Genomic DNA, 144,179 nt, shown 5'->3' with positions numbered 1-144,179 from the left:
CACCTTCTTAATATGTCCAGAGTGTGGTCTTTGTACTTACACATCTCTATACAGTAGTAGAGAGAACAAAAAAAGAAAGAGGCATAAGAAAAAGAGGTGAACAATCTCTTAGGAGAAAAGGGGACCCAACATTTTTTTCAATGTTCAGTTTGAAGAAAATGTATACCTTGCTTCTTGGATCTGCTGAGTGAGTCCATCAAAAAATTTCTTCTTCTAGCATATGGCTTGAACTAACCCATCGACTTTCCAACAAACGAATGTCTCCACCCAGCTACTCATTCCAGAGTTATAGTTACTGAGTCCAATGCCTTGGCCATTCTAAGAAAATTCCACAAGTAACAATTACTGTACTTGGCAGGAAGCCTGGTAATACCCGGCTAGAACTTTATTATTTTGTTGGTTTAAAAATACATTTCTAAAATATTTTCAGATTTATTATTACTTAGGAAAGTATATGATCAATTTATAAAGTGAGGAAAGAGGTAAAAGAAGCAGTTTGGGTTAATAAATAGATAATAATATTCCAAATCAGTATACTATTGGATTATAATCTAAATATAATTGAGTCCCTGTCCCCAAATGGCCTATTTCTGAATAGTAAATAAAAGCAATTGGAATCTTTACTAAGTCTCTTGGTGGAGAAAGATGCTTAAAAACAAATATTACATTCTTAATATAAGCCACATGACTTAAATTCTTTTTTTTTAAAATAGTCTTCTTATTCCTCATCTCCTTACAATACTCAACTTAGTCCCTAGATATGCTCCTCCCACAGCTATTTTCTCTCGTCTACCTCCTTCCAGAAGAGGGACCCTTGCCCAGTCCTGTACCAGCAGCTCCTGCTGCCTGCAGACACTCTCCAAGCTGCATGCAGCCCTCTGTCAAGTGTATTCTTCTCACGTTGTGCTTTGACTACTTTTCTTGTAAAAATTACCCCATCACCCAAAATCTGCATAGCAAATGAGATCCAACCCGCAAGAATTTTCTTCTCCTTGGAAGAAAACAGAGGGGTGAAGGGAGCTATGGATATTTGCAAAGTAATTCTACCGTCTGTATTACCTGTGCCCCACTAGGTCTTTAAGAACCACTACCAAGAGGAGAATGCCATATATGTTTGTACAATCACCCCCACCACTCATCACACCACTTTTCTTCTTCACTTGGGCTAGACAGGCTTCCCACCAGGCTCTCTAGAAAGTGTGCCATGTTTATGTCCACCTAAATTTCTCCTAGAAAATTAGAAAGAAAATGCACCAGCAGTAGGGTTTAAGGCTCCCCCGCCCACCTACAGTCCTTGCTTTCATAACATGAGAATGAAAGTAATTTCACAGAATCCTTTCTATCACATAGGCACTTGAGCACTAGATGACCAGCATCAATGCAACTGAGGCAGTATGGAACCAAGCTGTGTAGAACTGACCCGGAAAAATTTTCCTCCTGGGTTCTATAAAATATAGGCAGTTGAGTAGCTGAAAAATCATACTGAAGTCAAATAAGGGGGAACATTCCCCACCTTGAAACTCCCCTGGCAAGTCAGGGGCTCCTTGGGGTCAGAAACTTCACTTAAAAGCATCAGCCTTCAAGAAGTTGAGTCAGCTTTGCCTCATCCCTTCCTCAAGTCTACTCCAGATCTGGGGTTTAGGCTCCTTCATCAGCAATGCTGGGCACCTACATTCATCTCTTGGTCCACTTCAGCCTGTTTAGGTTTACTAATGACAAAAATTTAGGGGGATTCTGGGGACTAGAATGAAGTTGGAGACTATTTAATGTTTTTCTAAGATTTTCTAATAGTTATTTGTGATCCATCTTTCCCTAAGGAACTTGATCCAGTCAATTCTGAGTCTATATCATACTCTATTGCCCCCTAGAGGATGACTCATCTCAGTGGTTTTCTGCAGGAATGCAAAGGCAGAATTTTTACCACCTTACCGTTATGAACTTGACATATGAGTTCCAGTAACTCTCCATCCTGCCATATAGTCATTCTAAAGTGGTGAGGAAGTCCACTATGGAAAGGAAAGTATTGTGTGGCTTTGAGCCCTCTGGAACTATAGAGAACATTTTCCATCTCCAAAGAGGTCTACTAAGGCAGATTTAAGTCATTCACTAACCACACCTAAAATTCCATTTCTTGAGTTCCTGGTGAGACATCTCCCTTGAATTTCTCAAATTCCTACAAGTAGCCTGTATCTGTCAATCCAGAAACTGACTTCAAGTCTCCTGGTAGAAACCACTTTCTCAGGACATGAGGTTTGTGGAAGGGAAGTAGAGACATTAAACATATAAGAGTATGTCTATTACTGTCTTCTTTCCTTTTAGGAGTTATTGAAGAAATTGAGAGTCTGTTGAGAATGAATTAAAAACCAGGTTTCTAGATACCTAACTATGATGCAGACACTGGACTGCAGTGTCCACGTCATTATGGATGAAATGAAACATTCACACAGACTACCCAGTCTGGTGGAGGAAAAGGGACAGCATGGCTTTTCTCTCAAGGGGAGCAAAAGCTTTGGCCTCCACCATGACAGGCCTTTATTTCTATCTCTGGGCACATTACATGATGGTCCTCATTTACTATGCACAGGCTCACTTTAGGTGGTTACCTTTTACAGAAAACAAAGGAGCCAATGCTGCAAATCACATCACAAAAGAGGGATATTTGCAAATGAAAAGGCAAAAGTGGTTGAACCAGTTACACTCATCCTTGGAAGGTTTAGCCTGGATTTTAGGAAGTTACTTTGCAGTAAATGTCCTCAATTCAGGGTGAGGGAGTTTTTTAGCAAGAGGAAGACTCAAAGCGGCCTAGGCACATTGCAGGCCTGATTTCCCACAGGAGAACCTATCTGTGGGCGTGGGTCCTGTGCATCTCCAAGTGGGAGCAGGCCCACACCACAGAGAACAGTCTCCAACACAACTACAATGCTGCATAAACCTGGTTCTACATTTAGAGCATCCTGTCCCCCCAGGAACATCTCCCGAACACATCACTGGCTTTAGTATTACTCTAAAACCATTGGCACTTGTTCTGGGACCATTTCCTCCTTTTTAACTATTTTCTTAATAGTTCTTTCAAGCATGGGGTAACTGTTTAGTTATAGTCATTATTATACACTAGGCTCAAAATTCCATAAAGCAATCCCTAATGAGTAATTCAAATGGAACCTAAGTTCCATACTAACTTGGCAGGATGCTAATTTACTAAACAATAGTCAATTACCCTAATTGTCATATGGCAATTAGGAACTTGACTCAGCCTCCAAGGAAAATGTGAAAATAGAGAGTACATACTTAAAACATAGCCAGTTTTCTTTAAAAATCTCTTAAGACATCATGCTCAGTCTCAATCTCCAGCCAATGTGAAATAACAATGGAATATTTAGGACATCTCCATTCTCTGTTACAAAGTGTTATGGCATAGCCTCTCATAGATGAATTTGGAGGATCGTCAAGACAGACATGTCTTTTTGCTAAAAACGATTAAGTATAATGTAGTATATTATAGCAGTATTTTATTTAGTGGTCCCTTAGTATCATGAGGAATATGTATTATTTACTTCCAGAAATGATCAACTTGATAATAATGCATTTACTTATAAGGAAATGAGGAAACTGTCAATTTGTTCTCACTCATCACTTGTTTATATAACTGATTATTAGTACAGAGTTATAGCATAGTATATGTGCATTGATAAATAAGACAATAACTTTTGTCTATGTTTATTCTTCGTTTCTATAATCAATTGTAGGAAAAATAGACAATTTTTTAAAGCAAGCCTTTAATGGAGACACTTAGAGAAAAGCCTATTTGATTGTGTACATAAATGTCAACACAAATAAAGTCTGCTGTAGTAATTTGCGGATTTCCTCTGTGGTTTGCCTGAAAGATCTCTAAATGATCATTTAGCATTTTACATATGAAAATATCACCATTTGGGTTGCAGCTGGAGGCGCTTAGCAGGGGCTCTGTGATTTCCCAGAACAAGTCACAGAATTTTTAAAAGCCCTATCTCAACGCTCATGCATGCATTCTGCCACATAAACTTTGCAGTTCAGTGTCAGTTCATCTTAAATTATTTCTTTTTCTCATCTTTCTCACAATTTACCATGAATTCATTGTTGAGCTGCCCAAACACCATTCTTAACAAAACACAGCTCATAAAATAACCAGTCCTAAGATGTGAATAATTGCTCCATTAAATGAATTATTCAGTTTACAAATAAAATTTTAAACAGAATAACTCTGAAACTATTTAGTCTACCATAAAACTGCTTTGTTTACAATTAAGACTGCTTTGTCTACCCTTACCTTTTCAAATTAATAAACATGTAGATTTTGGTACATGTAAATGTGAGGGCTTGACTGAAGCCAGTTCAGTGTGGTCAAGTGTTGGGCAAGATTCCCCATTCACCTCTGCCAAGACCCTGTTATTTTGGAGAGATTAAGGTTCCAATTGCTTCAGCCCAAGACCTCTCTGGAGCAGACACTCTGCTATTCTGGTTAAATTATGCCCATTTCTTTCCCAAATGAGTAAATACGTAAGTTCTCATGCTGAGACAGCTGAAGTGACTTTTCATTTGGCACACCAGCTCTGGGAGTGTGATACATGTTTGCTGAAACTATGCTGCGCTGGACAAAGTATTTTTATGATTCTGACTTATCAACATGTATTGAGAACAGATAGTGTATTTGGTCTATACACGATACATAAAGGAAATCATCATTCCTACAGATGGATGAATATTTATTCATATATTATTGATGAAATTTATATCCTTATGGAAATAGAATTCAGTCGAGAAGACAAACATTGAACACATTGTTACAGGGTAGGCCAGCTTTACACAGAAGCGCAGTAGACATGTATGTGCAAAGAGATGAAAAGTTTCTGCACTGGACATTACAAAATATTGCTGAAAGAAATTAATGAAGACCTGAATAAGTGAAGTCATATACCATGTTTATGGATTGGAAGATTCATGTTGTTAAAATATAAATTATCTTCAAATTGATATATAGCTTCAATGCAGCCTCAATTAGAATCCCAGCAGTTTTTTAGGTAGAAATTGACAGGCTGTTTCTAAATTGCATATGAAAATGCAAAGAATCTAAAACAGTCAAATACTCTTGTAAAATATTATAAAATGAGAGGACTTTCATTACTTGATTTCAAGACTTACTATAAACGTACAATTAAGACAATGGTATTGGCATAAGTAAGCAGATCTGTGGAAAAGGACAGGAAGTCCAGAAACAGACCAGCACATAGAAGGTGAATCGATTTTTGACAAAGGTGCCGAGGGGCATACTGGAAAAAATTCTTTTCAACAAATAGTGCTAAATCAACTAGACATCCCTGTGGAAACAAATCACCCTCAACTCCTACCTTATACTACACCCAAAAGTATTTTTAAATGGACCATAGACCTAAACATAAAGCTGAAATTATAAAACTTCTAGCAGAAAACATGGAAGAAAATATTGTGGACTAGAGCTAGAAAAATGATTTTTTAGACAGGATATAATAAATACTAACCATAAAGGAAGACAAATTGATAAAGTGGATTTTATCAAAATTACAAATGCCTGTTTTTCACAAGTCATCATTAAAAAAGTAAAAAGGTAAGCCCACAGAGAAAATATTTATTGTCTCATATAAATCTTGTATCTGGAATATATAGCAAACTCCTACACCTCAATAAGAGTATAAAAAACTAAACATTGGGTAAACATTGGGCAAAAGATTGAAATATATTTCACAAATGTATAGCACATGAAAGAAAAGCTCAAATCATTAGTAATTAAGGAACTACAGATTAAACAATAATAAGATACCACTTCATACCCAGTAGTTGGCAAGGATATGGAACAATGGGAATGCTCTAAGGTGGTTGATATAAATGTAAAATAATACAAGTTCTTATAAAAATATTTGTAAGTTTTTCATAAAATTAAATATGTACCTCTTTTAAATGTACAACAATTATTCCTCTAAGTATTTACCAAAAAAAAAAAAAATACATCCATGGAAAAATTTGTAGATAATGCGCAACCGCCTCAATCTGGAAAACAAACAAATAAACGTATGTTCATAGCATAAAATACTACTTATTAAGAAAAACAAATAAACTGCTTATTGAGTGACAGAATGGATGAATCTCATAGACATGCTGGGCAAAAGAAGAGACACAAATGGTTATCTGCTGTTTGAAGTTCTAGAGTAGACAAAACTAATTCACAGGACCAAAAAAAAAAAATCGGAACTGTGGTTTCCTGGGGCAGGGTTGGTGGAGAGGGTTCATGGGAACTTCATGGAAAGATGGAATTATTCTATATCTTGATTATGGTGGCATTTACAAAAACATACACACTTGTTAAAATGTCACACCATACACTTGAAAGTTGTGCATATAAGGATGACTTTTATATAAATTATATCCCAAGAAAATTGACTTATTTTTTCAAAAGATCTTCCTACCTCAAAGTAACATAACAGGCATCTAAAAAGTAAAAAATGTGCTTGCTTTGACAGCACATGTACTAAAATTGGAATGGTACAGAGAAGATTAGCATGGTTCCTGTGAGAGGATGACATGCAAATTCGTGAAGCGTTCTATATTTTTCTGAACATGTAAAGAGTAAAAAATGTTGCCCTGACCAGACGGCCTGGTTGATTGGAATGCCCTCTGCACACCAAACATCGTGGATTCAATCCCTGCTGATTGGGGCATGTGTGGGAGGCAACTGATTCGATGTTTCTCTCTGTCTCTCTCTCCATTCTTCTCTTTCCAAAATCGATAAACATATCCTCAGGTGAGGATTAAAAAGATAAAGTAGAAAATTCCCCCTTTTCCATTATTATGCAATAGAAAATGCCATTCTGCATACTTGTCTATCACAAATAGTCCTTGTTGACTTATAAATTCTAATGTCCAAGTAACAAGCAGTAACAGCAGTTACCTTGTCCTTTACTGCCTAATATAAGCTCCATTCTCTGCCATATGCTTACAAACATTTCATTCTCACAACCATGCAATAGGTCTTATTATCTTCATTGTTGCTTGAGAAATTTAAGTCTCAGAATAACTGAGTAATTTGTCCAAGAACACCCTGATAGTATATAGTAGCAGTTACCCAAGGACTGACTCCATCATCCACGTTCTTTCTACTACTTGTCACCATCCAGTTAATTCATATTTCACACTTATCCCAAAGCCATTTACCCATGGGTACTAAGTGAATAGACATTACCAGTCTATTCACTTAATTGGCCTGGCAACAATCTCCTTGTCATGTTACCTTTAATGAGTCACTTGTTTAATAATTATTCCAATAATTAAAACAAAGAAAGAAAATCAAAGAAACAAATACTTTCTTTCTCCTTCACATGGCAAGAGTTTAATATGGTGTTTATAACAGGATAGACCTGGGTTCATGATCTAACTTTGCCAATTTTTAAGTAAGCATATTGCTTAATCTTTCTAAGCTTCTATTTCTTATCCATAAAATGAAAATATTAATAAGCACCTCATAGGGTTGTTGTGAGGACAAACTGAGGTAATAATCTAAGCACTTTGCATCATGCCAGGAGCACAGTAAATGACAAGAAATACAAATGCTTGTTATTAATGACAGGACAGGTATTGTCCTGTTGGGGAGGCTGATTAATTGCTTATTTTTCTTATTATTGCATATTTCCTTATTATTTCCTTCTTCGACTAGGGATCCAATTCGCAAGTTTGAAAAGGCCCTGTGTATTCAACTCAATTACTTGGATTCTTTAGCCAAAAATCATTCTGAGGTTGTATACATTCATTTTCACTTGATATTTATTTAATATTTGCACTCAAAGACATTATTTAATATTTTCCATATGCCATTGTAATACAGGCCCTTGTATTACTTGCATAAACATACATAGGCCATTGAGAGTAAATTGTAAAAGATGTGACACTCTTTCTTGTTCTTGACGTCTTGTTCTTACGACACTCGTTCTTGTTCTTGCAAGGAGCCCAGAATAACAGTCACCCTGTCCAGTGCCATTGTGTGGCTCGTAGGAGACACAAATCCCATAGACTATGAGCTTCAGCTTTTTCCTTTTTATTTTCCACCCTCTAAAGAGACCCATGAAATAGTTGAAGTGTAAGAAAATAGTTAGGAGCCAAAAAAAAACAATGTTTATAACAGTGTACTAATATCTAATATCTAACAGTGTACTTATATCTAATTGGACCTGCTTTAAAAGACTCCTAGCTTTAAAATCCATTATATAAAATTATTTGATTCTTTGTTTAGGGTGTTGTACAACTGAGAGGTAGTAAGATGATAAAATGAGTAGTATTCTAATAATAACACAAAGAGAAAGTATGATTCTCAAAACTGACCTTAAATGCAATTAGGGAACAAACAGGTTTTCTTCTTCACAGCCCCATCAAAATCTTCCTTCCACTTTGTCTCTATTTCAAACATACATAACACCATCAAATGTTCTGAAAATCACCATTTCTATAGGGAAGAAAAAAAACTGCACATAATCTGCATTAGTATGTTAGTAACTTGGTTTTTTGCTCCTCCTGGGCCCCCAAAGAATGCAGTGAACCTTGGGTGAAGTTAAAGCAGAAGGATGACTCCGGGAGACTGCAATTATTGCATGTGACAGGCAGATAAGAAAGACGCCTTAGTTAAGCAAAAATGTCCTCCTCACTTCTATCCTACCATGTCAGAGGATCGTGCCCAGGTTATATTGAATTAAATAGCTTTTAGCATTCTAGGACAGTGAAGCCAAATCCAGGAAGAGTTGAGGAGTAGCAAATAGGCTAGGATGTAGGCCCAGAGCATACTGTATTCTATCAATTAAAAACAGAAATGACCTAGTACACCCCATAACATGAAGAACAGTTGCCTCATTGTCATTGGGTAGTCTGTCAGGCCCAATCACATCACTTGGACTTCACTTGTAGGCAGTTCTGCCAACTGGCTGATCCCTTATTTTTGTGGTCAATATAACCAAGTTAGTTTGAACACCAATTCACTGAATTTCAAAGACCCATTCTTCTATCATAACTTTACCTCTTCTCATTTTTACCATTTTGTTATAGTTACTAACATTATTTACTTAATCACATATGAATATGCATTAAAGGCACCAGAATGAAATACTTTTCCATTCTCTAGCTTATGTTCCACTTTTCCATTCAAGGGGATAGGTAACCAAACAAGATATATTTAAAATTCATTATTTCTGGAATTCTCCTACCCAGTCTGTTTACAGATTTTTTTTTCCAGTTCAGTCCTGACACACAGACAAGTGTGTACCAACTGTCTACTTTTTATATTTGGGTGAGCACCTGGAAGTGGGATGTGGCAGAAGACAAGAATGAGGAGAAGGGAACACAAGCACACTGTTAACTTCCAGACGAACTTACTCCTCTCCTTCATTTTACTCCAAGTAAAAAGATGTCTGGTTCTTTATTTCACTGTTACCATTTCTGAATTACCTTTGAAAAATGTGCCCCTGTCCTCATGCACCCCTCAATGCACCCCCCTTTTGGTGGATGTCATAACTACCTCTTTTTCTCAATCTCCCCCTTACAGACCCCTAAATTCGCACTTACTTTACTTTACTCTCTGCGATGTCATAGAACTACATGGCATTGAAGCACATATGAGCATTTGTCTATATCAAAGAACATGATTTGTGTGAGCTTTCTGAGCCCCAAACAAAAGAATTTATGTTCAACCCAGAGTCCTTTGACTATGGCATTTGTGTTCTGGGACTGGTCATTCGGTAACACTACTATATGGTTTGGGCTTTCTGTGTAACACTAATGTCCGTTTATATGAATTATCCTCCTAATATAAATACAGTTAAGTATCAGAAACATAGCCCTATGACAACTTTCCCTTTTTTGGTCAATGGGCAATACATTGCAGTTTATGTCCTTAACAGCAATAGCCTAGAATCTATATATATAAAAACAGTAACTACCAAAGCTAAAGATTTCTTGACATAGCTGCAGTTATTCTTATTACTGTTTCAGTGCTGAGTAGAAGCAATTGTGGTTTCTCCAATAGTGTGAATAATAGTTTTGTCACTGAACAGAGAGTACAATGTGTGTCTAGACTGTCTCCCATAGGACTCACAAACACTTTCAATTGTCCCCAATGTGGTAGCCACATGTTTGTTTTCCGCTGGCTGAGTCTTAAGCCAGAAATTAGAGACAGTGGAAGAGAGAAAATGAACTGAGTGTCTCTTTAGAATGTGTCGCAAATGGCAATGTGTTCACCCCAAAGTAGTGTGTTTAAAAGAAAATAAATATTGCACAATACTACTGTTCTCATTAGTTATTTATACTCTGATAAGACATTCTTCTGTCTGTTGGGGCAAATTAAAAAAATTGGTGAATCTCATTCAGCTCTAAATTGTGCAAATGAGTGAATCCACGGACATTCATTGAGTGCTCACGTGTGCCAGTCACCACTGTGGTTACTACACTTCAGAGCATAAATGTGTTTCAGAAGTATTTTAAAATAAATAAATGTACATTAAATTTCACTGATGGGAAATAAGTAAAAGGGGAAAATGACTGTCTGTAAACTCTAGCTCACACATAAAATACATCCAATGTTTTAAAGTCCAACCGAAGTAGTTACTTAATTAAATATCAGTAATCATAATGAAACAGTATAGTGAATGAATTGAAAGTAGTTGGAATGACTTGGACATTCACAAAAATCAGAGATTTTAAAGCTAGGAAAACTACTTTAGAAAAGATTTGGATTAATTCTTGATTCCTACAGATAACTAAGAGCCAGGGAAAGTATCTCAGCTTTCCAAAGATACACAGCTTTTTTGTGCAAGCACCAGGATTGGAAACAAGGCTATTTTATCTGAGATCCAGCATAAACTTTCTTCTCTCCCATTAGGAGCTGCTGTGGTCAGCTACTCTGACAATGTGACCTCCATAGCAGAGGTCTTCCCTCAGGAACATGTGGTCAAACACCAGCAGTTACAGGCTTCTCTCTTCTGGGGAATACACTGTTGATGGGTGCATGCAGAATCTTTTTCAGCTGAGAGATAATTATACTCTACCCCTTCCTGCCTCTCCTATAATTTGGTCTATCCATTCAAATTATATACACCTGCTTCTTTTCACTCTATCTTCTCTTTGTGGGTTTGAAGAAATTGAGTAGTTTAATTTTAACCATGGCATCAAGTCTGTAAAATGACAGCTGGAGATGTCTCTGACCTTCACAGAAAGGAATGACACAGTTGACCTGCAATCAGTGGAATTTGCACTTGAATTTTTATCTCCATCTTATAAGCAATAGATTTGCCAATACATTGGCAAGCTTCCACTCATACCTCTTTGCGACCAAAGACACTATGTGGTCATGGGCAGAGAAAATCTAATTTGACACAAAAAGAGCCAAACCCATCAGCTTGGACTAAAAATTGTGTGATCTGATTAGGTGAGAGGGGCAGCCACAGCTCCCTCAGTGTGAGTCAGGGATCTTTAGTTGGCAAACGCCAGAAATTGACTCTGACCATGTTATGCCACAAAGGACCACATTGGAAAAATGGAAGGCAAAGCTTAGGAACCAGGTGTTGGGAAGATACTGTGGTAACTCAGCTCAAGGGGAATCTGTGTAGCAAGAGCCCACAGACACTTTCTTCAGTAGTGCGAAGAGTGGACTCCAACATTTTTGACTCTCGATGTCCTTCTGTTCAAGATTCAAATCCTAGGGAGACAGTTTGATGAGCCAGACTTGGATCTCACGACCACTACCGGAAGTGGGGGAAGTCCCACGAATGCGCAGTCAGTCCCACAGTTCAGCAGGGTAGGGGAAGTTTCCCAAAGGAAAATACAGGCGTTCTGACAAGAAAAAGTGGAAAATGGATGGTGAACAGTCCAATCAGCAGATGTCCACGACCCCACCAAAATGTGGTCATTAAATGTGGAGAGTCGGGGACTGGCGGAGATAGCTAACTATTGAAGTACGCTTAGACAACAGCTCAATGATAACACCAAAATAAAAAAAAAGGTTAGTAAAATCTGGTTTTGAGTTGTAGTTTTAAATCAGTCTTTTTAGCAGCAATTTTTCTTTTAAGTGTTTTCAGCACAGCAGAAACCCTGCGTGGTATGTGAATAACTGGACCATTAAGCATCTCTTTCCAGTCAGCATTACCCACCTCCCACCTTACCCTCCTACCAGTTCTCCTCTGGCCACTCCTACTCCCTCCTCTTTACCGAAAGCTGAATCCCAAGGCGGTTTAGTTTCTTTAGCAACCTCTTTGTTTAATGTGGAATCAATCAAACATCATGACTTTTCAACATTTAACAAACGGTGACTTAAGTTTTTAAAATCCAAAGTCAAATCTAATTATTAGATGTAGAAAGAGAAAAACAAAGTCGCATAAAATGCTGATTTGAAGCTAGCTAGCTGTCTTCCGAGTGCTGGAGTAGCCAGACTTGCTCTAGCCCCCCTTCAATGAAACTTCCTGGTAGACACTTGAAAAATGGTTCTTCACTTCCACACAAAGTACAAATCAGGCCAGCATTCGGAAAAAGAGACAGGTTTATTCATCGCTTTCAGTGTTATAGCTGGAATTTGTTCCCTGCAAAATTTCACTTTTGGTTATTAAAATATTCACTGTAGGAAACAAATTTGTAACCCATTTCTCATATTACCTGCACACACACAAAAAACAAAATTTGAGATCCTGGGTTTATTTGCTGAGAGCACTTCCCACAAAAACGAGGGAGTATGCATTGGGAAATTTGTCTGGTTAACTCCTTATGGATAAGTTAGTCACAATCTTTCGCCTCTGCCTCCAACTCTCGTCCCCGGCACCCTCCCCACCTCCTGACTTCCCGCCTCTCTGGGGCTGGTGACCTAATAGCATTTTTCTTCATGCATATTTTGGCGTCGCCCCATGGCCTGGCTGCCTTCGCTTGTCTGAGTCTTTTGAAATTCCTGCATGTTCGCCCCAGATTAAGCCTAGTGTGTCTCAGGATGTGTGTTCCGTTTTTGTTCTTTCCCCTTAACGCTCCCTGTGCAACGTGTCTGGGGGGAGGAGGGCAGGACTGAGAGCGGAGGGAGGGGCAGAGGCGAGGAGCTGTCCCCCTTGCACGTTTCCAATCGTATTACGTGAACAAATAGCGGAGGGGTGGCCGGCCGAACGGGGCTTGTGTAACTTTGCAAACGTGCCAGAAAGTTTAAAATCTCTCCTCCTTGCTTCACTCCAGACACTGCCGGCTCGCAGAGCCGCCCGCACCGCTCCCCATCGCCTTCCAGAGCACTGGGAAAGAGGAAAGAGGCGGGTGCCACGTCCCAGCAGCTGCCTTGACTGGAGGAGGGTCTGCAGCCCACCCTCGGCACTGCTTGGTGGGGCTAAGATACTCGCGCTCCACTGCCTGCCGGGTTGAAGATTTCTCCCTCTCTCACGTGACTTGAACCCCGTTTTTCTTTTCTCTGAGCTACGTCCTCCTGGAGTGGGGGCTATCGGGGAAAGGGAATGATGCACTTCGCCTGGACCACGCTCCTGCTGGGGCCCCTGCAGCTCTGCTCGCTCGTGCGTTGCGCCCCGCCGGCCACGGGCCAGCAGCAGCCCCCTCGCGAACCTCCGGCGGCTCCTGGAGCCTGGAGCCAGAGGATCCAATGGGAGAACAACGGGCAGGTGTTCAGTTTGCTGAGCCAGGGCTCACAATACCAGCCGCAGCGCCGACGGGACCCAGGCGCCACCGCCCAGGGCGCCGCCAACGCGGCTGCCTTGCAGCCGCGCACGCCGATCCTGCTGCTCCGCAACAACCGCACCGCAGCGACTCGGGCGCGGACAGCTGCCTCTTCGGGAGCCGCTGCTGGCCTCCCCGGGCCCGCAGCCCGCCACTGGTTCCAAGCTGGCTACTCGTCGTCCGGGACCCACGACGCTGGTGCCTTGCGCACGAGGAACCGGACTGCACCAGCAGAGCGCCCAGCGCTCAGTAACTTGAGGCCCCCTAGTCGAGTGGACGGCATGGTGGGTGATGACCCATACAACCCTTACAAGTACTCCGACGACAACCCCTATTACAACTACTACGACACGTACGAAAGGCCCCGGCCTGGGAGCAGGTACCGGCCAGGGTATGGCACAGGCTACTTCCAGTACGGTAAGCACAAGTCGTGGAAACCACCGCGCACCCCTTCCCCTAAGTAGCTGGTGGCCCCCCGACGTGGCTGCCAGGGCGCGGCAGGCCCTAGTTCCCGCAGATCTGATCCCTCCCCCTGCGCCTGCACAAGCAGCCCTGGAATCTGGTGCAAACCACGCGCCTGGCCCCTCCTGCTTCCTTTCTACATTGCTTTGTAGCCTGGGGCATCCCCTTTCTCCTGCTACCCGCAGCCACTCACAGACAAGCAGTCCGGTTGGGCAAAGGATGAGGAGCAAGGGGTAGGGAGATACCAGTTGCCAGGGTAGGGGGCGCAGGGTTGTCTCACTGCTGTGCCCATCGTCTGCTCTCCTTTAGGTCTCCCGGACCTGGTGCCAGATCCCTACTATATCCAGGCTTCCACATACGTGCAAAAGGTGTCCATGTACAACCTGAGATGCGCTGCGGAGGAAAACTGCTTGGCCAGGTACTAGCTGGGATATCAGCGGCCTGGCTGCCTGGTCTGGGTTCCAGGGGCAGATCAGGTGCCTGATTCTAACCACTCTTGTTCCTGCGGACAAGAGTTAGGAAGTGGTACAAGAGCGGGGAAGTAGGACTTCATCTCCTGGGCATGCTGACCTGGATGGAGAGTTAAAATTTTGAAGATTTCCATGGGTTCTCTGTGGGTTCTCTTTCAAACTGAAGCACAAAATTCAAGATCCTTCAGCTTTGGAGCTAGCTGTTTCCTATAACTTTCTATTAAACTGTACAAAACGTGAAAAATTTTTGTAATTGAAGAGTTTGTCAATATTCCCTCAAAAGACTGGGGAGCTAATTTGCCATTGTGGAAAGCTTTCTTTCTTTCTTTCTTTCTTTTTTTTTTCCATCAGTCCTAAAATAAAATCATAGCAATTCTGGGAGTGGATTTCCCTGAGTATACTGTTGGGAAGCCAGCAGAGGGAGCAAAAGAACGTTTTGATAGGTCTCAACAATTTTTTACAGTGTGAAATAAGGTCATCAATAGTATTTGAATGTATTTTCATACAAAATATATTATAAGAAACATAGTAATATTTATTTGTATATTTCTCTCGCTTTGACCCTTTATAACTCTTAGGCTAAAGGAAGAGAAGAAATTGAAGCTCATCATTTTCATTCTTGAGTCTTGCATCACTCACACCATTGCACTCCCAATATTATTATAGTAATGCTGTTGTTTTGAAGATGGTGAAGTTAAAAAATTATCTATCTAATGTGGGTGTATTGTTTTAGAATTATTTCCCCACTTTACATCTTAGTTAATTATTCAAGAAATATATTGTTAGATTAAAAATTATTAACAAGTAAATATGATTTTTAAAAAATCTGGGCTAATTACCACCTCAGTTTTTCACTCATTCATGTGGTTAAACTTGAAATGATTATAAAGTTTACATTATCATATGTAAATTTTTTTATAGTCTGTGAGCACTTTTTTAGGATTTTATTTATTTTTAGAGAGAGGAAGGGAGGGAGAAAGAGAGGGAAAGAAACATCAAGGTGTGGTTGCCTCTTGTGAGCCCCCTACTGGGGACCTGGCCCACAACCCAGGCATGTGCCCTGACTGGGAATCCAACTGGCAACCCTTTGGTCCACAGGCTGGCACTCTGTCCACTGAGCCACACTAGCCAAGGCTCACACGTAAATTTTAATGCTAATTCTATTATCTTTTTACATTTAAACTGAGGATTTCCATAGTTGTCATTCATTTTACCCATTCATTCAACACATATTCACAGAGCTCTACTTGCCAGGCATTGTTCTAGGATCTGGAGATTCAGCAATAGTTAAAATAAGCAAAATGCCCTGGTCTCTTGGATTGATAGTCTAGTATGGGGAGTAAGGGAGTCAGCATTATATATTGAAAAAGGTTTTGTTTGTTCCTTTGTCTTTAGTTAATAGTTTGTGAAAATGTTTCTTTTTTCAAAATGACAGCTCAGCATACAGGGTGGATGTCAGAGATTATGATCACAGGGTGCTGCTAAGATTTCCCCAAAGAGTGAAAAATCAAGGGACATCAGATTTCTTACCAAGCCGACCAAGATATTCCTGGGAATGGCACAGCTGTCACCAGTAAGTAGGTGGGCCTCCTGGGTACTTTTGAGTTGCTTTATCATTTTTCAAATGATTCTTATACAAACCAAAGGGAGAAAACTGCTGTTATTTACATCTAAAATTTTTCTGTGTATTGACATAATCAGTAGAGTGTGTCTTTAAGATAAAATGTCAATTACTACATCCTGTTATCTTTCAAATCAGAAACTCTAAATCCAGCTTATTAAAACTGTTGGTAGTATACAGCAGTTGGCTTTGCTGGAATCTTACTCCAATATATTGCAAGTGAGATTGATTTTTTAAAAAAAGCCCTCTGCAGCCAAGATATCAACCTATAGTTGGTTTGCCTCTGACAGCATATAATAAAGACCATAAATTGTTATCAAAAGTGTTCAAACACCTTCTCAAGGAAAGGTGTCCAGGGGTGTCCAACCCACGGACTGCAGGCCACATGCAGCCCACAATGGCCATGAATGCAGCCCAACACAAAATTGTAAATTTTCTTAAAACCTTATTTTTGCTTGTCAGTTTTCATTAGTGTTTGTGTAATTAATTTGTGGCCAAAGACAACTCTTCTTCCAGTGTGGCCCCGAGACACCAAAAGGTTGGACACCCCTGAATCTACTCCATGAGCTGAGAGGGACCTTTCTCCGTCTTTTAAAAGACCTGAATCAGCACAACTGCTTGTTCTGTCCTAACTTTAAAAGATTTTCACATTAGGTTATTCTATAATTCACCTTGATAAATTGCCCAGGTGTTTATTGCCAGGCTATCCTGATGTGTGCCCTTGAACTTCCTGCAGTTCGAGCCATTTCCTCTACTCTCCTTAATGTGCGAAGAGGAAACTCAGCACCTGCTCTTTAATGAAATGATAGCAGTAGATAATGAGTGCTTAATCTGCTAATAGAACAGAATTATTTTATTTCCAAATAAAAGTTTATACTAGTTTAACAATAATGGTGAAAAAAACATGCCATTTTTTCTCTTTTGCATTTTAGTGGTGATTTTAAATCTATAAAAACTCAGTGTTTAAAAATCTCACAGAAACCTTCCAATAGTCATGTACTCTTCTTTTTTGGAATGAAACATGAGTAGTGGCAGCCAAGACAAATATACTAGAGAACATATGGCAAGTGTCACGTAAACACAGATAATTTATTGTCTATTTCTATTTAATATTTGAAGGTAAAACAGGGTATAATAGAAAAGCAAGATACTCCAAATAAGTCTACCCCCACCAAGTTGCAAAGTTAGAAGCTTAGCATTTTGATAGATTTCTAGATTTCTGACCCTGGGTTGGGATGGGAGGGAATCTAGCATGAATCTGGCTTTAAGATAAACTTCATTGCAATCTTAATGTGCAAACAAATGTGTGAGGCAGCCAGAGTCATCTCCAATTCTCACCACTTTTCCTCTATGTGTCACTGACCACTCTCTCTGTGTTGTGTGGAATGTCAGACATTACCACAGCATGGATGAGTTCAGCCACTATGACCTGCTCGATGCGAACACCCAGAGGAGAGTGGCCGAAGGCCACAAAGCAAGTTTCTGTCTTGAGGACACGTCCTGTGACTACGGCTACCACAGGCGATTTGCATGCACTGCACACACACAGGTAGGTTGGCATCATCGGATCAGGAATCTTCAGGCTTCGGAGAGAAAACAGAGTGGTCTTCATTTTCTTTCCTCCTCCCTGTCATTTACAAACTGTTTCATTTTGGGGGTCATCTAGTCAAGATGGAAAATAACTGGGAAAGGACAAGTGATGGCTTGATGATCCAAGTTATTTTGAAAGTATTTCATCATCACAGAAGGTCCCTGCATGCTCATTGTGTTCCACAATCGAAAGCAACCCTTTACCCTCTGAAAAAATCTGAATGGTTTCCAATATCTGCACTTACTCTGTATTCCTTAGCAGGCTTAGTAAATAACTATAGAAAAGATACGTGTTTTCTCACCTGCAAAACAATTCCTTCCTCCACCTATTAAGCTAAAAAATAGGATACCCAGTGCTGGTGGTTGCAGAAGGAGAGAAAATAGGTTTCTAAAAAAGCACTTTTGAAAACTGTCTCTTTTAATCATGCAAATAAAAGCAGAAGGATACAATTTCTTTCTTCATGCATATATATTTAAACCTACAGTATAATTGATGTCAGATGTTCCTGGGATGGATTTTTAAAAATCATGCTGAACTAAGCAGTTTGCATGTCTTATAATGGGAAAATCTGTGTCAGTTAAAAACCATGCCAGTATTTCCATAAGAAACTCTAATTTGTAAAAGGACATTATAATTTTACTCCAGCCAAACTCCTGGCAAGGAGTAGTGAATGTATATAACTCAGGGCACACGGGAATCAGCTGCTGGCACCTGGGGAAGCAGATTGCAGGGCTGTAGCAGGAAGCTTTTTGGTGACCTAAATGTTCACTGTTGCTTCTTTCTCTGGGCTTAGAACATCAGCATAATTGGAAGGAGGGGGGAAGGTTCAATAAGTGCCCTGAAGCAGCACTTACTCTTCAGGTAAAAGAAGATGTAATCTACCCACATAGGACACACATGTGCATATAGAAATTCCCTTTTTCACTCAGTGATCTCCAAGTCCCACAGCCACTGTCTGTGCAGGGACTGGGAGTTTATGCCCGTCATTCAGAACGAGGTATTCTGGACAGCTCACTGCTGACGCTCTTGAACACAGGGCTACAGGTATCTACAGCACTTCTAGTCCCTGATTCTCAGAGTAACCCCACTTCATTTTATATGGTAGCTTTCCTGTTTATCACCCTCCATTTATGTCCTATTTAACTATTTTTCACCAGGCCTTATATTACAAGTGATTGGTGTTTTTGTGTTTTTCACTTTGCTGCTTCATTCAAAGAAAACAGTAATTCGCCCAGAGACCCAATGCTCAGATTAGTTGTTTTACAATGATTAAATGTATCTAAATATGAAACTAGATATAACTTATATTTATACCTTCATACAACTCTTAGGTAACAAATTTACATATTAAACATACACAAAACTAGAAACTGTCATATTAACCTTATTAATTTAATGTAACAAATGGTTGTGTTTTGCTAAAACTAAATAGCTAATTTTGACAGCCTCAGGTAGGTTCTACATTTAATCTGTTTTTAAAGTATGACTCTGAATATATGAAATACCTGTTTGCTTAATGGCCTTAAAAAACACCCATTTGTGTCTGCTAGTGCAGATAATCAAAGCTCATACATAACTTCTGCTGCTGAATTATCCTGGGGTGCCAATTTCAGCATGCTTTGAAGCCCTTTTGCTCACTTAAAAGTAAGACCCACACTGTGGTGCTATTTAAACCTGTATTAAAGAGGCGTCTAATCCAGTGAATCCTTATAATGCCACAAATTTAGTAGTAGTGGTAGCAACAGTAACAATGACCTAACAGTGATTATTTATTATGTGCCAGAATCAGAATTACATGCTGAAATCAGAAGCCAAAAATTATTCATTACATATTTACTCCTCAACATAGTGTTAATGTGTTGGTACAAAGGAAGGTGGGGATATGGTTCCCAATGCTGTGGCACAGGTAGTTTGGGTGTGACCTGTGTGTGCCATATTGTGTGCCATCTGAGAGCACGATTCTCCCTGTTTCTCCCTGAATCAGGTTATACCCAAACCAGCATTGTTTAGAACATGCTTAGATGATTTTGCCATCTTAAGCACCAAAGCAGACTTGGATGCTGAAATTAAATGGCAGTATTGAGTTAAAATGATTCTAGCATATGCTTTTTAATTTACTTGAGATTACCATTAGAATGAAAATACAACAGTAGAACTAATGGAATTGAGAAGATATCTACAGGCTTCAATTTGAACAAACTTCTCCAGACTAAAGCTTTCCTGAGAGCAAGGACCGTATCTCATTGGTATTCTTCTCTCAGCCTGTAGGAGTCAATCATTTACTTAGTGAAGTGAACAGCAAGTGCAGTGAGGTGGGATTCAAACACTGAGACATACATTCATCCCTTTAATTCAACAAAATAATTCAGTGACAATATGAGAGAGAGTACAGTGTTGTGGTTGAGATCAGAGACTCGATCTGATTGCCTAAGAGCAAAAGCAACTCAGCCACTTACAAGCTGTGTAACCTTCCATGAGTTATTTGACCCCACGGTGCCTCAGACCCCTTATTTGTAAAACAAGGATAATAACAGCACCTACCTCATGTAGTTCTGGGAACTGAATTCAGGTATGTGACATGTTTAAAGTTATTCCTGGCACATAACACATAGTTACTGTTAGCTACATAGTTAGATATATAGTATGATGACACTTCAGAGAAGAAAAGGATAATGCTATAAAAGCTATACCCACAAAAAAGTATCACGGGCAGAGTACAGGAAGGTAATTTCCCAAAGGGGAAGTTGGGGAAGGTTGTATGTACTGAGAAGATGACACTTGAGCTGAATTGATTATTACGTGGCCTTTATTCTTGAACTGCCGATAGTTTAGAATTTTTGTGGAGGCCTACTTTGTCCCTTGAGATTGATTTGTGACACTTAAAAGGCTAGATGTACTACTACTTATATTAGTCCTGTATTTTTTTTAGCTGGAGGTGCTATAAGGCTGAGTAACATATACTTCTCAAGGGAGATGCAATATAAGTATAGTTTTTTGTCAGACTCTTGTAAGTACTAACTTAAAATTTAATTTGCAAATAATAAGCATATTCTTTAGCATGCTCTAACAATATACCATCTTTTTAAACTTTTTATTTTATTTGTTCTAGGGGTTGAGTCCTGGCTGTTATGATACATATAATGCAGACATAGACTGCCAGTGGATTGATATTACAGATGTAGCACCTGGAAACTACATTCTCAAGGTAGAAACCTTTGAAAATATGTACCTGTAATTTATTTTGATTGCAATTCAACAGAACTCTTCCTCCTGGCTCAAATGTTAAATAATCATGGACCTGAAAGCAATTATATATCCTCTAGAATGATTTCTAAATGATCCTAGATGTATGAAAAAAATTCTTATTTTAAAGAACTTGAGGAAAAAATATACAGCCTCTCTCCAACACCTTTCCAAAGTGTAAGCACTTGCCTAACTTGACCCTCCCCGCACAGAGAGTTGAAGCGTGCTAGCCCTGTGAAAACAGGAAGACACTAACTAGTAAACACTGCTGATGGAGTCTGAAATGTGGATGATGTTTGCATTGCCTAGGTCAGTGTGAACCCCAGCTACCTGGTGCCTGAGTCGGACTATTCCAACAACGTCGTGCGCTGTGACATTCGCTACACGGGACATCATGCGTATGCCTCAGGCTGCACGATTTCACCGTGAGTCTTATTTGCCTAGCTAAGTGATCCTCTTTCACAGAGTGTTCAGTTCATCAACAGGCATTACACAGGATGTGTCTGTTTCTACTACTACTGTAGCCTCTTTACAGTAGGCTGCTACTGTAAACTAGGCCAAAGGAAGAGAATGGTAGAGTCTGCACTACTGTACACTTAGAGCTGATCTGTTTTTGGTACTGCTAAGGAAAGGAAATATATTCAGGTTTTTAGCATCCTAAAGCTTAGTTTTGAAGACAAGACATACACACAGAACACATTGTTTACCCAAAAAGCCCGTGTGGAGGCCGAATATGTAAAATATGCAATCTGCAGTGTGGGTGACCCTGTGGGAGCCCAAACAGTGGGTTTCCTGCTCCTGCCAAACAGTCCACGAAGGAGCGCTGAAGAAATTCCTAGAGTTCTTCAGAGTCCATTCTGAAAAATCACTGCCTTAAAGTATGCAACTTAAGAGATCAGACTGCCTGTTCTGTAGAAATCAGGAGTTCACATATTCAAGTTCTAGAACAAGTACTAGGGAAATATTCCTCAAAAGGAGGGAATGTGTGGAGGTGCCTTCATAATTTTCCTAGTCCTGAAACCCTTCTGTGAATGAAATCTTAGATAGAATCCCAGCACATTAATATTCACAGGGGAGGTGTGTTGATGTAAATACTTAAAAGAAAGCTGAGTAGGTTTCCTGCTTGTCTGTCTGTTCCACCTCGATCCCTCAGCACTGCCTGCTCTAGTATTGCTGGGTTATATGTTTCAACTACATCTGCCCCCTGGGAATCACACCTTCCAAACAATGGGAACGCCATTGCAGTGATGCTGACCACAGTCAGCTTGGTTTGATGTTAGAGAGGCACCAATGCCTCTGCAGCATGCATAACAGGTACACTAGCAAGTCATACTTAATAGCAGTTTCTCCCTAATATACAAACCAGGGATCAGTTTGGCTGCACATAAACCTGTAGTTTGTAGGTTGCCCCAAGACCACTTACACCTAGTTGTTCAGGTTCTACCTTTCCCCTGGGCTGCTGGCTGAGGGAAATGGGCTTAAAGCAGCCCGTGGTCCATTCAGAGAGCCATGTAGTGTGGCCTGGGCTGCATTCACCTCTCAGGGGTGCCTTTTCCTTATTCCCATAAATGCCTGTGCTCTACAAGCATCATCACAGCATTAAAGATAAATGAAGCTTTTAATTGCAAAGGAACAGCATAGGGAAAAAGAGGTAATTATTCTCTGAACATGCCCACAATACAGAAAACCTGGATGGGTTTATGACCCATATTGTATAGAGTTGATCATAGTATAACTGTAAACTCCCAGAACATCAGTGTAATTCGGGCTACAATAAATAAAAAATAAATGGATTAATTTCTCTTAATTTTTATAGTTCCTTAATTTCTTCACTCATTATTTATTCACTGGTACTCACATTTGTACTGTGTGTTTATTGAGGTCCTACACTACATATTAGAGAGTAATGCAAAGATAAATGATTCCTGACCCTGGAATGCTCCCTTGTAGCCTTATTACAATAATTCCAATTAATTGCCTGTGACTCTCTGTGTTTAATGTCTGTCTCCTGCTGTATCCCATCATGGCTGGGACCTAGCCTTCTGTCTGCCATGTAGCCATTGCCAGGTGTAGGTCTGCCACCGTGTAATTTAGCCTCTTCTTCAATACCTGATTAATAGATAAATTACCTTGTCTTTAGGAATTTAGAATTGAAAGGGTGAGAGGGGTAAGATAAAATGCAGTGGGACCAGGGCCTCTGTTATAATAAGTTAGGTGACTCCCAGGTACGACTGCTGACCTTGCTCTAGGACTAAGTCTAGAAAACTGGCTCTGTGGGCACAGTCTGTCTCACTTTAATCAGTAGAACCTATTGAATTGGATGTTGCCAGATATTTTGAGCAAATAAAAATTGTTATATTGCTCTAGCCTAGAGTTGACTTTTTTTTTTAACCAGTTGCCACTGAGTGTAATTGAACTGCAAGAGTGGTTGAGGTAGAATTTTAATAAATATTGATCAGATGAAAATATGAAAAAGTTTAATGACCCATAGTTAGTGGTTTGTAATAAACTAAGATCACACTTATCTATGAGCAGGAAGTAATGGGAGAAGTGCAGAAACCTGGACTTGAGAAAGAAACTATCATGTTCAGGGTGACTGTCTTTTATGTTTGGACTTTCACTTCTTGTCTCCCTTGCTAGGGCTCAGAGTTCCCTGGCTGAGGGTCAGGAGTAGCTTTAGCACAGCACTTGAAGTGGGTCTTGAAGGCTGAGGAGGATTGCACTGGGGAGAGTTAAGCAAGAGCATGCTGGAAGGAATCAACATCACTGACACCTATGTGGCAGGAAGAAATTGCAGGACGTGTTTAGAAAAACAAGTGTTCTAGTTTGGCTGAAACATGTTTCGTGGAGTTAAGATTTAGGCAAAAAAGATGGAGAAGTAAGCTGGGACCAGATCAAAGAGCACTGAGGAGCAAGTTAAAAAGCTGGAACTTCATTTTGGAGGTGATGCAGTCTTTACAGTTTCTTGGATGGGGAGTGTACCTTGCCTAAAGTTATATGGTCAGTCTGGTGACTCTGTAAGCAAGAGCACGTGTGACTCCCTCCATAATGTTATTGTTGTTTTTTTTTTTTAATCTTAAAGACATATCACCTCTCAGTTCACTGATATTTTTCATGTTAAGGAAATATCTGAGAGTATTCTCTGGGTGTGAACACACCATCCAGTGAGAAAGTGTGTGCCTTTATTTCTCTTCTCCCTCATTCTCCTCCCTGTAAATAAGACATAAGGACCAGCTGACTCTGTGGCCCAGTTCAGCTCCACGATGCTACAAATACATTCTTTTCTCACAGAAATTAGTGTTTGGAAGTTTATGGTTTATGATTTGGACTAAGTATATTCTTACTTCCTTTACATAGGGATCTATGATCATAATATAAATACACTAATATTTGATTTATTGGTTTTGATCCTGTCCATAAAGTCTTGCCCATTAATGCCTCACAGTATATCCCAAATCATGCTGGGAACAGACTAATGAAGCCGCCATGACCCTGCTCCTTGGCACACACGCCACACTTGCTCCATGGAGTGAACTTACCCAGGCAGGGCTGCGGATCTGATGAGTTCTGCTGTGTTCCTGATTATTTCAGTGGATGTTTCTTTTAACGATAGACATCAAGTCTGTAGGCATCAGGGATACACTTTCTGCTACTGACACAGTTACTTTCTTTAAATCAGTATTAAGATCACCCTGATTGGTGTGGCTTAGTAGGTTGGGCATTGTCCCACAAACCCAGACGTTGCCAGTTTGATTCCTGATCAGGGCACATGCCTGGGTTGTGGGCACCAGGTCCCTGGTTGGGGGTGTGCAAGGGGCAACTGATCAATGTTTCTCTCTCTGTATTTCTCCCTTCATTCTCTTCTCTTTAAAAATAAATAAAATCTTTAAATCAGTACTAAAGTCAAGTATTAATGGTAAATTTCAGAAGGTGACCATTGCTTAGGTGGAGGGAAATGACATCTCAATTTTTTAAAAGGTTGACTTCAAACTTGTCTACTGTGTTCATTTATAAAATATCAGGTTAATAATTTCTCTTATTTTGTTTTTTAATATAGGTATTAAAAAGCAAGCCAAGACTCCCAATGGATAAATCAGTGCCTGGTGTTCTGAAGTGGGAAAAAATAGATAAACTTCAGTAGGATTTATGTATTTTGGAAAAAGGGAACTTTCTGTTCAACAAAGGAATTTTTGTTTGTTTTATAATAGTACATAACTGGATTTTGAACATTTAAATTGGCATTATTTGGAAACATTTTAATATGATTCACATTATTTTGTGAATTAACATAATGTTTCAATTATGTAGTTGCACACTTGGCTCTTTCAAAGAAATCCAAATTTCTTATGCTCTTTTTGAAATTATAATACAGAAAGGAAAATAATATTTCGATGAATGAGCCAAAATTACTTTGAACTGGTAATTTTCTAAAGTACTGAAATTTCAGTGAACCACAATAATAACTGGCTTATATATGTCCTGGCATAGAACAATTAGAAATGAGGCTCCTACTGTTTAAATAGATATGGACACATTTGGTGCTGAGAAAGGAACAAACACATTACCATTGGTATCAAGAAGTATTACTATATAGCAGAGAAATGGCAATATATGTATTCAGATAGTTACATCCCTATATAAAATTTATGTTTACAGTTTTAAATTAGTAGACACACTCCTTTCTTTCTGTCAAGTGTACAATTTCATTCTGACTTAAGTCAGCCTTTGTTTCGGAACAAATTAAGTAATTGAGCTGCCAAGCTCCTCTCTGCCATTTGTTGATGCTCCCTCTACTCTCTAGTTTTCCTATGGGCAGAGAACTTTTAAGTGGCATCCTTGAAATTACCATTCTGGGGGACTGGTAGACATAGCACAACTGTGTCAAAGGGAAGTCATTCTGCTAACAAATGTAATACATCCAAAGATGCACAATTAAGTATATTGAAATATTAGCCAAAATTCTTTCCTTATTGACATAAAATAAAAATCATACAAACAAGTCCCTCAAACCACAACTGTCTGTCAAATACTTTTTAAAAATTAATGAAAAACATCTTTAAAAATTAATGAAAAATTTTCAAATTTTCTACATTTTTTAATGTTTAGGTTTAAGAAGATGAATGCTAGAAAATGTTAAGTTATCCAGAATGCAAGACATAATATGTGTGGATTCAGGAAGGTTATCCTAGGTCTGCCAGGAGTCAGTCATACATGTTTGTGTATGTGTCTGAAATACAATCCAAATTAGGAAAGCACACAGCATTACACACTTGAGGAGTTGGTGAATAAGGGAAAAAATTCTGCAAAACCAAGGACTGTGCTGCATAATGAGACAGCTGTGATTTTATTTTAAACTGTGAAACCATGTGCTACAACAGAATTTGGAGAATTTCTCTTTTTCCTAAATTCAAAAAGTACAGAAAAAAACCAAATCACATGTTTAAGTTAGTGGTGCTTAAGAAGTTTTCCTACATTAACAAGTATTAAAATCTTAAGGAAGGTACTTCAAGTGCAAGGACACATGAGGTAGAACTTTAAAAATGAGTTGGCATCCCTGTACTATATATATGTCATGGAATTGTAAAGTCAACAAGGTTCCACACTCACTTGGTGCCCAGCAGGGGGAGAGGAGCTAGAAACGGACAGTCACTGAGGGGTGGATAACAGAGGACCACATAACCCACATGCGCCAGGGCACACACTTACCAACAGAGAATACAGACAGCTTAATAGAGACCCAGAACTTTCACTGAGCTCTTATCTGAGCTATGGGATAGCTTCTTTGATGTACCTCTTTGCCTTAAGTTTCTTTTTAGTTTTAAGATGGTAGAATGATCCTTTCTTTTAAATTGTAATCTTTTCAAATATTTTAATATGCTTAAAAAAACAACAGAAAACTACTGTCAGTATTAATGCTGAGCCACAATGGCATCTACAGATTTAAGATCTATAGTTTCATCAAGATTCTTACCCCTTATATTACAAACTAGCCAATACCATGGCCTTTGGATACATATGAGATGACACATTTATCATTCATTGAGCTCTCCATCTGTCCATCCATCATCATTTGAGGGCCTAATATATGTCAGGCACTCACGTGCTAGGCATTAGGATATAAAAAGGATTATTCCTAACCTCAAGTATTAAAAATGTCATTATTACCCTTTAGGTTCACTTTATTTCATTTTAACAACTATAAGTACATGTCTAAAAAATTTTATTTTAAGCACTATTGTTTTTCATGACCATATTTTATTTTAAAAATAAGTTAATAATTAATGGTTATATGCATGTATGTTACTAATAATTAAAAATATTTCCAATCCCTGAAATGTCTGCCTTTTAAATATAACATGTCCTACTTGGTTGATTTTGAAAAAAAGTTTCAATTAGGAAGCTAAAGATTCTCACTTATTCCTTATGTAAACATTCTTCCCCCTCAATCACCCCTAAACACTCCCAAATTACTCACAAGTATTGATTTAACACTTAGTATGTTTGAACTTCAAAGGATTGCTTCTCTGAATAACCACAAAAACTCACAGAAAATGACTAGGTGGTAAAACTTATCCATTAATAAAATAAACAATCCAAGCTTACCAAACTCTAAAAAAGAAATAGCAGAAAAGATACAAAGAATGTTGAGTACTAGCTTTGAAACTAATAAAGACTGTGAAAAAGATGGGCTAAATAGGAAAGTAATTTAGTGAGTCTTCTACATGCCATATTAGTGGCCTCATAATTATCCAGACCACAGTCTGGATTTAAAGATATCTTGACCTCGGAGACTAGGATTCAGTCTCTCAACAGTACCATAGCATATGAATCTACATCTTGACTATATCCAGGAAATCTATATTTTTGCATAATTTTATTCACAATTTCAATCGCTAGGCAATATTTGTAATAATGAACATAAATTTTTCTCTTTGAAACCTCATAGAATAACCACATTCATAAACATTTCCAATATTGAGATTCTAGAGGAATTGCAGTTTATTAAAATTATCATGGCACTGAGAATTTATCTTTAGCAAATTGTGTAAAAATATAGAATTTCTGGTCAGAAGATATTTTATTTTAAAAGTAACTTGTTCTGATACTAACAGTATAGTAACTGATAAGTAAAAATCACCCCTTTTCTATATATTTTTTATATTTAGAATTCATATTCACAGTTAATATATTCAAACAACAGCTATATTTCATTTTCAGCTGCCAAAAGTACTGGGCCACTTCTAAAACTTCCAGCATTTCATTTATCCATGAAGCCAAAATGGTGCTGAATTATTTCAACTTGAATGTAAAAGTGCTGTCTTAGTTCACAGGACTTAAACATTTAATTAATATATAACTGCTGGCTACTAACTACATGGCATGTCGTTTGGTATTGCAATACTTTTAATGAAGTTTTAGTCTCTTCCAAATTTTTCAGGAATCTTACTTGTAAAACATCTGTAACTTTTTTAAGAGCTCTTACTCTAAAATGCCCAGACACTGGCTTTATATTCTTTACACTCTCACGTTCTCTTTTGTATGCTTATACTATGAGTGCAAAATTATGAAAATACCTTGAATAAATGATTTCAAGTATCCTAAGTGGTCATTTGTTGTTACATATAAGTCCATGACATGAATTTCACTTTAGGGTAACATCTTAAAGCCATGTATGTGGTTGGTGGTTTTGCTTAGTTGCCTTTTGTATTAATGCATTATTTAATAAGCTCATATGACTTAAAACTTGTGTATGATGGATTAAAAAAAATCTAGCTGATGTTTTAAAAAAGAAACTACCTGAATGTATCCTAAGTTTTATCACCATCACCAGCCAGTTCAAGGACACAGAGCAGGCAGGCATTGTGAGAACAACCACACTCTGTTTTAATTAGGATTTATAAGAGATATGCATAAACATATATATACTGAGGGGGCACATCCATCTCAGGCTACTAACTATTTATACAAAGAGAAGTACTGCTGTCACAGTACTCCTTATTTAAACGTGTATCAGATTAGCCTGGAAGTTGGTAACCTGAGAGAACAAACCAGGCCCAAACTGTGGACAAGTGTTTTTTGGGGGGAGTGGGGCAGGGGGACACCTCACAAAATTAACCCACAAAACAATGCACCTTTAAAGAGCTCTTGCAGGTAAAATAGATGTAAGGCTTGTGGCTGGCAGCTTGCAGATTTGAGTAGAACAGCAAGCAGTGCATGCAGTGATACTTGAAACCACCGATTCCTGCTTCCTTACCTGCTTGGGGCAAAGTATCTGACTCTGCTTTCCTTATTAATGCAAACAACAATTTCTTTAGTCCCACAAGTGTTCAAGCACTGTTCATTATTAGCTTATTAACCAAAGATGGGGAGGGCAGGTCATTCTTTCCCATCAGAAAACTTAACTGCCTATGTTATTCACTTATTAATATTTCTAATCCTTGTCACAGATATTAGTAGAAGACTATTAACACACAGGTTGAATAAACCATTTTCATTTTAGTAATTTTCAGCCTAAACAAAACTCTTGCGCCATACCTCTTTTTGACTTGAATAAGTAAAATATTTACACAGAATTAGGAGAATATTTATTTCTTCCAGTATGTGCTGAGGAATTCTAGTTTCAAAAACAGTAAAAAAAAAAAAAATCCCGTATTAAGGCCCTGGCCAGTGTGGCTCAGTTGGTTAGAGCATCGTCCCATGGACCAAAATGTCACAGTTTTGATTCCTGGTCAGGGCACATACCCAGGATGTGGAATCAACCTCTGTCTGGGGTGCATATGAACAGGAAACCAATCAAGGTCTCTCTCACATTGATGTCTCTGTCCCCCCACCTGCCTCCCCGCCCCCTGCCCCACTTCCTCTCTCTCTAAAGCAATGGAAGAAAAAATGTCCTTGGCAGAGGATTAAAAAAAAGAATCCCATATTAAATTAAGTATGGGAAATGTTATCTCTATGGCAGATACTCACAATATATATTACCATGTTAGAACATTCTGAGAAGACCTGTAGTAAAGAAACCACTTTATCTTTGTTATCTAGTGTTTCTCAGATTTGTTTTGCCATAAATAACTTTTTAATAGCACTCACTAAACTGCTTTTTTTCATAGAAAGCTCCGGGATATGTCATATTAAGTAATTATCAATTCATAAATGAGATTATTTGAAGATTACTTAAGACAAATGTATAACAGTGGCAGCATTTGAGTGGGAGGAGACAGATACCTGAATCCAACCAACTTACTGTCTGCTGTGCTTCCTAAAAACTACAAGATTAAATAGGTAGAACAGGTGTAGAATGATCCCTTAAGGGACTTTTCAGTCTCTCAACCATGTTTTGTTTTAGAAGGAAATACAGACTTTTCTTATTTGTTAGATAACTTGAATGCTTTTAGGTACCTCTTATTAAAATCTCTCCTGTTCAAACATTACTCATTGATAACACTGAGGATCAACCCATTATTTTTTTCCATGGTTCCTTCATTTCATATATTTGAAATTATTTTGTTATACCTAATAGTATAATTTAGGTAAGTGTGAAATAAATCTTAGCACTTCTCAGAAGGGGCAGGAAAAAACTTGGATTGTGTACAAATGACTTGGAAGGATATATGTGTGTATTTACAATTTGTTGCCAATAATTTGCTGCTTAACCATGGGTTATAGGCACCAACTTGAGAGAGAGAGAGAGAGAGAGAGAGCGTGAGCGAACACACGAGAGCGTGCCTGTGTGCCCCACAAAACCAAAGGTCGAACCAGTGATACAATACCCCAGAATATGCCAAGTCACTGCTAGATATACAATATTGCTGGTTCCCAATTTCTTTACATACGAAGGCAAACCAGAGTTCATGACACACTGTACATAATAGGGGTTAAGGACAAATGTAATGATAGCTCCTGATAAGAGACAACTCCTTTTTTCTAAATAAATCAAATGTTGGACCTTCATTGCCCATATTTTCCTGAACTAATGTATAAATTTGAAGCCTGAAGAATTTGGAACAAATATCCATCAGTCATTTGCACACTAATGAATTATATCATTGTCATAGAGCAAATATTAGAGTCAAACATTTTTAATTATCTCAATACCATGATATTAGGGGGAAAACTTTTATAACAATCTATAGCTGGGCTGCTGCTGGGCCTAAGATTCATGAAGAAATAATCTGTTAGTTGTGATCACTTCACTTTTGTTTCAGGGCTCTCTGGTTTCTGGTAATAGGAATGTCCTTAAACTCATTTAGGCTGAAGAGGAATTTATAGGTTCACGCAATCTAACAGAGGAAAAGCAAAGGTAGGGTTGCCCCAGGAGCAGATGGTACCAGGAAATCAAACACTACCGACGTTCTCGCTGTCATTTCTCTGTGTCAACTTCATTCTTTTGGTTTAGTTTCTCCACGAGGATGGAACCTTTTTGCGTGCAGATCTCAGTACACATTCACACAGCTTGTTGACCAGAAAGAAAATGGCATTATTTTGGGGCTTAAGTCTGGAAAATCTAAGGGGAGTCATTTCATAGGTTCAGGCTGAGTCATGTGTCACTGTGAACACCATGAAAGGTCCAGAATGAGTCAAGTGCTCCTCCTTATTCAATCAGAGAAGTCAAGGACACGGGCTCAAGTGGAGGAGACATGGTCAAGCAAGAGAATGGCTGCTCTCAGCCAAATCACATGACTGCATCTTGGCTTTATGTGTAGGTGTCAGGGGAAGGTAGGGGGAAGAAAAACGATTCTCCAGAGGCAGGGGGTGAGTTATTACAGATATTTTCAATGAGAAGATTACTGGGAACCAATAATCTACCTAGTTATGTCTAGCAAAAAGATTAATAAAATCAACATCTATATAATCCAACTCAGAACCTTCCCTTCCAAGTTGCTCATCCACCTGATTTTTAAGAGAACCCCATATTCTTGGTATCTGAGGGCTGACTTCTCCACAAGAAACATGTAATGCCACCTTCCTCTTACTTTCCACCCTATTCCCCTCCCCTGCTGGCAGGTCTAAGCAGCCTTCTCCCTCCAGTCCCACCTTCAGTGTTTCATGAAATTTCACAGGGCATTTCACAAGAGAAGCTCATCCTTATGGGTGAGAGAAGATCCCAGTTCCTTCTAATTCAACCAGTCACTTTGCAGTTACAAAAAGGAGGGTTAATTCAAAAAGAAAAAAGGAAAGAACATGAGAAAGAGCCACCCTTTTAAGGTTTTGTTCCTCCAATTGCTACCCATTCCCACTTATCCCCTCTACCATTCATCTGCCCTGTTGTTTGTCTTTGACCATCAGTGAGGGACTCCCTTTAGAAGAGGAACCCTAGGAAGGCGGCATTGCACTCTTTATTTCTATTAGTTACCTTGTGCTTTTAACACATTACAGTCCCCTTAGAGTGGGTGCAGTTCAATGGTGGAGTAAGGGGGCAGGGAAAATCTCAGAGAAAAGCACAGCAAAATAATAATGTTCTGGAAGAACTGCAGTGATAAATGAGAGTCAAGGGTTAGAATAACAAATAGTCAGTATATCCCCTCCTAATATACTCTCTTGGTATTCCCACTATTTCTTTCTCTTTTTTCCTAGGGTATAGAAAAATGTGCATTGTGGTATAGTAGGGTAAGATGAGAATGCTATACAGGTATGATAATATATCCCAGAGGTTTTTCAACCTGAATCTGACAGCATCAGTAACTGTTACATTTGCTTAGCAGAGAGAGATCTAAGGGCATGGGGTCAGAGGGATGAGAAGGAAAACATACTCATGATGCAACTTCTTCACTAATCTCAGCAACCTGCTGTCTGAGAACTGACCAATTAAGCCAAGAGGCTGACCAGAGGTGCCTTTTAGTCCACAGGGAGTTAGTTATCCTGTTGTTATTTCAGAGTTTGAGAAGGCTTATCAGGAGCTGGGCGCACACAACCTTATTCCCTGATCCCTTCTCTTCAATTTCCTCAGGGGAATACTTCTTGATATTAGAGACATGGAAAAAAAATGACATATTCTCCTTTTCTCTCCCCTCATGGAGGGATTTCACAATTTAGTTTCAGGGGGCCTCTGGAATTTTTCCTCTCTCAATGATCAACAAGAGGCCAATGTGAGTGCTTTAACCTCAAACACTGGTCTCATTTGAATCTGCCAAGAAAAAAAAATCTAAGAGGGAATCTGCCCTACCACAATATTTTGGATCCTCACTCTGAACCAATACTTCCATGCTAGTGACACTAAAATCATTTACATTGGTTGCCATCAATGTATAATGCTCATTTCACTGAGGTAACTGCTAAGGTAGAACGCTGTTCCTTAATATCATCAATATCTAGTTGGCATTCAAATTTCACCAATTGTCTTAAAATCTCTTTCCCTTTTTTAAGTTGTTTGTTTGAATCAGGATCAAACAAGGACCATACATTAAATTTTGTTATTATGTTTTAAGTATTTTAAAAATATACACATATATTTACTTTTCATCATTTTTTGTCTTGCTATTAATGTATGTGAAAAATAGATATTTTTATAGAATACCTATTATCATACAGAATTTTTAATATTCTGAATTTGCAAATATTATCTTGGTTATATTATTTAATACATTCTTCTGTTCCTTGTATTTCCTTTAAAAAACAGATCTAGATATGTGACCAGATATAAGTTAGGTTTGACTTAAAGGAGCAAGAAGACTTGATAAGTGGTAGCATGTCTTTCATAACTGTATCACATGAAAGGTCCATATTTCTAGCTGGCTTTTGGTGGTATTAAGAATGAACAGTGGGGATCCAAGATGGCAGAGGAGTTAAGTGGAAGCTGCACAAATGTCCTCCCAAGACCAAACTGGAATTATAACTAAATTGTAGAGAAATTATCCAGAATAACTAATTGAACGCTAGCTGGAGAGAAGCCTTATGACCACAGACACACAGAAGAAACCACTTCACTGCAATGTGACTGGTAGGGAGTGCAGATGAGTCACGAGAGGGCTGGCTGGACGCCCATGGGTGGCAACTGAAGTTCCGGAGGAATATTAAAGTGGCCGGTGGGTTCCCTCTGAGAAGTGCGGGGTCTAAACCCCAAGCTGGACTCCCTGGCCTATCACACCAGAGCCAGGATAGGAACCCACATAACATCCAGTTGTGATAGAAGCAGGGTTTCTGTCTGCCAAGGAGAGATAGCTGGAGACCCAGAGAGCCTCTTAAAGGGCCAACACACAAAATCCGTTTGCAGCCACTTACCCTGGGCTCCGGGGGAGGAAGAGCAGCTAGAGACATGTAAGGAGAGTCTAAGGCTGATGGCTTTAGACAGAGAACTGAAGAAACAGCTGCCAGTATCCCTGTGCTGGGTCATTCCCCATACTGCAGTGGCCATCTTTCTCAGGCAGAGCACTCTTCTTCAAATGACATCAGCCAGAGGTAAACCAATAGGTCCACCCACAGGAATTACTCTGCCCCAACCTGTGGAGCTTAACTTGTGGGCTGCTGAGTACAGCTAGAGGCTACCTAAGTGATTAAGTTTAACAACTAAGGCCAACCTCTGAGAGCTCAGACACTTTAGCTGACCCTCCCCCGAGCCAGTGCTAGTAAAAGATGGCCTTGGTGCATAGCCTGGTTCCTTCTCCATGAAAACAGGCACAGAAGCAGGAGCAAAATGCTGTATATCACTGATAGCGTTAATCAGGTTGCCTAGGACCAGTCATAGGCAGCACCTGACATAAGTCTGCACCAGAGTCTTGCAGACCTTCCTAATACATAGACACAGACACAAAGAGGCAACCAAAATGGAAGACAAAGAAATAGGCCCCAAATGAAAGAACAAGAAAATCCTCTAGTAAAATAACTAAATGAAAGGGAGGTAAGCAATTTATCAGATAGAGAGTTTAGTGTAATGATTATAAGGAGGCTCAACAACATGAAAGAAGAAATAGAAACCATTAAAAAGGACTAGTCAAAAATAAAGAATGCAACATCTGAAATAAATAGTACACTGGAAGGAATAAACAGTAGGTTAGATTAAGAAGAGGACTGAATTAGCAATTTGGAAGACAAGGTTTAAAAAAACACCAAGCAGAGCAGCAAAAAGAAAAAGAATTTAAAGAATACAGTCATTGTAGGGGATTTTAATGCCTCATTGACTTCAATGGACAGAACTTCCAGACAAAAAATCAAAAAGGAGACAGCCTTAAATGACACACAAGATCAAATGTATTTAATTGATATCTGCAAAGCATTTCACTGCAAAACAGCAGAATATCCATTTCAAGTGAACATGGAACATTTTCTAGGATAGACCACATATTAGGACATAAACAATTCCCAATAAACTTAAAAAGATTAAAATCATAGCAAGCATTTTCTCAGACCACAATGCTATGAAACTAGAAATCAATCACAAGAAGAACACTGAAAAATACACAGACATGGAATTTAAATAACATGTTTTTAAACAATGAATGGGTAAGCAATGAGATCAAGGAAAAAAATCAAAAGATACCTTCGAACAAATGAAAATGAGAAGAAAGTCCAATATCTGTGAGATACAGGGAAGACATTCCTAAGAGGGAAATTTATAGCATTACAGGTCTGTCTCAGAACAGAAGGAAAAGGTCAAATAAACAATCTAACTTTTACTTAAAGGAACTTGAAAAAAACAACAAACAAAGCATAAAGTGAGCAGGAGGAAGGAAATAATGAAGATCAGAACAAAGATAAATAAAATTGAGACTAAAAAAATGATATAAACGATCAATGAATCCAAGTGCTGATTTTTTGAAAAGATAAACAAAATTGACAAACCTTTAACCAGACTCATCAAGAAAAATGAAAAAGGACCCAAATAAGTAAAATCAGAAGTGAAAGAGGAGAAATAACTGATGCCAAAGAAATACAAAGGATTGTAAGAATATTTTATGTACAGTTATATGCTAACAAACTGGACTATCTGGATGAAATGGATAAATTCCTAGAAACATATAATTTTCCAAAATTGAATCAGGAAGAAGCAGATAACCTGAACAGACCAATAACAACTAGTGAAATTGAAGCAGTAATTTAAAAACACCCAATAAACAAAAGCCCTGGACTGGATGGCTTCATAGGTGAATTTTACCAAATATTATGGGAAGAACTAACACCACTCCTTCTCAAACTATTTCAAAAAATCCAAGAGGAGGGAAAGCTCTCAAGCCTATTTTATGAGGCCAGCATTATCCTAATTCAAAAACCAGATAAAGACACTACAAAAAAGAGAAAATTATACTCCAATATCCCTGATGAATATAGATGCTAAAATCCTTAACAAAATTTTCACAAACTGAATACATTAGAAAAAATTATACATCATGATCAAGTGGGATTTATTTCTGAAATGCAAGGTTGGTACAACATTTGCAAATCAATAAATGTGATTCACTACAAACAAAATGATGGTTTAAAAACTACATGTTCATATCAATATATGCAGAAAAAGCATTTGATAAAATCCAGCACACATTTATGATAAAAACTCTCAGTAAAGTAGGAATAGAGGGAATATATTTAAACATAATAAAGGCCATATATGAAAAACCCACTGCCAGCATCATACTCAACAAGCAAAAACTACAAGCATTCTCCTTGAGATCACAGACAAGACAGGAATGACTGCTTTCACCTCTCTTATTTAACACAGTACTGAAAGTCCTAGCCATAGCAATGAGACAAGAAGAAGAAATAAAAGAGATCCAAATTGGAAAGGAAGAAGAAAAATTGTATTTATCGGTAGACGACATGACACTGTACATAGACAACCCAAATATTTCACCAAGAAACTACTAGAACTGATGAATTAATTTAGCAAAGTAATAGGATACAAAATAAATATGCAGAAATCAGCTGCATTTTTATATGCCAATAACGAACTGAGAGAAAGGGAAATTAAGAAAACAATCCCATTCACAATTGTTTCAAAAAGTACAAAAATACCTAGGAATTAATCTAAACAAGGATGTATAAGGCCTTTGCTCAGTAAATTATAAAACATTGAAGAAAGAAGTTGAAGATACAAATAAGTAGAAGCACATGCCATGGTCATGGATAGGAAAAATTAACATTATTAAAATGTCCATACTACCCAAAGCAGTCTATAGATTTAACACAATTCCTATCAAGATTCCAATGTTTACAGAACTAGAACAATTATTTCAAATATTTATATGGAACCATAAAAGGCCCTGAATAGCAAAAGTAATCCTGAGATAGAAGAACAAATTTGGAGGAATCATGCTACCTAATATCAAACTATAGTAATCAAAACAGCATGGTACTTGCATAAAAACAGATATATAGATCAATGGAACAGAATAAAGAGCACAGAAATAAACCCACTCCTTTATAGTCGATTAAATATTCGACAAAGGAAGCAAGTACATATAATGGGATAAAAATAGTTTATTCAATAAATAGTGTTGGGAAAATTGGATATATGCAGAAAAATTAAACTAGACCACCTTCTTGCACCATATAAAAGAATAAATTCAAAATGGATCAAAAACTTAAATATTAGAACTGAAACCATAAAAATCATTAAAGAAAAATAGCAAAATCTCAGACATTGTTCATAGGAATATCTTGTCAGATGTACTCTTCAGGCAAGGGAAACAAAAGAAAAAAATAAACAAATGGGATTACATCAAACAAAAACTCTGCACAGCAAAGGAGATCATCAACAAAATAAAATGGCAACCCACTGAATGGCAGCACATCTGATAAAAGGTTAATATCCATAAGTTATAAAGAACTTACAAAATTCAACACAAGAAAAAAAAACAATCCAATTAAACTATGGTAAAAGGACCTGATTAGACACTTTTCCAAAGAGGACATACATATGGCCAATAGGCATATGAAAAGATGCTCAATGTCACTAATCATCAGAGAAATACAAATTAAAACCACAATGAAATACCATCTCACACCTGTCAGAATGGCCATCATCAATGAATCAACAAACAACAAGGGCTGGTGGGGATGTGGAGAAAGGGGTACCCTTTTGCACTGTTGGTGGGGATGCAGATTGGTGCAGCCACTATGGAAAGCAGTATAGAGTTACCTTAAAAAATTAAAAATGGATCTTCCCTTTGACCCAGCAATCCTACTTCTGGGCATATATCTGAAGAAACCCAAAACACTGATAAAAAAGAACATAGCACCCCTATGTTCACTGCGACATTATTTACAATCACCAAGATATGGAAACAGCCCAAGTGTCCATCAATCAATGAACGGATAAAACAACCATGGGACATTTACACAGTGGAATACTACTTGGCTGTAAAAAAGAAGAAAATTTTACCCTTTGTGACAGTATGGATGGCATGGAGAATACTATGGATGGCATGGAGAATAAGCCAGTCCAAGAAAGACAAATACCATATGATTTCACTCATATGTAGAATCTAATGAACAAACTGAACTTATGAGCAAAATAGAGACAGATTCATGGATAGAGAGCAGAATGACAGCTAAGGTGGGTGGTGGATAGAGGGTGGAGGAAAATTGAGCAAAAAAGGAAAACACGGACAACAATATAATGATTATTGAGGGGAGGGCGGTGTAATGGGTTAAATGGTAATGAAAAAATATACAAAAAAAATTTTTTTAAGAGCCCTGGCTGGTGTGGCTCAGTGGATTGAGCACTGACCTGCAAACCAAAGGGTCACCTGTTTGATTCCAGTCAGGGCACATGCCTGGGTTGTGGGCCAGGTCCCCAGTAAGGGCCATGAGAGAGGCAACCACATATTGATGCTTCTCTCCCTCTTTCTCCCTCCCTTCCCCTCTAAAAATAAACAAATAAAACCTTTAAAAGAATTTTTTAAAAAGGAACAGTGGTTTCAGTGTTGTCAGTCTGATTCACTCACTATACAATTCTCCATGAGATTTTCAACTACTCATTTTAGCAGGCATTAGTGATCCTGCTAGATCCATTATCAATTATCAAAATGATTGAGTAATTTTTCAAGAAAAATAGAGTATTTCACAATGCTTTTTAATTTGAACTGAACTATTTGTTTCTTTCATTAATGTACTTTATTAAATTAAATAACATAATATGAAACTTGATAACTGACCTTTTTTTTTCTCCTTTTAGTAATCTGAGATAGTTCTGGAACCTTATGAAAGACATTCAAGGTGCTGTGCTCTTGCATATGAAAAGCCAAAATGTTGTTTTTGGAACTGTTTTTGTCATGTGCATGTGTATTTTCCCCCCATTATTGTCAAATGTAATTTCAACCTTACACAAATGATCTGTTGATTTGAAATGTCATGGGAACACTTTGACCTAGAACATTTTCAAAGAGGATAGTTACTGGAAATACAAGCTAAGGACACTTGGCAAGGTGGTTATATTACATACTTTGAATCCCTACACAAGTACATAACTTTCTTCTTCTTCATATTTTTCAATTTTAAATTCTGTTTCTCAATTTCTTGCAAATTTCAAGAGTCCTAATTGACATCCAAAGCTTCCTTTATCAGTCCCAATTCCTACTTCATATCATATCGTTCATATCGTTTCATATCATACCATTTCTGTATATTCTCACCTATGGCTCAACCAGACAACTTAACTATTTCCCTTAGACCGTTTACACCCCCAGGGGCTAAGTACTTCCCCTTTAAACACCTAGGGACTTTAGCTCTCTATCTTTTAAGGTGTTTGTTTCTTTTTTTATAGATTCACATGCACTCTTATCAAGCTCCTAGTATTATAGCTAGTGTTTCTTGGCTAACGCCTTGTTTTCCCATTTTAAAGGGAAATTAGCACACTAATTTGGCATTGTTAATCATGAGGTCCTAATCCAGGCAGTATTAGATAGCTCCATGTCCCAAGCTAGGTGAACTAAATGATGTGTTTGCCTTAAATTTTTAATTAAAAGCAAACTGACTAAAAGTCTGATAATGGTCAGAAATTATTACTTGGCAGCCAGATGAGTTTCTCAAGAATTAACAGCTAATAATTACCGCTTGTCAAAGAACCTTAACTATCTACTATGTATAGAATCCTACTGTCAAAAGTGGCAGGACTAGGTTTTAGTATTTATTTTGTTGCTTTTTGGTATTTTTGAACCCTCTCTTTTTTCTCACTTATACCCAATTGGTCATTACTCTCTCTCAATCTATGTCCACTCGGAAACAAAGATTCAAAGAAAACAGGTGCCAGACAAGTTCTTGCAGACATATTTGTAGGGCTCTTTTCTCTGCCTCCATAAGAATAAATAAAATTGGAACTGGGACTGGACAGGGAGGGGGAGAGAGAGAGAAAGAGAAGTGGAAGGTCAAACTGCAAGGAAAAGGGTCAGAAAGAGGAAGGACAAGAACTTTCAGAGGTGGAGGAAGCAGAATGGAAGGCTCTCTGGTTTTTTATCAATGGATAACTTGTCATTCAATAGCCTGGATGCTTGTCAGTCCTCCTGAAGAAAGAGGCTAGAGAACTTGGATATCTTACATGAAGAAAAAGAACCAAAAACAACAACAACAACAACAACAACAACAACAACAACAACAAAAACCTTACCGTGAGCACAGATCATAACAATAAAAATCAATGGGAAATTCCCCTAAAATGAGGCAGCAGTAGAACCAATGTTAGTATTTTTTTTTCTTCCCACTCAGCTATCTCTATCATATTTCTTTTACTTCTAACTGCATTGGCTTTAACTTCTAGAACAATGTTACATGAAAATGTAATAACAGTATGATAATAGACATTCCTGTTATGTTTCTAACTTCCAATATTTCTCCATTAAATTCAACAGTGGCTTTTAGTGCCAGATTCTGACTTTCATGATGAGAAATTATCCTCCTAGTCTCAGATTTTTAAGTACTTTGTTTAGAAATGAATAAATTATACTATTCTTGTCTTTTTATTGGAATGAAAAAAAAATTTTATTGCTTTTACTGGAATAATATATTTTATCAAATTCAGTTCCTAAAATTTAGTTAACCATAGTAACACTGGACAACTTTGAAAAATATAGAGAATTCAGTCTTATTTAACATTTTCTCATTTACATTTATAAATGATTTGGCTCCATCAGAAATCGAGTTGAATGAAAGTATCAAAACATGGAATTAAAGAAGCCACATCCATCTAAACTGGTGGGAGGGGTGCAGACATGGAACAGGCTGGTCCTCAACCCTGCGGAGATAAAAATTCAGGAGGGCTACCTCAGGAGCCAGTAGTCCCAGCTCCACAACAGGGTTCTAGTGCCAAGAAGATAAGTCCCCACAGCTTCTAGATGCAAACACCAGTGGGGATTGAGTTGGTAGAAGAAACTACTGAAGCCCCAAGAAGTTCCTCTTAAAGAACCCACACACAGACTTACCTTCTCAGACTCACTCCCTCTGAACTCCAGCATCAGGATAGCAGCTTGAAAGGCACCAGTGGCATACAGGGAGAAACTGAAGTGTTTGGCATCAAGGCAAGCAGAGGTCATTGTCCCTTTACTAAACACTCCCACCACAGAGCCCACAAGCTTGTGTCACATCTAAGATTCCATCAGCCTAATTAACACTGTTGGGCCCACCTTGGAGATCCCCAGAGACTCTGCCCCAATCACCTTTCAGGCCCACCCAAGCTGCTTTTCTATATGAAAGGCTGGTCTTGTCTCATGCTTCATAACTTCCTAAATCCTCTCAAGCAAGCAACAGCTGGCCTCATTGAGCCCCAGGCCTGGCAGTAGCAGCAGCCAGCTTAGATTCACAGCTTTGCTGCTCCTGGGAATTCCCAAACCCAGCACAAGTAGAAGCCATCTCAGATTGCTTTATAGCTCAAGAAGGGTGGCCCCAAGCAAAAGGTAAGTTGGGACTGACTTTGGCCTGCACCACCTAGGACACCACAGGTCCAATGCACCACATTGGAGCACCACCACCTGCATAGCTGAAGCTCCATGGAAGGTGGAGATTGATGGTTAGTGATCACAGCCAATCCTTGCAGCTGACTGGCCTGGGTAAACCCCTACCATTGATCTGCTGACAGCAACCAAAGCTTAACTACAAAAAGAGGGTATGCTCAGCCCAAACAAAGGGTGCACCTTGAGTACCCACCTCAGGTCATAGAGGAGGCTGTGCCACTGGATCCTAGAGGATACCTGCTACATTAGGCCACATTACCAAGACATAGAGTCAAAGCAGGTCTACCTAATACGTAGAAACAAACATACGGAGGCTGCAAAAATGAGGAGACAAAGAAACATGGCCCAAATGAAAGAACAGATCAAAACTCTCTAGAAAAAGAACTAAAAGAAATGGAGATAAGCAATCTGTCAGATGCAGAGTTCAAAACAGTGGTTATAAGCTTGCTCAAGGAACTTGTCAAGGACCTCAACATCATAAAAAAGACCCACTCAGAAAGGAATGATACACTAATTGAAATGCAGAACAATTTACAGGGAAACAACAGTAAAGTGCATGAAGCTGAGAATCAAATCAATGATATGGAACATAAGGAAGCAAAAAACAAGCAATCAGAACAACAAAAAGAAAAAAGAATCCAAAAAAATGAGGATAGTATAAGCAGCCTCTGGGACAACTTGAAGAGGTCTAACATTCACATCATAGAGGTGCCAGAAAGAGAAGAGAAAGAAAAAGCAATTGGAAATCTATTTGAAAACATAATGAAAGAAAACCTCCCTAATTTGGTGAAGGAAATAGACGTGCAAGTCCAGGAAGCACAGAGAGTCTCAAAGGAGGTGGATGCAAAGAGGCCCACTTCAAGACACATCATTATTAAAGTGCCAAAAGTTAAAGATTATAAGAGAATCTTAAAAGTAGCAAGAGAGAAGAAGTTAGTTATATACAGGGGAGTTCTTATAAGACTATCAGCTTATTTCTCAAAAGAAACTTTGCAGGCTAGAAGGGATTGGCAAAAAATATTCCAAGTTAAGAAAAGCAGGGACCTACAGCCAAGATTGTGCTACACAAAAAAGCTATCATTTAGAATCTAAGGGCAGATAAAGAGTTTCCCAGATAAGAAAAGTCTAAAGGAGTTCATCATCACTACACCATTATTATATGGAATGTTAAAGGACTTATTTAAGAAAAAGAAGATCAAAACTATGAACAATAAAATGGCAATAAATACAAATCTATCAACAATTGAATCTAAAAAACAAATTAAGGAAAGAAGAAGAACAGAAACAGAATCATGGATATAGAGAGCAATATGACAGTTGCCAGATGGAAGGGGGTTGTGGAGGAGTGGGTGAAGAGGTGAGGGTATTAAGAAGTACAAAGAAATGGTTACAGAATAGCATTGGGGATGTAAAGTACAGTATAGGAAAGGGAGTAGCCAAAGAACTTGTACTCATGACCCATCAACATGAACAATGGTAGGGGGTTGCCTGAGAGAGTGGGGCATGCTGGGTGGAGGGGCAGCAAAAGGGGAAAAATCAGGACAACTGTAATAGCATAATCAATAAAATACAATTTAACAATAAAACAGGTTATCTAAGTTCACATCCTAGTGCCACCACTTACCAGCTACATGACTTTCAGCAAGTCACCTAGCTGCCAAAGATTAGGGTGATAAAAAAGAATGTAAATGGTTAAATTTCATAAGGTAGAAATGGACTAATTCATAATGAGCAGGTTAGAAAAAGAAAAGGTAAATTTGCTACTTCTTTGTAGTTTCATAGCTAGAGTCAAAATGCACTTTAAGCAGTAAATATATATATCTGTCCATTCTTAGATTCATTAATATAAAGATAAACCCTAAGAAAGATAACACCACCAACTAATATTCAGTAGTGGAGGATAACATTCTGAGAGAAGGAAGAATGTATTAACTTAATCACCAATCAGAATAAGCAGTAAGTAAGTATTGCCCAAAGCAGGACTTGACAAATGTGGACTATTAGCTAAATCAGGGACACCACCTGTTTTTGTAGATAAGTTTATCTAAATATAGCCAAGCCAATTTGCTTACATATTGTCTACAGCTGCTTTTGTGCAACAATCCCACAGTGAAGCAGCTGCCACACAGACCTTATGGGTTGTAGAGCCTAGAATATTTACTGTGTTGCCTGTTACAGAAAATGTTTGCTGACCACTGTTCTGAAGCAATAGAGTATTAAGTGTAGTATAATAATTATAATTTTAAAGATAGTCTCTATTAAAATATATAAATATTTCATATTATAAAAGAAGCACTGATACAAAAGTTACCTAAAAAGTAAACCATTGTAAATGACAACTGACATGCAACAGAAACAAAGTCAGAAAATGAGATGTTTTCATAGTAATTGGAGAAAATAATTACTAGCCAAGATTAGTTACCCTGTAAGATGGTCATATGAGAATGAGACTAAAATAAAGACATTATTCTGAGACACAAATTCTAAGAAGGCTTATCCGTAATAGATCTTCACTAGACAATGTTAAAAAATACATCCTTAAGAAAGTAGGAAAATGATGCTAGAAAAAAGGTTGCAGACATACAAAGACTGACAAACAGAAAAACTGGTAAAGATGTGTGTACATTGATTTAAATATTTACTACATAAAACAATAATAAGTCAAATTTGGAGATAAAGTTAAAAGGCAGAACTATAATAAAATACTTGCATAATGCATGTAAGTGATCAAACAGTTATGAAGCCTATGTTTTGTTGGTAGAATTACTGAGATTAATTAGATTTTAAGAAAATAATCACTTAAAAATTTAAAGTGTAGTTACAAAAAGAAATTCCAAAATACTAGAGAGGAAAAATAGGAAAAAAAATTAAGTTGCCATTGAATAAAGGTAGCCTAGAAATCACAATGTATCAGCATCTATTGGATGTGGATAAAGAACACACTAACTGTACACCTTACTTAGGCAAACCTTACCTAAATAATCTAGAAGAAAAGTACAAAATAAAAATATGTAAAACAAGGAAAAAGAGTAAACTAACCTAAACTTGCAGTGGTAATTTCAAATATCAAGAGATGGCATTGTTTAGCTCCGCAAATAAAATATTCTCATCATGGAGAAATGATTACATTTTAAGAAAAAATATAAACTAACTTTAAGTGAAAATCTGTACAGATAAATTAATATAGAAAAAAGAGAAAGCTGTCAAGTTTGCCAGGCAGAATTTTTTTTCGTTATTCCACTAAATCTTTAAAAAACTCGAAAGAAAAACCATAGTCATTTTCATATATGCTTCAAAAGCATCTAATAAAACTCAGCATGCATTCTTAATTTTTAAAAAATAGACCAGTAAGAGGACTAGATCTTAACAACACAAAATATATCTAGCTAAATCTAAAAGTCAACCTCATGCTTACACGGAAGCGCTAGAAGCATTCCCATCATGCTAAGAAGACACAAGGAAGTCCACTTTCGGTGCTATTATTTTATGTTGTACTGGAGGTACTAGCCACTCCAACTAGATACAAACTTAAATTAGGGGCAAGAAAAAGGAACTTTATCTTAAAATGATATAATTCAGAATCTTCAAAAATGCAAGAGAAGCAATAGAGTGTTAAAAACAGTAACATATTTTTTTGTAAGGTGGTTGAGAAAACAGATTTGTTTACATATTGTCTACATATGTCAGTACACAGAAATTCAGACTTCATATATACCAATAATAGGCAGTTATAAGATCAGACATCATTTATAACATGAATAAAATAAAATATTCCAGTTGGAAAAAAGTCAAAGTCAAAAGACCAATGACAAAATTGATATTCCTTGCAAATCATAATGGACAAGGGGCTTATTTCTTTAACATATGAGGAGCTCATAAAAACCAGTAACAAAAAAATTAAGAGCTTCAAATAAATACAATAAAAAAAGAAATCACAGAAATGAAAACACAATGACTATGCTGATTGCTCTCACTTTAAATTAACAACAATATACCTCAAATGGGCTCCTAATGTTGCTCAGTAATCACACTGTTTCTAATTTCAATTATTCTCATACTTTTCCTAGAGGATTCTCACCTTCTCTCCCACCCTCATTCCGCACTGTTACTAACCAAGTCCCAGCCATCCTGTCTCTCACCTGGACTATTCTAATCGTCTCCTAACTGGTAGCTGCAGCTGTTCAACTACAAGAGTAATTAATAAACTGAAAAAAAAACTTGTATATATCCATGATTATTTATTCAAAATAGCATTTATTCAAATATTTATTGAGTATGTATACAAAAAGTAAATATTTAACTGAACACTTACTATGTACTAAGCACTGTTCAAGTTTGGAGCTGGCAGAGAGAAAGTCCAAGTCTTTGCACTCACAAAACTTATATCCCAGGTGGGGTGCCTGACAACCATGTAAATATTTATGTCAGGTGGTGAACATCACAGAAACAAATCAAGCAAGGAGAGAGCAACTCTAACCAGTTGATGTTTTTGAAGGTCAGTCAGAGAAGCTCTCCCAAGATGACATTTGTATAGGGGCCTACAAAACCGAGGGACAGAGTCTTGCAGGTATCAGAGTGGGGAACATAAATTCATGACCAATGGAAGTAAATTCTAGGCATTAATAAATGCAATTACAGTGCTTCAAAATCTTAAAAAAATTTGATGGCCCTGAAAAAAAAAAATCTCTCCTTTATCACAGGTGGTGCCTATGATAAAAAATAAAAATTCAAAAGCAGCTCACACCTATTTCAGACATGAAACAGGTTGTCTGAATTGGCTGTTGTTAGTATATGAGAAGACCGGGAACTTCTGTCCATGATAGAGAGAGCTAAGTGAGACACTGAATATTCATACTATGTTTAGTTTAAAAATAAACACAAATAATCTTTCTCCCTTCATTGACCCTCTAAGCTTTGGCTGTTTTTACTGAAAAACATCCTTTTAATTTTATTCTGAAAACAACATAGAGAATGACTTTCTTTCAAAACAAGTCTTCCCTTGAAGGGAAACACATGTTCGAGGAACAAACAACATTCCAGTATCTGACTGAAGGCTACTTAACTTCTGCAGGATGATGTCACACTTAGGCTACTGAACATATTCCTGTACATACTATTTCTTCTACATTTCTATAATTTAGGCCTATTCATGGAAGCAGACCCATCATTTATGCAACTAGAGAATAACAAGAATAGGTTTGAAGTCCAAATACATTCTAGATAACAATTTCTAAGAGTAATCAAAATTAATATCCCAACATGTTTTTTAAATAAAATTTAAAAGCCAGTTTTACAATTTCTTCATAAAAAATACACAAAAATAGCCAAGAAAACTTTGAGAAAAAAGAGACAAGAGTGTAACAGGCTACCAGGCATCTAAAGAAAATACAAGGCTATAATAATTTAAAATGTAATACTAGATCAGAGAAACAGGTAACTGAGAAAGAGAAAGAACCTAGAAACACTTCTGTGATTATATGCTAACATTTCAAATCAGTAGATAGGGGATAACCCAGCTACTCAAAAATAGCATAAGAACAATATTCATTTTGTTGCCCTGGCAGGTTTGGCTCAGTGCATTGAGCATTGGCCTGTGAAATGAAAGGTCACCACTTCAGTTCCCAGTCAGGGCATACACCTGGGTTGCGGGCTGGGTCCCCCCATTGGGGGTGTGCAAGAGGCGACTGATTCGTGTGCCTCTCACATATCCACACATCAATGTTTCTCTCTCTCCCTTTCTCCCTTACTTCCCTTCTCTCTAAAAACAAACAAACAAACAAACAAATTCTTTAAAAAAACAGGAACAATATTTTGAAAAAATTAGTAACAGGTCCCAGACACATATCATACATGTATTGGAATAATCCTAGTTGCAGTAGCAAATACCCTAAATCTCAGTCACTTAATCTAGTACTTACTGATTTCTTGCTCACGTAAATTTCAATAGGCGGTTGTATAGGGTTGGGGGATCTTCTCCACACCACCATGCAGGGACTCTGGCTGATAGAAACTTCACCATCTTCAAAATCTATCTTGCAAGTTTGCCCAGGATGTCAACATGTAGCTGAAAACAAGAGAAGAAATATGCAATAGTGCTGGGAAAGTTTTGCGGGGCAGATGAAAATCATATAATTACTTTTACCCATATTCCACTGGCCAGCATTTATCTAACCTCAAGGAGGCTGGGAAATGTAATTAAGCCAGGAACCCTAGGAAAAAAAGGAATAGTTTCAGTGAACACTTACAGCTTTTAATACAGCATGCCCTCCTGGTTACTAAGTATCCTAACACACCAAGAGCACATTCCCTCTGTCCCCAAGTGAGATGACCTAAAATTCTATCCAGTTCTTGCAACCAGCTCAAAGATGCTCTGAAAGATGCATGGTTCTTTCTCTCAGGTCTGAACATGGCTCCTTAAGGGTTGGTGACACTGCACTAATACAAGTTACAGAAATCTCTCCACTGCCACGTGGTCCTACATGCTCTATTGATGCAAGGGCAGGCAATGCAAGGGCAATTTTTATTTGTAATAAAAATTGCCATCTGGGGTAAAGGAAACTTGGAGACAGAGAAGGCACTGGTTGATCTGGCAGGCATTTGGGGGTCGCTCTGATCTGGCAGTGAGAGGAAACATCTCCTTAATTTGAGCTTTGCTCTGTGGAAGGAACTGCTGATTAAATGTTCTCTAGAGCTCTGGACCTACCCTTATGCAGGTTCTCTTTTGTTTCCTCTCACATGACAGGGACTGTGCCCTCCTTGGGATCCTTTACAGTTTTTGTAATTCATACTTTTCCTGAGCAAGTCTGGGAGTCCCAAAACACTTTTAATGACAGAGCATCTGGAGGTGCTGAATTGCAGGCTTGCAATTTCACTGCCATTACAAATAAGCAGAGTTTTGTTTTTGAGGGAGAAGTATCTATTCAGTTACATATGCTAGTATCATTTCCCACATTTCCTACACTTAATTCTCAAGCCTGACTGATTTCTTCCCTCCTTTGCCCCATGCCTTACAGCTATCACGTTGAGGGGGAAATGCCACACCTTCACTCAGGTCTGGGCTGGAGCCAGAAGTCTAATGAACCTTTGAGCAGAATCACCTATCTTTGAGGACTACATGCTATTCCATCCTTTTACTTTTTTTTCTTGCTAGCAACTTAACAAATTATTGCCACATTCCATGTCTCTTTCTTCTATCACCTTGATAAATGTAGGTAGTAACAATCAACACTAACTACCAGCATTCCATTTCCCAACCTCCTTTCCTAGAGCGATGGGGTCCCTGGACATGTGACCCACATTCCAATTACAAATGGCCATTTAAAAATCGTTTTGTCACTGCATGACACAAATCTTCAGTTTTCCATTCCCGGATATTAACTTTCATCTTGACTGTCTGCCGGACCAATGCCATGTTTTGGATTTTTGTTATAGTGGCCTCCTTTTCTAGTACAAGTTTCTCCATCAGAGTAGTGATATCTGTACTATCAAAAAAACAAAGAAAAAAAACAAAAACAAAAACAAAAAACCCTCTCAATTCTCCGTGGTTTAACACAGTATTTTCTTTTATGATAACTTAAATCTAACTGGTGTAAGTGGAGGAAACATTGATGACTGTGATTCTTTGTCACTTAGGTTCCCAGCCTGAAGGTTGTTTCTTCATGTTAACAATGGGGTCTTCAAAAGTCTCCCTGGGAATTGACATCAGCTGAGGGATAAAAGAAGCATGAAAGATAGATTTGATTGGCGTGACCTGTATGAAAGTGGTTATTTAACTTTCACCTATATTCCATTTAAGCAATTTTTAAAAATTACTGAATTTATTGGGGTGACATTGGTTGATGAAATTATGTAGGTTTCAGGTGTACAATTTTACAACACATCACCCGCATATTGTGTTCACTAGTCCAAGTCAAGTCTCCCTCCATCACCATTTATCCCCCCATCACCTTCTTCTACCTCCCCCTACCTCTCTTCCCTCCCACTTAAGCAATTCTTCAGTCACATGACTCCAACCGAACTTTAAGAGGGGCTGATGGATGCACATCACTTTCGTATTGATTGATTAAGCAGTTTGCCAGTCTCTGTCAGGACACACATGGGTAAATCCCTGTACAAGATAAAAGTAAACATAAACCTTTAAAAAAGTACTAGTTGAATATATAGAATTATTTAGGGATGTCAAAAACTTTTCAGGGTATGGGAGCTCTATGGACCTACATTGGGCACTCAAGAGAAAGACAGTGGACAGCACAGAGATAGACCTTTCCTTGGTGGGACAGGCCTGAAAGAGGAGAGACCCCTGCTGCTGCAGGAAAGACAAATGCCCACCAGGATCCTCCTTCCCTACTGAGAAAAAAGCTGTAAGCTACTGTACTGTCATTAAACACTGCCAATCAGGGCACAGGTAAAAACTCACTGTGACAAAGGTAAAAGGAAAAACACTCCACCCCTGGAAAGGGTCAGGAAACTATTCTGTACCCGGACTGTTAGAGAGATGTCCTAACTTGGGAAGGGGCAAGAAACACTCCCAAGTAAGAATCACTAACACACTTCCAGCCAAGATGGAGGTGTAGGTAGATACACTTTGCCTCCTCACACAACAAAAAGAAGGACAACAAATTTAAAAGCAAAAAACAACCAGAACTGCCAGAAAATCAAACTGTATGGAAGTCTGACAACCAAGGAGTTAAAGAACAAACATTCATCCAGATCAGTAGGATGGGTGGAGTCGGGCAGCTGGGCAGAAAGGACTTGAGGCAAGGTGGTGGCTGGCAGATTGGATGGCAGCTGGTGGACTGGGTAGTCCCACATTCGCATGCAGATAAACTGGAACACTGGATAGCGAGACAGACCATGCAACCCAGGGTTCCAGCACAGGGAAATAAAGACTCAAAACCTGACTGAAAAAACCTGTGGGGGTTGAGGTAGCAGGAGAAACTCCCAGCTTCACAGGAGAGTTCACTGGAGAGACCCAAAGGTCCTAGAATGTACACAAACCCACCCACCCAGGAATCAGCACCAGAAGGGCCCAATTTGCTTGTGGGTAGTGGGGGAAATGACTGAAAGCCAGCTGAGAGCTGAGCAAGAGGACCTGTTCCCTCTCTGACCCCTCCCCCACATACAGCGCCAAAATGCAGCAAAGTGGGTTGCCCCACCCTGGTGAATACCTAAGGCTCCATACCTTACCATGTAACAGGCACCGAGAACAAAACAAAACAAAACAAACACAAAACTGACACAAATGAAAGAACAGATCAAAGCTCCAGAAAAAATACAACTAAGCAATGAAGAGATAGCCAACCTATCAAATGCACAGTTCAAAACACTGGTAATCTAGATGTTCAGAAATGGTTGCGTATGGTTGCCAAATAGAGGAAAAGGTGAAGGCTATGAAAAGTAAAGTAAAGGAAAATGTACAGGGGACCAACAGTGACAAGAACGAAAGTGGGACTCAAATCAAAGGCCTGGAGAAGAAGGAAGAAATAAACATTCAAGCAGAACAGAATGAAGAAACTAGAATTCAAAAAAATGAGGAGAGTCCAGGAACCTCCAGGACAACCTTAAATGTTCCAACATCCAACATAGGGGTCCTACAAGGAGAAGAGGAAGACCATGAAACTGAAAATTTATTTGAACAAATAATGAAGGAGAACTTCCCCAATCTGGTGAAGGAAATAGACTTCCAAGAAATCCAAAAGCTCAGAGTCCCAAAAAAGTTGGACCCAAGGAAGGACACACCAAGGCACATCATAATTACATTACCCAAGACTGAAGAGAAGGAGAGAATCTTAAAAGCAGCAAGAGAAAAGCAGACAGTTAACTCAAAGGAGTTCCCTGAAGACTGTCAGCTGATTTCTCAAAAGAAAACTTGCAGGTAAGAAGGGGCTGGAAAGATATATTCCAAGTCATGAAGGGTAAGGACCTACATCCAAGATTACTCTATCCAGCAAAGCTTTCATTTAGAATGCAAGGGCAGACAAAGTGCTTCTCAGATAAGGTCAAATTAAAGGACTTCATCATCACCAAGCCCTTATTATATGAAATGTTAGAGGGACTTATCTAAGAAAGAGATAAAAAATATAAACAGTGAAATGACAACTAACTCTCTACTATCAACCACCGAACTTAAAAAAAAAAATAAAACCAAATACTAAGCAAACAACTAGAACAGGAACAGAATCAGAGAAATTCAGATTACATGGAGAGTTATCAGTGGGAAGGGGGAGGGGGGAATGGGGAAAAAGTACAGGGAGTAAGTAGCATTAATGGTAGGTACTAAATAGACAGGGAGAGATTAAGGATGGTATAGAAAATGTAAAAGCCAAAGAACTTATATGTACAACCCATGAGCATGAACTAAGGGTGGGAGGATGCAGGTGGAAGGGGGGGGGTGCAGGGCAGAGGGGAATAAAGGGGGGAAAATGGGACAACTATTAATAGCATAATCAATACAATGTTTTTTAAAAAAGAATTACTAAAGATACAAAGAGTTCATCTGCCACAAGGAAGTGGGGTAGAATCACTGAGAAAGCCATAATTCTAAGATCCAGTCATGACCTAAGTATGAAAACCAAGGAAAATATTTTAAATACCAAGGCTCAAAGAATTCTTTCCAGGAGTTCTGTTTTGAGAAAACTAGAAGCTGAACTTCATACAAACAAAAGATGACTGGGAAAAGGTTAGCAATTTAGCTTTAATGTAAGTTAATTGTAAAAATAAGGTTAAAATTAAGGTCAGAGCAAGAACAGCAGAATAATGTTCTGTAATAATGATCTATGTTGTGTGCTGTACGTTCCAATGAAATAAAAACAATGCAACCAAAAATGAGAGGGGGATGGAGATGGAATGAGAAAAGCAGAATAAACTTACTAACCATGATTTAGACAAGTAAAAAATTAAGAAATGTTATTAAAAATGGACAGTACAAATTGTGAATAAAATAAATAAGGAACTAAGGGCACTAAGGAAGTGTAAGCACAAAGAAAACCACGAGAACAGAAACATTAATCTCTGTAAATACCAAATTTAAGAATTAAAAAAACCCCACAGCAAACACATCATGAAGAGAAATAGTAAGTACAATAATTACAGCATAAATGTGACAACTGAAAGCAAACATATCACCAACTGTGGAAGAGTTTTAATTTGCTTATTAAAAGGGAAGATTTTCAACTTGGTTCATAAAGACCTAACTCTAATCAAGAGACACGCCGAAAAAAGGCTAAAGATAAAAGGATGGTCAAAGGTATTCCAGGGAAATAGAAACACTGAGAAAGCAGGGGCTGCAACAATGACATCAAATACAGTTAAAAGCAAACAATAGTAGGGAAAGATTTCCTAACTATGATTCCAAATCCATATGCAAAAATGAAATAGAAGAAAGTGGAAAGAGAAACTGATACATCTGACACATACAGTGAGAGGCAGACAAACACGATAGAAAAGTAAACATAACATCAAAAGATAACTGACATATTTGGAAAAATATTTGCAATACATATAACACATAAAGGGCTAGTATGCATAATATAAAATTAAATCCTAAAAATTAAGAGGAAAAAGGCAAGAACAAAAAATAACTCCTTACCAAAGGAAAAGTGGGCAAGACATAGAAAATTCATGAAAACTAATTTAAAAATAGCTCTTAAAAATTAAAAAGTATTCAATTGTACCTCTTTAAGAAAAAGACACAGTAAAACTATACTGAGGTAAGGTAATTTCTCCCTTATCCATCTGGCAAAAATAACAATGTAAAACACCAAAACCTCTGTTGGAGACGTTGTAGGGAAACATGCCTCTCATCACACTGCTGGTGGAAATAAAAATTGGTACGTCAATTTTTAAACAGAACTGTTTATGCATTTACCTTCTGCTATAACATTCCTACCTCTAGGAACATACCCAGAATATGAAAATGCATCCGCTTTTCATATTTTATTTGCAACGTTGTAACTGCAAAATATGAAAAATAACCTATATATCCATACTCGATGAGTGGTTGAATAAACTGTTGGTTTACTCAAATGGGGTGCTATAAAGCTTTTTTGTTTGTTTTGCTTTAAATGAAGAATTCAATGGACAGTGATTTCCAGGATATTTTTAATTAAAAATTCAGTTCACAACAGTATCTAGGCCATGCTACTTCTTGTACAAAAAAGAGGAAGTAACAAAATATGCATACATTCATTTATCTGTGCAAATCAAAACACAACCAGAATAGATGCACCAGTGGCTAATGAGATTGATTACCTACAGAGAATGGATAGGAATGAGGTTGAAAGCAGGGAGCTGCCACTTCTCTGAGTCCAGTGGTTTGTGTGGCTTTGAGTTATAGAAGAATGCTAATGCTTCACATACATAAAGAACAAGTATAAATTGAATTAGTAAGACAGAGGGATAAATCCTTAAAAGAAAACACATCAGAAAAATACGACCTAAACTGCATTGCAAATGACATATTACATAGAAGAAAGAAGAAAGCACTAACTCAGGTAACTTTTTCATTAGTATTTTAAAAAGTGAGATACACCTCACATACCATAATATTCACATTTTAAAATGCACAATTCAGTGGGTTTTTGTAGCGGAAACTCTTCATGCAACTCCAGAGCACATTTGCCAATCCAGAAAGAAATGCCATACCCATTCGCATTTGCTCACTACGCCTCCCTCACCCAGCCCCTAGCAATCACTGCCTACCTTGGTCTCTATGCTATTACTTATTCTGAACATTTCATGTAGGTGGAACCATATTCTGTTTTTGGCTTCTTTAACATGATGTTTTCAAAGTTAATATATGTCATTGTGTATACCAATACTATCTTTTTTATGAATGAATAATACTCCGTTGTATGTACAGTTGACCCTTGAACAACATGGGGGTTAGAGGTGCCAACCCCCTGCACAAATACCTGTGTATAACTTTTGACTCCCCAAAATCTTAGTTGTCTCTCAGTACCCACAGGAGATTCGCTCCAGGACCTCTGCTTCCCTGTGGATACCAAAATTCAGATACCCAAGTCCCCTATATAAATGGCATAGATCAACATATACAGTTGGCTCTTTGCATAGACTCCTAACCAAAGATCACCATGCACAGTCCATTATTAAAAATAACTGCATATTGAACGGACTTACGCAGTTCAAACCTGTGTTCAAGAGGCAACTATATTTACTATGTATTTTGTTGACGCAGTCATCAGTTGGGTATTTGGGTTGTTTCCTCTTTTTTTTTTTAGCTATTAGGAATGTTATGATGAACATTCATGTTCAAGTTTTTGTTTGAATATATTTTCAATTCTCTTAAGGCATACAGCTGAGTGGAAATGTGGGGTCACACGAGACTCCCATTATGCATATGTTGGTACATTTGATGGTATCCCACAAGTCTTTGTGCATCTGTTTTGATTTTTTTTCCTGTTCCTCAGACTGAATAATCTTAGCTGACCTATATTTGGGTTCACCATATCTTTCTTTTGCATGCTATTGAGCTCTTCTGTTGAATCTTGTTTCAGTTATTGTATTTTTCAGCTCATAAGTTTTTTTGTTACTTATCATTTCTACCTCATTATTGATATTCTTTATTTGGTGACACATTGTTCTCAGGCTTTTAGTTCTTTAGACATGATTCCCTTTGGTTCTTTGAACATATTTAAAGTAGCTTAATGTCCCTCCTGAATAAATCCAAAGTCTGGGCTTCCTCGGCAGATTCCACTGATTGCTTTTTCCTTCGCATATGGGCCATACTTTGTTTTTGCATGTCTTACAATGTTTTCTTGAAAACTGGGCACTTTAAATACAATATTGAGACCCCAGAAATCAGATATTCCCCTCTCCCCATGTCTGGTTGTTACTGGTTTTTGTTTAGTGACTTTTTTGAATTACTTTTGTGAAGTCAGTATTCTTTGTTGTGTATGACCACTAAAGCCTTTGCTTCATTTGCTTAGTAGTACACTAATAACTGGACAGAGTGTTCCTTAAATGCCTGGAATCAATACTTTCCTGATTTTCTTCATAGGGCCCTGTGTGTATGTTGGGGTACACCTTTAACACTTAGCTAGAAAGTTGACAATTCCACCTTAACTTTCATTTCTTGTATAAACTATCTCCTGTGTCCTTTTGACATGTAAGTTTGTTCTCTATCAGTGAGAAATATATTAACATATTGTGCAGGCCAACCAGAGGTGAGAGTTTAGGGTATCCTCAGTTTTTTCTTGAACATGCATGTGCTCTTTCATACATGTGACTTCCCTAGTTCCAGGAGATGGGTCAGGACTTACCAGATTTCCTAAGGACACTGACTTCTTTGAATTTCCTTTTAAGCTTTTTGATGAACTTCTTGTTCGCCCCAACTGCTACTCACTGCCTCAGGCAGCTGTGATGTTAAACAAAGCACTGCTTTCAAAAAAGTGATCTCAGAAGGGCTTTATGCACAGGGAAAGCTCTTATTAGTCAAGACACATTTTCAGGCAAGGTCTTCCAGGGAACTCCCAAAGTTATCCCAAAGTGGTGAAATAATGACAATTCTAAGAGAATGTATCTTTGAAGGTCCGACCCTGTTCTGCCACCCCCAGTGACTGTCAGCTGCTAGTCCTCAAGGCGACCATGGATATGGGAACTGGAGGATGAGAACAGGACAAGTTAAAATGTCACGAAGACCACTGTTCTTATCAAGATTGAGCCAATTTTGCTTGAAAAATATTCCTTTTGGTTAATTCCTTAGCTCTGGAAAAGTTGATTCTGACAATATGGGCAGTTTTCTCATTGCTTTTAATGGCAAGAAGAATTTCTGGGTGTCCTTAGTCTACCATTTTCACTGAAATCATCCCAGATAACTTTCAAACTTAAGTTTTAAGACCATATGCCCTCAGGCTAAAGAAAAAAGAACTTTAAACATATATTAAATTTTGGTTAGTAGACTTCTGTTTGCAGAAGCATCATTAGCAATTCTAAAACCAACTTCTTTGTATTCTAGGGTTGAGAAAATAAGTAAATATACTGTGGATAATAAATGTCAAAAGGACACAGGAGATAGCCTGAGAAGGCTCCCACTGGTTAAGGACAAGTTGAGTGTTAAACAATGGACTTCTATTTCTGATCACTATGTAGTACCAGAAACGTTGCCCTTCTACATTAAACAACTAGAAAACTGAATAAATATGTAAAACAAAGATTTTCAGACAATGAACAAAAAGTTGTACAGGATATTAATAACCAAAAGAAAACAAATGAGTTGAGAGCTTAAGTTCAGTACCTGAAGTTTCCAAACTGTAGTGCTAGGGAAAGGAACCCCCAAATAACTCAGTGGCCTTATTGAAAAGACGTCTAGATAGGCTAATGTGATGACATTCTGTATGAAAAAATATAGACAAAGAAGATGCACAGAAAGAAAGTGCTCTCTAGAGCTATAGAAGGGCCCCCTCAAGTTGATGGTGTAAGACTGCTCTGTGTAATGTGTATGAAGAATCTACCAAGGCCAGGGGGGAAAATCACTAGGCAGGGGTTAGTGGAACCGTCCCAAAACTTACACAGTCCCAGGAATAGCTGTGTCTCACCAGACACAACAGAAAGATTTCCTCATAAACAAAGCATTAGTTAGCTCTTCAATAGTGGGGCCAAAGGAACCCTAGATCAAGGTTTCCCAACCTTAGCGTTGTTGACATGCTGAGCTTAATAATTCTTTGTTGTATATATTGTAGAATGTTTAGCAGTATCCCTGGCCTGTATCCACTAGATAGTCCCTTTCCCCAGTTGTTACACCCAAAGTATCTCCAGATGTTGCCAAATGTCCTCTCGGGATAAAAATTGATCCAAGTTGAGTACTACAGACAAGATCAGTAAAACAACTATTAATGTTCCAGATGTTCAAGGAAATAGAGAAAAACATAAACATGTAAGAAGACAAGTAACAATGTATTATAGGGTTACATGTAGAAATAAAACACATGTGAAAAACAAATAGTACAAGGACTGGGAGGAAGCAAATTGAAGTGTGCATACTAAGGTACTTAGACCATATGTAAAGTGGTGTACTACTGCTTGAGGTCAGACAGTGATAAAGATGTCTATTGTGAACCTTATAAGCCAATAATAGACACAATAAAACAGTAAAAATACACAATAAAAATATAAAATAGAAAGATGAGGTATCCATGAGGTCATACTGAAATAATTTAAAAATTGAATAAGGGGAGAAAAGGAAATCTCCTCCTTAAAATAAAAAACCTGTTAATTGTAGAACCAAGAATTTTTTTTTAAATCACCTACTACAGCAGTAATTGTTTCTATGAATGAATGTTAGAATTAGTCCATTTAAGTTTTAGAATAGTATATAGTCTCAAAGTATCTCCCTACAAGATAACTGTTAATTACAAAGAGAAAAACTTTCCAGCAGAGTAACTGTGCAGTAGAGAAACCTCACAGACAGACACCACCTGAAACAAGGAAAATTAACATCACCAGTGCTAGGCCACACCAACATCATCACCTGACTCCTCCTAACATGCACTGGGATAAACACAACAGCCCTTCTGTGATATTCCCGCCTAAAGTGCCTAACTTGAACTTAACAAAGGGAACATTAGGCAAACCCAAATAAAGAGAAAATGCAAAATAAACTCCTCTGTGCATTTGAAAAATGTGTCATGAGATTCTAAGAAAGAAACTATTCCCAGCTAATCAGACATAACAACTGAATATATGCTAGGGTGCTGGCTTTTCTGTTGTTGTAAAAAGACACTGGACAATTGGAAAAATCTGAGTACTTGATAGCTGGATTGTGGTAATACATGGGAATAGAGAATGACTCTTTCTAATGAGAGAATACAAAGGAGAAGGAAAAATAAAATGAAGGGAGAAAAGAGTGAGAACAAGAAAGCAGATGGAGGGGGAGAAAGAAAAGGAAGAAGACAGAAAGAGGATACATAGACAAGGATGAGGAAGAGGAAAGGAGGAAGGGAGCAGAGGGAGGATGAAAGCCAAGGAAAAAGAAAATGCAGTAAAAGTGAATTTCTAGTGCAGGATATAGTGAAGAACTTGGCCTTGTCCAAAGAGAACTGTTTTTGCCTTCAGCTTCCTGAAAGCAATATATGTCATACCTGCTACGACTATCTTTGGGGTAGGGGCTGGCTACACTAAAAAAGACAAACCATGTGATTTAGGATAGAGGCTTTGGGTTATGTGGTTAGCAGTCCACCTGAAACAATCATGTGGGCAATTAAGCAATCAGCCTTAGATGTTGAAGGCATAGTAAAAATTCTGGACACTAAAGCTTGAGTGAGCTTCTCAGATTGGCAATCTGCATACTGATGCCAGGTTAATGGGTTCTGAGAACAAGAGCAGCTTTGCATTTTAGAACCCTCAGAGATGCTGCTCTATGCATCTCTTCCTTTGACTGTTTACAACTTGTTCACTTTCCCTGTAATAAACTTTGTGAATATAATAGGTTTCAGTGAATACTGGGAGCTTTTCCAGCAAATTTTTGAACCTGAGAGTGTACAGGGTACATTTAACAGTATTCCCCCACCCTGAGCCCCATCTCGGAACCTGTAGTTGGTGCCAGAAGTGAGAGTGATCTTGTGTGGGTTCTCTCTAATTTAGTAGCTGGCCCCTAACTCCTTGCAATTAGGGTAAAAGGTCTTGAGCAGACTTGGCAGTTTGGAAGATAGTGCTCTCAACTTCTCAGTTTGGCTAAATCTGGGTAGGCAGAGAGACATTGTTCTTTCACTTTTTCTTTCAATAAACTTTCATAATTAAAATTTCAACTGAAATTAATCTTAATCTTACATAATTGATATTGTCAAAATAAAATTTTAAAAAGAAGAAAAAACAAATTTTCCATTCAACACAGCCTTAATTTTTTTCTGCATAGTCTCTTAAATTTCCATTGCTGAAGTCATCTAAATTTTTAAGCTCTTGGAAAGATGGAAATGACTCTCCAGAGCTTATGAATTCCTGCTAACCACAAGGCTTTCCTAGCCATTAACAGCACCAATGCATAGAAAACACAGAATTTACTTTTATTTAGTTAACCAAGAACCTTTAATTTCTCCTAGAGCAACAAAAATGAAATTTTGGAAAAGATTTTAAAAATCATATTCTCCTTTTATTGACAGTACTTTGATGTATAGAGTAGTCCTTCCTCAGTGAGTCATCTCATAACCTTTTTGTTCATCCATCAGTGGAAATGCTCTTTCAATCATACTTCCTTCGAAATCTGTTCATATCAATTCCAACCTATGATTCCTCAAAGAACATTTCTATAAGAGCACATGCCATGTAATTAGAGGTTGTACATTCTGGATTTAACAGAAATATTTATATTCAGTGAAATATAAAACCAACTTTTGGTTGTGTTGCCATATTTAAACAATGTTTATTGCCTAAATAATTGAAATATAATTCAGAATTCCAAGACTGTCCTGGAAAACTAAAACAATCAAAAAGTACAAGATCACAAATAATTAAAACAATAAAAATTAGTATTTATTTATATAATTTATTATCTGTATACCCATAATAAACATTATTATCTTAACCTTAATTCTGCTAACAAGAATAACTTACAGCAAAGGTGATCTATATTTTAAATAGCTACAGTTTGTCAGATTTTTCCATTATTTTAAATATATTTCAACATTTATTTTCAAGGTAAAGAAACACAGACCTAATCCAGTGAAGTATATTTCATGATAAGCACAATGGGGATATCTGAGATTTAATAATTCTTTTATAAAGGGAACAGCCAGGGCATATTAAAAAAAAAAATTTATGTAGTTTATTTGTGGAAGGTTTATATAAAATAAACATAACTTGAAAACACTTAAAAAGGGGAATAAAGACAACAATAAACTTATTTCTACACCTCCTTCATAGAGACTTACTCGAATTTGAGTTTAAATAATGGGCTGGAAAAAACAGAAAGAAAAAAAATTAAGATGGAAAAGTTCACAGAAAGAGATACTAATCAATCATCAAATGTAATTTTCTTCCCCTGAAACACAGCAATTTTAGATTGCTGTTCCTTTCGCCTCCTGCTTGCTTCCCATGAAGGATGAAGAGGCAGCTGTGTCTGCTGTGCTGTGTTTTGGGGCCCTCTTTGCGCATGCTTAATAAACTGATTCTTCAGCTGAGGTTCATTTTGCTGAAAACCTGGGAGGATAAAGCAAAAACAATGAAAATTAACTATATACCCAAACAACATATAAGAGAAATATATTTCAACTTCTCAAATCAATGTAAAGAAGAAATTTAGTTTTGCTGAAATGTAATGCCTCACAATTTAAAATCTAAATCCAACAAGGAACAGTTTGGAACAGAAGTTGAAATATACACAAGCAGTCAATTTTGGGACACATGCTTCCTAATCCTTGTAAGTAGGTGTGTATTGTATACCTCCTAATATATGCTGTGCTCTCTTAAAAAATACCATTTGCTTATATCTGTGTGTGAAGCAGATGTAGCCAGAAAATATACATCTTTACCAAGATATTGAATCTGAAAATGTTGATTATTTTTAAAGGTCTAATAATTGATTTCACTTTCTTTTGTTACTGAACAAAGTTATAACTGCAAAGTAAATTAGTAAATATACTCAAATACAAGACAAAGTTTTACTTTAGTCATGAAATTATATCCACCAGGTAAGAGAGTGGCAACTTGTATTCTAGTCCTTACAGCCTCTTAAATCATTAGGCGCGGCAATTATCAAATACATTCTTTTAACAAAGTACTATGTAGGAGATACACTAGTTTGAAAAGACACGAATCAATGCATGTTTATAAAATAAAAAAAAACAAAAACAAAAACAGGGAGGCAAAAAGTTCAATATGGATATATTAAGCAGTCCTGGGGATGTATAATTTTTCCACTGCAACTTAGACGTCACTGTCAAAAGCTTTTAAAAGATTTCCTTAAAAAGCAAAAGGAGGAAAATTGGGACAACTGTAATTGTATGAACAATAAAGTATTTTGAGAAAGCGAAGGCATGTTTTATAAATAAGTGTACACAGTGTGCGATACTATTTCGAAAATATCACTGTACAGATTCAAAATATCCCAATTTCTGTACAAATGTCCCATATTTTGTACAAATCATATGTGCTCTATAAATTTATAATACTCAAAAAGTGGCTCTAGTGATGGAAAATGAAGAGTTAATGTTTAATGAAAGTGTTTTGTGACAACTAAGATTTGAATAAGTATTTCTAGACTAATATTTTTATAATTATGCAAAGTAAATTCATACGTGTAAAGAAATTGATAAATACTATAAATATAAGTTGAGCAAAAACAACCACCTCTTTCATGTGGGTGTCCTCATTAGGAAAACAATGGGAATGGCTTTAGTTTAGTTATCCTATGTTTGTAAAAATATGGTAAATGAGGCAGATGGCCATGTGTCTGCCAAGCCTAGTCTTCTTTTCCTTCTGCGTGCACAACCATCATGCTACAATTAGATACGCCCACGTAACTGAGTTATAGCCAACAGAATGTGAATAAAAGGCCCGACCATAAAAATAAAAGTCTCACATTCAAGCTTCTATTCTCTTATTTTTTTATAGTACATTCCCAAAAAGGCATCAATAATCTTTTTATTCTTTCCAACCACTGGTAATACTCTGGTGCTACAAATTCTAGACATGGAGCCTGCTTCCCATGTTCTCACTGCCAACTGTCTTTCCTATCTTTAGCACACAGGATGTGCACTTTCCAGGCTCGGTTATCTATTTTCTTACCACTATCACTAAACTGCTAAGCCAATGCCAAATTTCTATATTATTTTAATGGCTACACCCTACTTTAGAATACCAGTTTCAGTATTATGCATAGTAGACTACATTAAATACCTATCAAATCTCAACCTATTTCTTATTCATCACTGTCTGCTCCTTGCAGTCTTTTCCATCTTTTGCCTCTAGGAGTTCTCTTTGCTCAGGTAGTAAATGGGTTGTGTGCCTTTCCATTTTCCCTTGAACTGGTTGACAGGTTAGTCTGTCCCTCCTTTGCCACTAAATACTTGGTATGGGTTGGGGGCAGGCAGTTCTTCATTTTAATGGTCAGGTCACCAAACTTTGAGCAGTCACATCCATGAGACCTGATGGAAAGCACCGTATCATATCATCACTCAGTAATCCTGGCCTTCGAGCTGGATGGGACTTTGGGTTGGCCTCATTGGGAAGGAGGTAAGTGTGCTCTGTGTGTGGGAAGAAAGGTGAAATGGGAGTCTGGTGATCAAAAGGATGCTCATTATGTGTTCAAGAAATTCTACTTTCTTTTTACCCCCAGCCCCAGGGTCAGACTGCATTTTTTTGCTCCCATGTGGCTAGACAGAGTCACATTATGAATTTTGGCTAAAGAAATGTCAGCAGAACTGACTGCTGCCACTTTCAGGCCTGGTGCATGATAACTCCTGCAAAATTCTCCATGTACTTTATTCCCCTCTGTTGGCCAAATGGAGAATATCTGGGACCTGGATGAGGAAGGAGCCAAAAGAAGGAGCTTGATTCTTGAATGACCCTCTGCTGATTCACAGTGGACTGTAAGGTGAGGCAAATAAATTCTTAATTTTTAAATCAGGAGAGTTTGAAATCTGCACAGAAGTCAGCCCAACCAAATAGATTAAACTTGATTTATTGTAAATTAATTTAAAAATGTTTTGATTTTACTCTCAACCCAGAAAGTGACATACTTGTTAGTGAATGTTTAACAGGATGGCACTGACTAAGGTATAACTTATACAACTTACTTAAAGAATGAATTAGTTCAAGATAAATTAAACAGACCCAATATTTCCTAATAATTTTTGTCTATATCTTTTCCACTGACAGGACATAGGGAAAAAACAATCTGAATTAGAAATTATACTGGTAATTATAAGATGCTCTGTTTCCATTTGGGTATGTACATGATTCACTCAGGCTACCAAGCAATCAATTTTTCATCCTTCTGCTTTGGCAAAACACTGCTTAATTGTATATGGAGGTGAGGCAGCCATTAATAACATACCTGGGGTGTTGCTTTTCGGAGCCTGTTCTCTATAATTTCTAAAAGAAGAAAAACACCATTAGGACTTTAAAAAGATAAATAAATCTTCTGACCTAACAGAGAAAGACAAGTACCATATGATTTCACTTTTATGTGGAATCTAAAGAACAAAATAAATGAACAAAACACAGACTTATAGATAACAGAGTACAGACTGATGACTGCCAGAGGGGAGGGGATTTGAAGGGCTGGGTGAAAAAAAATGAAGGAACTGAAAAGTACAATTTGGTAGTTACAAAACAGTCATGGGGATGTAAAGTACAGCATAGGGAATATAGTCAATAATATTATAATAACTATGTATGGGACAGGTGGGTACTGGAATACTGGGGGCAACCCTTGATAAAGTACATGATTGTCCAACCATTATGCTGTACACATGACACTAATAATGTTGAACATAAACTGTAATTGAAAACTAAAATTTAAGAAGAAAAAAGAACTTCTCACTTCAGAAGATAATGTAATAAAAATGATGATAAAACTCATTCAATGGACTCCCTCATCCCACCAACAATCTATAAAAAAATTATAAAAGCCCCAGGTTTTAGCTTCATCAAAGGTTTTTTAGGCCCCAGTATTACTACAGAAACATATGGGACCTTTCCTCTATGTTCATAGGAGCTTCTGGCAATAAAATATCCTCTGGTTACCTTGTGTCTACTCTTGAGGATGATCTAGACAAAGAATTTTAAAAATCTTCTCATAAGGAGAATGAGTCACATATAATAAAAATTAAGATTTACATTTTGTGGGAGAGGAAAGAAATACTGATGTGTTATTTTCAAATGAGAAAAAAATGTTGCCTTTTGAGGCATGTTTGGGAGATAGAATATTTTAATTATTTTCAAGGCTCCAAAGATGGTTGTGTGTCTTTTCCATACTCTCTTACTTCTTTCAACAAATTTTCAACATCACGTATTTCTGTTCTATTAAAAATGATCCCTGAGATATAAATATATAGCAAAACAGTTTACTGAAGAAAACAGCTGTTACTGAAGAAATGAGCTTACCATGTGCGAAGATATCCCCTACCAGACTAAAAATACATATAAAAATAAATGCATTGATTTATAACAGAACAGCTGTGAAAAGTGGTTAACAGCAGAGAGAGAGACAGCAGACTACCAAATATACAGCCGTCTGGAGAAACAGGCGGTGTTAGGGCAAGTAGCTATATGTACTGAAACAGGAATACATAATAAAATGATTGATGTCCACAATAATGGCTCTAGGTTAACAACAATAACAACAAAAAACCCCCAACCCAACTATATTTCTATTCATATAAAGTTTTGTTTAAAGAGTAAGATGTGAGACATTTTCAAGAGTTTTCATCAAAAGCCAACTCGAAGTTTCAAAATTTTGATAACTGAAGGGATAAACTTAAGTTAGCTAGAAAAATTATTTGGCTATTACATCTTATTTTCTTATGAAGTTGAATAAATGTGTCATTGCCATATGTGTATTTGTATATATCACCCCAATATAAAGTTGGAGAGGTCAAAGTCACAGGATGTATTCTGTACAAATCAGAATTATGTATGACAGGCAACCTCTTCTCTCATTATTTTAACATTTTTTTTAAAGCTCATAATTATTTCAGAACACAAAAATATAATTACCTTCTAGAGCTTTCAGATCCAGATAAAGAGTGGAAAAACACTGATTCAAACTTCCTTCTTTCCGTACTTGGCTTGTTTTTGTCATTTCTTATACCCTGATGGGTTTCAAGTATATGCTCTTCAGGGGACACCTTTTGGGGGAATTTTTGTTCTACAACTGAAGAATGACAATTACTTTCCTTCTTTCGTGTCCGTCTGACTTTCCCAATGAAGAAGTCATCACCACTGTCACTATCCTCAGACATGGAAGACTGGTTGTAAAACCTTTCTTCTGTGCTGTCATCAAAATACTCCTTCTCTTCTTCGTGTAATTCTTCTCCATCACTGTTTTCACCAAGTGAGCTCTTGGGCACTTCCTTTTTTGTGTTTTGACATAATGATTTCATTTTTCGGTTAGCAGGTATTTTCTGGGGTTCATAGGGAACTACAGAATCCTTTTCAGAAGGCTTTGATGGAGAATTTGGAATGTCCACTGTTTTGGACCCGTGTTCCATCTTGGCTATTTTTTCTTTTGAACTATTTACTGATTTCTTCACCAACATTTTGGGTTCTTTGTCTTTCTGCTCACTGACAATAGCTCCTTCATACTGTGACTTAATGGCATCATCACTTGAACCTGAAGTGTCCTTGGAATACTTTTCTTCTGAAGTATTCTTTGATGACTGAGCTTCAGTATCATTTTGTCTCGCATCTTTAAAGGCTTTGACAGCAGCTGCAAGAGAAATAGTATATGACTTGTATCAGCAGTGAACAAATAATATAAAATGTCACTGTTCCAGTATAGTGTTTCTAAAATTACTCACAAACATTTAGGATTACTTATACATTATATTAAATACAATCATGTACTCCACAATGACGTTTCCATCAACAATGGACAGTATATATGATGGTGGGCCCATAAGATTACAATGGAGCCTAGGTATCTAGCAGGCTATACCATCTACGTGTGTTAAATGCTCTCCCTCTATGATGTTCGCATAATTATGAAATGCCCTAACAATGCATTTCTCAGAGTGTATGCTTGTTGTTTTGTGATGCATGACTGTATATATAGTGAATGGGTCTTAATTCACAAAGAAATCTATTAACTTTTTAGAAACCAAACTTAAAAGAATGCTCAGGAGTATCCATTTAAAATCTGAAAAAAAAAAAAAGTCCTGGCTCGTGTGGTTTCACTGGATTGAGGGCTGGCCTGTGAACCAGAGGATCGCTGGTTCAGTTCCTAGTCAGAAACACGCCTGGGTTGCAGGCCAGGTCCCTGGTTGAGGGCACAACAGAGGCAACTACACACTGATCTTTCTTCTTCCCTTCCCCTCTCTCTAAAAATAAATAAATAAAATCTTAAAACAAAAATATCTCCCATCATTGCATGCCTTGGAGTTTTGAAGCAGAGTAAAAACGTCGCTGGATGCAAATAAATTTTAAAAAATGGCAACTTTAATTTCTGTAGGAATAATATATTGATATAATTGTAGAGCATTATAAATTGGCTTTCAGACATAAAAATAAATATCTTCAGTGACAAAAGCATTTAATTCAATATACACACATAAATGAAAATTATGTGGCTAAGTAGTGGCAACATCGCAAGTAATAATATGAATTACATCAATAATTAGAAAACTGTATTCAACATTACCATGAACATATAGTATATATTCACATAATAGAACTTAGGAAAAAACACAGATTTAGTTTTTCTTCAGATACCAGATACCTTCCATATATTCAAGCCTATTCCGATGTATGGAGATATTTGAAAGAGATATTCATAATACAAAAGATCCTTGAGCCCTGGCTGGTGTAGCTCAGTGGACTGAACATGGGCTGCGAACCAGAGGGTCACTGGTTCGATTCCTAGTCAGGGCACATGCCTGGGTTACAGGCCAGGTCCCCAGTGGGGAGTGCGTGAGAGGCAACCACACACTGATGCTTCTTTCCCTCTCGCCTTTCCTTTCCCTCTCTCTTAAAAAAAAATTCCTTGAAAGGATAAAAAACCAAAAATACAAATAAATCAACAGCCACTTAGTCAAAATAATGGGCACAAATACATATAAGTACAGGGTTTAAAAGTCATTTAATTTGTACCTTTTAGCACATCTATTTTTTTCTTCAGAAGAGGGTGCGTTGCTAATCTGGCAGTTGCTCTTTCAGTTGCAGTAGAATCAGGCTGTAAATTGAACAATAAAATTCATACCGACAAAAATACCAGTGGCCTTGAACAATTATAATCACTGTGTAAATATTCTTTGGGTACTTAATATCTTTCCAAAATTGTGATAAGCATCACGCGTGATATTAAAGATATATAATATAGCTCATCCTTTCAAAGAACTTAAAAGACCAAATTACAACTAAATTAATATGAAAGAATCAAATGACATGCAGCATTAAACTCAATGATATAACTTACAACTATTTTAATGTATGTACTTCCATTTAATAGATACCTAGAAATTACCTCATCCTATATACTTACATTTTGTCCAGTGTTACTATTGCATTCTCGCCTCTCACCAGTGCCTAGATTATAGCCAACACTTTATAAAATAGGATGATGACTCAATACAAACAGATTACACCTAATATGTAATGTATTTATAAATTTAGAAATTTTATAATTTGGGTTAACTGCTTTAAAAATCATATGTAGGCTGATACTTCCAAATTTCTACCTCCAGCTCTAACTTGAGCTATAGACTCATATAAGCCAACTACCTACTTGATAGTTAAAAAAGAGAATTCTTTGATTTTCTTCTCAAACCTACTTTTACTATAACCTTTCCCATCTTATTGCACATAATTTCAATTTTTCTGGTTTGCAGGCCTAAAACTCAAAGGATTCCTCCATTATATTTATCCTTCCTTCACATCTCAAAATGATTTCTTCAGCAAATCCTGTGGGCCCAACTGCAAAATACACGCAGAACCAATCACTTCTCACCATTTCTACTCTTACTGTCTTTGACCAACTCACCAATAGTCTTCTCACTCAGACCAATGTAATAAGTTCACACCTTGGTCACCCTCCTTAACATCTTGCTCCCCCACAGCCAATTTTCCCTCTAACAGTCCCAATGAACTTTTATATATAACCAGGTCATGCTATCTGTTCTTGGCTGCCATCGAAAGATCTTCTCTACCTGGAACACTCTACTTTCAAAGACTGATCATCTCACTGTAGTCAGGTCTCTACTAAAATGTTATCTAAACTCGCACAACAGTTTCCATCACTCCTTGATTATTTCACACACCCAATACTTCATGCCAGTGCAGATATTTGCTTATCTGTAAAGCAGACTTTGTCTTCTTCACTGCTGTAGACCCAGTGCCTACACAACAGTAACAGGTAAGAGTAGCTTGGCACTCAATAAACATTCCATAAAGTGAGTAAATTTCATTGGTGTCTTAAAATAGAACTACCAGCTTCAAATGTCTTAATTTTGAATTTATCCTTCATGGTAAATAGTCCAATATAAGGATTTTTCCCCCTTCCAGTAATCAAACCTATGAGTATCTAAGTAAAAGCAAGATGATGACAGTTTGAAATCTATTCTGTTTGAAAGACTAATCTAGGTAATGTCACCCAGAATTATGTCTTTAAATTATACCTGGTGCAAATCTTGCACCAGGACCACCTGAATCACTCAGTAAGAAGCTGGGCTGCTGAAGTTTATGGGTCAAACATGCTTACTTGAGTTTTATAAAAAACATAATAAAAGCTGTAGCACAGAACCCCCAATAAAGGACATGATTTTTCAGGGTGAAAAGACTCAACACAATATATTAAAGTAGAGTAACATCAGAATATCGAGGTTTACAAACTTTCAGAAGGAAAAGTACAAATCTCACACACACACACACACACACACACACACACAATTCAGGAATCAGAATCAAAGGTCAAAAGACAATGGAGAGATGCTTCTGTATTTCTGCAGAAAAAAATTTTCAAACTAGGTAAGAATAAAAACACTTTGAGGCATGCAAGGTTTAAAGAAGTTTATTACATCCCTTGAACCTTTCTCCCAAGAAGCTACTGCTCCGCTAAAATGAAGGACACACAAAAAATGAGGAAAGCATGGGATATAAAGAAGAGGAGATCAGGCAACAGGAATCACCAGGATGGTGACAAAAGATTTAGATTTGGAACACCTGGTGTATTAAATAACTTTGGAGGAGATTTCAGTTAACTGTTGAGGAGTTTGGTGTTACATTAGAAAGAAGACAGAAAACTACAAAATAAACATAACAATGATAAAGCTATAGGAAATAAAAATATGTAGAAAAGGAAAAGTAATTACTCACGATGTGACTTCTAGTCAAAATAATCATAAAATGTTCAACTAATCTAAATTTGGCTCACATATATTAGGAGGATGAAAAGGTACATAAATGACATGGAGAAGGAATGAGATCTAAATCCTTACAGACCACAGCAGGATGTCAACAGCTACAGCTTAAAGTATATTAATGAAAAAAGAATGATGTGGGGATAAATTCTGTAAAAATCAACTGAATTTGAAAGTGGGTAAAAACTAATAAAGACCTTTCAGTTTCAGAAAGAAACCCTGTAGAAGTATTTGATTCTTTTAACGGGTGGTGAGCAAACTGGCCCATGTGCCAGTTCTTACCTGCCGCCTGTTTTTTAAAATAAAGTTTCATGGGAACACAGCCAAGTTCATTCATTCATATACTACATACGGTTGCACTATGTCACAGTGGCAGAGTTGACTAGTTGAGACAGAGACTGTATGGCGTGCAAAGCCTAAAATATTTACTGTAGGGTCTCTTTATGGAAAAAGGTGTGTGTGACACTTGCTCTAAATACATGCAAGTAGAATACTTCATGGGGATAAACTGAAAAAAAATTTAAAAAATCAGCAGGTTCATGATGTTTAGAAGTTAAGTTCAGAACAAAAACATCACCAACAGACATTTTTGTTGCCAAATCAAGGCAACTGGTTAGAGCACTAACTGTGCCTCCTTGAATGGTGAGGTAAGTGAAGATTCTGGCTTAGTGGAAACAATCTGATACTCAATGCAGCGCCAATACCTTTAGTCCTCAGGCCAATTCCCAGAACATTCACATGTAATGTAAATACAGCAACAATGACAACCAAAACAACTAGTCCTGACAACCAACCATTATACACACCACAGGAGCCTGCCCTTCTTCAGGTTACAAGGGCAAAGAGGACCCTCCAGCAGCAGCTATTTAACTGCTTATCTCAGAATATTTCCTGAAGCAACTAAAAATCTGCTTCAAGATAATCCCCAATATATGAACATATGAATTTATAAAACAAATAAATTAGAAAGCAACTATTCTCATCATAGGGGTTAATTTCACATTTTTAGATAAAATATTTTAGGAATCCTAGTAGGTTTTGACAATGTATTCATGTATAATTGCCCAAAACATATCTACTACTGTTCCCAAATCCCTGCTTTGACAACTTGCTAAAAGCTGTGATGAATTGGGCACTTTCCTTTCCAGAGTTAGCTACAACTTTCCATCTTAGTTATAAAAAGTTTCATAAGAGCAGTGGTAATACCTGCATGTCTAGTGTTGACTCGGGGTAAATACTGTTTCGTTAACAATCATTTTATGGTTGAGTTTATTTACCAATGTTATTTCTCTGCCCTGGAAGATATCAGAGTGACTTAATGATCCAATTTCAGTAAATTCTGTATTTTTTTAAAAAAAGGCTCTAAAATAAGTTTAAAATTTTACAATTGTGCATTAATCTAATAAATAAAGGCGTTATCTGTTATGTCTTTCTCTATAACTGTATATTTATGTTGCAACCTTTGTGGAGGATTTATTTTGGGGAAAATACCAGGCTAATAAGAAGCAAGATTAATTTTTAAAAAGTCATTGCACTGCATAATCCCAGGCCTGCCACTCACGCAGGAGTTGCCACAACTGGAGTGTGCAGTATACAGTTAGTTAATGCAGCCATATGTGACAGCAGTGTGTTCAGAAAATACAGGCTTGTGTTAGGAAACTGGCTATGTAATATTGAAATCAGGTTAAAACTGCTGATATAGCTATTAAATACAATATTTGATCTGTGTTCCCTCTACCTCTTGTTAAAATTTAAATTTAAAAAATTAAATGAATGACTTTTAATTGCTTTATGAAAAATAAAGTTAAAGTTAATTTAAAGTGTTAAATTTGACATTTTTTACTTAGGACAAAGAAAAGTTTAAATGATTGCTGGAATTTATAAAATCTGATTTGTAACTAACTTTCTTTAAATCAAGCAGTTTAAGAGCTACACGTATCAAAGTTAGGTTTCTGATTTCAGTCTAGTATGAGTATAGTTGTTGAAATACAAGTTTTGTTTCAAACTGAGATAACTTTCTTTCATTTTGTGACCCAACTCCAAGCCCCTCTCAAACCTTTGTGAAAAGAAATCATATATAAACAATAAACAAAACAAAACCAAGAGGCTTGTGAAGCAAGCAGGCTCAGGTTCACACCTTTGGCAGTGCTTGGGGTCTCTGCAGCAATTAGCTAAAGGCACTGGGCTAGTGTAGGAACTCACAAGAATAGGCAGGCAGCCTCTGTTACCACGGACTTGGTTTATCTCTCCTTAATTTCTCTCCTGTCCATCTTCCCTCCTCACTTACTTTCTCCCTCTTTATATGTAGTCATATTTATATTTGTATTTACATTAAACATGACTTGTTATATGAAGGTGTGGTGTTATACATAAAGACAAACACCCTCTTTTGAGGATCATAATCTTGTTCTAATTTAAAAGGTTAAGACTAATGTACAAATAACTATTCTAAGGCAGAATGTGATAAACTTCATAGGAGAGACAGAAAATGCTTTGGAGGTTTATAGAAAAATTTCAAATACCGTTATACACCTTAAATTTAAATAAATTTATTTTGAAGTTTATAAGGCTAAGTAGTCTCTGTGAATAAAGTTTTTACACCTGCATGAAAGTCTTCACAATATTGAGGGGTATGAAAGAAACCACAGCTTTCCTTATTTAAAGTTGACACAATGTCTGCCATGGAAAATTCTCAGGAAACTGTGGTTTAACACACCTCCAGTTTCTTCCATTTCAAATAAATGAAATAAAAAAGGGAAAACACCTAATTTTTTAATGGAAAATTTTTATTTTGGCATATGGGATTTACTATGAGCACAAAGCATTTGGTGTTCAATTTTGAAGAGAATTTTGAGAATGTACATGTAAATATAAACAACAGTCTAAAAATGAAAAAGCTCTTACATGCAGTATCCATTCCTGTGAAATGACGCCTAAAACAAACTGACTCTACGTGAATTGGCAGAAGCAGAATACTAGCAGCAGTACTTTCAATATTAATTGGACTTAATTTCAATTCTAGGTTTTACCTACAGATATAAATCAACACATGACTATTTGTGCTTACCAAAACACATTTAGGGAGAAAATGAGAAATAGTCCATTCAACTGAATTCGAAGAAGTGTGGCAACTAAGTAAACTAAGGTTTAGAGTTCATATTTAAGGGACCAAGAGACTTTCTGCATTTGTTGAACCTATAATCCCTGTTAACACCATGATTCTAAAATGCAGTTTTACATATATGGAAGCTCACTCCATCCTTTTGTCCTAAACTTTGATTTTATAGGCCGAAACAAGAACCTTGGGTTTAGATCTTGGATCTGCCATTTCCTACTGCCTGACTACAGTATATTTTTGACCTTTTTGGGCCCATTGTCTTATGTGTTAAATGAGGTTATCATCATCTTCCCTGAGAAAGCTAACATATTGTAAAGCACCTAATTAGTCAGGTAACTGGTACATGTTAACAAATATCTATTTGCTTTCCTTTATCCTAAAACTGTTTAATAATAACTGTCTTTTATTTTCTACTGGATTATATAGTCCTGTAGAAAATATTGTCATCTATTCCCTTTATATCTTCCACAGTGTCTAGCCAATTGCTATCCATGCAACAGATGTTTTGAACTGAGACCTGAAAATTTGGCAACAGCTGTCTGGAAATGTCAGTGTTCCAGTCCCTAAACTCTCTAGCTTTAAACTCTCATCATACACATATTAACTGGCTACTTAACCTTTCTACCCCCTTTCCTTTATTTGAAAAATAAAGCACTACTACTATTACCACATATACACACTCATGTGCACACACACACAAGAATGTTTTCTATATGCAATGACTTTTATACTTTCTAAAGATCAACTGAGATAAGAGTGCATAAAAATCTGTGCAAGCTGCAAAAGGTCATACAAACTGATTTGGTCTGCTCTACTCCGATGGTCACATAGCCTCAAATGTGCAGAGCTCTATGTAAGTATCCTTATTTCCTATTTGGTCATCTTCCACTGAGCTCCCTTCCAATGGCAAATGAATTATTATTAATCAGTCCTCCCTCCCAGACATCTACTGCCTGCCTCACCTTTTTAGAGAGGTTTAATTTATTAACAGATTTTGACATGGAAGAATTTGAATTCAGTGGAAGAACATCACAAATGAAATAAAATAGTAACAACATCACTGAAATCAAACAGCTTAGGAGGAAACTGAAAGGATTCTTAGGCAGGGCAGTTTCCTTTGGCTTTAACTCCCTCAAGGATCTCTAAAGAACTTGGATGAAACAGAAATGTTTTCCCTTCCTTTCAACCTCCCTTCCTTCCTCTTTTGTTGGAGGAAGGTACAAAAGAGCAGAAATGTAATCAGGTTTCACTTCACAACATTTCAGTCACATAGATCCTAAACTTTTCATCTAATTACTATTACACATCACATGCCTACAAATCCAGTTATATACAAATGACTTTACTATTACAAAATACTGATAAGCTAATATAGATGTTTGTTTCCCCACTTTCAAGTTAAATGATATTTCAAACACTGGAAGGTTGAACAAAGGGCTGTATGTAAATGGACGACAGCCCATACCCTAAAATACTAATTTTACATATATCACACATACATTAACTGCTACTAAACTTCTCAAAGTGAAAATAATCTGGCTGAGAAGTTAAAAAATAAAGACACAGGATATTTTATTTTGGATATTTCCAAGTTCAAGTTAAGTGATAAGTATTGCCAAGCGTTACTGTTAAGAGTTCAGATGAAAACATAATATTATTAAGGAACTAAAAATAAATTACTTTTCACTTTCACCACAAATTAAACATTAAAATACTTTCAGAACTAGCAACCAAAAAGTTCAAAATAATTCACTCTGGTAAAAAGCTTCAACTTTTTTTTTTAAACTCTCATGAGAAAACAAAAATATATTCTCCCATATAAAAATATGGTATAAAATACCATTACCACTATTCTATTTAAGGTGTCATTATTTTGTGTGAGATATAGACCAAACTACAAGTTGAAAACTATAAAAAACCCCAAATTTTCCCATTTTTATGAGTGAATCCTATGAAATAACGTGTACCATAAAACCACAGTAATGTAAAGAGGCTGTTGTAACATCATGCTCATGACTTCGGTGTTGCTTCTGACAAGGACAATGATGGCAACAACAAATCCTCATGCTCCTCAGCACACAAAACACTTATATTCTGGCCTTCTTACAATAAAATACTTTAACATTTAACATGTCTAGCAACAATTAATTGTAGAGAAGTCTGTGCTAGTCTACATAAATACAGAATAAGAGTATTTTTTTTGCTTAAGGCTGGAATAGACAACCTGACATTTCCAGTTGGGGACTGTGACATACCTCTCTCAGTAATCAATATAACAAGCAGGAAGTAAATTGGTAAAGATATAAATCACCTGAACAGCATCAACCAATTTGACCTAATGACATTTACAGGACACCGATCCCAATAGAATACATATTGTTTTCAAGGGCACATAAAATAGTCACCAAGATAAGCCACAACCCAAATAATAAAGTTCAAAAAAAAAAAAAAAAGGTATGTTCATGTATCATAAAGACAACAGCAGTAAAATAATATACCCGGAAAAATTCCCCAGTTGCTAGAAATTAAAGAATATACTTCTAATTAAACCATGGGTCAAAGATAAAGTTTCAAGGGAAATTCAAAATATTTTGAACTCAAATAAAATGAAAACACAACATCAAATATATGGGATGTAGCTAAAGTAGTCCTTAGAGGGAAATTTAGAGCATTAAATGCTTATATTAGAAAGGAAGGTCCAAAATGAGTAATTTGTTTCTACATTAAGAAACTAGAAGTACAAAGTAAACACAAATGCAAGAAACCAATAATATAGAGTAGAGCTAATGTCAATGAAAGTGAAAACAAAAAAGCAATACAGAAAAATCAGTCAACCCAAAATCTGTCCTGAGACTGGAACTCTCTTATGGAGGCATTTGCAAAGTGGGAGGAAATATAAAAAGACAAGTAAGAAGAAGCAGGACTGGTAAATCCAAGAGCCAGATGATCTGGGTAAAGTCCTAATTGCCACAAAATCATGGAGTAGCTTAATCACCTCACTACAATCTTTCAGTTTTTCTCATTTGTAAAATGGGGGTTAAATATAATGGTTCACAGGGTAAATGCAGGATTTAAGAGAAATATTCAAGAAAATGATTTGGAAAGAATAAAAATAATGATTATTTGTTTGAATACGTAAGACTGACAAACTGCTATCTAAGTCATAGGAACTGTATTTAGTTCAACATACCTTTAAAGACCTTGAAAGTTTAATAACATATCAAAGCAAAATTCATAAATTACCATATTTTTTTTTTGGTGGCAATACTGGAGTGCAAGTGGGGAAAATTCATTATATACTTATACAACCTGGCTTTTTGATGAGAAACCATCAAGGAAAAAGTCAAAAATATAAATAAGAAACTCTTCCTAAAAAAATAAAATAAAATAAAGCCCCCTGCAGATATACCTTTTTGCAGATTTTTTCAAAATTGATATCATCACCAAGAGCAGATTTCGTTATTATATCAGGTTTCAATTCCTGTAAAAAAAAAACACACAAAAAGTAATTTTAGTTATAAATCTAATTTTAAACTGTCATTATTGAGTTAAATTCCTTCCTATGTTTTGAAGAAATATTATATCAAATAAATTCTTAATTTTAGAAAAGAACAATTCCTATCACACACAGTAAGAAATGAGCATGCTATGAAAAACAGCCATAGCAAAATAAATTTAAGAGCTAATCTCCCTAAAACAACTACATTCAGAGTCTACAAAAGCCAGAAAATCCAATGTGTCATAAAATCTCCAGAATAAAAACATTTCCTTGATAGAAATAAGATTGAAATAATTCAAAATGTTAATTTAAGAACACATAAGCTTAAATTTTTACTTATTTTAATGACATAGTGTTACAAGGTGCAGCCAAGAGGGGGGATCCCAAATAGGCATTTGAAATGGGGTCCAGAACTCAAGGTGTCCAGGAGATTTTAAGGTGTCTTCACCCCTTCCCCCACAGGTGTGAGTTGGGGGAAGGGGCACACATAGCAAGAGCATGCAGGGCAGCTTTGCAGCTAATCCATGGCGTGGTCATTTAACATACCTATAGCCTTTGGCTGGTTGCTTAAATATGCTAAATAGCTATGGCCAGGCTCAAGGCCAGGGGGATGGAAAGGGATCTCCCCACCAAGACATAACTGGGGGGCAGGTCCCCCAAGTTACAGCGCCTGCGTGGGAGCTTGGAGAAGACTGGCTCCAGGACATGGGGCCACACCTGCCCAGACTCATGATGGCAGCCCAGTAAAGCTAGAAGGATATGAGTTCTGGCATGTGAAGCTGAGTGTGGGAGGAGTCGGAAATGGGGCTGCAGAGGAAAGCGGGCACGGTGATTTAAAATCCAGAGGCAGCAGCCATTGAGAAGGAGAACCATACTGCTTTAGGAAGGTGAACCATGCAGCAGCCCTGAGAGAGGGAGAACCACGCGGCCTGGACAGAGTGGGGACTCTCCCTTCCTGCAGCCCTGAGAGGGAACCACGCGGCCTTGACAGAGTGGAGACTCCCGTGGCCCTGGGAGAGAGGACCACGTGCCTTTGCCAGAGTGGGGACCCCCGCAGCTTTAGAAGGGGGAACCACCACCTGGTTTTAGCAGAGATCCTGGCGACTCAGCTGAGGGTGCCGGGAACGCAAGGAGGTCTCCCAGTCGAGATGGAGTACTAACTGGGAAGAACCAGAGGACTGCCTGAGCCATGGACTTCTATTTCCTTTCCTGAGATACGGTACTCTGGACTGGGCAAAGGGGGAAGGAAGGAAGGACTGTGTCTGTTTGTGGGTGTTTTTTTAGGGACTTTAGGATTTTTGATAAAGACATTAGGTCACTACTTGAAGTTTGTATAGCATTAAATAAACATTTCCTTTCCTTTTCACAAATCTCTGGCATTGAGAGATGTCTTTCCTAGGGCGGCGGACATAATGGACCCGGGGCCTTCTTTCAATAATAGTATATCGTCCCAGGCCCCCCCCTTGTTGTGTTCTGTAACAATAGGGCATTGGCAATCTCATCAATTTATAAAGAAATGTAGAGATTTATTGAGAAATACTTAATTTAATTCTTAAATGAAAAACTCAGTCATAAAATACTTTTCTATTATTCTAGGAGTTAATCCAGATTTACATTAGAAAATTAAAACACATACACACACACAAAGTAAGTAAAATCACTAACCATGTTTAGATGGTTATAAATTCATCACATACCCTTCTTCATGTTGAAGAGAATTTTACTTTGATATGCATTCCACTATGGGAATGATGGATCACTTTAAGATCATATATGAAAGAAAATTTTCGAGACTTCAACCAAGATGGAGGCATAGGTAGATACACTGTGTCTCCTCACACAACCAAAAGGAGGATACCAACAAATTTTAAAACAAAAAGTAACCTGAACTGCCAGAAAATCAAATTGTATGAAGTCCGACAACCAAGGAGTTAAAGAAGAAACATTCATCTAGACTGGTAGGAGGGGAGACTGGCAGCCAGGGTAGAGAGGATGCCTGGGAAAGCAGTGGCTGGAGGACTGGGTGGGCGAGGCGGTGGCTGATGCACTAGGGATCCCACATTTGTGTGCAGATAAATGGGATTAACCAGAAGAAACAACTAGGGGGTAAGACCAACCATGCAACCCAGGGTTCCAGCATAGGGAAATAAAGCCTCAAAACCTCTAGCTGTAAAAACCTGTGGGGGTTGAGGTAGCAGCAGAAACTCCCAGTCTCACAGGAGAATCCGCTGGAGACCCACAAGGTCCTAGAACGTACAAAAACCTACCCACCTGGGAATCAGTATCAGAAGGGCCCATTTTGCTTGTGGGTAGTGGCAAAAGTGACTGAAAGCCAGCTGAGAGCTGAGCAAGAGGAACTGTTTCCTCTCTGACCCCTCCCCCACATACAGCCCCACAACACAGCAAAGTGGGTTGCCCTGCCCTAGTGAATACCTAAGGCTCCACCCCTTACAACATAACAGGTGCAATGAGGCAAAGAAATATGGCCTAAATAAAAGAACAGATTAAAACTCCAGAGAAACAACTAAGCAAAAGCAACCAAGAGATAACCAACCTATCAGCTTCAGGGTTCAAAACACTGGTAATCAGGATGCTCACAGAAAGGATTTAGTATGGCTGCAAAATAAAGGAAGAAGTGAAGGCTATACAAAGTGGAATAAAGAAAAATATAGAGGGAATCAAGAGTGAAGAGAAGGAAACCGGGATTCAAATCAATGATTTGGAACAGAAGGAAGAAATAAACATTCAACCAGAAGAGATTGAAGAAACAAGAATTCAAAACAATGAGGAGAGGCTCATTCCTATCTCCAGGACATCTTTAAATGTTCCAACATCTGTATCATCATAGGGGTGCCAGAAGGAGAAGAGGAGGAGCAAGAAATTGAAAACTTATTTGAAAAACATAATGAAGGAAACAGAGTTCTAGGAAATACAGAAAGCTCAGAGAGTCACAAAGAAGTTGGACCCAAGGAGGCATACCCCAAGGCACATCATAATTACATTACCCAAGACTGAAGAGAAGGAGAGAATATTAAAAGCAGCAAGAGAAAAGGAGACACTTACCTATAAAGGAGTTTCTGTAAGACTATCAGCTGATTTCTCAAAAGAAAGCCTGCAGGCAAGAAAGGGCTGGAAAGAAGTATTCCAAGTCATGAAAGGCAAGGACCTACATCCACGATTACTTTATTCAGAAAAGCCATCATTTAGCATGAAAGGTCAGATAAAAGTGCTTCCCAGATAAGATCAAGTTAAAGGAGTTCATCATCACCAATACCTTATATGAAATATTAAAGGGACTTATCTAAGAAAAAGGAGATCAAAACTATGAATAGTAAAATAACAACAAACACAACTATCAATAACTGAACATAAAAAAACAAAAAACGAACTAAGCAAACACGTAGAACAGGAGCAGAATCAGAGAAATGGAGATCACGTGGAGGGTTATGAGTGGGTAGGGGGAGGGAGAAGAATGGGGGAAAAGGTACAGGGAATAAGTAGCATAATTTGTAGGTACAAAATAGACAGAGGGAGGTTAAGAATGGTATAGGAAATGAAGAAGCTAAAGAACTTACATGTACAACCCATGGAAATGAACTAAAAGGGTAGAAGGAATGCTCTTGGGAGGAGCTGTACAGGGAGGAGGGGGATAAAGAGGAGAAAAAATGGGAGAGCTGTAACAGCATAATCAATAAAATATACTTGAAAAAAGAATGAAAATTTCCTATATTAATAATTATCAGGTCATTTAATGTATATGCATATAGAGATAGACAGATAGATAATGAAAATGTATGCTGCTGGTTTTGAAACTAGTGCAAAAGTCCATGAATCAAGCAATGCAGGTGGCTCTAAAAGCTGAAAAAAGGGCAAGAAACGGATAATCCCCTAAGTCTCTAGAACGAATACAGCCCTGCTAACATCTTGATTTTAAGATTTCTGATCTCTAGAACTGTTAAGATAATAAATCTGTTGTTTTAAAACACTAAATTTGTGGTCATCTGTTACAGCAGCATTAGGGTATTACTATATTTTCTATTTCCTACCAATCTTTGTTTTATAAAATAACTCATTACACCACATTATTTGAACAAGTATCATATGCTATAAATAATGCCTAGAATTAAATATTTACATTAAAACTATCAAAGTGAAATTTATAAGCACCTAGCTGGCTTAGACTTTCCTTATCGCAACACTCATACTTCAGTATTTTGGGGCCAGTTTGTCTAATGCCTTAGTGTAATTAAAAGGGACTATTACTTCCTAAAATACAGTTCTTAATAAAATTTTAAAATGGTATTTAAGAAGGAAAACTGTGTTGACAGAAATGTTGTGCCATAACTGAAATATCTGTTCAGTGCTATCATAGTAGATATTGAAGAACTCATAAATCAAATGGGTTTTTAGACAATGCAGAAACTGCAATAATAATATACTATTAAGTTATTCTTTCCACATGTATTGCCTTTCAGAATAAGATGCTTTTTGATGTGTTATCACAAATGAAGAGATGCCACAAATACCGGTATTCCCCTCAGAAGATAAGAGAAAATTTAACCACAGCCTTTCTAAATCCTGAGTTTGCAGTGGAGTCTTTTGGGGAGGTTCATGCTAAACTGCCAGGATTTACAAATCATCTCTTAAATGCTCTAAATTCTAGATTTATATACATTCTAATTCAGGATGTCTAATATATTTTATGAGAAGAAGTTTTAAACAGCTGTTTCATTTTTCTTGGACTGAATTTAACAGTTTTAACAACAGGTTTTAATTTAAACACAAAATTTAAATTACTCATATTTGAAGAATACATTAATTACCCTTGAAATTGATGTTTACTAGAGCAAAATGTACCAGGATTTACTAGATCAGCAATTTAAGCTGTAGAAGACACTGGGAAATGATTTAAAATCTTAAATAATTCACAATTTTCAAGGAACGCCTGGGATGATGGGTAATTTCCTGGATTTGTGGTAGTGGTGGTACCTTACCTGACAATATACACACTTGCTTCATTATAAATGAAGGTTCCCCACAAGAGATTTGAAAAGCAAGTGAGACTGCAGGCTTTGTGGATAAAACTCCAAAAAGCCCTAATTTAGGTAAAGTAGAGAACTCTAAAAGACAAATGATATTTAGAGTCTTGAACATTAAAGAGCTTCAACAATTTCAGCTTTCTGGCTAACTATTTAGAAGTGGCAGTACACTCTAACCAGCTTGCTGGAAACAGTTCACCTTCAAGTTCAAGAGAAGGAAGCACGCTTGAATAAGGTCAGGCAATAAACCACCCAGTCAAAAGAAAAACGCCCCTGCAACTACAAAAAAAAAAAGTCAGGGAATAATTTATGCTTTTATTTATCTTTATCTTTCATTTTCTTGATAGAAAAATGGAATGAAGAGCCTAAAGTTCTTCAATGGTAAGAATGGTGTATTATTTAGCTTTGACTATTAGTTTCTAGTATAATGCCACATTTGTTGGACAAAATTGGACCAGAATGAAAAAATTTTAAATGCCTACTTCTGAGTGAAAAAGAGAAAATCTAAAGAGGTCAGTAAAGTCTCTTTTCAATAGAGAAGTCAAATTCAGACTTCCCAAAGAATTATGAATTGCCAATGTGGCTTTGCTTTAGAGAATCAAATCGAACAGAATACTGGAAAAAACAGCCACGAGGACCACTAGATGTTGCAAAGTACAGCACTTACTGTTCTAAAGTATTCTATATTACTATAACTTTTATTTATAGGAAAAGGTAAAACACTACTTAAGAACTCATTGAAACATAGATATTATATTGTGAATGGCTGGGAAACCACATTAACTAATAAACCAGGCAGTGTGAGCTAAAAATTAATGCTTTGCTCTTTCTGAAAAAGGATTTCATGACAACTGGAAAACTAAGATTCATTTTCATACCCAGCAATAAACACTTTAAGATAAAAGCTATGTAAGTAACCCAAGGACATTTTATATGTACTCAATGTTGAAAGTCATTTGGTTCCCTCCTGCACCATACTTAAACACAGTTGAGAAGATACTAATTAGAAATGTGAAAGAAGAGCTCAGTACTTCTACAGTAATTTTACACTGTGCCACTTCTAGTGTATGAGGTTAATTCTAAGTAAAATGACTAACCAGGTAGGAACATGAAGGTTTCTTTTATACAAAAATAATTCCAATACTTTTTTTCAGATAAAGTGTCAAATTTTAGAAAGGTTTTCCTCTACTTTAAATTGAATATAACCATTTCAAATATTCTATAATTTCAAATGCAGAACAAAATGCACTATTTTATATATGGACTTGGAGAAAACCAAACACCTAGATATACTTCAATTTATTAAAAAATTTTTTTGAACATTTTTATATCAAAGAAATTTTAAATATGAAAAGTGGCCACACACACACACAAAAAAGATAGTAGAAACACAAATAAAACTACTCTCAATTGGAAAACCATGGATCAAGGATAAATAATGGGAAGATGAAGGTACCAGAGTTATTTAAGGGGCACTAAATATAGAATACTGCACTAAAGAACTTTCAAGTATGTTTAAGAGAGACTCACACTAAAGTAGAAAAGTAAAATGAGCATTTTACTCAATTTCACAAAAATGGTGCATAGGTTTTTCATTTAAAACTGTTTAATTTTACCACCAATGCAAATTAAAAATAGTAGTAATTGCTAATCAAATGTTAACTGACCTTAGCTTCTGAAACTGGGCTTAATTAGGTAGTTTCCTTAGATTTCCTCAAAATGACTCAAGTCTGGAAATTCTTAATCTTTCCACTTGGGAACTTATTCATTACTGAGCAGGACTCTGTGTTGACTTGTTTAAGACACATTTTATATTTACACATTCAATCCCGTTCTTATTTTCTAGCATCAGTATTAACTTGTTTTTTTTTTAATTTAACCTTTCAAATAGAAATATGCAATCCATCTTAAGAACCAACAAAAGCACTCAATTCTTTACAATATATATGAAGTTACTAATCCATCTGCAAAACATTAGAATTATAAGGAATTTCAGTATCATGTAATTCTACACTTACGCAGAAGAGTTAACTCAGCAGGCCTGTGTTGCTCAAATTCTGCACATACTGGAAAAGGCCTATCTTCAGGACTGGTCCTTAGCCAGCTTCTGGGAAATGAGCTCTGAGGCCTTGGGCCGAAGGGTTCTAATTCAATCAGATAGTTTATGCTCACAGTGTGATTTCTGATGACCACTTTTTTTTTTTCTGGGAGGCTGGAGAATGAGTAGTGGAGGTCAGTCATGTGGGTGATTCACACCTGTATGACTGGCTCCAAATAAAAACCCTGGAAACCAAGGTTCAAATGGGCTTCCCTGGTTAGCAGCACCTTGTAAGTGGGAGAGGACACCTACAGGCTTATGCCTGGCTTCTTTAGGACATCCCCATGTGCTTTTTCCTTTTGCTGATTTTAATCTTTCTCCTTGAATGGTTATAAGCTCTTACTGTAAGTAGAAACTTTTTTCTTCATTTTTTTAAGTGCTATGAATCCTTCTGGTATGCTTCAGGGTTATCTCAGGAATCCTTGACTCATTCAGTTTTGGAAGAGGAAATGATGACCCAAGAAAATGTTTAAGAGACTCACTCAACATACTACATGAGGGCTAGGACTAGAATCCCCACATTTTTTTTTTTTTTGCCATATCCTGTTGTCAGTACTGATAATAAATTACAAACTGTTTTAATTTCTTCCCAATCACATAAAGTAACATTGTTCAAATTTTCTACATTAAAAGTAGTCATCCACAAATAACCAGATCCATCAGAACACTCCAGTTCTCTTACTATCCACTGCCAGATTCTAATGCTTTGCCTGTTTTCAAAAGAGCACACATTTAATTGGAATTACATAATCCCAATTTTGGTTATTCGGCCACCGCCTGGTCTTTCTTCTCTCCAAAGGCTTTTGTTTGAACAATCAAATACAGCAGCCCTTCTTATCCAATGAAGATATATTTCAAACAAATGATCTATGAATACCTAAAACCATGGATAGTACCAAACTGTACATATAAACTATGTTTTTTCTTATATATACATACATATATACATACATACATACCTACGATAAAGGTTAATTTATATATAAGGCACAGTAAGAGATTAACAACTGGAGTACAACAATGATAAAATTGAACAATTATAATATACTGTAATAAAAGTTATGTAAATATCATCTCCCTGTTTCAAAATATCTTACTGTACTTTATGCACCTTTTCACTTAAAGGAAGCACTTTATGGCTTCTTTTTGGAGTATCTGAACTGCCAGCATCACTACTCTTTGGGGTCATTATTAAGTAAAATAAGGATGACATTAACACAAGCACTGTGATATCATGACAGTAGATCTGATAATCCAGATGGCTATTAGGTGACTAACAGGCATGTAGCATATACCATGTGGATACGATGGACAAAGAGATGATTCACATCATGGGTGGGGCACAACAAGACAATGTGGAATTTCACCAGGTTACTCATAAGGGTGCCCAACTTAAAACTTCTTAATTGTTTATTTCTGGAATTTTCCACTTAACGTTTTCAGACTGCAACTGACAGCATATAACAGAAGCCCCAGAGAGAGATGCTGTGGGTGAGGAAAGACTACTGTACACTGACTCATTACTATATCACAGCAGTGCTGTCTCTGCCTCAGTGGGGAAAAGTATGTTTGCTATCAAACTATTTACACCAGGCTATGGGGAAGGACACTGTATCACGACAAAAAGTAACTTGGAGGCAGTAACCATGCAGACATTTTAAATTCCAAAAGGCACTCATTAAAGTTGGGCTTTTTAAAAAAGATTTTATTTATTTATTACTTTGAGAGAGAAGGGAAGAGAGGGTGAAAGAAAGGGAGTAAAATATCAATGTATGGTTGCCTCTAGCAGGTCCCCATACTGGGGACCTGGCCTGACACCCAAGATGTACCCTTACCGGGAATAGAACCGGCAATGCTTTGGTTCGCAGGCTCAAGCTCAATTCCCTGAGGCACACCAGCCAGGACTCAAGGTTGGGCTTTTAACTGAGTAAAATATAAAATGTGTTTGTATTTTCCAAAAGGCAATTAAAACTGAAATATGATGTTTATATTATGAGAGGTTAATTCCCAATACAAAGAATTATAAGGTACCAGGAAAAGTCTAGATTCTTGGAGTTTTTTTTTTCTTGGGGAGGGGTGAGGAGGGAGGGTCTATTTAAAAGTGAAGCAGAAATGCACTTCTCTGAAATAAAGAATCTGAAATAATTTATGAGAGAGCTACCGACATCCAAATCTTCATGCTTTTCCACAGATGGGAATCTCATTATGGTTTCTTTCAGTGACAATAAAAACCTTATTTCCTAAATATTGTTCTACTGTTTCTTAAATACACCTCTACCGGATGGAATTTAATAGGTTATATACTCTCTCATTACATCACCAAAGAGTTAAAAAAAAAAAAAAAAATCTTGGTCTTCCTCCTTCACTTACTCCTGTGTTCACTATTGAAATTAATGGCACCTGCAGCCTCTGCTGCTCACGTTAGACAGGTCTGGCATCTGACACAGCAGACCTCTCTGTCATGCTTCTGTTCCACTCATCCCTTTTTGCTTTCTCTGCTATAGTGCCTGTTGAGTTTGGTCCCCTCCTTTGGGCTACCATCATTGTACTCATGGGCTCAGGACTTCATTATGGATTGTGTGGATTATAACTGCCTAACTAGTTTTCCTGCTTCCAGGACCAGTAACATCAAGGCCTATATGTCACTGTCCTATGTAAATAATGAAATCACTTTCTGTCTGATGTTCAAATCCTTTCATTACCTAGCTTCAATGCATCTTTTTGCTCTAATATTATAATACACTTCTTCGAGGGGTTCTCACATGCCATCTATTCAGTTTTACATAGAGTTTCCTGAGTAAATTTTCTATTTTCCAACCTCAGTATCTTTGGTCAACTGTCTGCTTTAAAAAATTTTTACTTGTGAAATGCCTTTCTCTAATTGGCCACCTACCTTTCTCACTCCGCTCCCCACTCAATCAAAATCTATCAAAATTTCAAGTCTTGTTTGCTAAACACCACTAAAATGAGAGAGAACGCCTTAGAAAAAATTGGCTGATTACAGATCTGAGGTAGCAAAAGTATAAGCCCTAAAATATTTTATGACAGAAAAGGAAGGACCAATGAGGATCTCTCACATAAACTACCTTTGAAGGGACAGAACTGGTCAAATTTGGGTGTGATAAAAGAGTAATGGCAATGACCATATAATCTGTTACTCAAATGAGACCCCATCTGAAAATGCAATGAGGCAGCACAAAAATTATGCTGGGACCAAGTTGTGAACACCACCAGGAGAGTCGCAGGAAAATGTGGTCATAGGGTCACCCTAATTATAACACTTGTCAGTTCCTTCTATATCCAAATGCTCCTTATTTTTTCTTAAACCCACTTTAAGCAGACTCCTGGTGCAATTACTCCAACCAATGTCATTCTTGTAAAAGTGACTAACAATTTCCATGTTGCTAAATCTCAGTGATCCTCTTACTCAACATAGCAGCAGCATCTGAAGCCTGTACTACAAGAAGCCCACCCTCCAGGAGATAATTCTTTGGCCATTCATCACCTTTCAACAAGTGGATTCCTTCTTTCTTTTTGATATACTTTCTTTGTATGACTTTCAGGATCCATACTCTTGGTTTTTCTACCTTAGCCTCCTTTTCTAGTTCTTCCTCTTCTTCCTAGCTGAAGAGTGGACCAGGATTCTGTCCTTGGTACTCTTCACCATCTTCATCTTATATTACCTTAGTGATTTTATCTTGTCTCATGACTTTAAATACCATGCACAAGTTAACAACTACCCAAAGTCTCTGATCTGTGGCCCAATACTGTCTTCTGCACTCTTATTAAACTACTTCATATCATCACTCCTAATCCTTCCTACTCTGCTCTAATTTTCCATAGCATATCATCTACTAACATACTACATAACTATTTATTATGTTGTCTTCCCCAACTCCCCCCAAAAATAGTTACAAATAGGTCAGAACACTTTGTCCATTTTGTTTCACAGGTATATTCCAAGTGCCTAGAAAAGTTCATGGCATTCTGAAATGTTCAAAAATACTTGTTGAAAGAATGGACACTGAAGTTATTTTTACTTGTTAAGTATTACAAATTGCTAAAGTTAGTATCTCAGTTATCTCAATATTGGGTACAGCATAAGCTAGACCTACCAGTAACACTACCACTGTTAAAGAACTATTACAGAGAGTAAATTAAATAACTATGTCTTTCACTCAGATTTATTATTTTTTAGTATGAGTTAAAAAATCTTTAATCTTGTCCATGTTGAGATATGAATCTAAATCACTATCATATCATATCTAATACAGAACTTCATGTAGTGAAAACTAGTAAAATAATCTAAATTGTTTTTGTATTTTTTAATTCTACAAGTATTTCCTTTACAACTTTTCTAAAACAAAAATAAAGCAATATAAATTTCAATCTCCTCTGATGCGCGTGGGTCACCGGCCAGCAGTGACCACGGAACGCTGCGGATGGCTCGATGAAAACACGCGAGAAAAAACCACACATGCACAGAGACAAACTAGTTTCTGTGGAGAAGTAGGGACGAAATGGCCACCCCCCCAGTGGGGAGCGCACCAATATACAGTCCATACCTGCTTTTATTGGGCTCATTCTGCATAATAATTCAGGTAAAGTACAATACTCATTAGGGGGAAGTAAGGAACCATAGAAAACAAAGAACTCTGCCAGTCTATTTTGAGTCGGTGTCAAAGAGCTGTAAGACTTTGAGGAACAAACTAACTTCCTCCTAAGACCCTTCTCATTCAACTGAGAGCATTCTAAACAAAGAAGGTTTCACAGTAATTTACATGTTCTTCCTTAGGCCTGATCACCCCGGGGAATCCGCACTTCTCAGTACAGAGCTGCACCACCCTGTCATTGTTTCAGGCTTAGGTGGAGCAAGGGAACTAAGGCAACTTGGGAGACAAGGAGGTTTTTTCCCAGACGCTGAGAACTCAGGCTATGTCAAAGCCGAGGAGCGAGGGTCTATCACCCCCTTTTGCTGTAGCCCCCCAAGTCCTTCTTTTGGGGGGCCTCCCAAAGTGATCGTGCCTGTCTTAGGTCGTTCCCCCCGTGGGGAATCTTACCCGTCTTTGACTAACCGACCAAGCTTTTGGGGGTACAGTCATGAATAAGGCAGCAGAAGCAGCATTCCTGCCAGGGAGATAAGCTTTTGTCTCCTTGCTGGCTTACGGGTTCCAAGGGCGTTCCCTTAGCCTTAGCCTAGGTGGGGGTTTCAGCTTCTGATACCAGTCAGGGCGGTTCCCAACACTCCTCTCCTACAACTTATGAAGTTATATTCACCTTTTAAGATTCAGTTTCATGCCATAGGAAGCCTTCCATGAATCCTCAAAGAAATACTAAGTGGCCCTCCTCCAGTATCATATCAGCATTTTATATACTATTGAAATTCCCTCATTCATAGGTCCATCTCATTCACTAGACTCTAAGCTTCTCAACAAAAAATATTAATTTCTTTTTTAAAAATTTTATTGTTGTTCAAGTAGTTTTCTGCCTTTCTTCCCCACCTTTCCCCTCATCTCCCCTCACCCCAGCCACCCCCACCTTCCTTCTCTGATTCTATCCCCCCTTGGTTTTGTCCTTTATAATTGTTCCTGAAAACCCTTTCCCCCTTTCCCTCTATTATCCCCTCCCACCTCCCCTCTGGTTGTATTTTGCTTGCTTGTTTTGTTTTGTTGATTAGGTTTCACTTAAAGGGGAGATCATATGGTATTTGTCTTTCACCGCCTGGCTTATTTCACTTAGCATAATCCTCTCCAATTTCTATAAACTAGCAGAATAACTGGTAAACAAAGTACAGACCTAATATATTTTTGTTGAGCTGAAATAAAGTGCTTTTGTTGCAAGTTGGTTCTGAGACAAAATGATAAAAGTATGTGAACTTTTATGGCAAAGTACAGGACCAAACGACATCGGGTAAAAGTTTGGTTTTATGAGCCACAGAATGCCTAAAATACAATGCAACATGGACTATGATGATGGAGCAGGGGGCACAGCAGGCTTCCAAAAGGCCTGTGTTCAGGATTTCTCTGTGCTGAATAGTTGGGGTGTAACTTTTCAAAATGGTTTTGAAGGCAATGGCTATCACCACACTTCATCTATGCCATTTACATAGAGTAGAAGACTACAGAGATTCAAAATCTTTCTAAAAATTATTTAAAGAGTACTATGCTAAGGACATTGCACATTCAGTGGTACAAAAACAGTATCAACCCAACTTGTTAAAATTTTTGGGAAATGATGGAAGTAGCTTTTCTCTCTTTGCTTTTATAATTATACCCTTCTACATCTTAGAAGTCATGAACACATTGCTAATTTTCCTTCAAAAAATTCATTACAGGTGACCCTTGAACAATAGGTTTGAACTGCATGGGTCCACCTATAAGCATTTTTTTCAATAAATATATGAGGGGGGCCCCCAAACTCCAGAATTTATTTATAAAAGATTATATATTTATTCTTACATATTTAAACTTGAGTCACCTGAAAAGTACTCTCAATTTGATGCAATATACACAATGATGCATTTTTTCCCATTGCTCACAACAGTTTTTGGACTCATCGATTTTGATGCCTTTTAGTGCTTGTGCCGCTTTTATTTCACCTCTTCCACATCGGCAGAACATTTTTCATCCAGGAAAACAAACAAAACAGAAGTCACTTGGGATGGGATCAGGTGAATAGAGAGGATGGGGTATGAAGGTCATGCCATTTTTGGTTAAAAACCGCTGAACACGCAGCACAGTGTGCACAGGTGTGCTCATAAATCACCCATCATGAAATGGGCAAATGCACTGAGTCTTCAAAAAAAAATTCACTAAAGCCGAATGCAGTCTCTCACAACAATGCCAGCTGGTGCACTGACACAGGTGGGCTGTTAGAACACTCACATAGTGGGGGAAGCCTGTACTATAAGGGGCCCACCCTACAGGAGATAATCTGTTTTTTTGGCGGGTCTCCCTTCATATAGGCAGCCCTTCCATATCTCAGAGTTCTGCATCCACAGATTCAATTCAACCATGTATCAAAACAGATTCAGAGCCTGGAATCCACAAATGCAGAGGAACAACTGTATGTGTTGCTCTGCACCATTTTATATATCAAACTTAAGCATCTATGAATTTTGGTATCCATGGAAGGTCCTAGAACCAATCAGAGGGACACGTGTAGTTAAGTTTTGGGGACAGTTATAAGTTTCACCTGGACTTTTCAACAGAGTCAAGAGTTGGAGCCCCTAACCCCATATTATTAAAGAGTCAACTGTATTTAAAATTCAAGTTCTTAAACCTCAAATGAAAACTAAATAACAAAGTCTCAAGCATTATCATTAAATGGTGGATAAGGAAAAACAACTGCCCTGACTGGGGTGGCCCAGTTGGTTGGATCACAGTTCAGTGCACCAAAAGCTTACAGGTTTGATCCCAGCTTGGGAGGCAACTCCCTGGTGTTTCTCTCTCCCCACCACCCCTTCTTTTCTCTCTAAAATCAATAAACATATCTTCAGGAATTGGTCCCCAACCTTTTTAGCACCAGGGACTGGTTTCGTGGAAGATAAGTTTTCCACAGATGGGGGGTCGGGGGAGACAGGAGGTGGAGCTCAGGTGGTAATGTGAGCTGTATCTGTGGATAGGAAGAAGGGAGGGTGGGGACCACGTCCTCGGGTGAAGATTAAAAAAAAGAAACGAAAAAAAAAAAAAAAAAAACCTTATAAATGATACAACTTTATCTTCACTTCGATTAGCAACATTTAATAGTACTGTTCTGTAATCTCTTTAAAATCTATCTATAATAGCTTTTAATATGTGAAATGTTACTAAAGAGCCTTCTACAGTGTAGAATAGCAGCCACTGTATAAAAAGACAAATAACCAAATAGAGTAGAGTTTATAACATGCAAATGACCTCACATCATAACACAAAGGATACAAAACAGTAGACTATTAATGTATGAAGATGAAAGAAGCAGGGTTATTTAGTGCTGTAGTTCTCAACAGTGGGAATAACAAATAGATACCCCAAATACTGGGGTCCTTTCTCAATTTGCACAAACCTCCCACCTGTATATTTATCACCAGATATACAGATGATATATCTATCTCATGCATCTATCCCTGCCCCAGCCCCACAAAAACATTGTTTTAGAGGTTGATAAAGGCTTTAATAATGATTCATTCTGGCTTTGTAAGAGTACGTGTGAGGTGATGATGAATGCTATTCTGTTATCAGAGAAAGCTAGAGAAATTTAAAAACAGGAATGCACAAAGTATGTGTGGGGAATATGAAGCTGACTGTAGCATGTAGACAGACATGGGGATGAGAGAAAAAGTTGGTCAGGATGAGAGGAACCAAATGATGAAATAGCTTTCAATAGCCACGAGGAGACCCCATCTGGTACATAATAGGAAGTTAATTTAGGTTCTTAAACGAAAGAGTAATATATAAAAAAAAGCAGGTTTACTATTAGGAAATTTTACTAGTGTCAGGTTTTGCTGGCAGCCAGTTAAAGAATTACTAAATGTCTACAAACAGTACTGTCTCACTTTAGTTCCAAGTTGACTTTCATGTTTAAAATTGAATCTTCATATTCTAAAAACTAAACTGAAATGCATCTTTCAACTTTAAATTATTTTTACCAACATATGAAAATAATTACTGATGTGAAAATTATAATTTCAGTGAGCAAAGACTAAAAAGATTTGCATTACATTTAAAAGCTAATATTAACAAAGCATAAACATTATCAAATAATTTAGTCAAATGAAGCACAAAACCTTCTTGGCATTGTATAGTCCCATCTCTCTCAGTAGAAATACCTTTTAGAAAATAAAACAAAAATAGTTTAACTCAAGTGATTAAACACGATCCCATTTTTAAATGCCAAATAAAAATATGTGAATTGTTCTTGGAACATGAAAGTACCCATTTCTGAACCTTCAAGGGGGCAAGCAGAGACAATGAGATGCAGCAATTACATCAGCCTGAAGATTCTACTTAAAGCACTTCTGCAATTCTAAGGAATAAGTCAAAGTAGACAGATTTTTTTTCATTTTAGAGATTCTCTTCTAACAAAATGCCGGGCCTTGGAGAGAAAAGTTTACTATTTTTGAAATGGAATCTAAACATTTGTTTTAAAGCACATAATTTTGTGAATATACAGAGAGTAAATACAATACTTAAAACCATTTTTGTCTTCTCACTAACATGTTAAGAATAAAACATTTAGATGAAGGGACATCCATATAGTTATCTTTTTATCATTCAGTACATCACATAAAAAGGACAAAATTACACCTTCATATGAATACGTTATATTTACTTTTTTACTCCTAAATTTAAAAAAATTTTTATCTACATATTTGCTAGTTTTCCTTGCCCAACCAAAAAGAGTTAAAGAAAACAAACAAACAAAACCTTAAAACCTCAAACTTAATAAACAATTACATAAGGCCAGAGAACATTTTTTCCCCTTCAGTGTTACCAAGGAAATTCATCAAAAGCCCTGAGGAAAATTATACTAGGTGACTGAGGCAGTCTTTCCCTATAATACTGGAATTATGACTAAGATTTAGGGATGTGCTACAAGGGACTTAGGAATGTGTTACAAGAGAGTGGTTTTTAACTATAAAAATAAAGAACAATCTTTCAAAATCTCAAGGAAGTCAAACTATTTGTTACTACAAGGTCTAATTCCTTTAAAGCACAGATTTTCTCTAGAACTTGAAGTTTCCAGTAACCTTTTTCAAGGACACATATAATAGGAAAACCTATACTTGTTTCTTACTTATATTTCCATGTGTTAATAGCTTAAAGAGCCTATCTCAATTAATACTAGAATCATGTTATATTCAAATTTGTTTAAAATATTATGGTAAATTTAGCATGGAATAAATATTTAGAAACCTAATCATTGCTACTAATTCATGGTTCCTAGGGAACTGATTTTTTTAGCTACCAGATATTATTCCTAAATGTTAAATGCATACATAAAATTCTTTATGGATAGACCAGGTACTCTACATATTTACAAAGGCCCAACTCTACTAATTATGGCAATAAATCCAATTTTGCCCCCAAAAGGCAATGATGATAATTCATTTCATGAATTATTTTGACTTTTCAATTAGCAGTGGTCATTAAAATTATAATACAAAAACACATTTCTTTATAACACCTAATTATTTTTGATAATATTGTGCACTTAATACTTAAAGTAAGAGGTCAGGTTAGTAGTGTTAAGAACATGGGCCACTGATTCAGATAGATTTGTACTGAATCCTGGATTTGCCAAGCTCTAGTAGAATAACTTTGGGCAAAGCAATTAATCCATAAATCCCCAGTTTCCACATCAGTAAAATGAGCCTAACTAGAAGCCTTGAAGATCTACTGTGAAGAGAGATTACAAATAATACAGGGTGGGCAAAAGTAGGTTTACAGTTTTGAGTACACAAAACAGTTTATTCTTGTATTATTATTCTATTATTTTCCATGTGAACTGTAAACCTCCTTTTGTCAATCCCTGTATATGTATGCTGTAGCAGAGAGCCTGACAGAGTAAGAACTCAATAATAACTAATTATTAAATTGTTTATTAACAGTGCTTACATCCGAAGTTGAGCTTCTAGTGCTATAACATACAAGACTGAGATGTGAGCTGTTGCGTAAAACAGCATCCTTGCTATCTTACTAAGATTCAATTAAAGACCATGAAGGAAATCATATTGATTTGGTAAATCACTAATATTAATATTTTTATTAAACTGTCACCTTTTCCAGGAAACCTCCCCTGATTATTAACTAGAAGTAATCTCATTCTTTTAAAATTTTCAGAGTGTCACAGGTGGGCACAGGTAACCAGGTTCTTAGTGATTGGGACAAAGAATTGAACGGAATACCCACAGTTTATAGCAGAGAACAGGGAGCAGGCCAACTCCAAGCAGAGACTGACCTCATGGGCTGGAGGGACTCTATTCTTATAGGGTAGATCCTTCCTGGCTAGTTTTGGTGGGCTTTTACTGAGTATGTACAAGTAGTTGTATTACTTTAAAGCTACTGCACATGTGGTCTCCCATGATCCTCCCCAGTTGGCCACCAGGGAAGAGGGTCCCGCAATGCTACCGAATTGACCCCTGTTTCTCCTGGGGTCTCCCTGTACTAGGTTCACCTTTCCCTTTGCCAGAGAATTATAGCTCTCCATGTTAGAGATTGGTGAAAAGGAAAGGAATTATTTATTCAAGTTATACAGCCTAAGAATAATGACTTAATGTCTTCATCTAAATCCCAAAGTCCCTTAAAACACCCACAAACACACACAGTCCTTCCTTCCCCCCTTTGCCCAGTCTAGGGTATTGTATCTCAGGGAAAGAAATAGAAGTCCATGGCTCAGGCAGCTCCCGCTTCTTCCTAGTAATCCATGCTCAGCTGATAGGCCTCCCTTGGGTCTCAGCACCATCAGCTGTATTGCTGGGATCTCCAGCTAAAGCTGCGTGGTGGTTTTCTGCTAAAGCTGCATGGTGATTCTTCTCATGGCTGCAGCGGGGGCGGGGGGCACCTCTGTGCCAAAAGTGCGTGGCCCTCCTTACATGGCTACAGCCACATGCTTCTCTTCAATGGCTGCCAAGTCTGGGTTTAAATATCCTTCCAGGTTTACTGGGCTCCATCATGAGTCTGCGCAGGAGTGGCCCCATGTCCTAGAGCCAATCATCTATCTCCAAGCTCTCACTCAGGCACTGTAACTAGGGGGAGTTACCTCCCAGTTACATCTTGGGGGAAGTTCCTTCTATCCCCCTGGCTCAGAGCATGGTCACAGGTATTTAACATATTTATGCAACCAGTTAAAGGTTATAGATATGTTAAATGACTATGCCAGAGGTTAAAGGCAAAGGTTAGTTGCTATGCAAAATAGCTTTCAATGGCCCTGCTCCAGGTGTTCCTTCCCCCAACTCACACCTGTGGTGGAGGGTGAGGACATCCTATACATCCTTCTAATATTTCCTAGACACCTTGAGTTTTGAACCCCATTACAAATCCTTCTTTTGGGGACCCTCTGGCTGCACCCTCCTACAAAAGCACCTATCATAACAGCCTGTTTTTAAAATTATGCATACCAGCTCCTTTCTCTGATAGTATAACATTTTTGGAAGTAGGAACAATGAATTACATGGCATATTACCTTCCATAAGATAAGCTTAATAATGAATACTTAGTGCATAAAAAATTCAGTCAGTCATTGCTTCCTAATCAGTTATCCCCCCACCAATCCCTTTTCCCTCTAATCAGTCCTCCACTCTCCTTCAAAGGTATCTTTCTAGAAAATACACATGATTCCACTTTGGTCATCCACATTTCCTAAGTCTTCAAATTGTAATCTCATTTACCATTTATCCACTATCTTCAACTTTTGGGTCCTCCATTCAGTCTATATTCCACCCATGACATTAATTTACCGAAGAAACACTTGCTAAAAGGCTGTTTTATGCCAATTAGTACACAAAGCACTGGAGATAAGACACCATCCTATCCTCACAAAAGACATATAAAAATACTTCAATGTGTTAAATATGATAAAAGAGAGTATTAAGCAGCCCTTCTAAGTCACACCAAGTACTTTCAGACCTGTATGCTTTTTTTGTGGTGTGCTCTATGCTTTATTTATCTAGACTCCTTTTCCAAAGCAGAATCATATTTCTTCTTCAAGTTCCAATTCAGTGCCTCCTGTTCTGTAGGGTCTTCCCTAAATCCTGTAAGTAATTAAATTAATTGATCCCTTCTCTAGGTTCCTGAAACTGATTATAATATTGGTATAGTATATATCACAGACTCATATGCTTATTTTTCAGAGAACACTATGTTCTCTGACAGCAGAAATCTATTCATTTAAAGTAGGTTCTAAATTAAAATTTATTTAACTAAACTGAAAACATAACATGGAATTTATAATAGCTGTTCTTGAAATGTCTTTTTTTAATTTATAATTTTTTCTGGTTACAAATTTTATGGGTCTTAAGAAAATAAGTGATAGAAGCTTCTGGTCAGATAGCGATGAAGGCAGACATAACTTATCTCTTTGCACAACCACATGAAAATTACAACTAAAATATAGAACCATCACTCAGAAACATCAGAAATGGAGTTGAATGGAAGTCTGACAACTATGGAACTGAAGAAACCACATTCATCTGGACTGGTCAGAGGGGCGAGGACGCAGAATGAGCTGGTCCCACGCCCACGTGAATAAAAATTCAAGAGGGATATATTGGGAGTGAGGAGTCCCAGATCCACACCAGGCCCCCCAGCCCAAGATTTGGGTGCTAGGAAGGTAAGTCTCCAAAATTTCTGGCAGCAAAACCCAGCAGGGATTAAGTCAGTGGAGGAGGAGGTTGCTGTGGGCCTAAGCAGTTCCTCTTGGGGAACCCACACAGGAACTCACCTACTCAGACTCACTCCCTTTGAGCTCCAGCACTGAGGTGGCAGCTTGAAGGGCACCAGTGGTATATAGGGAGAGACAGAAGTGTCTGGCATCGGGGTGAGCAGAGGCCATTGTTCCTTTGCTGAGCCCTCCCCCCACAGAGGGGGTAGGCTGGTGCCATATCCAAAACTCCATCAACCTAACTAACACTATGTGACTCACCCTGGAGATCCAGAGGCTCTATACCACCCAACTTACCAGCCAACCCCAGCTGCTTTTCCATAAGAATGGTTGGTTTTGTCTTCTAAATCCTATCAAACAAGCAACTGCTGGCTTCAAGAAGCCCTAGAGGCAGCCAGATTAGAGTCACAGCTTGGCTTCGCCTGGGAATCTCCAAACCCAGCACAAGTAGCAGCCATCTCAGATTGCTTTACAGCTCAGCAAGGTATACCAAGTGAAACACAGGTCAGGGCTGACCCAGGAAACCTCAGGGCCAACACACCCAGTGGACAGCTACAGACCACGTTGGATTACCACCACCCTGCCCTTGCAGAGCTGATCCTCCAGAGAGGGTGGAGGTTGGTGGTCTGTGGTCACAGCCAATCCTTACAGCTGACTGGCCTGGGTAAATCCCTCCCATTGATTGACCAACAGCAACAAAGGCTCCAGTACAACAGGAGGGTGTACTCAGCCCACACAAAGGGTGCATCTCAGTACCCAGATTGGGTGATAGGGGAAGCTGTGCCACTGGAACCTACAGGACATCTATTACATTAGGCTACACTACCGAGACAAGGAGTCAAAGTAGCTCTACCTAATACATAGAAACAAACACAGGGAGGTTGCCAAAATGAAGAGACAAAGCCCAAATGAAAGAACAGATTAAAACTCCAGAAAAAGAGCTAAACAAAATGGAGATAAGGAATCTATCTCCATGTAGAGCTCAAAATACTGCTTATAAGGATGCTCAAGGAACTTAGTGAGGACCTCAACAGCATTAAAAAAGACCCAGTCAGAAACAAAGGATACACTAATTGAAGTAAAGAACAATTTACAGCGAAACAGTAGAGTGCATGAAGCCAAAAATCCAATCAACGATTTAGAACATAAGGAAGCAAAAAACTACCAATCTGAACAAGAAGAAAAAGAATCCAAAAAAACGAGGATAGTATAAATAGCCTCTGGGAAAACTTCAAGAGGTCTGACATTTGCCTCATAGAGGTGCCAGAAGGAGAAGAGAAAGAGCAAGAAATTGGAAAGCTATCTAAAAAAATAATGGAAGAAAACTTTCCTAATTTGGTGAAGGAAACAGACATGCAAGTCCAGTAAACACAGAGTCCCAATTATGATGGATGCAAAGCAGTAAGACACATCATTATTAAAAGGCCAAAGGTTAAAGATAAAGAGAGATCTTAAAAGCAAGAGAAAATAAGTTAGTTACCAGAAGGCTGCCAGATGGGAGGGGAGAAGGGGAGAATGTGTGAAGAAGTGAGTGTGTGAAATAGGTAGTTACAGAATATTCATGGGCATGTAAAGTATAGTACAGGAAATGGAATAGCCAAAGAATTTATACACATGATTTGTGGACATGGATAATGGTGTGGGGATTGCCTGAGGGAGTGATGTATGCTGGGTGGAGGGGAGCAAAGCAGAAAAAATCAGGACAACTGCAATAGCATAATCTATAAAATATGATTTTAAAAAAGAAGATATACGACCATTAATAAACTGGGATGCTGTCTTAGATTGTGAAAACAAAAACAAAAACAAAAAACAGAATTATTAACTACAACCAAAACCCACAAGTTCTACTTTAATATACTGAGTTTCCACAGAAACTAAGAATTAAAAAAGTGAAGATTTCTCTCCTTACTCTCTTACCCTAATATACCTTTTAAAGGGTTTAGTTAGTTTTTATACAGAAGAGGAGAAATAAGTGAAATATACATTTTGATTATAGAATTTTTATAATTTAGGGGCATGTACAGAAAACAGAATAAAATTCTTCATACTTAAGAAAAAATAAACTACTGAGTTTCTCTAGTCACAAAATATTAATACGTTGAGTAACAAAATACTAACATTAGTTATTCTAACATATAGGAAAAAAGAATACATTGTTTGGAATCTAAGAATGTAAACTAGGTAGGCATGTTAATGAGTCTAAGTATTTAAAAATAATGTATCTCTGTTTAACCCAAAATTCAGGGGCATTTCCAGGTGAACAAAAAAGAAAATCCCATTTCCTAGACCAGTTATATTTATTATTCTTATTGCTGTTTATCTCTAGGACTCTATGTCTCTTATTGTGTGTTTCAAACAAACTATGTTGTAATACTTGCCTCTTTTCTCAATCACTACATTATTTCATACTGACATTATGATAGTAGTATTGGTTGTCCAAATTTTTTGCATTAACAAAGGGCTTTGGATACTTGCACAATTAGTAGGGACATTCTGCCAAGGTTGTAAGTTCAATTTGCAGAGTTACAAAACTTAAAAAATCAAATCAAAATAAAACAAAAGGAAATGAAGAACACTTCTGACCAAAAGTTCATTTGATAATCCTTTCTTACTTCCTACCCTTAAATCCTGTTTACACACTCAGTAGCCTCTGAAGTAGGCTTATCTGAACTGAAGCAATTCCAAAATGTTTTTTATTTTAAAATTAGGTGTGTATAATGATTCAGTAAATTGTAATAGCATTTTCACCACTTTTGTCAACAAGGACCTATAAATTTTCCTTTGTCCCAGCAGGTTCAAAAACAGGGAATGCATATCACTTTTATTTGCCACAACTAGTCTTATTTAAAAGATAAAAACATTTTAAGGCCACCATAGATTTCATACAAAATCTTCATATAAACACAGCTACAGTAAAAAACATGACCCCTATGTATTAAAAATGCAACAGTGCTAGAGGTTACAGGACTTACTCAAAATACTAGTTTCAAGTTGTAGAATCCACATGCCAGGAAGCAAACTAGAATTCCAACGTGATGATCTTTTTCTAAATACTGCTGCACATGTGTGAGAGAAGCAGTATATACTATAATAGTCTTTTAAAAATACCACTATTGACTTACTGTTTACCATTTCAAATATCACAAGCTGAGTACAAAAGGGTATTAAATCAGGACATCTTGCTCTGCCTTAAAAGGCATTAAAAGTTGTCCCTTTTTAAAAATTGAATTAGAAGTTGTTACCTTAGAGAACTGGCAAAGGTGACTAAAATGAGCTCACCCATTCTTCTATTTCTGACAGTTAACATTAAAAACAACAAAAAACAAAAACGACTCTGGTTATAGGCTCTTACTAGTAATAGTTCAGTAATAATCTACTTAGTCTAGAGACTCAGAACAACCTCAATATTCTACATATGCTAATAAAAGAAAGAAATTTTGCATTAAATGGCACTTAGTCAGCTAGCCAGGCAGCATCATTCACTATATACCTGACATGTTACTAGGTGTTGGAGACAAAGAATTGAGTAAAACAACCCATTTTCTTAAGAAAGTCTCCATAAGCAGTAGGAATGCCATGAAAGCTGATTCATAGAACATGAGAGTAGAAATATACGAAGGTAAACGGGTTGTTTAGAAGACGAGGTAAATGATTCTTTTGGGGTCAAACTGGTGGTGTCAGAGAAAAGTTTCCTAGAGTGAGTAACATAAGAATTGAACCAAAGGTTTGAAGTAATGTGTTCAGATGGGAGAAATGTGTGCTACATAAAAAGCCTGATCAAAGCCAAGTAGGCAAATATAGATTGACATGTTTGAACTTCAGTATAGCTGGTACAAAAGCATGGGATAGGTAGATGTCACAGTTGAAGAAGAAAGGTAGCTAGAGTACAGACTACAAAAGGTCTTGTGTACCTTACACAACCAAATCCTGATCAAATCTGCATTTAAGAAAGGTTACCGGTTCAGTACAGAAAGTGATTTGAAGTGTGGTGAGATCAGAGTGAGAAATAATAAGAACCTGAAATAAGAATTGGTTATGTATTTAAAAGATTAAAATAATAGATCTTGGTGAAGGACAAGATATGGGAATAGAAAGTAGCTGAAGTAGCTAAGGGAGAAGGGAATTCAAAATGATTCCTACTTCCGGCTTAGGAAACTAGATGAGTCATAGTGTTAAAACCAACATCAGGAACAGAAAAGAACAATACCTGATTAGAGTGTGGATGATAAGGTACAAAATGCTAGAATCTACATTCAGATAATGACATCTTTAGTAACATCTGCTTACCCACCTTCTTTTCTTAACCTTGTAACACATCAGCCTGTCCCCTCTTACCCTCATGCCACAGCTGACTAGACGTCGATCAGTAGTGGACATCTGATCCGAGGTGGCCCAGAACTTGAGTCAGTTTGGGTTCTTTCCATGAGCAGAAGTCACAAAGCTTTTGGAGCTGATGCTGCCACTGTATGGTCCCTGGACATATATAAGGAATAAAAGCTATTTGGAGAGCCAGAGGAAGGGGAGTGAGAGAGAACAGATTGGTTGGGGTAGGGAGATGATGAGGAAGAGATGAAGTACCAAATGGAGGGAAAGGGGTAGGAAAGAAACACAGAGGGAACTAGCTGAGTTTCTGAGAGATTTCCCCATTCTGATTCCCATCCCTGCTGAGGTTAAAATTCAATGCTTACCCTAGGCTTCATAAGAAACCCCACAATCACAACCCATACTTTTTAATTTAGCTCAGTGAATCATGTAAAATATTAAGTTTTATGTGCACCTAAAAACCCTAAATGAGCTGAATATAAGAAGCTGAATGTAAGAGTGCAGATCTTACAGCAAAGATTTTTTTTAATCAGAGAGATTATAAAGTGTCCGAAATATAAGTAGCCATGCTAGAGAGTATAAAGGGAGAAGATAAAGAATTTAGGGGGAACATCAGCATATAAGAGTCAGTGTCAATCTTATTCAAGGAAACTGATAAACAGGAAGACAGCTAAATTGGGTGGGTTGCTGAGGGAATGGCAAGTGAGGAGGTGGAGATAACAGTGGCTGTGCAAGCAAAGGTAAAGATGCTATATAATAAGAAGGGGAAAGGAAGAAATGGGAGGCAGTTAAAGGATGATGATGGGTGTTAAGGTGTAAACTAAATAAGCTGACTAGTTGACAAACATCCAGATGGGGCAGAGTCTGAAGCTGTAAGTGAAATAAGGTGTAAGTAATAAAGGAGGAAAAAGAAAGGAACAAGTAACAGGGACAGGCCCTGACTAAGAAAAGAAGAAAGGAACTTTTCCTCTGGGACCAATGAGAACAAACTATCAGTCTGGGGTGACTTTGTGAAGAAACATAGACCTATGAAATTTTTTAGAAAGTTTCACTATATGTCACTTTTTAAACACCAAAATGTATCTGTCGGTTTATTAAGGCAAAGAAGATAACAATATCTAAAGAAAATCATCATCATTATAAAAGGTTAGATGTTTAAAAGGTAAAACATCTAGAAAGTTCCTTATGCTATCAAGGGCATAAATAAAAATTGCTGATTTAGTAAATTAGTGCTTAAGTGGTATAAGTTTTATTGTAATGATATGTAAAAATATGTCTACTGCTTTATAAAAATAAATTCCAAAAGTACTATTTTGTATTTCTGATCATGACTGAAGGAGCAAGACAGCAAAGGTGGTAAACTTCAAAAAAAAGGAGATTAAAGAATAGGACTTGTGAGCAAATGACTTTTTAAAAGATAATCTACTGAATCATCTTGATTTTATGAAGAAACTAAACCTACAGAGGTCAAAGTTCATAACCTTAATTATACCTGACTTCTAAGACTCAGAACCCAGTTCTCAATTCATACTCATTCCACTTTTTTCCACTGTATATTTTTCCATTACAGTTTACTCCCTGTACCCTCTTCCACCTCCCCTGCTCTGAAGACTGTTAACAAACGATTAACCCCATTCACCATTATAGTCACACAGCTGAAAATTTTAAACTGTCAAGTACAAAAAGAGCTTTATTCAATTTTTAAACTATTAGCAGCTATTTTCTTGCTAACTTTGTGGATTAACAGTATCATTCACTCCTCTCACAGTATTCAGAAAGCACAAGTTTGGGACTAATTGCTATACAAAGTTTTCTCTCCTTTTCACATTCAGCTACATTCTAATCCTCTAGAAATATACATTAAAAAGATTAATATTATTAAAAATTAGTGTAGCCCTGGCTGGTGTGGCTTGGTTGGTTGGAGCGTTGTTACATGGATTGAAGTGTCACAGGTTCAATTCCAAGTGAGGGCACATGCCTGGGTTGCAGTTGGCTCCCTAGTAGGAGTGTTATGTGCGAGATAACCAATTAATGTTTCTTTCTCACATCACTGTTTCTCTTGTGCTCTTTCTTCCTCCCTTCCCCTGTGTCTAAAAATCAATAAGCATGTCCTCAGGTGAGGATAAAAGAAAATTACTGCAAAACATTAAAGAGCAACACACATTAAGATTTTCAAACTCTTACAATATAAAAATGCACTTCTCACAATCACACACACGTACATACATACTCCACCCATTATGCACATAGACTTTCTTCTTTCTATAACATTTTTGCTGTACAATGAATATTATATTAAGGAAATTTTCTAATCCATGTTGCTTTAAAATTCTTTAAATTCTGTACATGAATACATATGTATCTGTATGAAAAACATTAAATAAATATATAAAATAAAAATAACTCTAGCCCTGACTGGTGTGGTTCAGTGGGTTGAGCGCCAGACTGCGAACTGAAGGGTCACCCATTGGATTCTATTCTCAGTCAGGGCACGTGCCTGGGTTGTAGGCCAGGTCCCCAGGAGGCGGTGCACGAGGGGCAACCACACATTGGTGTTTCTCTCCCTCTCTTTCCCTCTCCCTTCTCCTCTCTCTAAAAATAAATACAAATCTTTAAAAAATAACTCTAAAGTAGAAATACAGTCCCGGTCTTATCTCATTTTCTCTACATTTAATTTTATGATCTATAATTTAGTGATTTCTAAAAAAAAAAATTTAAAGGACAATATAAGCACAATGTATAATTTTTCAGTATTGTTTCCAGAAATATTCTCATTTATCCTTATGCTTTAAGTACTTTTTATAGAATATGTTCTTAAAAGTAGAAATACTCAGTCAATTTTAACATGTTGCCCAATCTCCGTGTGAAAAGGGTATACCAATTTTCATATCCACCAACAGATTGCCTGAACATGTAGCAACATCCTCTCCAACAGATATTTTTCTGATCTCATTTAGTACAGTAGCCATTAAATTTTACATTGTTTGGCCCTGACCAGGTAGCCTAGTTGGTCAGGACATTGTCCTGGTACACCAAGGTTGCAGGTTTGATCCCCCTGGTCAGGGCACACACAAAAATCAACTAATGAAAACGTAAATAACTACAACAACAAATCGATGTTTCTTTCTCTCTTTCTTTCCCTCCTTCCCTTCCTCCTCCTTTTCCTCTCTATAAAATCAATAAAAAAATTTTTTACATTGCTAAGTCTATAAAGTTACTTTTAAGTTATTTATTTAATGAAGTGTCCACCGGGAGAGGTATTACCAGTAACTATAGTAAAAGCAAAGCAAACAAATAGAGAAAAAATGTGATGAGGTAAGTAGAAAAAACGAGTTACATGGTCCTGTAGACAGAGCCATTCTCAATGGTACCTGCACTGCCTAAACTCTTCTACAGAAGTCTGTTATTTAGTTCCCTCTTAGTAAAAATACTATCCTAAGTTGAAAGTTAGTTATTGGGGATCTTTAAGGCTACCTAAAAGTTTCAAAAAATTATTTATTACTTGGTTTTTGTAATGGATTAGAGCAAAATAATCTAAATAAACTACAGATTTGTAAAACAGAATTCATATGTTATAGTATTCATTATTGAAGCTCCTGTAGCCATAAAGACCACGATGTTCAAGGAGTATGGAACATAAATAAGAAAGATAAACATTATGCCTCTTCCACTCTTGGACCACTGCTTGCGGATTCTAGGTTTCAGACCTAAGGAAGAAAAATAAAACTGTGAAAACAATTTCAGACTTTAGAGATTTAAACACCTTTTTTACAGGTAAGAAACAGGATGGGGAAGGGGAAAAAGGAGAGAAGGCGTACTTAGGATCATGTGAGTGAAAACAGAAACATTTTTGGTTTTAATAGAATAGTTCTGTCAAGTAGGCTGAACCACAGAGGAACTATGACTTGAAAAGCTTACCAATAATTATGATCTAATGAGTTTACAATTCAAAAATAATATTGCTAATTTTAAAACAAGAGCAACAACATCAACAAAAACACCTAGTTCATCACTCCGTTCTTCAAAGTCTTTTCACTTGGTTTCCTAGGTACCATACACTCTTGGTTCTTTTTCACCTTCACTAGCAATATTTCCTCATCTACCTACCCCAAATCTCTAAGTTGTAAGTTTACAGTGCCTTCAGGTGCTTGGCATCTTTTTTTAGATATTTACAGTTACTTGCAACATTGGCTACCTCCATCTCTGGGTATGACAGACTAAAACACTAATAGATATTAGGTTCCTCCCCATTCAACTTCCCCAAAACAACAAAACCATAAAACCTGAACATACTATAAAAAAAGCCCACTTGAAGACAAAAGAGAGAAAATGGAAGAAGACAGACTCTGACTGGGAGTCTAAGCTTATGAAAAAGATGCAAAGCTATGAAATAAGTCACCCACTCTTCAGAGCGTATGTAGCCTAAGGTTAACTGCAGTCTGCAGAGTTCAGGAGCAGTGGTTGCAGAACCTGTTGAAGAGTGAAGCCAATGACCTTATCCACTGAAAGCAGGAGAAAGAACCACACAGGGAACCCTTAAACCTCAATCACCCGTGTAAGAAACAGATTCAGAGCAGCTAACTAAAAGGCAAAAGATATGAATTGAGGGCTGGAGTCCAAAAATATGTTTGCATTTTTTTAAATTTAATTTATTGGGGTGATAATGGTTAATAAAATAATATAGGTTTCGGGTGTACCATTCTATAATATAGCATCAGTATATTATATTGTGTGTTCACCACCTCAGGTCAAGTCTCTTTCCATCACCATTTATGCCCCCTTTACCCTTTCACCCTCTTCGACCTCTGCCCATCCCCTTTCCTTCTGATAACCACCATACTGTTGATTGTGTCAATGAGTTTTTCCCTTTTTTGCTTAATCTTTTCACCTTTTTCATGGAGCCCTGCAACCCCCTCACCTAATAGCTGTCAGTCTGTTCTCTATCTAGTTTGAAGTTAAAGCCAGACACAAAAATTAATTGCTGAAACAACTGTTCACTGGAGAAAAATATCCAAACTCAGAATAATGTCCAAAGTACAATACAAAATTACCCAGCATATGGAGAACCAAGAAATAGAAACATTTTTCCTCTCCACAAGCAAAACTGGCTATTAGCACTATCTTCAATAATGGAAAACAAACCAACCAACCTCTCAATGAATTAAAATCTTGTCAGAGAAATAAAAAAAACCCCAGCAGAGAAGCAGAAACAATTAACTGATTAAGCCATAGAGCACCAGCCACTGGGTGAAAAACTACAGGATATTCAGTTTCAGTGTCAAAATTATCATCTCACACATTACTTCATTATTGCAAACAGCAAAGTATCTTTAAAATGGAGAAATCTGGCAGACAATATCTAAACCAAGTGCCTGGAACTTGGAATCATCACTAGTTAAGGGACACACTAGATGTATTACAATGCATTGTCGCTATATTGTAGCAGTATAATTTCTAAGTTTAAAATATTTTCCAAACCATTGGAGGGATATACAAACAAAAGAGGGCAAAAGAGCCAAAGGCAGGCTATTACACACCAGAGAAGGAAAAATTAAAACAGCTGTCCTAGGATGCAATCACTTACTTTACTAGGAGAAAAAACTCAGGGACAAGTGGGTGATGGAGTTTAATCTACCTGTTAATATGCTGATAACTCTTCCTCCTGGTAAACAGACTAATTTTTGTTACAAGGAAAGTCCTTATCTGAAGAACACTCTTGGCAGGACATCCCCTTGTTAAGAAAGCTTACAGTAAACAAACTCAGAATCCAATGATTTGGAAGGCATAGCACACTGGAGAATATTATGTAAGCTACAGGACCTTGGGGTACAGGATGGAAAAGTTTCAAATTCTAAATGCTCTCTGCTATGAGGTAATAACTACACTTCTTATTTAGAGATCTCATCTACTCTGGGTCAGAAAGTGCATGTCTGATGTAGAGAGGAAGGACCTCTGGAATCACATAGTTCCCAGATCTCTCCTTGCTTCACCTGGGCTTTCTGATTTGCATGTATCCCTGAAAATATCAAAAAGTGGATTCTAGGTAATATCTATAATATGTGAGCTTGATTTGATAATATAATTTTTTCTTTAAAGATTTATTTATTTATTTTTAGAGAGGGAAAGGGAAGAAGAGAAACATCAGTGTGTGGTTGCCTCTCATGTGCCCGTATTGGGGACTTGGCCTGCAACTCAGGCATTTGCCCTGATTGGGAATCGAACCAGCAACCCTGTGGTTTGCAGGCCGGCACTCAATCCACTGAGCCACACCAGCCAGAGCTAATAATATAATTCTTTGTGTTAGCTTACAAATGAAGATGAAACTCAATAGTAATTATAATCTTGATTAACAATACTACTAACATTATGACTTTCATAGAGTAAGTGAATCAAATGTTAATTTGGCGCAATTGCTACAGTACACTTACAGGATAAACGAGGCATGCTTTACCAATATGGCAAACTTCTTTTTAAGTACTCATATGAAAAAGAAACTAACAAAACCATAGTATATATAATTACAGAGAAAATTGCAATAATTTTTTAAAAAGTATATGAAACCAGAAATATCACAAAACTGTAATATATGATATACGAGGGGGACCCAAAACACTCAGAATTTATTTATAAAAACCTGTGTATTTATTCTTACATGTTTAAACTTCTTTCACCTACATAGTACTCTCCATCTGATGCAATACACCTATTGAGATGTTTTTCCACTATTCAAAACAGTTTTTGAACTCGATTTTCATGTTTTCCAGTGCTTCTGCCACTTTTCGTTTTACCTCTTTCACACTGGCAAAACATTTTTTAGGACTTTTTTTTATCCAGGGAAATAAAAAAAATTGCTCGGAGCAAGAGCAGGTGATTAGGGAGGGTGAGGTACAGGGTCATGCCGTTTTTTGGTCAAAATCCGCTAAACATTCAGCACGGTGTGGGCAGGTGTGTTTGTAAATCACCCATTATGAAGTGGGCAAATGCACTGAAAGCATCTTCAAAAAAAATTCACTTAAGCCGAATGCAGCCTCTCAAAACAATGCCAGCTGGTACTCTGATACAGATGGATTCCTAGAACACTCACCTAGAGGGGGAAGCCTGTACAACAAGGGGCCAGCCCTCCATAAGATAATTCTGGGTTTTTGCCCCCCCCCCCTTGTATATGACAAGCCTATAATCCAAAGGGTGTGCAGCCTAGAACTCTTCTAAACAAGTCCATTGAGCCCTGGCTGGTGTGGCTCAGTGGACTGAGCACTGGCCTGCAAACCAAAGGGTCGCCCCCTTTGGTTCCCACTTAGGGCACACGCCTGGGTTGTGGGCCAGGTCCTCAGTGGGGGGTGCATGAGAGGCAACCACACACTGATGTCTCTCTCCCTCTCTTTCTCCCTGCCTTCCCTTCTCTCTAAAAATAAATAAATAAATAAATAGTCCACTGAAATAAAATTGTGCCCATTTTACAGAGACGTGGTGATGAAACTCAAAAGATATGATATAGTTATTACATTATTTTGATGATATAATAGTTTACTTGACTTTATATAATACCTCCACAGATCATAATCTACACCACTTTTCCTACTTGTGATCCATCAATAACAACTTGGAAAGAAGCCATGAAGGAAGATCAGACAAGATGATTCTAACAGTTGACGGACGCTTAAAGGATGCTTGTAATAATAAAGACTTGCCAATGTAAAATTAGAAAAGAATGAAACAAAAGGAGAGTTTTAAATAAAGAGTAGAGGGCAGACCAAGGTCTCACAGAATAATATTCAAGTTCTCACTGTACAGGAATACTCAGTATAGGGAAAAGTAATGGCCTCAGAGAGAAGGAAGTTAACAAAAAGCAGGCAGTTAACTGGGTATATGTATTTAGCTGTGACGAATTAAATAATCTGAAAACATGTTGCACACCTCCTCTGGGCCTTTTTTTCTTCACAGAGGATACATATCATGTTTATTGTATTACCTCATCCAATCTCTAGGAAAGTAGAATATAGATATATTTCAGAAGTTCTGATTTTACTGAAGTAGTACAGTAAAATGGCCAAGACCATTAGCTTTATAACCAGTTATGAAACCTACAACGATCTGACCATGGGCAAGTTGCTTAACTTCTTTAAGCCATAGTTTCCTATTCTATAAGACAGAAATAATAATGGTATCTACTTCAACAGGTAATGAATATAAAACACTGGATAAATAAGGCATCTTTTACCTTATAGCAAATTTCTTTTTAAGCCCTCACCCAAAAATACTAACAAATATAGTCCTGGTTCATCGTAAATACTCAGTAAAAGCTAAATTATTTTTTATCTTTATTACTGAATTACTGAGGGAGGGATTTCTTGTATATTTATATTAATTTTACTTTCTGCCTTAATTTTACTATCTCCTTCTCTAGCTAAATAATTTAGTGATCTGTAAAAGTTCATCAACTATTTTAATTTCCAGAAAAAGAACTGTTTCAGAAGCCAGAATTTATACTAGTATCAGAGTTAAAACAGGAATACTATTAGAAAAGGCAGCAGAGTTGGTATTCATGCATTACAGTCTATAAAATTAGAACCCATGATTTTATAGTATCATAAAGATCAGCCCCCCACCCCGCCATTTTTCTTGGCCAGAAAAAACAAACTCCCATTTCTAAAAATACCTCAGGTTTTCCCCTTGAGGAAGTCATCTTGCAACAAAATACCCTATTATCATAGAAAGCAAGTATAGGACAGTATGTCATGAACAAGACTATAAAAATGTAGTGGTATACGAGCCAAGGAAAAAATTCATCTGGAAAAATGAATAAGTAGAGGTTTTTCTTCAGATTTAATTGAGACTGTGAGTTTTCTGTTCTGTGACTATTTCTTTGATACTCCCATGTACATGATAAACAGTTCTTTAAGAAATTACAAATGACCTTTCACTTAAAGAAATATGATCTATGTATTTGCTTATTTTACAAAAGTAGACCAATTTCATAACAGAATCATAAATGAGGAATAAAATTTGACATATAAGGAAAGCATAGTCTTACCCCTTTTTTCTGGTTTTTATATTTAACTTTAATCCAGCTTTTAAACAGCATTATAAAAAAAGTTGAATTCACAGCATTCAGTTCAGACTACCCTTAACCACTGCCATGAAGTCAAGGGATAAATAAATAAATAAATAAATAAAAATTTTACGAATTTCAGGATTATATAGGCTATGCATTTTAGCTTTCTATGAGGCAAAAATTCCACTATGGTTTTATATAATCACACACAAACAAAAAAAAAAACCTATGGATGTGACACAGCAATGTTGTAAACCTATGAACTTCATCACTAGTCTGATTTGTTATTGCTGGTGAGGTTTAATAATAAAAGGAAACAAGTTTCACACATAGATCAAATAGGACAACTTTTCTCTGACTAGCTTCAAATAAAATCCATTATTGAGAGTTACAAAAGGAAAGTATTCTAAAGATTAATGAATATTTTTTGTTTTCATAGTCTTCATACAGTGCACATAAGCATGTTATATATAATGTATCCTTTCCATGTCAAAATAAAATTAGCAATTATATAGTTGCTCAAAGCCTCCGAATAATTTAGGACTACAAAAACGACTATTCAGAAGAAATTACAGGGAAAAATTTAGGTAAGGAATGTAATAATTTAGTAAGGACCTTGGTTAAGAGAAAGTGAAAGGCACAAAGAGATATACAATAACTTCCTATCTTAGAGTTATCCTCAAAACAAAAATCTCTAAAGACTGTATTTCTTATAGGATTTCATGAGGAAAAAAAGTATATGAAAAAGCCTAAATGATGCGTAATTCAAAGTGACACAATGATAATTAGGACGCAAATATAGAATATTTTGACTGAATGGGGAAAAAAAGAGGATTAAAATTTTAGAGAAGACACATCAAATGGATTTCATAAATTTTGCAGTCCTGTGAATAACAATAACCCCACAAAAAAGTAAATACATAAAAACACCTCACACCAAAGAAAAAACATGTCCTACATCTGTTTCTACTCAGATTAGCTGTGATAAATAACTTTGACCTATAAAATATTTTACCACCCTTCAAAAGGAAAAAATGGTGAGAGGTTTTGATAATCTAACTCAATTAAAATATTTTTAGAGAACTCAATCATTCTTTTATCTATCTGAAAACTTGGAAGCTATACCAAAATATAATAGTCAAACATACATGCAAAATGACCCTGCAATTAAGATAATTGCTAGTACCAAATGTTGTTTTTAAGTTCTGCCATAAAACAGTCTCCCAGACATTTAATAGTATGTCATTTGGTAAATGAAAGTTTCCACAAAGTAAGAGCAGTGAGAAGACCTAAAAATTATACTAGTGAAGAGTCTGGCTGAAAGAAACAAAAATATGGATCATTTTGGTCCAACACTAATTTTATTTCGAGTTACTACAGAGCTGAATAAAATGCTGACACCACCACACAAAAATTTATTGAGCTGGCAATAGGCAAAGCATGATGTCAACCACCAATATCCCTATCCGCATTACCAAACAGCATGAACACTAACTCTTGAACTTAGACTGCATGCCTAAAATTACAGTAAAAATAAAAACCTTAGGCATGAAGCATTATTAAACATAGATGAGTTTAGTCTGGCACAGTTTTGACTCAAATTAGTCTAGCACTTTAACAAGTTCAGTAAAAAAAAAAAAGCAAGCTTAAACACATTACAGTTTTCTACATGTGCTACCTTCTTCACCAAACAGACTCATAAAAAGTCTTAGTTACTTGCAATGATAGTCAAAAAGTAACAAACACACAGAGAAAAGGCAAGCTGAGATGAGGAACAGAAACATAGGTATACACACACCCCCACAAATCCTTACCTTCATGGCATGAATTTCTTCAAGTAATCGCTGTGCCCTTCTTTGGTTTTTTAACAGTGCATCTTCAGTACCCCTACAAAAAATACATTACAGTATGTAGCCAGGTAAAGTGTTTATTATAAACTCAATAACATAATGAAAAGCCTTTTTATTTCCTTTAAAAAGGCATAATAAATCTCTACATAACAAGCAATGTCATACTATTTTGTCCTTTCCCCCTTCCAACACATATCCTAATTCTATTAATAAACCCAAGTTTTTGGCAATGTTGTCCTGGAATATTAATGATTATTACCACTGATAGTTTGCCTTCTAATTCCTTAATGGGAAGGCAAAATAAATAAGTTTTAATTAATCCTTTAATAGCACATTATAATTAACCTAAGTTCCATAAGCTACAGTTAAAGGTTGGATATAATTTTATTAAATGAAAAAATTTGTTCTCTGAAATCAGAAGACATAAAGATGTTAGCTATCTAATTAAATCAGAGAGGAAGGTCATTTTCTGAAACATTTATGAAAGAAAACACAAGATTAATCAGGAACAAAACACATTTGAAAACTTTGTAAGTATTCATACTTAAAGTATAAGAACTATAAACAACATTCTTTTTCCTCTAATACCAATGTCACTGAAAATGCAAAATATTACTTCTACAAAATATGAGATAGAACCCAGTGCTTTGATAAACACTTCCCCAAGATACTGAAATTTCAAAGTAATTAGCAATTCAAGAAATAAAATTATATAAAATCTTTATAACTGATGCAAGGCATTACTAGATTTGCTAAACTATAACATCATCTTAAAATAAGTTCTAATAACATAAAATACATGCATAACCCCCAAGGTCTTTTATTCTGAAAAAAAAAAAACAACAAAAAAAAACAAAAAAAGAGACTTCTGAAAAAACAGCAGAAGAATTCATTATGTATTTAAAGCGAATTTGGTCCAAGCCATGTAAGGACATGCTGACACAGCACATTCTATCTCATTCAGGTCCTTTCTAAACATTTTTTAAAAAGTGCTGTATGAGTAAGATATTTAACTATTCCTCTAGGCCCCACCCTCAAATTTGGAAATATTGAATAAAAACAAGTTTTGACATTTTATTAGTCATAGGACCATTACTTTAAATGACTAACTTTTTCGACTTCAGTCTGCCAACACTCCTGACAAGTTTTCGGATAACCAGAACTCGGATTCTCTTCACTTCTTTTCTCATCTTCACAACCTTTAAAGAATAAGGCCAGAATTATAAAGGCAATTAATTCAAGAAGAAACATATTTTAATTTTAGTCTTAATATTATAGACTAAGTCTGTCACTTTAACCACATTTTTGTTTAACTCTATTTTTTGAGGAAATCATACTTTTTCCATAAACAGTAAAGGAATAAAGGAATACATCAACATTTTTAAAATGTGTCTGAGGACATAAGAGAAACAAGTTATCTTAAAAAAAGGCACAGCATTCCCAGTGATCAGTATTTTAATATTATACTTATATCTTGTTAGGCTTGGAACATAATAAACTAAGATCAGAGACCAGATTAATCTTTGTATCCTTGTGGCTTAAAATAGAGCTTCACCCATATTGGTAGAAATTTAATTTATTGATTGAATCTAAAAGTGATCATATTTATAGAGTACCCCTTGCATGTATTTTTAGCAAAATTTATTTGAGGCATAACTAAAAAAAAAAAAGCCAAACCACAGGGGCACATTGTATGTGCTCACACTCACAGAGATACATGCTTTCAATCATTCCATTAGAGAACATACTGAATTCTAAGAACAAAAATATAGATAGATAGATAGGTAGGTAGATAGATAGATAGACAGACAGACAGACCGACCGACCGACCGACCAGCCAAGAGATGACAATATTCTAATTATAAAGAACTACATGTTATAACAGTACTTAGTACAATGGGATGCTATCATTTTGAGTCCATGTTTTGTCTATCAATATGAGGAGTCACACATCTTATAATTCCTCCTGTAATGTCTTTCTTCCCCTCCTCTACTTCAGGAACTACACAAAATTTAGTTCAGATATAATCTTTCTTGTGAAACCTTTGATGCCTTCTTCAGTTAGAGAAAACTACTCTATCCTTGGGGTTCCCTCAAGGGAACGTTGTAGTTAGAATCTATTTCACTCACTGTCATTAATTACTGTGGCCGATTTTTTCTGTGGTTTATGAGCTCCTAGAGGAGGGGAAGTGCAATATTTCCATAGTGTTTTCTGTGCCTTGCAAGAGTGTCTGGCAATACAATCCTACAAATTCTTCTTGCCAAAAGAACAATAACACAATCATCCTATTTCTTCAAGCCTCTTGCATTTGGCTGTAATACCTTCTCTTATCTCTCATGAGTACCATTCACCCCTCTATTCCATTGAAGATACTGACAATCAAGTTACAATTTCCCTCCACCCTAAGTTTTGCTATCCTTCTGAGTGATGTAGATGCCCACGTGATAACTCACCCCAATGTATCTTCACTTCTTGACTTCCCTTTTCTACTGACCTATCTCTTCCATCTCACTGTAGTCCTTATCATCACATAACCATTCCATTTCTAAAATGATCAGTTCAAATATCCCATTAGATTACAACTTCTATCAGCTCCACGCACCACAACAAGTCTCTGACTTCACTGGGATCAGCAATTCACTGACCCCTATACTTTTTCTCAAACAGTTACTCCTTTGCTTTTAATTTTCCTCCTCTTATCCAGTTTAGGTACCTGATCAACATTTGCCAATACCTTTAACTGTCCAACAGTTAGCAATCCCTTTAGTTAATCTCGAATGAAAGTAACATTCTTAGTTAGTTCTTTATCACAGCACCCCAATAGCCAGAAAATACTTGATACAAGCTATCTACTATAAATTCATAACAAATTTCAAATGAGCCTGTACACTTCCTAGCAATCCTACATTTTTTGTCAATTCACTCTACAATAACTATTTTAAACCTTTACCTGATTTCTTAAAAATATCTAATATTCATCTTTATCTCTCTTTTAATTTCATTGAGAAAATAAACACCAGACAAGAACCATCATCTTTTTGGTACCATTAATACCAATTTACTTGCATCACTCACCCTCTTCTATTAATAAAGCTGGAATATAAAAAATAATCCTACATACATGTATCTGAGGTTAATCTTTTAACTGTTTTGGATCCTGTCCTTTCTGCTACCCTAGAACCCTTACCATACATTATCCATTTATTCTAGCATTGCCAATCTCTTCAATGAACGTTTCCCACTAATTTTACTATACTTGAGTCATTTTCATTAAAAACAGGACAAACAAAACATCCTCACTACAAAGTCTACCAGGAGCACCCCGTCTTCAAATGCCACGAGCCAAGCTTTTTTAGAGATGTTCAATCTTACTATATCCATTTGTATATGCCACATGATTCCACTTTGTGGAATTAGTTTGTGGTGTCCAAGACACCAATGATTTCTAAACGTCCCTGAATCCAAAGAAATTTTTCATACTTCATTTTACTTGCAATCTCAGTGGCATTTGACATTGTTGACCATTTCCTCCTTCAAACACTTATTCTTTGGTTTCCATGACACATGACAAACTGCTCTCCTGGTTTTCCTTCTGCCTCTCTAACCACTCCATTTTGGTCTTCTTTTAAGGACTGGCTCATCCACCTCTTATCTTAGCCACCAAGTGTCAGAGTTCAAAGGACAGCCCTAGGCCACCTCTACTTTTCATCATACACTTTTTAGCTTGAAGTGTATGCATGTATACTGTTTCAATTTGCCACCTAAACAAAGATGAGTCAAAACCTGCTACCTTCAGCTGAGATCTTTCAGCTCCAGAGTCAAACATGCAACTGCCTACTTAACAGTTCCTTCGGAGTATACTTAAAAGTCATTTCCACTTCACACTTGCACCCATGTTCTTCACCCCCAACTGGATCCCTGTTTTAGTATTCCATGTTTCAAGGAATGGAACAATCTCTTCAGCAACAAACTTAAGGCTCATTATTGATAGCTCTCATTTCTAAATCCCTCACAATAAATCCACTACCAGGTCCTGTTAATTTTCTCTCCTAATTACCACAGTGTTTTTTCTAGCTTGACCTCCTAGCTGTCGTGGCTGAGTTACTGGTAACTTGTTTCTCTAACATCCACTGTTGACCTTCTCCAGTTATCCATAACTCAGTCAGATTACATTTGTAACACACAGACGTCATGTCACACCTTTGTTTAACTCCCTTCAATGGTTTCCACTCGCTCTTAGGATGGCTACCTAGGTCCTTTTATGCCTTCATCCTTACCATGCTCACATCTACCACCAAGTCTTTACATGTGCTGTTTCCTCTGGTAGGTATGCTCCTTCTCCCCATGTTAGCTTGTCAACATTTTATCTTTCTGATTTTGGCCCAACTATCATTTCTCAGTAGAGTTTTTTTTTTTTTTGTCCTCTCTGAGTCAAAATCCCCAATTATAAGTATTCATGAGTGCTTACATAACTTATCATGAACATCATTTTAATACTTTACTTTTAATCTGATTATGTTTAATGTGTCTTTCTCTTAGTAAATTATAAATTCAATGAAGGTCAAGTATCTTATTTTACTCAACACTGTTTCTTAACACCTAACACAGTGGATAACATACAGTTAAGTGTGTCAAGTAAATACCATTAAATAGATGGTCAGAAGAGTAGCACTATTCACTTGTTCATTCACTGTGTTTTTCTTTAAAGGTTTATTTTATTTTTTCATTAGAAAGACAGGGGAAGGCAGAGGGAGAGAAAAACACCAAGCTGCCTCCAGCTGTGACGGGGGATCAAACCCACAACCTAGGCATGTGACCTGACCTGGAATCAAACCAGCAACCTTTGGGTTATAGATGATGCTCCACCACCTGACCCAACCAGCCAGGGCATTCAGTCACTATTTCAAAAGAATAATATAGTAACAGAAAAATCAGGTTTCTCTTCTACTAAATATGTTAATCTCTTTGGAATCTGTTTCAAAGTTAGATCTATTTAGAAAAAAATCATACTTGCACAAATGAAAAGGCATTTAATCTAGGTTTAAGTGAACAACAAAAAAAGGATTGCTACATTTCATAAGCAGCCTGAGAGGTTTATGATACATTTTTGAAAGTTAAGCAATTCATAAAATAAATTAATATAAGTTTTGTCTTAAAATACATTAACAAATGTTTCTGTTGTAGAATACAGGTGCATGAGATTATACACCATTTGCTAACCACTGTTAACCAAACTTAACTAATAAGCAGTGGGCAGAGTTGGTCCTCGGTTACATTCCAATCATGGGAAAGTTAGACTCCAATTTTAAAATTCCAATTTAAGAAGTACTATGTTTGTCATTACTGCATAAGGGAATCTAAAAGCAAAGGGAATGCTTCATGTACTTACTTTCATGCCAATGTCAAAAAAATGCTTTTCTAGGTTATTAACTTTCTCAGCATTTGTGTACAAGCAGGAGAAAAAATTGATGTTTAGTATATTTAAAAAATAAGTATACTCATCATGTAAAAATTGAATTATACTTTTATTTTTCTCACACCTGATCACCCCAAGCACTTAGCTTTCTCCAAGTGTTTAAATTTATTTTTGCAAAACTGAAACAGCTACCAACAGCCTTTTAACTAGGACTAAAAGGGCTGCCAAATTATGACGCTGGTTGACAGATGACCAGAAGTCAATAAATAGGACTAAAACAACCCATACCATCAGAAAGCCATAAAATACACTTTGGTGAATTCTCCAACCAAAAGTAAATAGAATTATCATTACTAGAAATACAATAAGAGTATGATATCTGGCAGGGAAAGAAGGATAGAAATGTGAGCAAAGAGGCATAATAATGGAAACGAAATGTGCTGACAGAAGAAACAAAGTGAGAGAAAAGTGGAAGGAAGGAGTTTGAAGACAGAAATTAAAGGACAAAGTGGATGATCATTATCACCAAGAAGCCTAAGCTAAGGGCTTCCTAACAGCAAAAGGATGCATTTAATATAATCTCCAAAAGCAGAAGAAAGAGTTAATACACACACACACACACACACACACACACACACACTTAACTGAACCTAGACATACAGAGGCCTTCAGTTAATCTGGTAAAATTTAAACATAGTAAGGTAACATAAACCTCCCCTTGGATAGGTAGTATAGAAATTTCACCTAAAATAAGTGGAAAGCTAATACACCTACTTGGAAAAAGACCATGTAAGCATATGGGGAATAGAACATAAGCACAAGAAAGGGAACCACAAGACCAAAAGCTGGCTGTGTTCAACTCAAGGACATTCCAAATTGTACTAGAATAACTCAATTATAGGGACAGATGTATCACAGCCCAACACTGAATCATGCAATTAAAACCTTCCCTGTGGTTCTATTTTCCAAGCAGCCAATGTAGAATAGTAGACAGAAAAAAAGTTTTACGATGTAAGCATCATTGTCTACATTAGATATATTTCTTAGTAAACAGGTTTTCTCCTTAATATACTCCCTCATAAGCTTATGGTTAATGTGAATTTGCTTTTGAAAGAATGAGCTATACTTTTGGGATGATAATGAGAACAAGTTTCCAATCTACAAAACTGAGAGTAAACTTTGGTCCACAAAGTAAACACTACTTTGAAGTGATTTTTTTTTGCATTTAAATATTTTTATTAAAAGTTTAAAATAGGTATGTTTAAAGTACGGTTATTTCCATTTTTAAAAATTTATTTTTCAATTTCAGTTGACATACAACTTGTACAACATAGTAATTAGAGATTTATATACTTTATAAAAATATCACCCCATAAGTCCAGTACTCATCTAACATCATACATAAATAGTTATTACAATATTATTGACTATATTCCCTATGCTGTACTTTACATCCTTGTGATCATTCTCATAATTGGCAATTTAGATGGGATTTGGGGAATGGGTGAGTTGACTCTTAGCTGACTCTGCTACCTAGTCAATTAGCCAGCTTCTCTTGGTAAAGCACTGACTTTGCCATTCATTTGAATTAACCTGTAACAAAAACTCATGGTTAGAAGAAAACAATTACTCCAAGAGCTAGTACTGTTATAGGGGAACTTACAGTGCTAAGAAAAATCTGAGTATATCTGTGTTTCTTATAATACATTAAAACTCCTGATTATTCATTACTCATCTATCAGCTTGGCAAAAATAAAAATCTATGACAACCCATTCTATTGGTGAGGCTGTGAGGAAATAGCCACTCTCATGCATTACTGGTAGGAATGCAAATTGTTATATTCCTTCCAGAGGAAACTTCACCAATACCTAATAAAATCCTACTTCTAGAAATCCAGGTAGAAGACACGCCACGCCCCCCGGCCCCCAACAATAGCAAAAGGTTAGGCACAAGACTATTCATTGCAGCGTTCTTACAAAATGTTGCATAGGAGATAAAATATTATACAAAGTATACACAAAGTAGTATTTTAAACCAATGCGGTAGATCTGCATGTATTATCATGGATAAACCTTAAATATGGTAAAAAAAGTGACTTTGACTAATTGTGCATAGGATATGACACGCAAAGTTTAAAAATATACAACACTGGGTATATGTATGGGTATGTATGTTACTAAAATTATGAAAACTATGGATGAGAAAATAACACACTAAAAGAGTAATAATTACTTCTGAGGTTGAAAATACAGTGGGTAGAATTAAGCAGTCTAATATGGCAAAATACTGACATTTCACAAATACAGGAAATAAATTACAAGGATATTTGTTAGATCATTTTCCATGTATCAGAACTATTTCATAGTTAACAAAATTATGATTTTATACAGAGGACTTATTTGGCCATTATTGTTTAATTATACTTCTTTTTTACTTCCAATGAACAAAAATTTAAAAATTCTACAGTGCTTGGTAATTATCTACAACTTAATCATTACTGAGAATATGCTGCCACCTAGCAAAACTTCCCAGAATAGTTTAACAAAAAGCAAAACAAAACAAAAGTTTCTCTTCTTATGGATGAACCCTGATTTACTATTTCAGTAAAAATCATTAAAAAGAATTACACACTCAATTATGAAATAGGAGCTTTGCAACTTCAAACGCACAAATATAGTTTTTGATGTTCTTATTTTTTACAATATGTGGAGGCAAATCATTTTGCTTCTACATTTACTACCTTATAGAAAATTAAAAGCAACTTTCTTTTAAAAAATATTTTACTGATTATGCTATTACAGTTATCCCAATTCTCCTCCTTCCTAATGGGCTTATTGGTAATCTGCTATCAAGAAAAATGTCATTTTTATAGAAAGCCCTTGGCCCCTGTATGGAATTAAAGTACTTTTTCAGATTGTTTCATCTCCTAATACTGATTTTATATATCATTGCTACCTAAAGAAATAGATGACTGGAACAAAATCAACTCTGGTTTTGCAAATTCATTGCTCACTAAAAAAACACCATAACTTGTTTTCAATTTTGCATCCTTTCTATAGTTTTAATGAAAAAGGAGGAAAAAAATCTACATGTAGGAGAGTCCCCACCTCCTTTGAATATTAGCCTCAAGTTGAGCTATCCCTATTGTCATCTGTCCAATAAGTATTTATTTTTACTACCTGTAGACAAGGCACTATGCTAGAGGTTAGGGAAGTTGCTATAATAAGCCAGTTAAATATTCTCCTTTCAAAGTACAATACTAGTGAAGATAAAGCATGGATTAAATAATAAGATGAAAAGTGATGACTTTTTTTAAAAAGGTTAAATTTTACATTACTTCAGAATTAACACATTTTAAGGACCCAGAGTCAGGAAGTATTCCAAAACTGTAAGCCTAAATTCATACCTGGACATTTTTAAAAGAATGGAATTATTAAGGGTAGAAGACATTAAAAGATAGCAGAACAGGTGCCTCTGGAGGCAAGCTTTTATTTTCACAAAAGATATTTTGGATAATTAAATATACTGGAATTTTTAAAAGAAAAACTATTATAACAATTTACAAGTAATCCAATCAAATAAATCACAGATATGAGCACCAATATCCCAAAGATAATACCAGAGATTTACAGATGTTTGGGAATCTGATGAACACCTAAGGACTCTTTTCCCCACAAAGACACATACGTGTTGTGTGTGACTAATTAACAATTCCAGGCAATTTTAAGATCCCTGAAATACATTCCTGGGTCTCAGTTAAGGAGAGCTAACTTATTTTTAAAATGATTCCTCAAACTACTCATTCAACCGACAGGCACTGAGCAAAAATTTACAGTCAGGTAGAGAAAGTAAGAAATCTCACACATTCTCATACACATACTAAGCAACTGTTAGAAGCACTAAAAAGAAGTAAATGGTCCTACAAGAGCTTACAAAAAAGGTAAATGAAAGTCAAGAATGCTTTCCCTAAGAAAGTGACAAGTAGAAGTATGAAATGTACTAATGAGAGAAAGTTAAAAGGAAGAGCACATGCAAAGGATCTGTGGCATGCTGTGCTATGATAATGGAAGGCAGCCAGCGTAGTTGTAGTATAGACACAGAGGTGGGGTGCAGGGCTGGGGCGTGGTGTAACAGAAGGTGCGGAGATTGGCCTTATTTAGGTAGGTCTTTGCTAAAAAAGCAATGGAAAGCCACCTAACAGGTTTTAGGCCAGGTAGTCAGTCACAGGATTAGATGTGTGTTCTGAAGAGAGCACTCCAGCTGCACTGTGGAGAGTGAGAAGAACCGCGTTTAAGCATCTGGGAGTTGAGAACAGAAGCGCTAGAGGGAAATACAACTTGGACTAGGACAGGGGTGGTGATGAAAAATAATAAAAAAGATCTCAAAGATAACAGTGAATTTGAACTCTTTTTCAGATACATTTCTTCCTCGCAGAAGTTGTTAATTTCTTTTACCAATTTTCTATAAGATGGTTTCTCTTAAATTTCCATGAGTTATTTTATAGTAATGACATTAGGCATTTATCTGTCATATTTCCCTTAGTTCTTTTCCTAATTGACTTTCCTTTTTTTTCTTTTGGAATTTTTCCAAATTTTATGTAGACAAATTTGCATTTGGTCTTCCCTTTGCAGTTTTTCTCTCATTAATTTAAAATTATAATTCCTTCCATCATTCCATTTTCTTTCCCACCTTCATACTAGAACATAAAAGATTTACTTTAGCATGGGACATGTAGACTTCCTAATGTGATAAGTTCATTTAGTCATCCGGCAAACATTTATAGAGCACACACATTTTAGCTGAAAGACATACACACAAAAAGAGAGAAACAGGCAAACAAGTATCTTCAGAGTAGAAAGCATTCTGGCTGCATAAAGAACAGACAGACACTTAGCCCAAACTGAGGTGAATTACTGAAGACTTCGTAAAGGTCAAGTTTTAACTGTTTTGAACAGGCCTGGAAATGAGCTAAATGGTAAAAGTGATTAAATTAGGAGTGGTACATGTCATTACTACTTTCAGAGTACTTACAACATTGAACAGGAACTCACTAATATTTCCAGTGAACTCCCAGGGACACCACTCCAATTAAGGTCTTTTATACCCCACAGGTAACCTAATGCAAAAAAGCCAAAATCTTTCCTGGAACTAGCACAATCTTGACATTATGTTTATGAATATATGGGAAACACCTTTGGAATTTCCCTCTCCAATAAATCCTGTTTTCCACTGCCAAGTGGAATCCAGACTTATTAACCCAGCAGGAAGTAATACATTTCATTTCCATTTCCTTCTTCACCGCACAAGTCCTCATCAATGGAGAGCTATCTATTCCTATACTAACCGCATGGTTTCCTACTTCCATGCTCATACCGGTACACCTGCCTGGGGTGCCTTCTTCCCCTCCAATGAATCACTGGCTGAAATTCCTGCATAATACCTTTAAACACGCAGAACAAATACCGCATTAACTTCATTTTGCCTTCCTTGGAAACTTTTCTGCATTACTAGTTTTCTGGGCATTATTCTGCATCATAGGTGAGTGCTGCTTGCTTTACTTACCCAAGTACAGGTTGCTTGAAAATAGAAAGCATGTCTTACACAAGTGTGTAATATAAACAGTGAGTTGCTTATAGTAGACACACATATTCACTGAATAAAGGGGATAAAGAACTTCCTTCGCTGTAGCTGTGAGATCCTCATTTGATCCTTGCTTTTCCAGCTTAATTTCAGCCTTCAGATGACTTACGACTTCCTTGAATAGAAGCAGAAAGTGGAAATAGAATGGCGGCAGAAATGGTAGCCTGGTGGCATCAGCATGTTATGGTGGAGGTGATGAGGGCAAATGTTTAGTAAGACTGGATTTAAGAGAACGAGAGAATTGAGGACAGCAAGTACAAGCAACTCAAAGATTAGCTGTATATAGAAGCAAAGAAATAGGGCAGTAGATAAAAGAAAATATGATACTGGAGGCGTAAAGTATACAAGCTCTTTCCAGATTAGAAATTTCGTAGCAGAAGCTACCTAAGGCAGGTATTATAGAGAGTTTATTAACTGCTAGGCACCGTGCGAACACTTCACACTTGCCAGTTAAGTCTCACAACCTTGTGTGGTAAGCACTACTATATCATCACGAGTTTCGTTTAACAGACGAGGACACAGAATATACATATGAAATAAACTCCCCAAAGTCCCACAGATACAAATTCCTGAAGTCTGACATCCAGGGGCAAGTCTCTTGCTTCAGTCACCTAGAAACTGTGAAGGGGTGTTCCCACTGCTAGGCTCCGCGTTCTGGAACACCAGCCTGGGGCCAGCAACAAGCTCCGTCAGCCACACTCCCTATCCTCACCCCTGCCCGACCACGCGCCCTTGACTGACGCAGAAGACCGCTTCCGAGAGCCTTAAACGTCAGCCCCACAGTTTCCAAGATCTCTGTGCTCACCTCGTTATTGAGGTTCAGAGTCCCGGGTTGAGCCATGGCAGATGTAGGAAGAAGATCCGCTGCTGCTGGCACGTGAACTGCGTTTCCCGTAAGGCGTCTGCGTCGCCACGCCCCCTCAACGGCGGCCTCTTCAGCCCAAAACTCATCAATCTTGTGAGCTGACCTATGCAGGAATAAAAGAGATACAGACTCTGAAGAACGAAACTGTAGGACAACAACTTCCGGAGCAGAGTGCTACGCGCCGGAATTACTCGTTCCTATGGAGACGAGACATGGCGGATGGTCTTCGGGTCGCCCTGCGAGCAGTTTGTTGCCACGTGTAGTTTTGCCGGATGCCGACTCTTTCTTTTTTATTGAATATATTCACTGTACACTGAGCCTGCATTGTAAGAACCTTGGTTTTTATGTCCCAGTGGAGATAGCTTTTGTAAAAGCAGAACTTGAATCACCAGGTTTTGCTCCAAGCATTTAGCGTAAGGGAAGATTTCTACGGTTCCAACATTTTTTTGTTTGAGCCTACCATTATAACCCAGGCGTGAACATATTTTCCTGTACACTGTAATAAAGATTAATTAGATAATAAACGTTTAAAGGAAAACCAGGATGCGCATTTGTTTCCTCCTGTGGAAATGGATATTTTGAAGTGTTAAGCTTGCAGTCACAGGGAGTGAGTCCTAATTAGATAGCATATTGATTAATATGTAACACCTGTACTACTATTCACATGAATCAAGTGCTGGGGCACATGCTTTGCATGAATTATTGCCCAAAATAGTCACAGAAATCGAATGAGATAGGAACTATCATTCATATTTTACAGATGTGGCCTTACAAGAAGCCAAGTGTCTTGCCCAGAGTGCCCAGGTGGAGCCAATCACTGCTTCAGGACTCCAGGGCTGGTTGTATTCTGCCAGCCCCAGAGCAAAATGAAAATGCAGACAGAACCCCTCATTCAAAAAGTAGGAAAGCGCTTCTTCCACGGTGTTTATTTACCTGTCATATGTTTTTAATGTGGGACTTAATCTGCTACTCCCTCATCTCAGGAATACAGATGGAGTTAATACAGACCCTCACTGGGGCCCAGGACACCTGCCCCAGGGCTCAAATCCCACTGTACTTTTCTACTCAGGCTGTCATAACAAAATACCACAGACTGGGTGTTAAGGAACAGGAATTAATTTTCTAACAGTTCTAAAGGCTGGAAACCAATACCAAGGTGCCATCAGGGATGTTTCTGGTGAGTGTTCTCTTCCTGACTTGCAGTGTCAGCCTTCTTGCTGTATCCTCATGTGGCCTTGCCATTGTGCACCCGGGAGAGACACTTCTCTGGTGTATTCTTCCTCTTCCTATTGGATTAGGGGTCCACCGTTATGATCTCATTTCATCTCAGTTACCTCCCTGAATGTTTTATTTCCAAATACCAAGACATTGGGGGTCAGAACCTCCATGTACGGATTTTGGCAGGACGCAATTCAATCCATAACACCCATTTTCTTTGAGAAAAAGTTATCTCAAAAGTAATCTTTTCCTTATCTAACATGCCTGATGACTGCCATTTCTATCATTTTGCACTTTTAAGAATTGTGTTATACATTTCTAGATTACTGCTAAACTTATGGATGTTTAGCAAACAGAATAGAATTGCGAAGTAGACTTACACATATATGGACAACTGATTTTCAACAGTTGCAAAGACCGTTCAATGGGAAATATGGTCTTTTCAAACATTGTGCTGAAACAATTGGATATCCGTATGAAAGAGTAATGTTGACCCATATTGCACACTAAATAGTAAAACAACTTAAAATGGTTCAAACACCTAAATGTAAAATCTAGAAGTAAAAGCTTATAGAATAAAACATAGGACAAAAATTTTGTGACCTATGGTTAGGGAAACATTCTTGGATATCAGAACAAAAACAATCTCTATAAAATACATTGATAAATTAGATTGAATAAAGGTTAAAACTTCTACTTTTCAAAATACATTGTTAGGAGAGTAAAAAGAGAAGCTGCAAATGAAGGAGAAAATTTTGCAAACAACACATTTTATAAAGGACTTTGTGTCGAGAATACATAGAGAACTCTCCAAATTCAATAAGTAAATGAATAGCCCAATAAAAACATGGGCAAAAGATCTGAACAGATACTTCACCAAAAGATAGGTGAATAGCAAATAAACACATGAAAATATGTTCATCACCATCAGAAAAAAATGTAAATTAGAACCACAATATCACATCATTACAAATCTATCCGAATAATTTAAATTTAAAAGTCTGATTATACCAAGTGCTGATGAAGCTGTGGAGCAATGGCACTTCTCATGCATCATTTGTGGAAATATAAAAGGGTAGAATCGCTTTGGAAGAAGTTCGGTAATTTCTCAAACTGTGTGTCCATTAGCCCTATGATCTGGACATTCCCCTCCCAGATCAATAAAGAAATGAATACCCATATCCATATGAAGACTTGTGCATGAATGTCCAGAGAGGCTTCATTTGTAATAGCCAAAAAATAAAAACAATTACAATTCCTATTCAACTGACAAAGGAATAAACTGTGACATATACACAGAGAGACAGACACACATGTACACACACAAACTGGACCATCACTCAGAATAAAAAAGAATACACACTACAGTATGGACACATTTTTAAATAATTATGCTGATAGAATTCAGACAAAAGAACTGCATACTGTATTATTCTAATTATGTAAAATTCTAGGAAATGCAAACTAATGTGTAGAGACAAAAAATCGACCAGTGGCTTTGCCTAAAGACCTAGGGGAGGAAGGATGCATGCTGGGAGGGTCAAATCACAGAAGGTCAGGAAGAAACTTTTGAAAGTCATGATATGTTCATTTTCTCAATTTTGGTCATGATATCACATTGTATACCTATGTCAAACACATACCCTTTAATTATGTGTATTTTATTTTGTGTTAATACTACCTTAGTACAGCTGTTAAATAAATACCCTTACCATCGAGCTAGAAATTCTACTTCCAGAAAAATATACTACAGTTATATTGGTACACATTCATGATGCACGTACAAGAACACTCATTACACAAGTGTTTGTAATAAGAAAAGTTTGGTGGAAACTTGTCCATCAACACAACTAACAAGGTGATTTTAATCCTACATCTTTTTCTTACTTGAATGAGTCAGTAAAAGTTATTGGAAATCCTGTATTTTTAAAGCATACTTTCAATTTTTAGTATTTAGACTACTATTATTAATAACTCACCTCCCAACAGATTGTGACACAACTAAGTTCTTCAATCCCACCTGAGAACTTCTGTATTTTTTTGTTGTTGTTGTTATTCTCTCCTCTGCACTTTCAAACTTTTATCCCCTGGATGGCAGTGTTGTTCTCCAAATTTCACAGTACAGTGGAAACTTGGAATATTAAAGAAAATGGGCTAAATGAATGGATTATGGTACCATTTTCTGAATTAGAAGAAAAATAGGTTTTTCTGGTTTTATTTCTTTAATATCTAAGATTAACCCCTCAGGTTTCGGTTTTTGATTTGAAGTGAATCATTAAATAATAATAAATCTAATTGAACTATTAATGGATTTATTTAAGACTCAATGTTCTCTGTTTATGTATGAATAAAGCATACTGAAGGGTATAACTAGTTACTGCATAGGAGACAGGTAATTGGCAAGTCACTCAGCTAATATGTTTACTAAATCAATTCTCTAACATGTTTTTGTCTAAGTTTCATTTGAATTTTTATGGAGTGTTTTGATTAGATTTGTTGATTAATGTGTCTAGAAAATCTAAGGAAAAGTTTCTATTTTTGGACTTTTAGATCTTAAAATTGTGAAATAGCTAGTTAATGTCATATAGCCAAGTTTTACAGAATCTGAAGGAATGGAGCCGATCCTTAGCAGTTTAGTATTTTGGCTAAGAACTTTGGCTCTGGGATCAGACTAGTTATATCAAATTCTAATTCTGTCTCTTAATATCTGTGTGCCCTCTGGCAAATTATGTAAGCTCTATGTGACAGGTTTCTTTATTTATGAAATTGGGAGTGATAATCAACCTCATAGGATACTTTTGATGATTAAATGAAAACAGTGTGCAGAGAGTTCTTGATGAATATTTACCTCTCAACAATTTAAACTGTTATTATTTTCTGTTATCTCATTTGATCTTGACTGGAAATTTGTGAGTAGGCATGGTACGCATGAGGTATTCATGCCTTGGGAATAACAAATGTGCTTGAGGTCATAAAGGTATAGAGGGAAATCCAGATCTCTTGACACAAAAATCACTGGTGGCATCTTTACAACAACTCTATGATAAGAATGTATAAATTATATTGCTAAGTTATGATAACCATGTTAATTTTGTGTCATTCATGTATTTATGAATGTTTAATAATTAATAAGCTGGTGCATTTTATAAAATATAATTGATAAGCTAATATACTTTATAAATGATAAATTTCTTCATATGTCTAATTTATTTCCTTTATTTACCAATTAACCCAGGATAGGCTCAAGATTATGCAACAAAGCCCATAATAATTGAAAGCTAAATTCAGAAAACATTATTAAAGCACAATTCAGAATGATTTTCAATATAATGATTGGCTTTGATTCATTTTAATCAATATTTAAAGGCAGCTCTGTCTTTGATGGCTGAGGACAGTTGTAAGCCATAACAAATAGAAAGTGAGGGAGTTGAACACTGACATTTATTTTTAATGTGAAGGAAACCTTGCATCTATTCAAGTAAGACCAATGGAAACAGTTTGAAATTACACATAGTGCAGAACTGCTTTGAACTTGACAAATTCAGAAACACTGTGTTGTATTGTCAGTGGACGGGACTGACCAGGAGTGGGTCTGCCTCAGGCTGGTCTGTGCTGTGTGGGTTCCTGACTTCGTGTAGGAAAGATTTCACATCACCAGTCCAGGTGATTTTGTGAGGATGTTTATTTTAAACCTGGGGGCAGTGAAACAAAGGACTGACTTAGGGAGGAGAAGCAACAGGAGAGACCCTATGAGGTCCTCCACTTTGTCTCCCTAGACACAGGAAAAAACTGAGCCAAGGCAGGGCTGCTGTTAGCTGACCAGAGAGTCAGAGAAAAAGACGGACTTGGAGACAAGATTGGGGTAAGCCTGGGATTAGCTGCTGCTGCCTGCTGCTCCCCTGGTTGCAAGTCTTGTGGGGACCCTTAGAATTTATGAGGAAGTAGAAAGTTCATGGCCAAGAAGGGACATGGGCATGCTCTCCAGCACACAAGCACTGGTATCCTTTGTCTTGAAGCTTTAATTTCCCTTCTGCAAGTAGAATCTAGTGTGTGTGGGGGTGACATTCAGCAGGCTATTCATTAGATTTCCAGGTGCATTTTTAATATGCTGATGCATCAAAATGAGTGTATAGGGAAGTCTGGGATTATTCTTTGGTCTGCTTTACTGTTTTACTTTTATCTTGGGTCTGCCTGGTTCTAATTGGGTCTTTGTTGTTTGTTCCCCTGATTTCATTCGTCCTTGGGTTTGGCTGACACAAATGGCATTAGTTGTGTCTCTATTTTCTATCTTCCCAACCAGGGCGATTTAAACTATGTATTGTCTGGTTAGGGAGGAGAGATATAAACCATTTGCTCTTCCTTGGGGAAGATAAGTTCTTGCAATTGGATTGGAAGAACTTGCTTGGCCTCGTTTAATGATCTTGTCTCAGTTTCCCCATTCCATTTGCCCAGGAATTTTCCTAGCTTCTTACTATTCTGCCTTAGGAGGATAATTTTAGAAAAATGAAATAAAGGGAAATAAAAGCAGGAAAATGAGATAGAACCAAAACAAGGTTAATATATAAATGGATGTCACAATGTCCTGTACCTTATTTTAGGGATGAGCTAAAGATTAAACTGTAAGATTATAGTGCTAATATAAAGGTATAAATGCAGTAATTTTGATGCTTTAAGTATCTGTAATGTAGAACGTGTCTTATTTTTAGCAGTGTAATTAATGCAGATATTAAGAACAAAGAAATCCGTCAATTAGGTCCTCCTTTCTGAAACCATCACGTCGTACTCATAGAATACACTCAACATCTTTATAGTAAATAGTCATTATATTTACTATGTATCTGTCATTAAAAGATACTTATATTTTTGTGTTCCATGGCTGGAGGGCATCCTAGGTTTTGATTTGTCAAAGTATTGTTTCAAAATGTTAAAGATCAAGTTTTTAAAAAGAGAGAGTGGTTCATCTCCCAGCCTTGAGACTAACAGGGTCTGGGATTACTTTCTGCTGCAAACAACTGGAAAAATGGATTAAATGTATGGACTTTCACATATAATTCATACATAATTTTTGTACATTGAACAACAGGCAGCAGAGGGCTGTGATCCCTGAAAGAAAACAAACAATATAAACCGGTTTAAGGTGATTTTCTATGCTCTCAGTGTCAGTATCAATTAAACTTCTATACAACAAGATATATTTTATGTTATGAATATTTTGTTTTAAAATTATTGTGCTACTGTATTATTTTAAACACTCATATCACCCCTAAGTATCATGGTGGCATTTAATTTGTTCCCTAATGCCTACATTTCCTCTGATTTGTTACTTATAAAATGTTTCATTGATAATATCGTGTACCTTCATGAGAAGGCATGGATATTTGACTCCTAGGACATCGGTACCTATTATGATCATTGTCTAGCTCCATTAATTTATTAATTGCTCTAAAATGGTGATATTTTAATTATATCATCTGTTCTTCGTTTAAGAGTTGTTCTAAAGGAAACTTTGCCTTTTCAATTACTTGGTTATGTGAGGGTACAGTCATATAGGACAGGCAGAATAAAAACTTGGTAGCCTCTATTGGTTTTAAAAATGAATTGGTTTCCTAGCATTGGTTTCTCAGTTTTTAAAAATGCTTGTTTTAGAAAACAAATATCAACTCTGGGGGAAGAATCTATGTCATTGGGGTTTTAATCCTACTCAGCTGATCAGTTGGTCAGGGAATAAGTAAAGGTGGATCATAGTATATATCCTGTTGCTATCACAAGTTACCTAGTAGCTCCTCAACTACTTCTTTTCTTTTCCTAGATTTGTTTCAGACAAATTGAAATGTTACTACTCCATAATGTCCCCCCTCCCTGACCCAGGAGAAAACAAAGGACAAGAGCAAGAATCACAAGGAAAAAGTAGGGTAGGCAGAAGGTTCCAGATTATTTTGAGGTGTAAATTCACAAGCCCATTAGGTTGTTTGGGGAGGCCATAGTTAGGCTGCCCTTTGAATCAGGTATGTTGATTTCCAGAGTGATCTAGAATAGAAATGCCCAGAGGGAGAATCAACTGTATTTTAGGACACATCGAAGGTAAAAAACAAGGAAATGAAGTTCTGTTACTGAGTTCAAGAAGTGATTACTGATCTAGATGAAAACTGGACATAAAGAAGAGTATGTTGGAGTCTGCATAGGCCCTAGGATGAAGAGAAAATCAAGATCAGTGATGGTAAAATCAAAGAGTCCAAGATAATTGTTTTAAAAAATTTGGGAACACTAAAGTTCATTTTCATTGAGCCATTTACACATGATTTAAAGAGAAAGATGAGGAAAAAAGAAAATTTTAAATTACTGAAGTGCTCAGTTCTTAATTTATTCTTGAGTGATCTAATTTGTTTTAGATTTTGGGGAGGTGGTTGATTATGTATGTTTGATTATATGCTGATTTAAATGGTGTATATATCTTTATCAGAATAGAAATTTTAAATGGAGTTGCTCTAACTTTCACTACTGGGTTGACAAAAGCACTGTTAAGTCTAACAGTGCTTAATTTAAGCAACCATGACTAGTAACCTCTTGCCAGAAATCCTAGATGGAAGGATAATAATTGCTTAACAATATCAGCCTTCCATGTTACAAATGACCTTCTTTATCTTCAGCACTGAGATTCAGCAGTGCTAATGCAATGCTATAAACAGACTGTGAATTAAAAGAGGCTGTTAGAATTCTTACCATTGCCTCAGTTTTCTTATATTGGTTATAGCTAAAAGAAGATTATATGTTACTTAGCATATGTCTAGTCATTAACACACACAAAAATAATAACTAAATAAATTTTTAAAAACCCAAATTGCAAATTCAGTAGAACCCAGGGAAAAATAATAAAATATATTATTATTATATTTTAATAATATAATAAGTTTTCAAGTAAGTTTTCAATGTTATATTAGTGAGGAGAGATCCACAAGATTGAATACATAGAACAAAACTAGATAATTAGAAATAATAAAAAGGTGTTAAAAGAAATTGTATTTCATGTAAGGATGCTAAATGTGTCTTTACCTCTGATAATGTATCAAGTCCAAGTACTGACAGATGTAGTTTAACAAATGTCAACTTTAGTTAGAATTTTGACAGTGTTCTAGTGGTAAATGTTTATGTCCATTCAGTCTGGAATACTGTATCTAAACAGAACTGGGGAAAATGGACACTGAACTTGGCAGAATGATTCATCACCCACAAGTAATTATTTTGTGTCAAAAATGAAGCCCAAATCTATAGTTTTAGGTTTCTTCTTTTAAAATATATTTTATTGATTATGCTATTACAGTTGTGCCAATATTTCCCTTTGCCTCACTCTGCCTGGTTCCTGCCTTCTCTCCAGCAATCCCCCCCCAACTTAATTCATGTCCATGGGTTGTACATATAAGTTCCTTGGCTTTTCCATTGCCCATGCTGTTCTTAACATCTCCCTGTCTACTTTGTACCTACCCAATTATGCTTCTAAATCCCAGTACCTTTTCTCCCACTTTCCCCTTTCTTTTTCCCAGATGTTAATCCTCCAACTGATTTTCATATCTATGATTGTATTCCTGTTCTAGTTGTTTGCTTAGTTTGTTTTTGGTTTTTTTTGATTCAGTTGTTGATAGTTATGAATTTGTTGTCATTTTAATGTTCATAGTTTTTATCTTTTTTAAAAATAAGACCCATTGATATTTCATATAATAGGTACTTGGTGATGATGAACTCCTTTAGCTTTACCTTGTTTGAGAAGCACTTTATCTGCTCTTCCATTCTAAATGATAGCTTTGTTGGTTAGAATAATCTTGATTGTAGGTCCTTGCTTTTCATCACTTTGTATACTTCTTGCCAGTCCCTTTTTTCCTGCAAGCGTTCTTTTGAGAAATCAGCTGCTAGTGTTATGGGAACTCCTTTTTAGGTAACTCTCTGCCTTTATCTTGCTGCTTTTAAGATTCTCTATCTTTAACCTTTGGCATTTTAATTATGATGTGTCTTGGTGTGGACCTCTTTGGGTTCAACTTGTTTGGGACTCTGTGAGCTTCCTGGACTTGTATGTCTATTTCCTTTGCCAAATTAGGGAAGTTTTCTTTCATTATTTTTTCAAGTAAGTTTTCAATTTCTTGCTCTTCCTCTTATCCTTCTGGCATCCCTATGATTTAGATGTTGGCCTTTTGGAGATGTCCCAGAGTCTTCTTAAACTCTCCTTGTTTTTTTTGAATTCTTGTTTCTTCATTTTGTTCTGGTTGAGTGTTTATTTCTTCCTTATGTTTCAAATTGTTGATTTGAATCCTAGCTTTCTTCTCTTCACTATTGGTGTCCTATGGATTTTTCCTTATTTCCCTTAGTATAGCCTTCATTTCTTCCCTTATGCTTTTGCCATATTCAATGAGATCTTTGAGCATTCTGACCACTGGTGTTTTAAGTGCTGTATCTGATATAGGCTGGCTATCTCCTCATTGCTTAGTTCTTTTTCTGGGGTTCTGTTTTTCACTTGGGCCATATTTCTTTTTCTCCTCATTTTTGGCAGCCTCCCTGTGTCTGTGTACTAGGTAGAGCCACTTTGATTTCCCATGTTAGGACGTCTATACGTTGTATGGAGTGGAGCTCTGGGTATTCACCAGGGCAGGGCAACCTGTTTTGCCACTTTGTGGTTCCATGTGTTGGGGGAGGGGTCGAAGAGGGGACAGTGCCACTGCCAGCTGACTTCTGGGGGCTTACCTGGCACTTGCCCCTTTTCCATTCATTTCACCTACTTCCTGCGTACTCCTGGCATCCCCCCTCCAGCTGCTGTCCTGGTTGTGGTTACCAGAGTGTGTGGGTTTATGTACATTCTGGGCTCTCCTGAGAAACCAGTAGTTTCTTCCTCTGCCCCTGCCCCCACTGGGTTTACAGCCAGAAGTTATGAGACTATTTTTCCCAGCACTGAAATCCTGGGCTGTGCTGACTGGCCTGGGACTGGGATCGCTCATTCCCAAGGTGTCCCCCCGATTGTTATTCTCCACATGTGAATGTGTGACCACCCATTCCACCAGCTGCAGCAGCCTTGCAGCCCCTGGCTCACCACCACCATACCTTGTCCTCTCTGTCTCCACCCCTCCTACCTTTCTGGATGAATATAGCCTCTTTAAATCCTTGGTGGTTGGATTTGGTACAGTTCTGAGTGTTTTTCTGGGTGATTATGTGGCAGTCCTGGGTGTTTTCATTTTTAAGTTAATTGTGTTCCTTCTTATGGTTGTGAAATGAGATGAAGCATGTCTACCTAGGCCTCCACCTTGAACAGAAGCATAGAATTCTATTTTACTTTATAATTAAGGTTTTTGCAAGAGCTTTCATACAAAGTAAAGGAATAGTTTTTCCCTTTGGGATAAGTGATTTTTTTTTTTTTTTTTAGTTTTCAGGAAGTGAATTTTTCATTTTCACATTGTTACATTTAACATAAGAAAACTTCATATATTAATATTTTTAACTGTAGAAATGAATTGCAATGTATGGTTGTATATTCTTAATGAAAACTGATCTCCCTATGAATACACTGATTAAAAAAATTTATGTCATAAGTGTACTAGAACTTAATACCAAAAATGGATTTATAAAATCATTCTTAATTTTTTCTTTAACAAGGAGTCTTTTATAGTCACACATATTTAATATATTTATTAGGGTTTAAATTTATTCTTCATTAGCTTTATATTGTAGTTTTCAAAATAGTGCCGCTGTGGTGCTATTGTCAAAAAAATTAGGTCATCATTGCTTGTGGAATAAAGGAGCCGTGTGATTTCCCAGGTTAATGCCAGCATATGATTTGGAATACATTAAGTTTTGTTTGGTCCAACTCTGTAACTGTTTTAAGAAAGCAAAGACTATGCTTTCAGTTTTGTTGACTCCATACAGTATCAAGATACATAATATGTGGTATTATAGGTTCATAATTATACTGTTATAGCTCTTGAACGTATTACTGAATCAAAAATAGATAATATATCAGAACTACACTTTTTTAGCTACTTGCATGTATTAACTTATTATTGAACATACATTTTTTTCAAGTTAGAATGTCTTATAATATGTTAATCTTGTAAATCTCTCTTGATTTCCACATTTCCTTCCTAGTTTACACTCTTGTGTTGCAATGTTTGGGCTGGCAGTACATAATCAGAGAGATTTAGTTCAGTGTTCAAAATTGCTAAAAGCTAGTTAGCAATCTATATTCATTCTGATTATATAACCCACATTGTTCCCATACATTTGCATTCAACTGCATGTTACAAGAGCAATTCATTATATTTCCCCTAATTCGAGTCCTCTCAACTTTTAAATCCCCTCAGCTCCTATTACTTCTTATATAGTTACTGGCTCTATAATCATCTCAGAAACCTGAAGTTGTGAATTTTTCCCTTTGTCTTGCTTTTTGCATCAGTCTCTGCAGCTTGTATCTCTCCATACTTTTTCATCCCTACTGCCCTATTTGTAGTTCAGGCATTAGCTGTCATCTGCCCTTGGACCAGCTTCTAGAATGATCCCATCCAGTCCAAGCTTTATACTGCATCCAGAGTATTCTTTGTAACCTCTGTACAGTTCTTCAGTGGTTTCCCCCTGCTTACAGGATAATTTTAAACCATTTTCATTTGTCATATAACACCCTGAAGCTTTAACAATTAGAACTCTCCCCCTTGTACTTTACATACCACCAATACTCAACTACTGTAGACTTGATTGCACCCTTACGAAGCAATTTTTGTAAATTGATTTGAGAGAGAGAGAGAGAGAGAGAGAGAGAGAGAGAGAGAGAGAGAGAGATTTGTTGTTCCAGTTATTTATGCATTCACTGATTTATGCTTGCACATGCCCTGACTGGAGATCAAACCCACAATCATGATGCATCAGGACAATGCTCTAACCAACTGAGCTGGTCAACTAGGGCTGCCGTGCTATTTTTCATGTAGCTTTTTCAGGTGGTGGCTATGTTTTCTCTTATGGCCCTATGTCACTGACCCTGAAACTAGAATAGATGCCCTTTTTGATTCTCTCTGTTGTATCCAAAACATTGTTCATTCCTCCTTCTAAAAAGCCTCCATCATTGAAGCTTCTGCCATCAGACTATGTCACTTGCTGTTATTGTTTCTATTGCTATACACAGGTCAGACTCTCTTATTCCTTGAATGTTTGAGTATTGGTATCACTTCCTCTAGAACAACAAATATAGAATTTTGATAATTGTAATATCCATAGAGATTCAAGTAGACAAACCTCCAGTTCCCTGCCGTGGCTTCTCAATTTCTTGACTTTCCTTTATTAACCCTATTTTCACTCTAAAACAGTCAGCTGTTCTCAAGTTCTTACTCTAAACTAGCCATAACCAACAACTGCCCTCCTTCCTCCGTAATTTCAATAGTAAACATCCACTTTTCTTTTCCTTTCCAGCATTTTATTATTAAAAAATTATCAAACATATGAAAAATTTGAAATAATTTTACAGTAAAAACTTGTATACACAGCACCTAGATTCTATCATTAAATACAATAGCCAAGTGCTGGAAGCAACCTAAGTGCCCAACAGTAAATGCATGGAACAAAAAACTATGGTACATTTACACAATGGAATACCATGCATCAGAAAGAAATAAAAAACTCCTATCCTTTGTGACAGCATGGATGGAACCAGAGAGCAAAAATGAAATAAGCCAGGTGGTAAAAGACAAATACCATATGATCTCACCTATAAGTAGAACCTAATCAACAAAACAAGCAAGCAAGTAAAATATAACCAGAGACATTGAAACAAAGAACAAACTGACAGTAACCAGAGGAGAGAGGGTTAATGGGGAAAGAAGGGGAACAGTTGTCAAGGAACATGTATAAAGGACATATGGACAAAGCCAAAGTGGCGTAGGACTGAAGGCAGGAGGTAGGGGTGGATGGTAGGGGGAGGGTGGTAGGGAGAAAGTGGAGACAACTGTGCTTGAACAACAATAATAAATAAATAAATAAATAAAATTTTACTGTATTATCTATCTACCTACCTCTCTATCCATCCATCCATCCCACTGTATCTCTGTCATTAATCCATTTTATTTTAGGTGCATGACAAGGTAAATGGCAGACATCAGTAAACTTCCCCTTTAATGCTTTAGAATGAATATAATTAACTACACTTTAATTATTTGTTTAATAATAATTCTCTCTCCATCACACGCGCGTGCACACACACACACATGCACATTTATTTTCATCCTTCTTTACCACTGGATGGCGATCTTCCTGAGGGCATGCACAATGATCCACTCATATTTGTGTCCCTAGTGGCTAGCATGAGAGCATTTGGTCATTTAGTAATTGGGAAAAAATGCTAGTTGAATAAATGACGATCTCTCTTTACAATCTAGTCAGTTACCTAATCTAGTCAGTTAAGGTAATTGTATAAATCCCATTGGATCACTGAAATTCAGATTTAGGTTGCCTTGACAAATCAGGCAGGGAACATTGCCAGGATGTCAGGATATAGATTGAGTTTATAGACAAGTCAGGCTTTTTCGTGAAACCCCTTTCTTACATTTCATTACATTCTAAAGAAATGTATTGTATGAGCAAAAGTTATAATGCTTAGCTGCTTTCTTCAGAAAGGCATGTTTATTACTGCAGTCACTTTTATTTTCTATTATGGCTAAGTGTAGGGTAATCGTTTTTTATTAGTTTACTATGTCTAGAATAATTATAGTTATAGTCTCTTAATAAAGAATTACTCCCAGAATGCATTTTACCTTTGAGCTTAGTTAAACAAAACTATATCATATACAGCATAAAGGCACCATTAAGGAATGTTTATATCAAATATGTTAGGTTACATGGATAAGATGTTTAATAAACTGAATGTAACCTGACATGGCTTTCAAAATATATGTGTTGATTTTTTTGTGGTTGCCTATAGTATAAGTTATGCTGATGTCATCATGTTAATAAGAAAATTAAGACTATGTAATATATCATACTCCCAACAATGTAATTGGATAATTTATCCTTCCCACTAAGAGAATAAATCATCATAAACTTACTGAACAGATGCAAAGAAAAAATGAAGATATGATATGCTCCGACAAGATGACACCACTAATAATACTCAACAAGAAGCATGTGGCATGAACGCGAACCTTAAATGATAGAACAACACCTTTTATTTATTTATTTTTAAACACAAGTGTGATTATAAATCCATCTGTTTCATAATCAGCTTGCAAAGTACATCTGGTATTGCTATATTTGCTCACGAAATATTTCCTAAATGCACTTAAAGCCCAAAGTGAATACTGCTAGTCTATGGCTTGAGAGAATAGATGTCCATATGGCTTCCTTTTGTACCTTTATTAATTTCATCACTGTATTTCTTAATTATGCTTTCTCAGTAAGCATGTAACTGTTGCCATTAAAAACACAAACCGATTAAATGAGTGTTTGAAGGACAGTCAGGTAACTGGTGGCTTAAGTTAGTTATGTAAATTGAGTATAATTTAATTTCTACTTAATTATTCCTTTCTATTAAAATGATAGAAAATGCAACATCACTTGAGTTTTTCAATTGTACTGTCATATATAATATGACTATATTGTTAGAAGAAATGGCAAAGCTTAAAGTGGTAAATTAACCTAGAGCACACAATGGGCTCTGAATTTACAGATTTTAAAAGACAGTTGAAATATTTGTCTCAACAAAGAAGATACCCTTACCTTTTGTTATTGATGATATCAGAAAATTTGTAATTATATCTTCAGAAGAGTAACATTTGATTTAAAAATAATTATTACCAGGTTGATCAATATTTCACAGGAAAGCTTTTTTATACTACTTGACAAAAAACTGCAAAGAATTTATGGATATTAGGTTATTTTAATTATCATGTGAACTACACTCATTTTTTTAGTTCTTTTCTTAAATTTATTGGGGTGACATTTGTTAATAAGATTACATAGGTTTCAAGTATACAATTCTATGATACATCATCAGTATATTGCATTGTGTGCCCACCACCCAAAGTTAAGTCTTCTTCCATCGTCATGTATTTGCCCGTTTTTCCTTTTCTACCCTCCCCAGTCCCTTTCCCTCTAGTAAACGCCATACTGTTGTCTGTGTCTATGAGGTTTTATTTGTTTTTCTTGTTTACTTGTTGCTTTCAGTTTTATATCCCACATATGAGTGAATCATGTTGTTTTCGACTTTTCCTGACTTATTTTGCTTAGCATGATATTCTCAAAATCCATCCATGTTGTTGCAAATGGGAGTATTTTTATCTTTTTTTATGGCTGAGTGGTTGGTATTCCATTGTATATATGTACCACATCTTCCTTATCCAATCATCTATTGAATGACACTGGTTGTTTCCATGTCTTGGCCACCATGAATAATATTGCAATGAACATAGTAGTGCATATATCTTCCCAAATAAATGTTTTCAAAATGTTCAGGTAGATAACCAGAAGAGGATTGTTGAGTCATATGGTAACTTAATGGTATTCTTAATTTTTTTACGAAGCCTTCCTACTATTTTCTATATTGGCTGTACCAGTCTACATTCCCACCAGCAGCAAATGAGGGATCCTTTTTCTCCACAGTCTCTCCAACATGCGTTATCACTTGTCTCCAACATGTGTTGGATAATGGCCATTCTAATAGATGTATGGTGGTACTTCCTTGTAGTTTTGGTTTGCATTTCCCTAATAGCTAGTGCAGTTGAGCATCTTTTCATATTTCTGCTGTCCATTTGTATGTCTTCTTGGGGGAAGTGTCTGTTTAGGTCCTGTTTGGATTGTTCTTGTGTTTGGTGTTAAGTTGTATGAGTTCTTTATATATTTTGGAATTTAACCCCTTGTTGGAGTTGTTGTTTGCAAATATGTTCTTCTATTCAGTTGTATGCCTTTTTGTTTTGTTGGTAGTTTCTTTTCCTCTGCAGAAGCTTTTTAATGATCAGGCAAGAGAAAGAAATAACAGATATCCCAACTGAGAATGAAGAAGTAAAATTGTCACTTTTTGCACATGGCATGATTCTTTATATAGAAAACTCTACAGACTCTACCAAAAAACTATCACAAACAATAAAAAAATATAGTAAAATTGCAGGATGCAAAATCAATGTACAAAAATTCACTGTATTCCTGTATACTAACAATGAAATTTCAGAAAAAGAAATAAAAATTCCTTTTGCAATTGCAACAAAAGGAATAAAATACCCAGTTATAATTTTACCAAAGGATGTGAAAGACCTACATACTGAAAACTACAAAGCATCATTAAAAGAGATTAAAAAGGACACAATGAAATGGAAAAATATTCCATGTTCAAGATTAGAAGAATCAACATAGTTAAAATGTCTATATTACCCAAAGCAATGTACAAATTTAATGTAATCCTCATCAAAATCCCAATGACATTTTTTAAATAAATAGAACAAAAAATTACTAAATTTGTATGGAACCACAAAAGAGCCAAAATAACCCCAAGAATCCTGAGAAAAAAGAATAAAGCCAGAAATATCACACTCCCTGACTTCAAAGCAACAATAATCAAAACAGCATGGTATTGGCAGAAAAAGATATACTACCAATGAAACAGAATTGAAAACCCAGAAATAAACCCATATATATATAATATATAATATATAATTTACATATAACACATATTTTATATATAATATATAATATGCAATAATTCAAATATAACACACTATATAATATATAATTTATATATATAATATATGGTATATATTATTTCCCCGTATATATGGGAAAATAATTTTTGACAAAGGAACCAAAGAATATGCAATGGAGAAAAGAAAGCCTCTTCAATAAATGTCCCTGAGAACATTGAAAAGTGACATGTAAAAGAATGGTATTGGATTACTATTTTTCTCCATATACAAAAATTAACTCAAAATGGATTAAACACCTAAGTATAAGACCTGAAACAATAAATTACATTGAAGAAAACATAGGTACTAAACTTGTGAACCTTGGCCTTAGAGAAGATTTTATGAATTTGATCCCAAAGTCAGGGGAAGTAAAGGCAAAATTAAATGAATGGGACTACATCAACCTAAACTACTCTTTTTATCATAACCTTTCTCCTTTGAGAGTTTGATCTCTTTTCTTAGGGTTTTAGGATTTACATTTGCATACATTTTTCTCTTCTGTCAATACTGTTATTTTCTGTATAGTCCTATTCATTTTTCTATCTTGGGGAAGAGGAACAAATGTTTCCTTGAGAATGTTTTAACACCTGTTAGAATCAATATTTAAAAATATTTAATTTCTTAATCGGTGTTGATGACAACATGGTCAAAAGACCAGTGTTTTTGGTAGGTGTGCAATACTCTAATAATTTTTAGAGAAATTTGGTTATATGTATTAAAATATAAAATGTTTATACTCTGTCAGCAATCTATTTTGAGAAACAGTTACACTTTGCGAATGTACACAAAACAATATACTCATATTCATTGAGAGAATTAATTGTACTCTCGTTTACAAATTGTGAAATATTGAAACCAAGAAAATTGTTGCCTAATAAGGGAAAAATTATATACATTATTTCCTATCTAAGCTCATCTTTTGTTAAAAAGAACCCATAAGCTATAAATGCTATAAATGACTAAAAACAAACATAAAACACAGCTAAAGTGTGTCTAATGCTTTTTAAAATTTAACTTGTTTTCTCACTTTGAGCTTGGATCCTGGAAGACTTCTTTTTGTGTTATATAGTTCAAACATTTTACAACCAGCATGTATTACTCTAGTAAACTGACAAATAATAAAGATAACGAGCCATTTCAATGGTTGCAGTGGATACTTGGAGTAATTTTTAATTACTTTACCCTTTGTCCTTACATGCAAAAACTGTTAACCCTAGCGTTTCATACTACTTTTGAAATCTTGACCATATGTTGTTATTTTAAAATCCAATCCTTACCATTGCATACTGTTACTTTTTCAATGCTTAATGTGATATTCTACATAATTGCACTTTTTTTAAAGGTTATTGTTTTTACTCTGATTTCCATTGTACATCTTTTTGGAAAATTTATTTGGGGTTCAGTACACTTTATTTCCTGTATAAAATCAACAGGCACAGTGTTGGTGGGCTTGTTCTGCCATTTCTGCCATGTAAACAATCCAGCACAACCCAGGCTTCCCACCCACCATTCTCTTGTCCTGGAAGTCTTTGCTGTGAAAAAATGTGGAATTTGTTATTAAATATCATTAGCTTAATAATACAGGCGATGTTGGAGAACCAAATCTTTTTTTAAAAAAACTAATAGACCCTGAAATACTTTGAAGTGATAAAATAATGCAGGCTTCAAGCAGTATGTACATTTCTTATCTCTAAGTAAATTCCGCTGGAAGTTGCCATCACTTTCACATTTACTCCACAGACAGCAGAGGCTTTGACAGCTGTGACTCCGCAGACAAGCATTCTGTAGTTCCAGAAGGAAAAATAGAGAGTAAACACAGTTAGAATTAGAGCTTTTGAAAGTCAGGATGGATTTCCGTGATGAAAGATACTGACTGCCACTTTTAATTTTAAGTAATGTCTAAATTCATAGATAAAGTAATAAATTATTATTTCAAAACTTTTTATATAAACACTTATAAATAAGAATAATTATATAACCAACACACAGTGCATGATAGAGAAGAAAATGAGAAAAGGAGACATTGAAAGTATTAAAATTTCCTATTTGTTCGTAGTTGAGTGGCAGTGCTAGTAAATGGCTACTTTCTAAAGTATGGGATTAAATGTATTTTATAAAGTTGTATTTATAATGATAGGTACATAACTAAAATAGATGAGAAACTTCTAAATTATTAAGACAGAAATATATTCACTTTTTATATATTCTAAATTCTGATAAACACATAAAATCACTTGCTGTCAGAAATAAAGCATTGTCAGAGACAACTACTAAAGAGTTACTCTAGCAAAATAAAAATGAGTGAGGTAATAGTCAAATTAAAATATTAGCAGAGAGAAAATAAATTAAGAAATTTATTGCTAACTTTAAGTATAGAATCTTTAAAATGCTTAAAAATCCGAACTGAAAATTTCAAATGGTATCAATGTGGAATGTTGAGGGACAGGAACAAATAGAAAGAAATAGGTAGAAGTAGCATGTTCCTGCTGTCCTGTTGGAAAGGAGTTCGTGTTTACTGATAGTGGTGAACTCTAGATGTACCACAAATGTTAAAAATTTACTAATGATTAGAAGAAAAAATAGAATGTTTAATTTAAAGCAAGTAAGGATATAAGAACAAAAAGACAAGTGAAAAATAGATACAAAACAAGAAGAAACAGAAAGCATAGGGAAAAAAATACAAAACGTAATAGAGGTAAGAAATACAAACATTTAAATAACCACAGTAAATGTGAATGTTAAATGTAGCTATTACAATAACTAGGGGCTTAAATTAATTAAAAAGCCCCTTAAATCCAGATAAATGCTTATTATGAGAGACATTGCATGTATGTTCATGACAGCACTGAATAAACAGAGGAAAATGGAGGAGCATTTCTTGGGAAGAACAATTCAACGTGAACAACAAGAAAATGTAGCAGTTGGAACATTTATGCACCAAACAAATTTGCTTAAAATTTATTATTCGATCTGAGAAATATAAAATCTAGAATCATAG

General features: G+C 36.6%; 2 protein-coding genes and 1 non-coding gene across 4 annotated transcripts; 2 read left to right on the top strand and 1 right to left on the bottom strand.

Annotated features, from left to right (window-relative positions):
- Positions 1-6,514: 6,514 nt before the first annotated feature.
- LOC123818194 lies at positions 6,515-6,621 on the top strand. The gene has a single exon (XR_006785584.1). It is a non-coding gene; the product is annotated as a U6 spliceosomal RNA (small nuclear RNA).
- Positions 6,622-13,169: 6,548 nt separating this feature from the next.
- LOX (lysyl oxidase) lies at positions 13,170-28,719 on the top strand. 2 transcript variants are annotated; one of them, XM_045838081.1, is made up of 7 exons: positions 13,170-14,151; positions 14,506-14,614; positions 16,102-16,239; positions 17,680-17,836; positions 20,988-21,083; positions 21,431-21,546; positions 25,179-28,719. In XM_045838081.1, exons 1-7 carry the CDS (start codon positions 13,518-13,520, stop codon positions 25,183-25,185), a joined length of 1,257 nt encoding a protein of 418 aa, XP_045694037.1. In that variant the 5' UTR covers positions 13,170-13,517; the 3' UTR covers positions 25,186-28,719. The 2 variants fall into 2 exon arrangements, with proteins under 2 accessions (XP_045694037.1, XP_045694038.1); XM_045838082.1 differs by lacking the exon at positions 25,179-28,719 and having other exon boundaries at positions 21,431-21,550.
- Positions 28,720-60,072: 31,353 nt separating this feature from the next.
- SRFBP1 (serum response factor binding protein 1) lies at positions 60,073-124,605 on the bottom strand. Its single transcript, XM_045837915.1, has 9 exons — positions 124,472-124,605; positions 124,221-124,383; positions 113,468-113,556; positions 112,322-112,394; positions 76,544-76,615; positions 67,753-67,834; positions 65,662-66,373; positions 63,998-64,035; positions 60,073-61,140 (listed from the first exon to the last, which is right to left on the bottom strand). The coding sequence occupies exons 1-9, from the start codon at positions 124,603-124,605 to the stop codon at positions 60,956-60,958; spliced, it is 1,548 nt and encodes a 515-aa protein (XP_045693871.1). The 3' UTR covers positions 60,073-60,955.
- Positions 124,606-144,179: the final 19,574 nt, after the last annotated feature.

The sequence above is a fragment of the Phyllostomus hastatus genome, unplaced genomic scaffold (genome assembly GCF_019186645.2).
Source record: "Phyllostomus hastatus isolate PE091 unplaced genomic scaffold, TTU_PhHast_1.1 phas_contig_254, whole genome shotgun sequence".
NCBI classification, from domain to species: Eukaryota; Metazoa; Chordata; class Mammalia; order Chiroptera; family Phyllostomidae; genus Phyllostomus; species Phyllostomus hastatus.
Note: the sequence above shows the minus strand (reverse complement) of the source record. Positions and strands in the feature narration are given on the sequence as shown.

What these genes read in the sequence shown, in the direction of transcription:
- SRFBP1 (XM_045837915.1), bottom strand. Translation starts at nt 124,605, where the DNA reads ATGCAGGCTCAGTGTACAGTGAATATATTCAATAAAAAAGAAAGAGTC. An exon ending in GGCAGACTGAAGTCGAAAAA is followed by an intron (nt 112,395 to 113,467) that starts GTTAGTCATTTA and finishes TATTTTTTGTAG; the next exon opens with GGGTACTGAAGATGCACTGT. An exon ending in AAGAAATTCATGCCATGAAG is followed by an intron (nt 76,616 to 112,321) that starts GTAAGGATTTGT and finishes TTTTTTTTACAG; the next exon opens with GAATTGAAACCTGATATAAT.
- LOX (XM_045838081.1), top strand. Translation starts at nt 13,518, where the DNA reads ATGATGCACTTCGCCTGGACCACGCTCCTGCTGGGGCCCCTGCAGCTC. An exon ending in CACAGGCTACTTCCAGTACG is followed by an intron (nt 14,152 to 14,505) that starts GTAAGCACAAGT and finishes GCTCTCCTTTAG; the next exon opens with GTCTCCCGGACCTGGTGCCA. An exon ending in GAATGGCACAGCTGTCACCA is followed by an intron (nt 16,240 to 17,679) that starts GTAAGTAGGTGG and finishes GTGGAATGTCAG; the next exon opens with ACATTACCACAGCATGGATG.